This window comes from Heterodontus francisci, chromosome 24 (assembly GCF_036365525.1).
Source record: "Heterodontus francisci isolate sHetFra1 chromosome 24, sHetFra1.hap1, whole genome shotgun sequence".
Lineage (NCBI taxonomy): Eukaryota > Metazoa > Chordata > Chondrichthyes > Heterodontiformes > Heterodontidae > Heterodontus > Heterodontus francisci.
Window position 1 is genome coordinate 27,811,010 of NC_090394.1, and position 108,104 is coordinate 27,919,113.

The 108,104-nt window shown below is 44.9% G+C and overlaps 1 protein-coding gene across 3 annotated transcripts; it reads left to right on the top strand.

The window, feature by feature from the left end:
- Positions 1–19,582: 19,582 nt before the first annotated feature.
- LOC137383266 (cytochrome P450 3A21-like) lies at positions 19,583–99,349 on the top strand. Of its 3 annotated transcripts, none has more exons than XR_010977371.1 (13): positions 19,583–19,746; positions 27,596–27,689; positions 39,468–39,520; positions 40,040–40,139; positions 53,568–53,681; positions 58,864–58,952; positions 72,459–72,607; positions 78,657–78,784; positions 84,129–84,222; positions 84,943–85,103; positions 88,081–88,307; positions 88,754–88,883; positions 98,430–98,517. XR_010977371.1 is itself a non-coding variant. In XM_068055806.1 (13 exons), exons 1-13 carry the CDS (start codon positions 19,649–19,651, stop codon positions 98,867–98,869), a joined length of 1,566 nt encoding a protein of 521 aa, XP_067911907.1. In that variant the 5' UTR covers positions 19,583–19,648; the 3' UTR covers positions 98,870–99,344. The 3 variants fall into 3 exon arrangements, 2 of the variants coding, with proteins under 2 accessions (XP_067911907.1, XP_067911908.1); XM_068055806.1 differs by lacking the exon at positions 88,754–88,883 and adding an exon at positions 98,774–99,344 and having other exon boundaries at positions 98,430–98,592; XM_068055807.1 differs by lacking the exons at positions 19,583–19,746; positions 27,596–27,689; positions 88,754–88,883 and adding exons at positions 37,121–37,386; positions 98,774–99,349 and having other exon boundaries at positions 98,430–98,592.
- Positions 99,350–108,104: the final 8,755 nt, after the last annotated feature.

Below are 108,104 nucleotides of genomic sequence, written 5' to 3' on the forward strand. Positions count from 1 at the left end.
ATTTAATGGCCTTCCACAGCTGCCAAACAATCAGATGTCCAGCGGTTCAGTTGTATTGGCAGTGCCACCAGGAGCGGTGGCCACTGCTGGTACTACACCAGGCCTGGGACCAGGCCCAGCACTGGAGCCCCGGATGGGAGGTAAGTGTGGTGGTGTTGCTGGGCCAGTCCCAAGGCTCCCCCCAACCCGAGAACTGAACTTGCATCTTTCTCTAGTTTCTCTCCAATTTCCCCTCATGTGCTCTTCGAATTCATCTTGACCATGAGACCCGCCTCCTGCTCCCTCGACCCCATTCCGACGAAACTCTTAATCATCCAGCTTATCTTACTTTTCCCATGTTAGCTGATCTGGTTCATGGTTCTTCCTGCTCAGGTATTGTCCCCCTCCACTTCAAATCTGCCGTCACCACCCACTCCACAAAAAAGAACCTTTCACCCCTCTGTCCTTGCAAAGAACTGACCCATCTCTAACCTCCCTTTCCTCTCCAAACTGCTTGGGCGGATTGCTGCCTCCCAAATCTATGTCCATCTTTTCTGCAGCTCCGTTTGAACCCCTCCAATCAGGTTCAGCCCCTGTCACATCACTGAAATAACCCTTCTCAAAGTCACAAATGTTATCCTATGTGACTGTGATCATGGTAAACTATCTCTCCTCAACCTTCTTGACCTGTCTAGAGCCTTTAACTCAGTTGGACACATCATCCCCCTCCAATGCTCCTCCTCCATTGTCCAGCTGGGTGGGACTGCAGTCACCTCGTTCCATTCTCATCTATTCAGTTGCAGACAGAGACTCATTGAAAATGGCTTCTCTTTCTGCTTTTGCACTGTTACCTCTGGAGCCCCCCAAGGTTCTATCCATGACCCCCTCCTATTTCTTATCTACATTCTGCCCTTCGACAGCATCATCCGAAAACACGTCAGGTTCCACATTTACGCTGACAACACCAGGTCGTACCTCACCATCACCTCTTTTGACCCCTCCACTCTCTGATTTATCATGCTGCTTATCTGACATCCAGTCCTGGATGAGCAGAAATTTCCTCCAACTAAATTTTGGTTAGACATAAGCCATTGTCCTCAGTCACCGCCACAATCTCCCTTCCCTAGCCACCGACTCCGTCCTTCTCCCGGCCACTTTCTGAGGCTGATCCAGACTGCTTGCAACTTTGGTGTCTATTTCATTCTGACATGAGCTTCCACATCCCTATCTAGAGTCATAGAGTTTTACAGCACAGAAACAGGCCCTTTGGCTCATCGTGTCTGTGCCGGCCATCCAGCACCCAACTATTCTAATCCCATATTCCTGCACTTGGTCCATAGCCTAGTATTCTGTAGAGTTTCAAGTGCTCATCTAAATACTTCTTAAATGTTGTGAGGGTTCCTGCCTTCACCATCTCTTCAGGCAGTGCGCTCCAAATTCCAACCACCCGCTGGGTGAATTTTTTTTTTCTCAAATCCCCTCTAAACCTCCTACCCTTTACCCTAAATCTATGACCCCTGGTTCTTGACCCCTCCGCTAAGTGCAATTACATCCTTCCTATAGTGTGCTGACCAGAACTGTACACAATACACCAGCTGTGGCCTAACTAGCATTTTATACAGCTTCATCATAACCTGCCTCCTCTTATATTCTATGCCTTGGCTAATAAAGGCAAGTATCTCATACGCCTTCCTAACCACCTTATCTTCTAACCACCGTTCCGAAGAAGGGTCACTGACCTGAAACGTTGGCTCTGCTTCTCTTTTCGCGGGTGCTGCCGGACCTGCTGGGTGATTCCAGCATTTCTTGTTTCTGTTTCAGATTTCCAGCATCTGCAGTATTTTGCTTTTATTATAACCACCTTATCTACCTGTGCTGCTGCCTTCAGTGATCTATGGACAAGAACACCAAGGTCCCTCTGACCTTTTGTACTTCCTAGGGTCCTACCATCCATTGTATATTCCCTTGCCTTGTTAGTTCTCCCAAAATGCATTATCCCACACTTCTCAGGATTAAATTCCATTTGCCAGTGTTCCGCCCATTTTACCAGCCCATCTCTATCTGCCTGTAATCTAAGGATTTCCTTCCCACTATTTACCACACCACCAATTTTCGTGTCATCTGCGAACTTACTGATCATATCTCCTATATTCACGTCTAAATCATTAATGTACACTACCAACAACAATGGTCCCAGCACCGATCACTGTGGTACACCACTGGTCACAGGCTTCCACTCGCAAAAACATCCCTCAATCATTACTCTCTGCCTCCTGCCACTAAGCCAATTTTGGATCCAATTTGCCAAATTGTCCTGGATCCCATGGGCTCTTACCTTCTCAACCAATCTCCCATGTGGGACCTTATCAAGAGCCTTACTGAAATCCATATATACTACATCTACTGCTTTACCCTCATTGACACATCTAATCACAGACTCAAAAAATTCAATCAAGTTAGTTAGACATGGTCTCCCCCAACAAAGCCATGCTGACTATCCCTGATTAATGCCTGCCTCTCCAAGTGGAGATTAATCCTGTCCCTCAGAATTTTTTCCAATATTTTCCCAACCACTGATGTTAGACTCACCGGCCTGTAATTACCTGGTTTATCCTTGCTACCCTTCTTGAATAATGGTACCACATTCCCTGTCCTCCAGTCCTCTGGTACCTCTCCTGTGGTCAGAGAGGATTTGAAAATTTGTGTCAAAGCCCCCGCTATCTCCTTCCTTGCCTCACATAACAGCCTGGGATACATCTCATCTGGGCCTGAGGATTTATCCACTTTTATGCCTGCTAAAACAGCTAATACTTCCTTTCAATGCTAATATGTTCAAGTATATCACAATCCCCCTCCCTGATCTCTACACCTATATTGTCCTTCTCCATAGTGAACACCGATGAAAAGTAATCATTTAAAACCTCACCTATGTCCTCCGGCTCCACACAAAGATTGCCACGTTGGTCCCTAATGGGCCCTACTCTTTCCCTGGTTATCCTCTTACCCTTAAAATACTTATAAAATGCCTTAGGATTTTCCTTTATCTTGCCCGCCAGTGTTTTTTCATGTCCCCTCTTCGCTCTCCTAATTACTTCTTTAAGTGCCACCCTACACTTTCTGTACTCCTCTAGTGCCTCCGCTGTTTTCAGCACTTGGGATCTACCGTAAGCCTCCTGATCCAATCCTCTTTATCCCTTGACATCCAGGGTTCCCTGGACTTGTTCATCCTACCCTTCACCTTAACGGGTACATGTTGGCTCTGAACCTTCACAATTTCCTCTTTGAATGACTCCCACTGATGTGGTATAGACTTTCCTACAAGTACCTGCTCCCAGTCCACTTTGGCCAGATTCTGTTTTATCATATTGAAATCGGGCTTCCCCCAATTCAGTACCTTTATTTCTGGTCCATCTTTGTCCTTTTCCATAACTACCTTAAATCTTACAGAGTTATGGTCACTATCCCCGAAATGCGCCCCCACTGACACTTCTACCACTTGTCCGGCTTCATTTCCTAGGATTAGGTCCAGTACTGCCCCTTCTCTTGTGGGACTTTCTATGTACTGGCTCAAAAAGCTCTCCTGTATGCATTTTAAGAATTCCGCCCCCTTTAAGCCTTTTGCATTCAGACTATCACAGTTAATAATGGGGAAGTTGAAATCCCCTACTATTATTACCCTATTATTTTTACACCTCTCTGAGATTTGCCTACATATCTGCCCCTCTATCTCTCCCTGACTGTTTGGAGGCCTGTAGTACTCACCCAGCCAAGTCATTGCCCCCTTTTTGTTTTTAAGTTCTACCCAAATGGCCTCATTTGAGGAACCCTCTAAGATATCATCCCTCCTTATTCAGTAATTGACTCCTTGATCAACAGTGCAATGCCACCTCTTTTATCCCCTCCCCTGTTGCGCCTGAAGATTCTATACCCTGGAATATTGAGCTGCCAGTCCTGTCCCTCCCTCAGCCATGTCTCTGTGATAGCAATAATATCATAATCCCATGTGCTAATCAACGCCCTCAATTCATCTGCCGCACTAGTAAGACTCCTTGCATTGAAATAGATGCAATCCAGCCTTGCATTTTTCACTTGTGCCTTACCAGGTCTATATTTGCTCTGCCTTCCAGACAGACTCAGTTTCTGTTCTATATTACCCACTACTGTACCTCCACTCTGTATCCTATCCCCCTGCCAAATTAGTTTAAACCCCCCACAACAACACTAGCAAACCTCCCAGCAAGGATGCTTGTCCCATTCCGGTACAGGTCCAACCCGTCCAACTTGTACAGGTCCCACCTTTGCCAGAAACAGGCCCAGTGATCCAGGAAACTAAAGCCCTGCCTCCGGCTCCATCTTCTCAGCCACGCATTCATCTGCTCCATCCTCCTATTTCTAAACTCACTGGCACGTGGCACCAGGAGTAATCCAGAGATTACAACCTTAGAGGTCCTGCTTTTTAATCTGCAACCTAGCTCCCTAAATTCTTGTTGTAGGACCTTATCCCTTTTTCTACCTATGTCGTTGGTACCAATGTGTGCCACGACCTCTGGCTGCTCATCCTTCCTCGTCAAAATGTACTGCAGCCGCTCCGTGACATCTTTGACACTAGCACCAGGGAGGCAACATACTATCCTGGAGTCAGTTTGCGGCCACAGAAATGCCGATCTGTACCTCTTACGATAGAATCCCCTATCACTATAGCCCTTCCACTCCTTTATCCCCACTGCTGTGCAGCAGAGCCATCCTTGGTGCCACGGACCTGGCTGTTGCTGCTTTCCCCTGGGAGGCCAACCCCCCAACAGTATCCAAAGCGGTATATCTGTTTGAGAGGGGGATGGCCACAGGGGACTCCTGCACTACCTGCCTGTGCCTACTACTCCACCTGGTGGTCACCCATCCCTTTTCTGCCTGTGCTGCCATTACCTGCGGTGTGACCACCTCTCTAAACATGCTATCCATGACGTCCTCAGCATCGCGGATGCTCCACAATGAATCCACCCGCAGCTCTAGCTCCATAATGCAGGTAGTCAGTAGCTGCAGATGGATACACTTCCTGCACACATGGTTGTCAAGGAAACTGGAAGCATCCCACATAGCACATCTCTATAACTGCCTCTAACCCTACACCCTCTGTGATCTCCGTGCTCCTCCAATTCTGACCTTCTGCACATACCTGATTTTAACTGCTCCCCCATTACCACTGAGCCTTCAGTTGCCAAGTCTCTGGAATTCCCTCCCTGAACCTCTCTGCCTCTCAACCTTTCTTTCTTCCTTTAAGACATTCCTTAAAACCTACACCTTTCAGCAAGCTTTTTGTCATCTGTCCCAAAATCTCATGGTGGCTTTGTGTCAAATTTTGTTTGATAGCACTTCTCTGAAGTGCCTTGGGATGTTTTACTACGTGTTCGATGGGACATGGTATGTGTCCATGCTGTGGTCAAAGGATGGTAATAATTCATTGATATTCTATGAGATGTTTCACTGCTCACTATCATTCATGAGGAGTTCCTAGTATCTGTTGCGCATTCAGGGCTCAAAATATTCCGTTGTCTAATGCCCAAGTAGCACCTATTCTCATCCTGGGGAGTGATATAAACAGGGGCCCTTTTGAGTCAGGTTGGCTCTGAGCTGCTCCAATTGTTCATGAAAATGTGGAACCAAAGTCGACCCTTTGTGGCAGTTTCTGTGATCCGCAATTATCCATGGTGCTGTTGTAATTGACCAGCAGGCCTGGTTCATTCATGGATATGGACAGGTAGACCCATCACTGAGGTCTGAGCTTCTTCCCGATCAGCTCCTGGTAACTCTGCAAGCCAATGCCTTAATAGTTAGGGTCAACCTAGTTGGATAAGAAATACTCTGTGCTGACAAATTGTGTAGCTTCAGCTGGTTCAACTCTAGAGTTGTGAATTTGAGCTCCGTAGTATCACTGCTGCCAGTGCAATGGAAGCCCTGAGGGCATGAAATGGTGTGAGCCATGTTGCCAGCCAATTCCTGCATGTCCTGCGTGGCACTCCATGCTGGGCAGGGTGCTATCGAGGGTGTGTTGTTATTGCACTGGTGGTGTGAGGAGAGGTCTGATAGTGATTTCAATCAGCCCTTTGGGCTGATTTGATACACACCTTTCAAACCTGGTCTGCATATGTCCGTTGAACGCCTGTGCTAATCACTGTCAGTAGAACTTGAGTTTAGCTAAACAAGGACCATCCCCCCCCACCCCCCCTCCCCCAATCATGCTATTTACGAGTCTGGCATCCAACTTGTAGGTGAGGTGCTTTTGACTTCTGATCTTGCAAAGTTTGTGGAAGTACTGTGACTTGTTTTTGGAGGTCTGGTGGTGAGCTTGTACATCCACTCAGGGGAGCCTATTTTGTCACCCATAGTCTGCAAGAGGAATGAGGGCTGTTGTTTCAGTGCCTCTGGGTTTGAAACAGAATCAACAAATGGAGTAGAGGCTGCAGAGAGGAGAAGCTCTGTAAAGAGGGAGGAGGCAGAAGGCTCTCCACAGAAGGCCATACCAACCATGGCTATTCCTGGAACACTTCTCATATCTGCATCTGAGCCAGGTGTTATGAAAGCTGAACTTTGTGACATGATTATGTTTTACAATCTGTGATTTTTAAAAGTTTAAGATGGAGTCAGGTGATTTCACATCAACTCTGCTTAACTTGGTTTCAGGGACAAAAGAGAACACAGATCAAAGACTTTTTTGAAATTCAAAGACTGTAGAGGTAACACCTGAAGAACAAAGAACAACCTCCCAGACTTTTGGTTGTTAAATAAGGAGTCAGTGATTCTGAGGATGCAAATGTGCATGGCAGCTGCTAATACCTGGAAACAATGGAAACAATGGGTGGTGCTGCTGAAGCCAGATTTCTAGACTTTGCATATTGGAAAAGGACAATGAGCTATTGACTTTTGTCTTTTGATTCCAGATAAATTTAACAGATTTTCTGAAGACACAGAAGGCTGTAAAGAAGAGACCAATGGTGGCAGCCTCAGAGAAGGCTCGAAGAAAGGAAACCAGTGGTTGCAGCCTCAGAAGAGGCTGTAAGAGAGGAAAACAACCAGCAGTGGCAGCCTCAAGGGAAAGAAAGTGTGAATATCTACTCTCAAAAAAAAACTGATACAGTGAAAGTCTGTGAAGACTTGAACCTGATTTTGAAAGTTGAATTTTGTGGAGAAGTAGAAGATCAACAAGATCACTAGGAATTGTCTTATTCATGGACGTCCAGGTCAAAAGTGCTCAGAGAAGTGAGCAAAGAAGATGTTGACTTTAAGAAAGGGCTGGGAGATCCAACCCATTGCAACTGGGTGGAGATTGGGACTTTTAACAGCAAAGATTTCACCATCAAAGAGGACTGTGCAATGTATAAGTGTGATGGGAGGTTTTCAAATGTTTTAATAAGTAAAGAATATACCTTTCTTTGTCATTTGGGGTATCAGCTACTGGGGATTTCTTTGAGTTTAGTTGTTATAATAAGTCTTAAAATGTTAAACCTTGTCGTGTAATTCTTTAAATTGTTCTAGGCGTTCATATCTCACATTTTATGGTTAACAGTCTCACTGAGATCATAACACAGGAGCAATGCTCAAGATGACTCAGGTTTACCAAGGACTGTACCACCCCCTGTAACATGACCTAGAGCCTCGCACCAGGGTGTGGATGGCACTGCCAGTGGTCATAAAGGTCAGAGTGGCATTAAACTTAAAAGCAACTGGAGCTTTCCAGGCAGGAGCAGGTGACATAGCCAACATCTTCTAGTACACCATCCACCAATTCATCAGGGAGGTGACGAAGGCCATTTATGCCATTGTGTTCACTCCAAGGAGGGAGTAGTAGTGTGAGCCGGCATGTGAATTTGTGAGACAGCAGAATTCCTGATGGTGCAGGGAGCCATCGACTGCATGCAGGAGTCTCTGCAGGTCCCCCATGTCTATGAGAAGTGATATAGAAACTGCAAGAGCTACAGTTCCATCAATGTGCAATTGGTGTGTGACCATGCACAGTACATCATGTTGGTGAATGCCTGCCATCCTGGCAGCAGCTACGATGCCTTCATTTTGTGGCAGTCTGCCATTCCTGCTGTCTTTGGGCCTCCATGAACAACCAGAGGGTGGCTGTTCTGGGACAAAGGACACCCTGTACACATGGCTGCTGATTCCTCCTCTGCCACCTGACCTTGTGAGGACAGCAGACATAACAAGAGCCATGGAATGACAGGAACATCATGGAGTAGACCAGACGTACTGAAGCAACACCTCTGATGCCTGGACTGCTTGGAGGGAGCCCTTTGGTGTCTCTGTTCATGGTGGTCTGCTGCACAACACTGACATCATGAGGGTGCAGCCAATGCCACCAGGAACCCAGAGGCCACCTTGAAAGAGGAGGAGGAGAAAGAGGAAGAAGAGGAGGTAGCGAGGAGCCAGCTGGGACACCTTTGTTCTAGTCAGGCTGTCTGAGAGCGGTTCAGACTCCACTTCCCGTAGGACAACTTCGCTTTACTACCATAGCTCCACTTTTCCCCACCTCCCCATCCATCAGGGATACCCCATCACAGCATCCCCTTAGCCAAGATTCTACAATAAAAGCCACCAACAATAACCCTTCCGTTACATCATTATCCAAGATATTCACTTATACAACAGAAAAATGAACTATTCTTCCTTGTGCATTCCGTTAGTGTGTGTCTTGCCTTTGCCTGGCCTCGTGCTCCTATGCAGTGCTATCCCAGTGGCTGCAGCACAGCTGGTGGAATGCTGCTGAGTTTCACTGGAGGAGATTTCAGATGGCCTTGCAGGTTTCCCTCGACCAGCTCTGGACATTGAAGGCCCAGCTTCGGACTGCACTATCTCAACATGGCAGCTGCAGTCTGACCTGGTTGGCTGTCTGAGAGACAACAGCAAGAGCACTGACAGAATGGCAGTGGTGGGAGCAGGACTGCAGCCATCCGGAGAGAGGGCAGCAAGTTTGTGCTCCAGGGAGCCACTGCTACTCCCACATGGCAGCACCTCAGCAATCCTATTAATCTGTTGGAGGACAGATTGCTGGACTGCTGTGAGAACCTGCACTCCCCTTTGAGCACTGAGATCCACTGCCATGATGGCAACAGTCTGAGCCTGCATGGCAGCAAACATGGATCTCATGACCTCATCTGAGCTTCAGCACTGAGATATTAGGTGGCTTCCGCTCACGCTGCAGGGAAAGCTGCTGTATCACAGCTGGATTCACAAGTGCTGCCATGGAGTTGGCCACCACTTGCACCCTGGAAAGGATGGCTCCAAGCTCTGCCCGCTGCCTTGTGCCAAGTTGGAGCCGGACCCCTCCATGCTCCTTGATAGTGACAGAAGGCTGTCTGGCGGGCCTGCCAATGCACCAAGCACCTTGGTGTAAATGTTTATCAGCGTTCTCCTGTATGCTGTCCCATCAAAGTCCTCATCTGACTCCCCTGTAACAGAACTTGTTTGTGACCTTGCCCTCTGGTGAGCTGGCACATCAGTTATTATTTTCCTCTGTTCTTGCTGCAGCCCATTCATGCCTGGTGACTCACCACATGCAGAACCCAACTCTATTGCAGCCTTTAAAGTTTGCGCGGTGCCAGTATCTGAGCTGATGGCTGCGAGTGCCAGATCAAGTGATGGTGCTTCTTCATCAGTGTCTTCCTCCTGGGGCTACTATGGCTGGGTAAGCAGCAGTTATTGGGGTGAGGGAGGGGGTTGAGGTGTAAAGCAAGAAGTCCAAGTTACACCAACTGCAGCTTGCAGTTAGGGAAACAGCCAAGGGCTGGAGAACTCACCCAGGAGGGTGGGCATGTGCAAACCAGAGTTTTACCCATGCCCCATGACTGGCACTGCCAATGCTTTATCACTGGAGTGCCCAGAGTAACACAGATCATAATTCATTGGACAGCTTGGCTAATGAATCTCTTAAACTTATTGCAAATGAGAAAACTTTGGCTGATATTAACTGATGTATAGGACGGAACTGAGATATCTGGGGTAAATATGAAGAGGCCAACTTCTTTGACCTTATCTGCTTCTAATGTGTAAGTCAAGGGGACAGCTGAATTTTGTAATGGCAACACTGATATTTTTATGTGTAAAATAAAGTGGTTGGGAAGGAGTAGCAATTTGTAATACAGAGAAATGCCTAGTGAACACAAACACAAGAAGTCTGAGTAACTGCCTACTAACTTAAAATATCTGCAATAGTTACCAGTTGCTTGGAGATTTAAGATGGTCATCAATTGATTCAACAATACCAATATGGTTATCTGGTTTTGAAGGTTAAAGTCTTCAAGGAATAATTACATTAAGTAATAGCTTGCATGTGCTCTTAGATACAGTGCAATGTGTATTTCTGATAAGGGAATGAAGAGATTTTTTTTAGGCATTAATCAATTGTTTAGTTGAACTGATATCTGGGGTAAATATGAAGAGGCCAAATACTTGGACCTTATCTGCTTCTAATGTGTAAGTCAAGGGGACAGGCTGAAGTTTATAGTGGCACCTGTTTCTGCTGTATTCCACCCCCAACCCCCACCCCCGACTTCCACCTTTTATTAAAATGGGGAAAAAATTACTTACCAGAAATCCTACTGATTCTGCCTCTGTTGGCCCCTATGCATCACGTGCCCGCTTGATGCAGGTGCCTTCCACACCAGGATTGCATCCTGCAGAAATGGGGCCCAAAGAATTACTTTATTAATTTTATGAAAGCAGCAATTGCAAAATGAAGGATTTAAAAAAAAAATTGTACAGCATTCACTGGAGTGACCTGAACTCTCAGGAAAGAAGTGGCAAGGTGCAGCTCTGGCACCCGTCAGAGACTAGCACCTGAGGAATGCTGAAACTGGTACAGGTGTTCAAGTGATTATTCAAGTGATCCTATCACTAATATTTGGGATGTGGTGAGGGCTGGGGCAGACTGGCAGGTGGAAGGCCTAGACTTTCAGACCCCTTGCTTCTGCAGAAGCAGAGACCCAGGACTTGAGGATTAACAATGGCTTAACCACTTCCATAGAGTGTGAAGTATAAAATGATTTGCTGCATGGGAGTGGGCTGGGGAAACAATACAGGACACTGGGAGATCGATACAGCATCACTCACACAAAACTGGCAAAGCAGCATAAAAGCCGTTAGAGCACTTAGAATTTAAGCGTAGTCTATTATATTATCTGTTGCTAATTAGAGCTGCCAATACAAATAAACATGTTGGGATAGACATGGTTGGACACTGTTTCTTTAGTAATAATCTACGCATAAATAAAAGACCTTTGAGAACATCCTTGAAAGGTCCTCTTTCCAACATGCAGATTAGATGCAGATTTTGTCCTGAGGATTAAATGAAGAGGGTATCTACCAACTTCTGAAATGCCTGGGTTATAAAGTGGTGAATTTTCACCATTCTACCCGGGTTTATTTTGCACTGCCTCCATGTAATGGATACAAGAAAGGTGACGGACTTGAATTTCGTTGACAAGGTCTGTGCAGGTTTCTGTGGAGCAGAGTACATTACTGTAGTGGTTCTCAGACTGGGATTTGTAGAGACTTTCCAGGGGGTCTGTGAAATAATATGAATGGGATCCATTGCTGTGATGGTGCAGCATTGCGGAGAGTCCGTGCACCAGGGAGTTTGATGTCAGGCCTGGGCCTGGTGCACTCGCACAGATACAGCGATCACTGGGCTGGCACTGGGGCCGAGGTAGCTCTGGAAACGGACGTGTAACCAGATTAACGGGTCCTCAAACTGACTGAGAATCCTGAGAGAGGAGACGAGAGGCGTCAGACACGTTGGAAATGGATTCGGGGGTCAGGAGCTGGGGGAGGGTGGGAAGGAGCCACCACATCAGCCTTGTCCAGCAGCCTGGAATAACAATCAAGCTGATCTTTGTTCAGCAGCTGGACCTGTGACCAGACCCAGACTGAAGCCACGGTCCCAATAACTGGCGGAGTCCCGATGGGAGAACTTTCACACATCAGGCAGCGTGTCAGTGATATTCCAGCACAGACAGACTGGCAAACAGCAGAGGGGGAGATAAAAAAAACCTGAAACACTCAGCAGCTGTGCAATGGATGTTAATTGTACATTAATTGTGTTAATTATATGCAGGTGGAGGTTGTTAATTGGGGTCTTACTTGAGCACATATAAGGAACCACCTATGGAGGTGAGTGAAAGGTTTGAGTAAGGAGTTATATATTTATAATCTGAATAAATGTAAGATAGTAAAGATTGACTCCAGTTTTATCATTCAATAACTGGTTTTTTTTGGAGTATAACAGTGGATAGGCAGCAGTGGAGGGTTACACCTGAAACAGTACTGGTGTTCTTAACCGGAGCTACCGAGCCTAATCCCACTTCAGGAAGGTATCGTGTGGTGAATTATTCAACTGAACCTGGAGGGTGACCTTTCAACTGAAGGCAAGATAAAAGGTTTCACATCACCAATCGTATCAATGTTCACTATTTCAGACAGCCTAGCAAAACTTCATGCAAATTCCTTCAATAGGACACTTCACATTTACATTTCTGAAAGTAAAGTTCAAGAGTTTATAGCATTGTAAGTTAGATTTGGAGGGGGAGGGGAGGGGGTCTGTAATTACTAATCCATTTGAAAAGGGCCCTTCAACTAAAAAAGTTTGAGAATCATTATTAGTGAATATAATAGTCTGGTTACTGTTTACGTCTATATTCAACACACCAGATATCAAAGCAACTCCTGTGCAAATTTTATGCCACAGATGAGGGGGATATTCTCTGCTATTACAGAGCAACTTACTGTTTCAAGCTTCATGACAATGATCATTTGGTCTGAATACCATGAGTACCGTTTATAGAAGGTGAGTCTAAATTTCATCATTACGTGTATAGTAAGCCAGTAGTAGAATATTGTAGAAATGTTTCATTGACTTTGAGAACTATTGAGACTTTAAGGTCTTGAACAGGAGAGAAACAGAAAGGATTAACTGAACTCTTGACCTTTTATAAGGAGGATTAGTCAGTACTGCTCCTGTGTGACTTTGAGATTTTTCATACTGCTGAGTTCCAAGGTTTGGCTTCAAATGCTCTGTGACATGACCACATAGTTCCTAACTGTCTGTTTTTTGTACACTGTGTTTCTAGTTCCTGTCTCCACTGGAAATAGAGAAGCAACTGATTTGGGGACTACTGAACTCAGCCAGTAATTTCCTGTACTTCACCTGTTCCGCACATGAGCAGTGTTTCAGCAGTCCCAAGATGTAGCTGACTCCTGCCTAAATAGTGCAAATGGAGGCTAGCAATGCTGCAATAGGCACGGGTCTGTCTTCTGAAAGACAGCCTGACTTCTCAAAGCCACCTGAAACAGAAGAGGTCTGAACCAGCTCCATATACCTGTCTCAGTTATATTGTTGACATCAGTTCCTGTGCAGAACTAAGGAGTGTAATTGTGGAATGTTTAGTGTTTATTTCATGGAATTTTATAAAGCACAGAAGGAGGCCATTCAGCTCATCTTACCTGTGCTGGATCTTTGATAGAACTATCCAATTAGTCCCCCTCCCCTGCTCTTTGCCCACCATAGTCCTGCAAATTTTTCCTTTTCAAGTAATTATCCAATTCTCTTTTGAAAGTTACTATTGAATCTGCTTCCACCACCTTTTCAGGCATTGCATTCCAAATCATAAGTCGCTGCATAAATAAATTTCTCTGCATCTCCCATCTGGTTCTTTTGGCAATAATTATTAGCACCAAAGATTCAATAGAAACTTTCAAAAGGGGATTTAAAAGTTTTAATGCCAATAGTACCTATAGATTAAGCAATGGAGGTGACACAGTATAGTTTAGGAGTGGGAATGTCTACAAGACACGACGAGACTTCAAGGCTTTATTTTAAGACCTTGGGTGGAGAAGTCGGGTTCAGGCAACCAAATCAGCAGTCACAATCTGGAGCTTTAGTCAGGTACACAAACAGTTGTTTCTTAGCTCTTAAAGAATGGTGTAGTTTGACATGTATAGAAATGACAGATGAGATACATCTACACTATGGATAGGAATTACTTTGAACTCAACTGTTGATTGCACCATTGCCACGATGTGGTTGCACCCTCAATCCTGTGGTGGTCTATAGTCTCTAATTTCCCAGCTTTACAACCACAAGTGACACTGTAAAGCTGGATCTCCTGATTCCCAGGGCCAACAAAATTAGTAATGAATACAACCTGTTTTAGTTGTTTCCTAATTTCAATAAATTAACTCTTTATATTTTCACAGCCCTAAAGCTTCAGTAAAATTCTGTTTGAATGCTGACTGTTGACTTGGTTGCTCGAATTCCAATGAAGATCTGACTCGACTATTTCAATTCCCCCAAGTGCAGATCCCAATGGCTACTAGAATGGAGGTTGTCATCCATAAACCAGTCAGTTAACCATGACTCACTAACCCACAACAGTCCTAGTACCCGTTGGTGTCTCAAACTTCCTTGAATCATGGGCCGGAGCTCCAAAAATTGATCAGCCTAACCCCTCGCTGCCTTCTGGTGACTGGACAGGTTGGTTTGAATTCCTGAGTGCTATAAAAGCCTGGCCAACTGTTGCAGCGCGCAAGCTTTTCATTGAATCACAGTTAGACCTTCTGCACTCCTTGAGCCCAAGGACTCAACTCTTCACAGTTGTCTCTTTACTCAACCACCTTACCACCTCTTGCTGTATTTAAAATAAATAAATAAATAATTCTGGTTACTGACTCTTCCACTGGAATAGTTTCTCATTATTTGTTCTATCCAAACTGTTCATGATGTCAAACACCACTATCAAATCTCCTTAACATTCTCTGCTCTAAAGAGAACAACCCTAGCTTCTCTAGTTTCTCCAACTAACTGAAGACCCTCATCTCTGGTACCATTCTAGTAAATACTGCCACCCCTCCATTTTTTCCTTCCCTAACGTTCCTGACTACATTGTAGTCAGGAATATTGAGTTCCCAGTCCTCTCCTGCTTTGAGCCAGGTCTGTTATTACCACTATATCATAGTCCGATGTGGCAACTTGTGCCTGCAGCTCACCAACCTTACTTACCACACTTTGGGAGTTGTACATGCAATCCAAACCATCTTAGCCTGTCTTGCATTTGCTCACTGTCTAATCCCTCCCATTTCTGAATTATTCTTCTAGTGTTATTTGCCACTCCCAGTCCTCTGTGTACCTGTTTCTCCTCTCTAATGTGTTACCCTCTTGTCCATCCCCATATATCTTATGAATGTTATTTTCCAAATGAATTCACCCAGTCTTCCATATTCTTTTTCCCATGCGTAATCCTTTTCTCTTTATTGATGCTATGGTCTCCAGATATTAAATGAAAATGACCAATTCATGCAATGTCACTCTAAATCCATTGATGAACAATTAAATATATAGTATAACTGAAAGATATTTATATATTAAATTTTACACATTTAATTCCTCTCCTCGCTCCATTATTTTTCTCTATCTTAAATCTGTAAATATAAAACAAAAGTGCCGTGCATACCAACCAACATGAAAACAATTTATTCGGTAACAAAACCTCCTGACTGACTTTCCCAAAATGTAATAAACTGTTCAATCTCTTCAAGCTACAAATAATTTTAATTAGGTCTTCTCACTTTATTTCACATGTTTTCTGAGGGTCTTCATACACTCTCAAAAACTTGTAAATATAGAAAAGTGTCCAAAAGGCCCTTTTACAGGTGTGTAAGGAAAACAGGACAGCGAGTCAAAGGAGAACAGATTTGGTGGGCGACCAAACATTTAATCAAGGAGGTAGATGGTCATAAAATGGGAGAAAAAAGTGGAGAGGCAGAGGTACTTGCATGGAAATTCCAGGGAGTGGGATCTAGGTAGTTGCAGGCTTGACAGCCGATGGGGGAGCCAGAGGTGGGTGGGGGTGTTGTGTGGGCAGATGTTGATACACAAGAGGCCAGAGGCAGAGAAACAAAGAATGTGAAAATGTGTGGAGTGTCTGCTGACACCACTGTCAGGAAGTGAGTTGGATGTGGATCGGAGTTACGGTAGTCTATTTTGTAGCAAAGTCAATTTACTCAGAGTCCACTTAAAAAGAGTCTCTATGAACTGCAGCAGCACACAGAACTCAGCAATGTCTCCCATTAACAGCAGGGTGATTTCTCCAGCAACATGCAGTGAGTGGTGGATAGTCACACAATACTAATTATGCATGTAAAATCAAAACATACAGCTCCGTAGTCACCAGGTGTGATTGACAAGGGAATCATTTACATTCTGGCCAGGATTAATGGTGTCACTATAGGCAATCAAGAATGTGGGGAGAGGATAAGAGGGATTGTTGGGGTGGAGAATGTTTCAGATAGGGAGGGGTGAGGCCAGAATGAGATTTGAACAGAACAGCGTGAGAAATGCAGAGAGACATTCTGCCTAGACTGCTGCTCCTTTGGCATGCCCACTTTTAGTGGTAATTAGAAACCTGTTTGTGTTAAGACCCCAAGAATTGCATGTTTTCTGTTGCTTCCTTTACTTTCTTAAAGTGGCTTCTTTAATTTGGAATTAACTCTGAAACCAAAATGCATTCAACACACTGGCCTTTCCTGTTCTTCACTCTTACCTTTGGGACACTAAACTAACTGGCCTTGAACGTCCTCAGTTACTGTGTCCAGAGACACACACAACCTGGGCACAAGCCAATTACGTGGCTTAAAATATCACCGAATTTTTGGTGTGTAAATTACGTACATGACTACAATATGTTCAAGTCTCCTATATCTTTTACAGCCATCTATCGATCCCTCCGCCAGAATGCATCTCTGCCCATAAAACACCCAAGGTACAAAGTCTAATCAGCACGTTTTCTGTAATTGCACTATGCTCAGATGCTCTCTTCAAATTACAACTGGATTTTCAGGTGCAACAGGAATCAGTCATTTACTAATCTTTTACTGCACTTTTTTGAGCAGTTCAGATATCTTGGAACTCCCTTCCTAACAGCACTGTGGGTGTACCTACCCCACAAGGACTGCAACAGTTCAAGAAGTAAGCTCACCACCACCTTCTCAAGGGCAATTGGGGATGGGCAATAAATGCTGACCTAGCCAGCGACGCCCACACCCATGAATGAATTAAAAAAAAAAGAACCTTTATCCTCACTGTGAGCTGTTCTTTATTTTCTGTTTCTTTTAATGCATTTTTATTCCATAAGTCATATTAAAATGGAAAAGCTGCTTTGATTGCAGATTCTTAAACATGTGTACCTGATGTATATGAACAGTGGTTGAATGAATTGAAACTTTAATTTTCATACTGAAAGAAGGAATATATGGTGTGGGTTTCCGATTGTTTATACTGATTTAATGCCCAGTTTTATATTTGGGCCTATTCTAATTAGATTGGCAAATAAATCAGATGTATCTTAAGATCAGGGAAATGTACAAGGGATTAGGTCCATTTTCGGCTCTCACTCGCACGTTGCATTCACGCAAAAGATTCAAAGTCATAACTTCCACAGACTCAACAGTGTATGTTATATGCAGTGGTCCTGGCATTTAAACAGACCACAGCAACTTCATGTACCACTCTCCCCTGTTATTTTTCTTCCTACTACAATTTTGTGAGAACAGAATAAGATGGGGACATTTAAGATGAAATAATTAATCAATCATGTATTACTAACAAACTAACCTCGGAGCTGCACAGACAGCTTATCAGAATTGACTTCATAGTTTCAGGGCTGCACAGACAGCTTATCAGTAGAAGTTGACTAACAAGCTAAAAACTAACAGGACAGCTGCAGCCTGCCAAAGAGTAGCCTATTGGACAACAATCAGCCCAACGTTCCAAGGAGAAAGGGGAATAAGAAACTGCTTGAGGAGAGGGTGACAAGGCAGTACCCCAATAAGGCCCTAAACCAATTGGGAACATAAAGGGGGTGTCACTGATGTGCATGAAGAACTATAAGGAAAGGCTTGTTTTCCCTGCTCAGGCAGGAGAAGACAAGGGAGAGAAAAGGAGAGGAGAGAAGAGCCCAGGTGTTGTTGTTGTTTGCTTTGCTGATGATGTAACCAAGAAGTACTGCAATAAAGTTTCTTAAAGCTACAGTCGGACTTCGTCTCTCTTTGTGTAACTAATGGGATCCAACAAATTTGGATTCAAGCTTGGGAAACCCACACTTCCCATTATAAAAGGGAGGGATACTGGAGATCCACAAAAAAACCATATACCATTGCACTGTGAGTGGATGGGAGCTGGCTTTTTAATAGTGTAAATGCAGGCAGCTGGCGGATGAATGCCATCCTCCGACTATCCAAACTAAACAAACACCTTATATTAAAGAGTGTCACTGTCTACAGGAGTACCAGGTGTCTCAGAGTGAATTACCAGGTGCCAATAACAGCTAAGATTATTACAGTATGTCCTATTAGTAATGACATTGCTGTTAAATGTTTGAAACCCAATTGAGGTATTTGCTTAGTGTTTAATGCAGCCCTTTCTGCACAATATCTGGGCTAACAATTGCAGTGAGGGAATGCTGCCCAGTCGGAGGTGCCGTCTTTCAAATGAAACATTAAACTGAAGCCATGTCTGCTTTTCAGATGAACACAATGGATCCTTTGGTGTTATTCAAAGAATAGCAAGGAGTTTTCCTGATCAATATTTATCCCTCAACCAACATCACTACAAAACAGATGATTTGGTCATTATCACATTGCTGTTTGTGTGACTTTGCTGTGTACAAACGAGCTGCTGCGTTTTCCTACATTTCAAATGTGACTCCACTTCTAAAATACTTCTTTGCCTGGAAAGTGCTTTGGGATGTCCTGTGGTCATGATAAGGTGCTGTATAAATGTAAGCTTTATCTTTTACTTCATTGTTAAAGCAGTTATGCAATCAGAAGAAACTGGTGATGCAATGAATTATGCATGACTCACATGTGAAAAGTGCCCATTTCCTGTTGAAATAAGTTGCTTTAGTTTAGACCCAGCCCAGGGGTGGGAACAATATCTTGAGGACAAATTCTTGATTCGAGTGTATGAGGCGGTTGCACCTTGTCCACTATTTGAAGGGGCTGCTCCTCAATTTCTGGCTGCAATTCAGTCTCGCACATTCCTGATCTTTGGCTATTTGGTGTGGGGTTCTGGGAGGGGTGGGTATGTCAGAGGACCTGCTCGTGGGCCTGACCAAGGTGGCCATCCACAGTCCATGTTGGACATGGCCAGTGGGGAGTGGGCACTCTGTCTGCCTGACTCTCTTCCACAGTCTTGTAGGAACACATCATGTCCATCAATACGGTTGAGGCCTTCCATGGCCGCTGGGCACCACAGGCACTGAACAGTGCAGTTAACATCGGGAATAGTATTATTATTTAAATTTATTATGTTTCTTTTCTCTTGTGTAATTTGAGTTTTATTACTTGTGCATTTCTAAAAATGGGAAACTTTTGTTTTTTTTAATTTGATAAAAGTGGGGCACAAATAGGTAGATTAAAAGGACCTTGTTCACACACAATATTTCAATACCTCATTACAAAACGCAGATACCAGATACCAGCCAGTCACTCATTTCCTCTCAAGGTTTTATGTAAGAAGTGAACATCCCGCCCTCTCCCTCCCTGCTTTGTGACTGACACTCCCTTTAAATACACCAAAGGCCCAGGTCAGGCTCCCAGTCGCTCTCTGACTTCTCTCAGGATGACTGTCCTTTTCCCAGAGAGTCTGGGGCTGATCCGGGGCGCTCTGTCCGACCAGACCTGGATCCTTCTCCTCACTTTCCTGCTCCTGCTGTCTTGGTAAGTGTCTGATTGATTTCTTTAATCGCTGTCCTGTTTCCAACCATGTGAGAAATAGTCACAAAGTTTAACTGCATTCACTGTTTGAATGAGGAAGGTTGACAGCATTTGTCACTAGTTTCTGTTTGTTTCTTAGTGTGTGTGTGTGTGTGTGGGGTGGGGGCTCCTCAGTCTCCCCCCTCCCCCAATGCCCACAGAGTGGGTGTGGGCTGAGCCGCGGACGGTGCTGGAGAATCGGTGCTGATTCCGGGGCATTTCCCCCTCCTCCTGCTCACTGCCCGCGGCTCACAGCACATCAGCCTTTTGGGGCTGGACCTCCGAGTTAATGCAAGTGATGCCAGGGTGGAGGTGGCATGGAAGCTGATCCCAGTGGGATTTTATGGTGGCACGGGGAGAGGCTGATTTTAATGGGATTTTGCGGGACAGACAGTGTTTGAGGTGGGCGGGGTCTTCAATGATATCAGTGAGTGTCTGTCCCGGAAATCCATGGAAATCTGCAGCGCCGGGAGAAGCAATTTCACCCCCTTTATTATTTTTATTGGAGGGGAAGCTGATCCTGGTGGGATTTTATTTTGGGGGAGGAGGATATCGATTTACATGGGATTTAAATGGAGGTGGGAATTGGTCGCATTTTACTTGTTTTTCCAGTTTCCACTTTCGGACAAAATGAACCTCAGGACTGGTGAGATTGAAATCCTGCTGCTTTATTGCTATTTGCACCAAGCTGGGAAATCTTGTAATCTCAAGTCTGCTCTGTATAAAAGGGATATATTTCACTTCTGTACAAACAGGGGCAATCATAATAAGAAACACTTCGACTATGCAGGGATTTATAATACAAGACACTGTGTAAAGTGTGGAAGGACTTCTCTTAACTGGGTTGAAAATTACATAATACACTCCCACACTCCTGCCAAGTTAGTTAATGTTCTGATGAAAGACCTAAAACGTTAACTCTGTTTCTCTCTCCATAGATGCTGCCAGATCTGTGTATTTCCAGCACTTTCTGTTTTAATTTTAGTTTAAAAACTCCCCAATAGCACTAACAAATCACCCTGCAAGGAATTCGTCCCAGATTTGTTCAGGTGCAATCCTTCTGACCTTTACAGGTCCCATCTTCTCCAGAACTGCTCCCAGTGTGCCAGGAATCTAAAGCATTCCCTCCTGAACCATCTTTCCAGCCACACATTCATCTGCTCGATCCTCTTATTTCCATACTCACTGTGCATAATATCGGGAGTAATTTGGACATTATTATTTTTGAGGAGCTGCTTGCTAGTTTCTTTCCCAGCTCCCTAAAATCTGACTGCAGGACCACATCCCTCTTCCTACCTATGTCGTTGGTACCAATGTGGACCACGGCCGCTGGCTGTTCACCGTCCCCCCTCAGGGTGCTCTGCAGCAGTTCAGTGACATCCTTGGCTCTGGCACCAGGGAGGCAACACATTGTCGCCCAACTCATGTTTGTGCCCATAGAAACACCTGCCTATTCCCCTAACTATTGAATCACTGACCATAATTGCTCTTCCAGTCTTCTTTGTGCTCCCCTGTGTAGCTGAGCCAGCCATGGTGCCATGTACTTGACTCTCGCTGCACTCCCCAGATGAACCATCACTTTTCTCAGTATTCAGAACTGAATCCTAGCTGGAGAGTGAGACACAATCAGGGCATTCCTGTACTTCCTGCCTGTTTCTTCATGGCTACCTGGCGATCACCTGTTCCCTTTCTCCCTGCATACTCTCAAGCTCCAGGGTGAGCACATCTATAAAAGTGCTATCCACAAAGCTCTCAACCTAATGGATGTGCCACAGTGCTACCAGCTGTTGCTGAAGTTCCAAAACCCGAAGCTCAAGCTGCTGCAACTGACGACACTTCCTGCGCATATGATTATCCAGGACTCAGGAAGTGTCCTGGAGCTCCCACATAGCACAGTATGTGCACTCCAGAGGTCAAAGCAGTCCTGCCATTCACCTATCTATTAAATAATAAACTTTGCTATGACTAATAATCATTGCTACTACTTATAAACCTTGCTAATACCTGAGTTTCAGGACAGAAAAGAGAGAAAGAAAGTTTAAAAGTAGAAAAAATCCTCACTAACCAATCACTTACCTGCTTCCTAATAATGTCACACTTGATTATCTTTAGAATGCTGTCAGTCAGCTCTGAACCCACACACTATCCGTCACTCCAGTTCTGCTCGCTCACTGGCCTGTTCTTTTCTAATCCACCACTCTAGCTGTAAATTTAATGCAATACTTATACCAGTTAAACTACTGCCTCCATCTAGAAGAAAAAACAACTTAAAACTCACTAAGGACACACCTGCCTTCTCAGCTAATTAATGCTTCCAGCCCCTGCTCTCTCGTCTTGCTGCTGGTCTCCGGCTCCCTTTCTCAGATCGCTCCTGTTTTTGTAGAAGATGACAGCAGCACCTCCTCCCTCACTGTACCGAATTCCCCACAATTACCAAATTCCCAGCTCACTCTCTGTCTCGAGCTGCACTCCGTCACCAGCTACTACCTTTGTGCCTGCTTGGTAAAGGAGTTAAAGCTTGTGATAGGAACGACTTCCCGGAGAATTGTCATTGGTCCAATTGCCACTTTAATCGCTCACTGGTGCTCATTAAGGTGGCTGAATGGAATTTTGGAGGATAGTGCCTGACCTAACGACCTCTCCTAACAGCGACCAGCTGATTGGGAATAAACAAACCATTGCAGTGGATTTAGAACGGTACCTAAAGGCTTTAATTACCTTTTACTGTTCACTCTCTGCTGGAGGATTGAAGAGGACTTTTGAAACACCGAGAAACTTTCTGTTTGTCAAGACTTTACCAACACTCTATCAACATTTATTCCAGAAATTCTCTGAGGCCTTCACCTCAAAGTAGAGTGAGTGCTGTGTTAGTCTACCTTATTGGGCACCTCATAGGAGTCACCAATAGAAATGTCATCGATATCTTGCTACGGGTCCTCATTGATCTGCAGGATGAATGTGAGGAAGAGATGAGGCCAGGCAGAGCAGCATGAGCTGCTGCAGGGGAGAGGGACAGGAGAGTGAGGTGGGCTCCTCTCCCCACCCCCCACCTTAATGTCTTGTTGCTTCAAAGTGTGGCACAGACAAGGATTATGACTTATCCTTTCACATTTTCTTGATCTAAACTAACTTCCTCTTCATAATAAGGCAGCAGATCACTACTAACTGAATGATGTTGTTTGCCTCAAATATTACTGCATGCATAGAAAACTGACCAATGAAGAATCAGCAAACAATTACCAACGTGCTCCACCTAGCAATACCTGATATTTTCTTGCATGTTTGCAATTACTGTTGTGCTTTGCCAATAAGCAGAGCAGAGTGCTGAAAATAAAGTTTCTAACATAACAAACACAAAAAAACCTTGAACACATACCCTTAAAATTCTGGAAACTACCCCAATAAATCTTGCCCTTCGTGCCTGGAGCTTCAGTGTTACAGAATTCCTATAGCTTACATTTTTGGACTTCGTGTATGCTGAGGCCCCAGGACACATGCTGTAAGACTGAGCATTATTCCTTTTTATGAGTGTGTCTCCTCCGTATTGTGGAGACTAAATGCCAATTGGATAATTTGCTTTGCCAAATCATTCCATCTACTAGTGTGATCTGAACCTCCCTTTTGCCTCATCACCTTACCTCCCTTCTTTCCTCCCCACCCCCAGCCCCCATTCTATGGGATTTCTGCTTTTAGTCTTCTGTACCGTTCTAACCAGTCTCTATGCAATTCAGGAACAGTATCTCTTTTGGGCACTCTGCAGCCTTTCGTCTGAGCATTAAATCAGTTAGTACCAGGACTCTATTCCATATGATTATGATACTCGGTTCACTTTTGTTCATGTCATTGTACTTTGAGTTGCTGCCATCCAGTTTCATATCAGTCATGTACTGCTGGTAGTGATTTGTAGTTTGTTATCCATATTGCATAATCTTATGTTTGTATTGGCTCGGAATTTGCAACAACAGTGATATCGATTACGAATGCAGTAAGTTAGACTGTTGTGCTGCCCTATTCTCCAGTGGCAAATTTATGTCACAATTTTCTGGAGAGGTAATTAGAATATGCCGCAGAGAGTCCAAAGCAGAGCAGCCAGTGATGAATCGATAGGTCCAAGGTGCTGGGCTTTGAGTATATAAATAGTCATTTAGAGGAACTGATATTTGATAAGGAACTACATAAAAGACTTGTTAGCAAAATGCAAGCTCATCAGATTAAAGGTGCAGAAGCTGCATTGATATAAAATTGGCTGAGGGACAGAAAGCAGAGGGTAGTGGTGAACAGTTGTTTTGCAGACAAGAGGGAAGTATACAGCTGTTCCCCAGACGTCAATATTAGGCACGATGGTATAGCTTTTTCATATAAGGACAATTTCATAGTTTCCAATGGAAACATGCCAACTCTCGCCAAGTGACTGTGAGAGTTGTGATTTCTGGTTAAAATATGCCTCTCTCGTGATCTTGTGGGAGGGCTCCAAAATTTTGGGATTTTGCTGTACATCATTGCTGAAAAATCAGGTGAGGCTGGCAGCAGAGATGGGAAGCTGATGCCAGCTGCGTACGAGAGGCTGCACCTGTGGGTAAGATGGAGGCTGAGGAAAGAGAGAGAGCGAGCACATGGACCGACAGCCACTGCCAGCGGTGTGAGAGACCTCAATGGTGGCAGAAGCTCTCTCAGTCAGTGGAGTAGTTGGTGCTCCAAGGCAATGCCATATCTCTCTTGATATTGTCTTCCCCCAGGTTTGCTCTCCTCCTCTTCTGCAGAGTGCCTCATTCGATGATGTGGTTAGATGATGGGTGCTGTCAGCTTTCTGGTAACTTGCCCAAGTGTCCATTCTTCATGTGTCTGCTACATATTGAGTGTGTCTGGTTACTTGGCATTGCAGTTTATCTATCTGAACGTGGACTTAATTATCAACCGATATATTCTCCGATTTCTGGAGGTGTTCGTGGATAGTAAGCAGGAATATCGGGTTTTTTTTGTCGGTCTCCCTATCCCAGGGATTTGGAGGCCAGTTTTAGTGTTCTTGCTGTTGCCTGACTAAGACGATGTATAGATCTGAGCTTGGGAATGTCTCAGCACTTCATCATGCAAGGCATTTACAACAATGACTATTCAAATTTATATGGGGCCTTTAATGTTAGGAAAAGGTAGAAGAAATGAAGAAGTAGATCATAAGCTATTGTATAGGTTAGGAGAGAGAGAGCCAACTGTTCAGTCGAAAAGATGAGTCAATACCAGGTTGTTAAGGTGAAGGAGTGGAAGGGTTTATGGAGAGAGCTCCAGAAAATAGAACATTCACATTATCAATGATTCATCCAGGTTGTTTGAATCAATGTAGAGGCAATGATATATTGGCACCAGTGGTGGGGAGGTGGGCTGGTGGTGAGTGGTCCAGCGAGGTGGAGGGGAGGTCCAGGTTGTTGAAAAGGCTGGAGTGTTGTGACCAATTTGGGGCACACACTTTAGGAAGGATGTCAAGAGAGTGGAAAGGAGATTTACTAGAATGGTGCCAGGAATGGAAGACTTCAGTTATGTGGAGACTTGAGAAGCTGGGGTTGTTCTCCGAGCAGAGAGGTTTTTGATGGGGATTTGATAGAGATTAAAAATCATGAAAGTTTTTGATAGAGAAAGTCAGGAGAAACTGTTTCCAGTGTCAGAAGGGTCGCTAACCAGAGGGCACAGATTTAAGGTGATTGGCAGAAGAACGGGAGGCAACATGAGGAAACTTTTTTTTTTACACAGCAAGTCGTTATGATCTGGAATGCACTGTCTGAAAGGATGGTGGAAGCAGATTCAATAATAAGTTTTGAAAAGGAATGAGATAATAATTGAAAAAGTAAACTTCGTGAGGCAATGTGGAAAGAACACTGGAGTGGGACTAATTGAATAACTCTTTCAAAAAGCACAATAAACCAAATGGCCTCCTGGTGTGCTGTATCATTCTATCATTCTTTGTATTGTCTCTGGTGAAACGTGGCTAGTTGTTGTTGTTATTGACTTTGTTACTCGTATTAAAAGCTAATTTTCAATTCTCTGTATATTGTCAATGTTTAATTGCAATTCCAAGAAGTGCCAAAAACATTCCAAAAAGCGAATGCAGCTAATTTCCTAATTGCATCTGATGTGTTTCCTTTATCTTCTCCACCTGTATAATTTAATTCTTGCTGACATTATTTCGCTTTTTTTATGTGGGATGATTAATTCTAAAATTTTATAGCAACAAACATAGACTTGTGTTTATTCAGCATCCTTATGGAGCCTCCCAGAAGCTGCTTGTAGCAATTTGCATTTGATGTGGAAAAAGTGTGTGAGATGATCTTCAGAGTGCCTTAGTGTGCGCTAAGTACAGATAATGATAAGAAACCATCTTGAACAAACACATAAATCACAGCTGCCAGCTGTCCAGGGTAGGTGAGGATTTGATAATTAGTTCTTCAAGTTTTATGACGAGGGTCCCTGGAGCATTGCAAAAAGTCCCAGCAAATTGTGACTTCGCGTAAATCACTCATATCACTGCCTGGAATTCCTTTACCACAATAAAAGCCTGCACAGTAGGTCATTACCATGGGGAAAGTTTTTAGCAACTTCAGGTTTCATGTATAAACACACACCTGGGCTTTGCTGAGTGAATTCACTGAGCAAATCAGGGAGTTGCTGAGCCACACAGATGCTTGGTCTTTGCTGAGATACAGTTGAGATTGAAAGTGCGACAAATGAACTCAGAATCTGGGCAGGGTTCCTGTTCCTAATCTCTCCCTGGCAACCTTTGCTGTGGACAAGATCAGACTCACATGATGGGAGTGGTGGGGGGGGGTGGTGGTGGGGGTGATGCCTGCCCGGAATGGAATAATCTGCCAACACTCACTGTCTAGGCCCACACACACAGGTCAGTGAATGACTTCATGGAGCTCAATCTCACTAAGTAGTCTATGGTTTCAAGGAGAGTGAGGTAAAACACTCACCCCTTGGAGAACTGGGAAGCTCAGTGAGTAAGTAACATGGTAGGAAGAGATGAAACACCGGGCACTTGGTTTTATGAACAACACAGAATATCCATGTGGATCGACAGCCTGATCATCTCTTTTAATGTAGAGGGGACTCTGTATCTGTCTATTTGGCTCGCACTTGTTCTCTTCATAAAAATTCCAGTAGATCAAAGGAGGTGTTAGCTCTACTGTACTTGGATCCTAATTAGTGTGCTGTCTAACCTCATATAATTCGCTAAAGAATCTAGCTTGTTATTGGTTGAATGGACAATTTAACTGCCCTAGTTCAGATGGCCACAATTTGTATTGGATGATGGGGGGAGGTGGGAGAGCGGGAAGCCAGTACCTGGATACACCTCCTATAGTTGGATTGGGTTTCAGACTGCCACAATATATTCTTGAAATTGCATTGTAATTAATGTTGCCCTTGGAGAGGCCAGCAACCATCAGCTTTAGTAATGTTCACTATCTAGTTCCACTGTACAAGGGTTTTGAGTTTAATGTCATGCTGCTGCCACCAAATTTACAATCTCCATGGGTTCCAATATGATTCTATAACAGACTTGAATGTTGCTGGGTTTCTGCTGAAGCAGTGAATAAAGCAATGCACAATCCTGTCCTGAAGTCTCGAAATGCTGAACCTTGTTTTAAGCTTTCAATATTCACATTTAAGTTCAGATATCTGTTAAACAAGAGATTAGTGTTTGAATGAGAGATTATATTGGTAGGGATTTGTGTCCAGGAGGGTATATTTGATGTGGCTCATACTAACCAATTTTATGTTTTGTTGTTGATAAGGATTGTAATCAGTTCAATTCAATTTGCAGGTACAGTGTTTCACCATATGGGTTATTTAAACGGATTGGAGTTCCAGGGCCAAGGCCACTGCCGTTCATTGGAACATATCTACATTACAGAAAGGTATGTTTTATTTGCCTCTCTTAACCATGTCAATAACTCCAGTTAGAACGTGACCTATTATGAAACTATTCTACCATCGCACTGCTTCTTCCTTTAACTGAGAGCTGAGAGAGACGTCTTCAAAGCTCCTGCTTACAGTTTTCTATGTTTGGGTGAGAGGAGACTCGGGACAGAGCAGGGATGGCGCTGACAGAGCGACTGGGCTGGATTTTATTTTAGTAATGATGTTCCTGGCAATGGGTCGTAAGGCCTTTTATGGGCCCCCAGCTGAGTCGAACAGCGGGCAGGCAATTAACTGCCCGCTGTCGGAGATGCCATCCCCGTTTTAAGGTACAGGATCCCGCCCAAGAGCTGCCCGCCAATCAGTGGGCTGACAACTCTGCAGTGCCATTGGGAGCCGTGGCCACTTCTGGTTCTGCAGGAGGCCTGAAACAGCAGTCATGGAGGAGGTGCCAGAAGACAGGTGAGTGGGGTCCGGCTCGGCGGGGCCACTCAGGCCGGTCCCAGTAAGGTGGGTGGGTGGGAGTTCATTACAGAGGCTGGTCTGGTGGACTTTCGGCAGTGGAGGATGCCTGAACTCACTAGGAGGCTGCCAGCTCTTACCTGGCAATGTCTGCACGTGGCGGTGGGCTCCTCTGACGTTGGCTAAATGCCAGTGGAGGCAGGAGACTGCTCTTAATTGGCCACTTGAGTGCCTAAAGTGGCCTCTCAGTGAACGTCCCGCCGCCATGGTGCCCGCCATGGACAAAATTGCATGGGGGCATGAGAACGTCAGACAGGCTGCCGGTGCCTCCCCAAACCATTTTGTGTGCCCTTTGCCTCTCAGCCCATCTCCAAAGGTCAGATAAGATCCAGCCCACTGTCCGTCTTCATGCTCCAGTTTACTGCTTCATTTAATGAACCAACTAAAATCTGGACATGCTCTGCTGAAGGAAAATCTCACTGAATGTCTGTCAAGTCTGATTTGAACTCATGCCCCTGTGATTGGCAATGCTAGTGTTTTCTCACTGGACTGACTGCAAGAGTACAAAATAATTCATTTAGTGGCTTGGCTAATGAATACATCGATTTTGCAAAAAAATCCCAGTTAATAAAGCAAATATATTCATTGCCATTAATTTGCGTATCAGATGGAAGAAAATGGGTGAAAAATTCATGTGCCCCATATTTTCGTCACAACTCATGACCTTGATCTGAATGGGCACAGGCAGGTGGCCAATTTTGGTGCAGCAACCTCAGCGTCATAATGGCACAGAAAGAGGCCCTTCAGACCATCGGGTCCATGCCAGCTCTCTCTACAGCAATCCAATCAGTCCCATTCCCTGACTCTATCCCCGTAGCCCTTTATTTCTCTCAAGTGTCCATCAAATTTCCTTTTGAAATCATTCATTGTCCCCACTTCCACCACCCTCGTAGGCAGCAAATTCCATGTACTTATCACTCACTGCAAGAAATGCTCTTCCTCACACTCCTCCTTCATTTCTTTCCCAAAATCTTAAATCTGTGCCCACTCATCCTTGGTCCTTGCACCATCAGCGAATGGGAACAGCTTTTCTTTGTCTACCTATCCAAGCCTGCCATAATCTTGTCCACCTCTATCAAATCTCCCCTCAATCTCATTTGCTCCAAGGAGAACAACCCCAGCTTCTCCAAACTAACCTTGTAACTAAAATCCACCATCTCTGGAACCATTCTAGTAAATCTCCTCTGCACTCTCTCAAGGGCCCTCACATCTTTGCTAAAGTGTGGTGACCAGAACCGGATGCAATACTCTAGTTGGGTCCGAACCAGAGTTTTATAAAGGTTCAGTCTAACCTCCCTGTTTTTGTACTCAATATCTCTATTTCTGAAGCCCAAGATCCCATAGGCTTTGCTAACTACTCTCTCAATATGTATTGCCATCTTCAAAGATCAATGCAGATGAACCCCCAGGTCCCTCTGTTCATGTACACTCTTGAGAATTGTACCATTAAGTCAATATTGCCTCTTTCTATCCCTTCTGCCAAAATGAATCACCTTACATTTCTCTACATTAAATCCCATCTGCCACATGTCTGCCCATTCTGCTAGTCTATCTATGTCCTGTTTCAGTTAATTGGTGTCATCCTCACTGTTTGCCACACCTCCAAGTTTGGTAACAGCTGCAAATTTTGAAATTTTACTCTGTATTCCTTATTTAAGTCATTTATGTATATATAAAAAAAACAGTGGTCCTAGCATTGAACCTTGGGGAACACCATCCTCCAGTGTGGTTCTTTGTCAAAGGCATTCTTAAAATTCATATCGACAACATCTATTGCTTTCCCGTCATCAACCTTCTCTGTTACTTCATCAAAAGCAATTAGATTAGTCAAGCACGATCTGCCATTTATAATTCCATGCTGGTTATCCTGAATTCACTCAAAGCTCCCCAAGTGTCTGTTGATTTTTTTTGCCCTGATTATTGTTTCTAAAGCCTGACCCATCAGATGTTAAACTGATGTCGGAATGTCCTTACACCCTTTCTTGAACAAGGGTGACACATTTGCCACCTTCCAATCCTCTGGCACCTCCCCCGTATCTAGGGAAGATTGGAAGATTATGGCAAGTCCTTCTGCTTTCTCCACTCCCACCTCCTTTAGCAATCTGGGGTGCAAACCACTGGACCAGGTAACTCTAAGCATAGTCAGCCTGTCCAGTATATCCGACCTATCAATTTTTATCTCATCCAATACCTCTACTATCTTTGCTTCTGCTGATGTTTTGTCAGCATCCTCTTCCTTTGTAAACATTGATCACCTGCATAATTGCAGTGTCTAACTAAGAAGATCCTATGCTGCTGTCATTTTAAGACTGCAAGCAGCCTTTGCATCAGCAGGGGGCCAAGCAGTGTTGTTCAGAAAGCGCATGGTGCAATTAGCCTGCTCTTCTTAAAGGTGGGCTGTCCCTCTTAAAGAGCAACTGTACTAAAGAATACTGCTGCAATTTAAATGATGGCAAATTGAACACCAGGGCAGAGAGAGGGTTCCAGGGTGGAAGATGTAGAGGTGGGCAGGAGGAGAGTCATCATGGTTCCATCGGGTGCCAGGAGGCCCTGCAGGACCACTGAGAAAGGAGTGGGAGCAAGTGGATAGGGAGGTCAATTGCCAGAGTCTGGACCCAAGGACCTGGCAGCAGCGCCACAAGAAGTCCAATGACCTCAAGTGGGTGGTCATGGTCATTGAATGCGTCTTTACATGACATCACCTACCCACCACACCAACCTGTCACACTGCTCAATGCACCACACACCCATCACTCACCCAGCACCTGTGCCTGGCATTCAGGACACATACCTCACATCTAGATATTCCACCTTACCCTCACACTTAGCAATGCTGCCAGTGTCATACCCAACTCTTGCTGTCTCCACATACCTCCAGCTATTCAGCTGTGGCAGGAATATCACCCAAACATTGTGCAAAACAATCACTAATGTTCAGCCCTCTTCTTTCAGGACAAGGTGGCACACAATAGAAGGGATGGAGCGGAACCAATGGGGCAGAAGGACACCTGTATCTCCTGAAGCCTACAGAGGCGATGATTGTCTGTCTGTATCATGGGGCTGGCTGCAGCGGGGCCAGTGGCATCTAGTGTCACTGAGACCTTTGAGGATGATAGTTTCTTCCAGCTTTATGCCCCTTCTTAATTCCCAGCACACTCTCATCCTGCTATCTGGCACGATGAGCATCCATGGACCATGTGTGACCATGGACCTCTTGCTTTCCACCCCACCCCCCTTCCCTCACCCCAACCATCATATGGGGTAGATGGGAGTGTGGAATTTGAGACACAAACAGATCAGTCATGATCTTATTGAATGGCGGAGCAGGCTAGAGGGGCCGAATGGCCTACTTCTTCTGGATGGTTCATTTGCCAGCTCTGCCTGCCCTGTGAAGATGCAGAAGCACTCCCCAGCAACTCCTGGAACTCAACACAAGTCCTCCAGAGACGCTCCAGAGTTCTTCCAGACACTTTGCAGTAGAAAAAGGTTATCAAAAATGACCTTGACTGCAATTTTGGTGCCTGGCTCGTTAAGGAACACCTGTGTAGGACCTGTAATATCACTTGTTCCTTTGATGTGTGAACTATTATAAAATTCACAGGAATATAAATAATATCCAAAGAATACATGGGTTTTTATTGTAACTTGAACTACACACACAGTTACTCTAGGAGCACACCTACACATGTCTTATCTGTCGGGCTACACCCACAACTGTCTGGTCATGTGTGATGCAACATCACTTCCTCCAGTGACTCTCCACTTGCGGCAAGAAGACAGCAGAAACCCAGACAATATTTTTTCAAGATTCAGCATCCATCTCCAGCCAAAATCAAATCATCAGTTCCACCAATATGAAGTTCAAGTCCTCAGACAGGAATTAGGTGAGCCTATTGACAATTTTGTTACTAGATTGAAAAATGCAGCCAGAAAAAGAAAGGCTGATAGATCAGCTCATTTGGGGTTCTGCATATCCTGAAGTACAGAAAGTGCTAATTGGAAAGGACAAGCTCACAATCACACAGGCTGTAGACACTGTCAGAGCAGAAAGATGAAAACACTGCCTAACCAAACAGCTAGCCTTCAGTGAAGCCAAGAGAAAGGCAACAGGATTGATGCAATGAAACAACAATGAAGGAATGCACACCAAACAGAGAGGAAGACATGCAGGAGCTGTGGATGTGGAAACTACATCCCAGAATATTGAAGGAGGTGGCTATAGAGATAGTGGATGCATCGGTGGTTATCTTTCAAAATTCTATAGATTCTGGAAGGGTTCCTGCAGACTGGAAAGTAGCAAATGTAACCACCACTATTTAAGAAGGAAGTGAGAGAGAAAACAGGGAACTACAGTTCTGTTAGTATGATGTCAGTAGTAGGGAAAATGTTAGAATCTATTATAAAGGATGTGACAACTGGACACTTGGAAAATAATGTAATTGAGCAGAGTCAACATGGAATTATGAAAGGGAAAACATATTTGACAAACTTGTTGGAGTTTTTTGAATGGGCAAGAACATGATGTGAATAAGTGTGAAGTGATCCACTTTGGTAGAAAAAAAACAGGCAAAGTATTTCTTAAATGGTGAGAGGGTGGGAAGTGTTAATGCCCAAAGAGTCACTAAAAGCTAGTATGCAGGTGCAGCAAGCAATTAGGAAGGCAAATGTTATGTTAGCTTTCATTGCAAAGGAATTTGACTGCAGCCTTGGTGAGACTGCACCTGGAGTAATGTGTACAGTTTTGGTCTCCTTATCTAAGGAAGGATATACTTGCCACAGATGAAGTGCAGCAGAGGTTCACCAGACTAATCCTTGGGATGGCAGTATTGTCTTATGAGGAGAGATTGCAGAAACTAGGCCGGTATTCTCTCGAGTTTTGAAGAATGAGAGGTGATCTCATTGAAACGTATAAAATTCTTACAGTGTGTGACAGGGTAGATATGGATCGGATGTTTCCTCTGACTGGTGAGTCGAGAACCAGGGGACACTCTCTCATAAATAAGTGGTAGGCCATTTAACACTGAGATGAGGAGGTATTTCTTTACTCAGAGGGTGGTGAATCTTTGGAATTCTCTACCCCAGAGGGCAGTGGAAGCTCAATCATTGAGCATGTTCAAGACAGAAATCAGTAGATTTCTGGATACTAATGACATCAAGGGATATGGGATAGTGGGGAAAAAACTGGCATGGAGTTAGATGATCAGCCATGATCTAATTGAATGGCGGAGCAGTCTCAATTGGCCAAATGGCCTTCTCCTCCTATTTCCTATGTTCCTTTCTTCTTTTCTAGCAGGTCTTTTTGAAAGGCCTCTAGTGGGGTAGATGTGATTACTAGCTCTCTAACCAATTCCGACAATTCAATATCTGCAAAGTCGCATTCTTGAACTTTGTCTCGGCACCTTGCAACAAACTGGCCAATGGACTCATCTTGCCTTTGCTGATAGGCCATAAGCTCAAGCCAATGTACTCGGAAATTGACTCTTACCTTGAGTTGATCTTCCAGGAATGTCCATCGCTTGCTCGGGTCCTTCTGATCCTCAGTGGACAATCCTGATGTATTGCTCTGTTGCCGGCACTCGTTGTCGGGCTACTGGCGCCGGGCCGAAAAGGCTGGGGGGATCCTTGCCTCAGCCTTTGCCTGTCCCGGAGCAATCCTCCTGTCTTTTTACATCAAAGTTTCACAAGCCGGGGTCCCCATCCTTTTACGTTTAGAGAGATACAGCACTGAAACAGGCCCTTCGGCCCAACGAGTCTGTGCTGACCATCAACCACCCATTTATACTAATCCTACACTAATCCCATATTCCTACCACATCCCCACCTGTCCCTATATTTCCCTACCACCTACCTATACTAGGGGCAATTTATAATGGCCAATTAACCTATCAACCTGCAAGTCTTTGGCATGTGGGAGGAAACCGGAGCACCCGGAGGAAACCCACGCAGACACAGGGAGAACTTGGAAACTCCACACAGGCAGTACCCAGAATTGAACCCGGGTCGCTGGAGCTGTGAGGCTGCGGTGCTAACCACTGCGCCACTGTGCCGATGGGGATCCTGCTTCCATGATTCTTAGATTGGCCGCAGCTCAGCAGTATCAGCAGCGCCACCAGAAGCATTGGCCGGTACTACAGAGGCCGTGGACCCAAGCCCAGCACTGGAACCCCGGATCAGAGGTAGATGAGGCTGGTTCGCCAGGGCCTGGAAAGTGGGGATGAGGAGGTGATCATGCAGTCTATGGGGAGGGGTTTGAAGTGGTCCCCGGTGGGGGTCATCGATCGGCCACAGATTACTCACGGAGGAGGGAGCACCCCTCCCCCCCCCCCACCAAGCGCGCAGGGAGGCCATAAGGTCATAAGAACTAGGAGTAGGCAATTCAGCCCCTGCTCCGCCAATCAGTACGATCATGGCTGATCTCATCTCGGCCTCAATGCCACTTTCCTGCCCATTCTCCATAACCCTTCAACCCTTTACGAATTAAAAATCTCTCAATCTCCTCCTTAAATTTACTTAATGTCCCGGCATCCACCGCACTCTGGGGTAGTGAATTCCACAGACTCACGACCCTTTGAGAGAAGTAATTTCTTGTTTTACAAGTTGTCCCCACATGGCAGAGGCACCCCACCACTGCTGGTAAGATCCCAGCAGCGGTGGGAAGAGGCCCTTACTTGATTGGTAATAAGCCACGTAAGGGCCTTAATTGGCGTCTGGGCAGCATGGCCAGCGTCAGCCTATCCTGCCCCTGGTAACATCGCTTGGCGACAGGAAGGCGACGGGCACTCTGCCTTCCCCACCACCCGTTGTGATTCTCCATGCCCCCCACCTCCAGCCCACTATGCTCGATGCCTTCCAATCCGTAATTAGATGTTTGAATGCCATTTTTTTAATCATGTTTCTCTACACAGGTTTTAGTCTCACCGGGCACGATTTCTTTACAGGCTCTCTGCTTTACAGGTCTTCTGTTTCATAGGCACAGCTTTCTGGTTTCTTTTTTAGACAGGTTCATTTTTGCAGGCCAGCCCCTTTAAGAGTGAGAGGCTGCTTTTTTGTTTACACAGGCTCATTGTTTTAAAACTGAGAGCAGTTTTATTTTCTCTGTGCAGATTGGTGTAGCTTGCTGTACTGGCAGCTGCCACAACCAGCCTTTTACTTTGGGTGGAGACCTCCATTGGTACTGTTGAGCTCATCGCGCTCTATTGGCTTCAACCACGCCCACAAAGCTGTAACCCTGGGAAAAAATGAAGTAGTAATGGCTGCAGCTATATTTTGTTAATGAATTTTTCAACCCACCGACAGATTAGCTGAAAACTCTGATCCCCTGGCGATTTGCCGTAGCTACTCAGAGTTTCAGCACCTTCTGGCGTCCTGTGTGCAGCATTTCAGCAGCTCCTGGGGTCCTGTCCGCAGGCCCAGTTTGCAGCATTGTTGTGGGGTCTTCTGCCAACTGCTCTTCTCCTGAATCTTCAGCCACGCCAGGTAAGCAATCGGCTGTGTTTTGTTCTCTCTTGGTGTTTTTCCAGAAGTTCCAAAACGCTGTTGCCGCACTGTAGTTCTTCAGAAACAAAAACAAACTTTGCCACCATGTAATATTTGGTGTTCTTGAGCAAAATCTCAACGCGGCCATCATGTAACATTACTCATTCCTCTGGTGCATGAACTATCATGTGCTACTACAGGAGCACACCTACACACTCTGTTGGGCTACACCCACAACTCTCTCGTTATGTGTGACACGACATCACTTCCTCAGGTGACTCTTCACCTACAGCCTCTTAAATTGATCCCACAGCAGGGCCCATGTTGCAGTCTCAAGCCTGATCTTTGCAGATTGCTGGATGAATACATTGCCAGGACTAGTGTTGTCTAAATTCAGGATTTTGGCATCGCATCAGTTTGTGCAGCTGTGTGACGTCAGGATAGCGCTGCCTCACAGGCTTCCAGTGCTAGCTGGGGATGCCCACGTTGGTGCCATTTTGAGCAACCTGCACCAGAAACTGCTGCGTGCACCCAGAAAACATTGCTGGGCTTCTGTAATGCCACTGGAACTGAATTTCACACCCATTGTTTTCTCATTGTCCTAAAGCTGTTCAGGAGTTTTTATTTTTAAAAGATTGCTTGTTTTTTTCACATGGTGACAAGAATACATTTTAACTTCCTTTCTCTACAGCCCAAATGTATTAGCAGGTGACCTACTTACAGGCTTCTGAGAGTTTCTTTATCTGGTTGCTAGGAGATGTATGAGAGAGGCCTCAGGTGAGTTAGAGTAACTAACACCCATTCCTGTTCTCTTCCTCTCTAGTCAGTATCTCACCTAGTGACCAGACTGGGATTAACAATACTGTGGAGACGGGGAAAAGATTCTAATGTTGCCTCTTCTTGAAATAGTGCTTTGCTACAATGATTTAGTCTATTACATAGAATATTAAATAAAATTTTGGCATGGCCTATAATTCTGCACTGGGGGATTACAAATCTGCTAAACCAGTGCAAAAGGTCAGGGAATTTTAATCGTAAGTAAGTTACACCCAAAATCGGTTGTGTTTGTGTGTTTTCTATGATATTGTATGCTGGTTCAAGATTCCATTTGTCAGGATCAGGCCACAAAATTGGCCAGAACCCCAGGTCAAAATTGCAGATTCTGTCAATTTGGGTTTGGGAAGCTTTTCAAATTGTTGTCCATTTTCTTAGGTGTTCGGGCACTAGTCGGCAGTTGGCATGTTTCAAAAATATTTATATTAAAAAAATGTAATTTACCAAGAAACTGATTAGTGTATGCCAATGAAACTATTAAATGATTCAGTATCATTTTTAAGTAATTTTCAGTGATGTTTTTAATTGGTTTCTCACCGACTGGGCGCCTTATTAAAACTATTTATTTTTTATTTATTTTATTTTTATTTTTATTTAGAGATATAGCACTGAAACAGGCCCTTCGGCCCACCGAGTCTGTGCCGACCAACAACCACCCATTTATACTAACCCTACAGTAATCCCATATTCCCTATCACCTCCCGACACTAAGGGCAATTTACAACGGCCAATTTACCTATCACCTGCAAATCTTTGGATGTGGGAGGAAACCGGAGCACCCGGCGAAAACCCACGCAGACACAGGGACACAGGGAGAACTTGCCGATAAACCCATCTTCAGCTGCATTAATAAAACGGCACCAGGTTACCACTTTACATCAATACTTTTTAATAGAAAGAAAAATGAAGAAACTATGGTGTCGGTTCATGAAGATTTTATATTTGTAATTGTGCAAATAAATTTAGCGGAAACGTGAACTGTAATCTAACCAGCGCAATTTTGAGAGAATTTTCCTGATTTACTGCCAAAGCTGAAACTCTACCCGATGTTTATTAATTGAAAGTAAAACGGGCAGTGTGGATCTTGATATAAGAGGACTGTCTGCTGAACACTGCAGGCTAAATGGCTTCTCTGTGGAAGGGAATGGAGAGAAATGGTTCTTTGGTACTTCTAGCAGGCAGCTGAGATCCAGCCACTCAATGCCCAGTTAACCACAGTTGATGAATCACCAGCTAGACCAGGGTGAAGGGAAGGAGCAGGAGGTTTAGCACGTGTCTGCCCCACCTCATGCCACCTGCTGCTACAATCCTCATCCATCCCTTCCGCACCTCCTGACCTGTCTATTCCAATGATCTCCTGGCTGCCTCCCAACTTCCACCATCCTTAAATTGAAGCTCATCCAAAATTCAACTATGACTTGTGTCCAAATTCCTACTACGTCCAGTTAACCCATCACCCTGTGGCTCCCAACCCTTGAAAGCCTGAACTTTAAAACTCACATCCTTGTGTTTAAGTTCCTCCAAGGCCTCACCCTTCCCTATCTGTGAAATCTATCAACACTCTGAGAGCTCTGTGTTCCTCGATCCTTGGACTCCTTTGCACCATTACTTTCACCTCACCATTGGCAGAAGTGTCGCCAGCCATTTAGGCTCTGAGCTCTAGAAATACCCCTAAACCTCTCAGCTTAGACCTTTAAGACCCCCTTAATGCCTCTCTCTGGACCAAGTTTTTGATCCGAATGTCTCTTTCAGCTTATTGCCAACTTTCTCTGTCTGATTTATGCTGCTAATGGATGTCGGCATTGAACGATGTTAATGGAGTGGCCTTAAAGAAAGATCTTGCATTTATATAGTGCCTTTCACAAGCTCAGGATATCGCAAAACACTTTACGGCCATTGAAGCACTTTTGAAGTGTAATCACTGTTGATTGTAGGAAATGTGGCAGCCAATTTGCAAACAGCAAACAGCAATATAATAATGACCAGAGAATCTGTTTTAGTGATGTTGGTTTGAGGGATAAATCTTGTCCAGGACAGCAGGGAGAGCCCTCCTGCTTTCTGAGATAATGCTGTGGGATATTTTACCTCCACCTGAGAGGGCAGACGGGGCCTCGATGCAGCGTCTCATCCATTTACTCAGTCAGGCCACACCTCCCTCTGATCACCTGTAATAATATATGGGATGGGGGTCCTGCATCTCCATGTCCTTATCTCACCTGCTGGCTGGGCGAGCAGGGCTCTTTCGAAGACAGACCAAAAATACACATCTGTGATCTTGCCCACATTGTGTGTGTGAGGGGTGAGGGTTGGGAAGGTAGCAGGGTGGCACAGGTAGTGTAGTGGGAGCAGTTGTGGGTTTACAGTGCCCTCCATTCTCTGCTGGTTGAGTTGTTTCCATTTGCTACTGCAGAATCCAGTGGGAGAATTGTACATCTAACAGCAGCTGCCCTCCTCCAGCGTGTGGGATGCACTACCACAAGGAGTGGTTGAGGCGAATCACATTAATGTACTTAAGGGGAAGTGAGATAAACACACAAAGGAGAAAGGAGCAGAAAGTCCTGCTGATAGGATGGGAGGAGGCTCGTGTGGAGCATAAACACTGGCATTGACCAGTTGGCCCAAATGGCCTGTTTCCATCTTTGAAAGTGTTTTCAAACTGTCTCCTGTGATTGGTTCTTTTGAGATCACATGAATGTACACATGTAAGATGTGGTTTATCTTGAAATATGATTGTTGGGGCAGGGGAAGGGAACCAAACTTCCTTTTTTAAAGCAATAAAACAGGTTAAGTATTTATGACCCTTGTTCCTTATTTTCACAACAATACAAGCTAATATCTTCTTCCCCCAACCACCCACCCTCCCACACTCAGATTAAGTAATTATTGATCCACTTTTTGTATTATGTGAACATCTTTGCTGATGATTTTGTTTTCTTCCTGGTCAGGGTATGTTTCAGTTTGATACAGAATGCTACAAGAAGTATGGAAAGATGTGGGGGTGAGTTCATTTCATCAGCCATAATGTATATGAAGATATGGACTTTTATCCTTTTCAAAAATGCATTTTACTCCAGTAATGTAAAATGTAGTCCAAGAAGTGCTGTACAGGTCATAATCACAGTTTAAAGGCACAGATCATTCCAAGTAGTCTTGGTACTGATGCATTCAATTCTAGCACTTCAAAGGATGTTGTATTTACATTGATGTACACCGTTGGTCGGAGTACCTTCACTTTCATCATTGCACTGAAGACTGCTTCCCATTGATCTGGTTGTGGTGTAACTGCAGCCTGGATTAAATACTGCAATTTGAGACATTGGCCGTTATTATAGTAAGGATATATCTACAAATGGTCATGTGATGTCATTATAGTGATGGAGACCTGGCTGTCAAGAGCTCCCAAAGTTGTTGCAGTAAGTCTGGATTAGTGCGGTTTGCCCAGGCCACTCCCCCAGTCAGACAATACACTTTTCCAATGCCCAGATTCACTTTGTCACACTTCTGCCTTTTTCTTTAGGATTTATGATGGGCGGCAGCCCGTTCTCTATCTCATGGATCCTGACTTGATTAAAACCATCTTCATAAAAGAGTTTTACACAGCTTTTACCAACAGACAGGTAAGTACTGGCCTGCACTGAGGGATATTTGCTCTTTTTTGCTTTTTCTCACGACTACAATAAGCCCTTGTTTTCTTTATCCATTTAGACTTAGTTTGGTGGTTCAGCTAGAATGTAACTTGGTTCCCATGTCTTCCCCATCGATGATCCGATCTCATGACACGCAGGGCAAAGGTCAAGCTTATCAAACAAAAAACTGCATTCCTCCAACCTCAGTCATAACATGTAATTGTCTTGAATTCGGACATCATTTTCACACCCTGATTTGTGTTGCACAGGAGAGGGAGTTATTAACAATAAACAAAAAAAGGTACAATATCCTGCATGGTATATGAATAATCTTGATCACTGGTGTTTTTAGGGAGCCCTGGGGCTGGACCTTTCCTCTTTCGGGGAGGAAAACAGAGTGAAATGCCCATTCATAATTTACAACCCACTGGGTGTTGTGGGAACATTTGGGTTTGAAAAGTATAATTTCATTCATGGAAATGAAAATATAGCACTAGTAGGAAGTGATAAATCCGATGATGTGAAACAACTGGATGCATATGAAAATTCAACGGTTGATTTATTTTTATTGTGGAGATTGGTGGGATGTGTGCAACTCATGAGATATAGCATACTTACAATCCATGGTTTATATTTGTACTTTGTCCATGGTGCATACAATGGCAATAATATATTGGAATGGAATACTTCAGTTTGTTTGTGAATATGTAAACTCTCATCTGTTCTTTGCAAGCAAAGGTAACCCAATAAACTACAAGTCCTAGCAAGAGTTGAACATGTGTGTGTGTTGTACAACTGCCTCCTCCTGGTATCCCAAAGAAAGCATGGATTTTTTTTTATTGAAGGGAAAAGCGGGATTTAAAGTATTTTGTGGAAGGTGGGATTATTTGATGTGAAGTTGTGCCCTAGAATCCTTGGTGTCAAAGAACAAAGAACAGTACGGCACAGGAACAGGCCATTCGGCCCTCCAAGCCTGCGCCGATCTTGATACCTGTCTAAACTCAAACCTTCTGCACTTCCGGGGACCGTATCCCTCTATTCCCATCCTATTCATGTATTTGTCAAGATGCCTTTTAAACGTCGCTATCGTACCTGCTTCCACCACCTCCCCCGCCAGCAAGTTTCAGGCACTCACCACCCTCTGTGTAAAGAACTTGCTTCACACATCCCCTCTAAACTTTGTCCCTCGCACCTTGAACCTAGTAACTGACTCTTCCACCCTGGGAAAAAGCTTCTGACTATCCACTCTGTCCATGCCGCTCATAACTTTGTGAACCTCTATCAGGTCGACCCTCCACCTCCGTCGTTCCAGTGAAAACAATCCAAGTTTATCCAACCTCTCCTCATAGCTAATGCCCTCCAGACCAGGCAACGTCCTGGTAAACCTCTTCTGTACCCTCTCCAAAGCCTCCATGTCCTTCTGGTAGTGTGGCGACCAAAATTGCGCGCAATATTTTAAGTGTGGCCTAACTAAGGTTCTGTACAGCTGCAGCATGACTTGCCAATTTTTATACTCTATGCCCCGACTGATGAAGGCAAGCATGCCATATGCCTTCTTGACTATCTTATCCACTTGCGTTGCCCCTTCAGTGACCTGTGGACCTGTACGCCCAGATCTCTCTGCCTGTCAATGCTCCTAAAGGTTCTGCCATTTACTGTATACTTCCCACCTGTATTAGATCTTCCAAAATGCATTACCTCACATTTGTCCGGATTAAACTCCATCTGCCATTTCTTCACCCAAGTCTCCAACCTATCTATATCCTGCTGTATCCTCTGACAATCCTCATCACTATCCACAACTCCACCAACCTTTGTGTCGTCCGCAAACTTACTGATCAGACCAGCTACATTTTCCTCCAAATCATTTATATATAATACAAATAGTAAAGGTCCCAGCACTGATCCCCGCGGAACACCACTAGTCACAGCCCTGCATTCAGAAAAGCACCCTTCTACTTCTACCCTCTGTCTTCTATGACTGAGCCAGTTCTGTATCCATTGTGCCAGCTCACCTCTGATCCCGTGTGACTTCACCTTTTGTACCAGTATGCCATGAGGGACCTTGTCAAAGGCTTTACTGAAGTCCATATAGACAACATCCACTGTCCTTCCTTTATCAATCATTTTCGTCACTTCCTCTAACAACTCAATCAAGTTAGTGAGACACGACCTCCCCTTTGCAAAACCATGCTGCCTCTCGCTTATAAGTCCATGTGTTTCCAAATGGGACTAAATCCTGTCCCGAAGAATCCTCTCTAATAATTTCCCGACCGCTGACGTAAGGCTTACCGGCCTAAAATTTCCTGGATTATCCTTGCTACCCTTCTTAAACAAAGGAACAACATTGGCTATTCTCCAGTCGTCTGGGACCTCACCTGTAGCCAATGAGAATACAAAGCGGCAGAGTGGCGCAGTGGTTAGCACCGCAGCCTCACAGCTCCAGCGACCCGGGTTCAATTCTGGGTACTGCCTGTGTGGAGTTTGCAAGTTCTCCCTGTGTCTGCGTGGGTTTCCTCCGGGTGCTCCGGGTTCCTCCCACATGCCAAAGAGTTGCAGGTTGATAGGTAAATTGGCCATTATAAATTACCCCTAGGATAGGTCGGTGGTATGGAAATATAGGGACTGGTGGGGATGTGGTAGGAATATGGAATTAGTATAGGATTAGTATAAATGGGTGGTTGATGGTCGGCACAGGCTCGGTGGGCCGAAGGGCCTGTTTCAGTGCTGTATCTCTAAAAAAAAAAATTTCTGTCATGGCCCCAGAAATTTCTTCCCTTGACTCCCTCAGTATTGTGGGGTAGATCCCATCAGGCCCTGGGGACCTATCTACCTTAATGCTTTGCAAGACACCCAACACCTCCTCCTTTTTGATAACAACATGACCTAGACTATCTACACTCCCTTCCCTAGACTCATCATCCACCAAGTCCTTCTCTTTGGTGAATACTGATGCAAAGTACTCATTTAGTACCTCGCCCATTTCCTCTGGCTCCACACATAAATTCCCTCCTCTGTCCTTGAGTGGGCCAACCGTTTCCCTGGTTACCCTCTTGCTCTTTATGTACGTATAAAAAGCCTTGGGAATCTCCTTAATCCCGTTTGCCAATGACTTTTCATGACCCATTTTAGCCCTCCTGACTCCTTGCTTAAGTTCCTTCCTACTTTCTTTGTATTCTTCAAGGGCTTCGTCTGTTCCCAGCCTTCTAGCCCTTACGAATGCTTCCTTTTTCTTCTTGACTGGGCTCACAATATCCCTCGTTATCCAAGGTTCCCGAAACTTGCCAAACATATCCTTCTTCCTCACAGGAACATGCCGGTCCTGGATTCTAATCAACTGATGTTTGAAAGACTCCCATATGTCAGATGTTGATTTACCCTCAAACAGCCGCCCCTAATCTAAATTCTTCAGTTCCTGCCTAATATTGTTATCATTAGACTTCCCCCAATTTAGCACCTTCAACTGAGGAGTACTCTTATCCTTATCCACAAGTACCTTAAAACTTATGGAATTATGGTCACTGTTCCCGAAATGCTCCCCTACTGAGACTTTGACCACTTGGCCGGCCTCATTCCCCAATACCAGGTTCAGTACGGCCCCTTCCCCAGTTGGACTATCTACATATTGTTTCAAGAAGCTCTCCTGGATGCTCCTTACAAATTCTGCCCCATCCAAACCCCTAGCACTAAGTGAGTCCCAGTCAATATAGGGGAAGTTAAAATCACCCACCACTACAACCCTGTTACCTTTACATCTTTCCAAAATCTGTCTACATATCTGCCCCTCTACCTCCCGCTGGCTATTGGGAGGCCTGTAGTAAACCCCCAACATCGTAGCTGCACCCTTCCTATTCCTGAGCTCTACCCATATTGCCTCGCTGCACGACCCCTCTGAGGTGTCCTCCCACAGTACAGCTGTGATATTCTCCTTAACCAGTAATGCAACTCCCCCACCCCTTTTACATCCCCCTCTATCCTGCCTGAAGCATCTAAATCCCGGAACATTTAGCTGCCAATCCTGTCCTTCCTCAATCATGTCTCTGTAATAGCAACAACATCATAGTTCCAAGTACTAATCCAAGCTCTAAGTTCATCGGCCTTACCTGTTATACTTCTCGTATTGAAACAAATGCACTTCAGACCACCAGTCCCGCTGTGCTCCGCAACATCTCCCTGCCTGCTCTTCCTCTTAGTCTTACTGGCCTTATTTCCTAGTTCCCCCTCAGTTATTTCACTTGCTGTCCTACTGCTCTGGTTTCCACCTCCCTGCCACACTAGTTTAAACCCTCCCGAGTGACCCTAGCAAACCTCGCAGCCAGGATATTTGTGCCCCTCCAGTTTAAATGCAACCCGTCCTTCTTGTACAGGTCCCACCTGTCCCTGAAGAGATCCCAATGATCCAGGTATCTGAAACCCTCCCTCCTACACCAGCTGTTCAGCCACGTGTTTAGCTGCTTCCTATTTCTAGCCTCACTGGCACGTGGTACAGGGAGTAATCCCGAGATTACAACCCTAGACGTCCTGTCTTCAACTTTCTACCTAACTCCCTAAACTCCCCCTGCAGGACCTCGTCACTCTTCCTGCCTGTGTCATTGGTACCGATGTGGACCACAACCTCTGGCTGTTCACTCTCTCCCTTCAGAATGCCCCCTGTCCGTTCAGAGACATCCTTGACCCTGGCACCAGGGAGGCAACATACCATCCTGGAGTCTCTTTCACGTCCACAGAAGCGCCTATCTGTGCCCCTGACTATAGAGTCCCCTATAACTATTGCTCTTCTGCGCTTTGCCCCTCCCTGCTGAACAACAATGCCAGCCGTGGTGCCACTGCTCTGGCTGTTGCTGTTTTCCCCTGATAGGCCATCCCCCCCAACAGTATCCAAAACGGTATACTTGTTAGAAAGAGGGATAGCCACAGGGGATTCCTGCACTGACTGCCTGCCCCTTCTAGCAGTCACCCATATATCAGCCTGCACCTTGGGTGTAATCACTTCTCTAAAACTCCTGTCTTTGTCAAAGGGGAATAATTCACACTGTGAGGAGCAGCTGTCGAATGATCATATTTCTGGCTATTTGTTAAGTTGGCTGTTTAGAGGAGCAAGAAACGTTCACTTTGATATAGCTAACCAGAGCAAAGTAATTATTAAACCCACATGTTTTATACATTATATGAAATGCTGTAACCAAAGGTATTGAGCTGAAATTTATGCTCCCACGGCCAAAATCGGAGGTGGGCGGAAAAATGGCAGCCCGCCTGTCTGGGCCGCATGTCACGCAGCTGCCGTGATATTAAGTGCGGCAGCTCATTAGCATGCCTGTGTCATGCTGCCGCCCACCCCAGTGACGTGGAGGGGTGAACTTGACGCTGCCGTAAACTGTGTCATTTGACAGATCAGCAGGTACTGGTGCTATATTTAAACAGCAGCCAGCCCTGCACTCATTCGTATTCTCTATTTAAACATCACTGCTGGAGCTGAGCACAGAAGAATCTATTCAAGTGCTTCTTCAAACCAAGACCCCTGCAAGGCAGACAGAATGGCAGAGGAGCGAGGCAGGGTGACCCCATGGTTCAGCAATGCCTCCCAGCTCACTCTTTTCCAGCTGTACAGGCAAGGCGGGAGGTCCTTTTCCCCAGCAATGTTAAGAAGAGGCCCTCCCGCCTGACCAAGCAAGTCTGGATGGGGACAGCAGAGAAGGTTAATAGACGTGGAGCCATCCGCCTGGACTGGGTGCAGTGCCGCAAGAGGGTGAATGATCTCTTGTGCTGCACAAAGCTAAGTGACACTTTGTTGCATGTCTCCGCTTAACCTGGGTGTCCCCACGCAGAATGGCACATGTGTGCCACTGCCATGCCAAAGACAGGGAGGTCAGGCAGGGAGGAATGATGGTACATGAATGGTTGCATGTGTGAAAGAACTCTTCCTTTGCAACTCAGAGCCTGGCACCTACATGACAGGTTCAGTCAGTAGTACAGACCAAGCTACGCCCACCTTCGGGTGCAGCACCCCTGTTGTGACATGTCATGTTGTTGTTTGGCAACGCTCAATATCTGTCTCCTTCTTCCTCCAGCTTAAGAGGGCACATAATGTGTGAGAGGCCTCCAGGATTGGTGGAGGGGTGCCTGGCATGTGTTTGCTTATACAGGCTGAGGAGGAGGCCCTGGAACTAGCAGCCATGCATGTAGAATGTGTTGTTGCAGAATTGGAGCTCGCGGTCCTGGTGAACAGATAGCCATTTGATAAACACAGTGAGGACTTAGAACATTTAATTGTTTGAGACAGTGCTGTCATAATTGTTACATGCGCACCATTAAGACTGACACTGTGCTCTTCACATTGTATCTTGCAGGTCATGCTCCGGATCCGACCTCCAGGCCCTGGAGTCCTCCCACATCTCTGAGGAAGAGACAACCTCAGAGGACGCAGCCCTGACACTCCCACACCTTCCACCAGCACAGATACACTCACCTTGGTGGGAATCCGATCATCCCCAAGAATCCACCCCTTGATCGGAGCCAGTTCAGTGAACGGCAGCGGCACCTGGAACTGGCGCAGGATGAAGGTGTCATGGCAGCTGCCTGGAAAGCAGGCACAGACTTGCATAAAGCGCTTGCGGTGATCACAGACTAACTACATGTTGAGCGAGTGGAAGCCCTTTCGGTTGAGGTGTGCAGCTGGTCGCCCGGCGGTAGCCTTGATGGTCACATGGGTGCATTCTATGACCCTTGAACCTGTGGGAATTCCGCAATGGAGCCAAATCTGACTCTCGGGGCCTGTCCTGAAGTGAACATAGTCACCGGCCCTCCGGTACAGTAAAGGCCCGCTCAGGTATGAAGTCGAAGTCCGACCCGGGCCCGAGTCCTTTGATTTTTTTTTTCCCGCGCTTGACCTGACCCGACCTGACTACCGTAATAAAGTTAATTATATCAAACATACCTTGTCCAAATGTTGTGATCCTCTGTTCTGGAAGCAGGCTATTCCTCCAGAATCATGCAGAAGCTGCCTCCCTGAGCAAGGCAGCACTGTGTCCGTATCCAGCCCGACCTGACCCGAGCCCGAATGCCGGACCCGGAAGAGAGATCTGACCCAACCCGAACCCGACACATGTCAACGGGTCTAGTCTGGTTAGGGTTGGGTAGCCATGCTTTACGCTGCAGGGCATCTGGGTCACAAGCTACTGAAAGCACTGCACATGCGCCCAAGCAGCTGACTGAGGCTGAGACAGACGAGGCCCCTGACAGTTGATGGGCTGTGAGTGTCCAGGCCCACGCTGAGCCCCAGGCAGATGATGATCCTCTGGTGTCGCCAGCACAGGGCATGCTGGAGTTGCAGCTGCAATCATGGCAACATCTGGCAGAGATACGCAGCCTTGAGCGGATGATGGGGAATCCATCCAGGCCATGACAGCTGCCATGTTCCAGGAATTTGAGCGCATGGCTTCATCCATGGAGGGGACTGTGGCCCTCTTGGAGAGCCAGATTCCAATGATCCACGCTGGCCCGCAAACCCTCACTACGGCCATGAGATCCACACAGCAGTGGCTAGGCGAGAGAGGGACCAGAGGCATGGAGACTGTCTCTGCTCCTGGTTCTTCTTGGGAGAGCATCGAGGTTTCTACGAACCTTGAGCAGGAGGAGGCGAGCCTACGCGTCATATCTGGGGACCCCCCTCAGGTTGATTCCAACGTGGACACTGGCGCCTCAGCCACTCCGCCGGTGAGTCACGCTCCAGCAGCCAGGACGTATGAGGAGAATTCTGCACTGACGCAGGAGGCCCCCAGCCAGCCTGGGCCCTCTGGGCCTCAGGTATCCAGAGAAGGACCACCGTAGTCATCCAAGCCAAAGGGCGTCCTGATCAGCCTGTCTCAGGTCAAGCTGCTAACGCAGAAGTGGCACCGAGAAGGAGCAGCTGCGAACGTCTCAAAAAGACACCATGACACAAATGGATCTGCACAGGTGACACTCCAATCTATAATTTACACTCACTAAATGTGCATCACTAACATGTATCGTTTTTACTGTGTGAATGACATGTGCCAGCATGTACCGATTGTGTGTCCTCCCATTACATCATTGGCCTGACAGAATTGCCAATGTATGGAATAACATTATTGCCATGCCCATATTCGTCATGAGCCTCTCCACGGATGCAGTCACATTGACAGTGGCTCAGTCAGCTGCTGCCAGTAATGGTGGAGACAAAGATGTTGCAGATGCAGACGGTTGCACGACAGGTCAACGAAGGTGCTGTGTGGCTTGCAGAACACATGATGGACTTCATGGTCTGGAGAAGCATTGATCAATAAGGTGTTGCCGTGCATCCCTTGCTCGCTGATCGACCTGCATGTGCTGCCTGGATGCTGTCCGTCCACCCATGCGCATTTCCTGCTGCAAGCCCTCTGCGTCCTCATTATCCACGGAGGAATCCTGCAAGGCCTCCCTGGTATTTAGTGCAAAGTTGTGCAGAGCACAGCAAACTGCAACAATGCTAGCTACCCTTTCTGGTTCATACTGCAGGGCACCACCCGATCTGTCCAGGCAGTGCAAGTGCATTTTCAGCATGCCGATTGCCTGCTCAGTGGTGGCCCTTGTCACACCATGGCTGGCGTTGTATCTCTCCTCTGCATTACTGGTGGGGTTTCTCACTGGTGTCAGGAGCCATGTCTGCGAGGAGTAGCCCTTGTCCCCAAGAATCCACCCCTTGATCTGAGCCAGTTCAGTGAACGGTAGCGGCACCTGTAACTGGCGCAGGATGAAGGTGTCATGGCGGCTGCCTGGAAGGCGGGCACAGACTTGCATAAAGCACTTGCGGTGATCACCTACTAACTGCACGTTGAGTGAGTGGAAGCCCTTTCGGTTGAGGTATGCAGCTGGTCACCCGGCGGAAGCCTTGATGGTCACATGGGTGCAGTCTATGACTCTTTGCACCTGTGGGAATCCTGTGATGGAGCCAAATCCGACTCTTGGCATCCGTCCTGAAGTGAACATAGTCACCAGCCCACCGGTACAGGGCATCGGTGACCTCCCAGATACAGCGGTGTACTGCTGACTGTGAAACCCCACATGAGTGGGTCCCTGAAATGACACTGAGGCACAGAAGTTAAGCGCCTCTGTCACTTTGAGGGCCACAGGCATAGGGTATTCACCAAAGCCCATTGGTTACAGGTCATCGTTCAGCAGGGCATAGAGGTGTGTCATTGCTTCACGCGACATCTGCAGTCGACTCTGACACTGGCACTCAGACATCTGCAGGGACGTCATGCGGGACCTGTAGATGCGTGGTTTTCTGTAGTGCCGAGTTTGCCTTGCGGGAAGCTGCTGCTCACAACTGGGGGCTTCCATGTGGGCTGCGCTTGCCTCTTGGTTCTGCCTCTGGCGGATATGGCTTCTCACAGAACGTGGATCAATGAAGACAGGGTGGACCATCTCCATCTCAAAGTTGCAGTTAAAGCCGGTTCCTTCAGTACTTCAAAGGCACCTAACAGGGCAAAAAATGATGTTGATTGGTACTTCAGGTGCGTTCATGTAACAACTACATGGTATGGCATTGCCTGCCTTAGCTTTCACTAAGAGTGGGGCAGCATGACCACATTCAGATTGTTGCAGTTGCATGGATTGGCCCAGCAGCGACATTACCTTTAACCACCTACTATTTGTGGCCCCCCTACCCCACACACAGGGTTCCTGGAGTGCCATTGTTCCTTCACTCCAACAAACATTCAAGGGTGCAGAGTGGCCCCCTTTACAGAGGAAGGTTACGCAGTGCTTCCATACACACATGCAGAGTTGTGCTCCCTTTAATACCCTCCTCCTTCCACCTCGAAACACACATGCAGAGTTGTGCCCCATTGAATGCCTTCTCCCACCCACTTCCGTACATGAATGCAGAGTTCAGACCCCTCTTGCAACACTCACCTTCACAGACTCCGAGCACTGCAACCTCTGTTCCGCTGGCTTTTATCAGTCAGGACCAGGAAGGTGCATGAGAGACGCCTGTTCAGCTCCATATTCTGAACTCTTTTTAACTCGCAGCGGGGATGCATAATGTGGCATGGTAAGTATCTCTCTATGTTTTTAAATGGCAGTCCCATTGCCAAGCGGCGGAGGGGACCGCCTCGAGGCCTCGCCACCGCCGGCAATATCGGGCCGGGCCTTCCCGGCATCAGGGTGTGTGGCGGCCTTCTCCCAGAAGCACTTTCCAGCCCCCTTCCGCCAGGACCCCTAGCGGGGTCTGTAAAATTCAGCCTATTCTGTGCAGCCAATGTCCAAGGAAATGGTGACGAGTGTACTATATTGGTAAGTATGCTGTTAATATTAAATGAGGATAGTAGACCTTGGGTCAAAGTAACAGGAGTTTATTTACTGGGGTCTTGGCTCTAAGGCATCTACATTAACACTGAGCAACACGAGATTCAGACTCGTGATATCACATCCTGTAATGATGCTTAAGGTATATATAATCTACCCAGCAACAGCTTATGTACATTATAGTACAATGAGGTGGAGCTTGCATGGGAGTTGGGGGAGGGGGTTCAGGGTTGATGGCAGGGTGGTGGCGGGGGGGGAAAGTGGAGATTACGTTTTTAAAATGGAAACTATGCACTTAATTGGTATTCATTTAGGAACAAGTTATTGAAACTGGAACACACCAAACTTAAACCCACAGTGGGAGGATGACACAGTTCAATGTGTACACCTGACCTCACTACACAGCCAGTTATCCAGCCTAATCCCACTTACTAGCTCTTGGTCTGTAACCTTGTAGGTTACAACACTTCAAACGAATATCCAAGTATTTTTTACATGTGATGAGGGTTTCTGTCTCTACCACTCTTTTCAGGTAGTGAGTTCCAGATCCTCTACCACGGTCTGGGTGAAATCATTTCTCTTCAACTCCCCTCTATTCCTTCTGCCAATTACTTTAAGACTATTTCCCCCAGTTATTCACCTCTCTGTTAAAGGAAATAGGTCATTGCTGTATACTTTATCTCGGCCCCTCAATTGTAAAGCCTCAATTAAATCTCGCCTCAGCCTCCTCTGTTCCAAAGAAAACAACTCCAGATTATCCAATCTTTCCGCCTAGCTAAAAGTCTATGGTCCTGACAACATTCTCGTACATTTCCTCCATACCCTCTCTAGTGTGATCACATCCTTCCTGTAATGTCCAATGGCAGCAAGGCACAAAGGGGTAGAAATTAGTTTAGGAAGATGGGAATATAGGAACACTCAGGGATTGGTCATAGGGGACTTAGAAAATCATGATATGATTAAGAGACAACACAGATTTATGAAAGGGAAATTGTGTTTGACAAATCTGTTAGTTTTTTGAAGATATAACTAATAAAATGGATAACGGGGAACCAGTGGATGTAGTGTATTTGGATTTTCAAAAGCATTCAATATGTTGCTAGACAAGAAATTATCACCCAAAATTAGGACTCATGCCATTGGGGGTAATATGTAAGCATGGATTGAGGATCTGTTAATGGACAGAAAATGACAAATAAGAATAAACAGGGCAGTTTTTGGTTGGCAGGCTGTAACTAATGGAGTACCACAAGTATCAGTACTTGGGCTTCGGCTATTTACAATCTATATTAATGATATAGATGAAGGGATTGAGTGTAATGTATCCAAACTGGATGATGATCCAAAGTTAGGTCGGTGGGAAAGTAAGCAGTGAGGAACATACAAAGAGGCTGCAGTGGATATAGACAGGTTAGGTGATTAGACAAGAACATGGCAGATGGAATACAATGTGATGAAGTGTGAGGCTATCCAATGTGGTAGGAAAAGTAAAAAATCAGGATATTTTTTGAATGGTGAAGAGATTGGGAAATGTTTGCATTCAGAGGGACCTGGGTGGTCTTGTACATGAAACACAGAAAGTTAACATGCAGGTACAGCAAGGAAAGCAAATATTACGTTTACTTGCATTACAAAGGGATTAAAGAATAATAATAAAGAAGTCTCAGTCTCATTGGACATGGCATTGGCGAGGCCACACCTGGAGTACTAACTGCAGTTTTGATCTCCTTCCCTAAGGAGGGACATATTTAGACTGGAGGGAGTGCAACAAAAGTTCACTAGACTGGTTCCTGGGAAGAGGGTATTGCCTACTGAGGAGAGACCAGGCCTGTATTCCCTGGAGTTTAGAAGAATGAGAGGTGATCTAATTGAAACATAAAAAATTCTTAAGGGGGTGAGAAAATGTTTTCCCTGGCTGGGGAATCTAGAACACGGGGTCACCGTCTCGGAATAAGGGGTCGACCCATTCAGGCCTGAGATGAGGAGAAATCTCTTCATTTAAAGGGTTGGGAATCTTTGGAATTCTCTGCCCCAGAGTGCTGTGGATGTTTTGTTGTTGAATATCTTCAAGACAGAGATCAATAGATTTTTGGGAATTAAGGGATAGAGGGATCGTGCAGGAAGGCGGAATTGAGGTAGAAGATCACTCATGGTCTTGTTGAATGGTGGAACACACTTGAAAGACCAAATGAGCTTCTCCAGCTCCTATTTCTTATGTTCTTGAGCCTGCTTCACCATTCAATTACATCATGGCTCATCTGTATCTCAAATCAATTTATCTGCCTTGGCTCTATGATTCCTTACTACCTTTACTTAAATATTAGTCTCAGTCTTGTAATTGTCCCAGCTTCCACAGTATTTTAGAGGAGAGAATTCCAGATTTCTGCTCGGCTCGTTTAGGATCTGAAATAGACAGTGTAATTAGAGGCCAGATACTTGTCCCAAGCTGGGTCCCAGGCTACATTGGAATAATTCCGCCAAGCTGCTGATGCTGGTTTGTCAAATACCAACATGGGTCACCTGCGATTCCAGCAGTGACTCTTGGGTAGTTTGGAGGGGTCAAGCGGGTGAACAGGGGAAGGTGGGCAGGCAGTGTTGCTGTGGAGCCAGAAGGTGCACTCCTTCTCCCTCTGGATCTACATTAATGTAAGTTGCAACAAAGAAAAATACCAATTGTTGCCAGTCTCTGGACAGTCCAGTTCAGGATCTCTGCTTCGTCCACATATGGAACCAAAGAACTGAGGCCTAGTAGACGTGAATCAGTACTGGCAACTTTCCAGAATTAGGCCCCTGCTATTTTATGCACTGCCTGTTTGAAGTGACCACCAAGGAGGCCTGAGGATTTCCTTGTCCAATATGGCGTTGGACGCATTTCAGGGGCCCTTGGGGTGTGGGGAACAACACTGAGATCTTGCCACATGTAGCCCTTGTCCTGTGCTCCAAAAAAGGCACAGTGGGATCCAATTGTTCTCCCTCCCCCAAACATCCTATCCCTCCCCATGGAGCCTGACTGCACTGTGCATTTTTAACAGAAATCAGTTTATGAATTAATATGTCATTGAACCTGATATGCAATTTAAAACTAGATCATAAATCTTCCTACTTTTTCTGCAGAACATGGGTATGGATGGGCCACTGGAGGAATCTATTCTGATTGTGGAAGATGACCATTGGAAGAGAATCCGAAGTGTGCTTTCACCAAACTTCACCAGTGGGAGACTGAAAGAGGTAAAGACCCCCAAACCCACTCCCCAATAGATCAAATCCTTTTTCTGTGTTTGTACTTGTGATGTGTAAGATTAGATATTTAGACATGTGAGTTGCAAAATCATTCAATAATAATTGACTTCTTATGATGTTGAAGGAGCAGCTGCTGATCTACTCGGAGGAACGATAATATAAGAGGTTAAAATACAAAGTGATTAAAATGTTGACATACAACCTGTTCACATCGACAAGGGACCAAGGTGATCAGACTCTGTGTTACCATCACATGAGCATGTCCAGTATCACTTTGAGAACATTCTGATAATCTCGGCTTTACATTTTACTTGTATACATTAAAAAGACACCTTACTCCTAACTAAGATTGTTCCCTTGAAAGGCCTCCCATTAATCATAGTCTTTGTCTTAGTCTAACAGTCATCTGTTCGCCTAACTCATCAAAGATAACACAGTACCTGACTCTGCTGGCCTCTATAAAACCATTCTAAAAAACATATGGTAATGTAAATGCCTCCTTACTTAGAATGCTACAAAGGCAGGCTTGACTGGACACAGTTTCAATTTTTACCTGGCTAATTGTTAAGTTTTTATATATCTATATTTTCATAGTAAGTCTTTTTATAAAATTGAAACCTTCCTCTTGCATGCAGTGTGAATTGGTGGTGAGGTTCAGCTGGGGCAGCTAGTTATTAGATTAAATGCAAAATACTGCAGATGCTGCAAATCTGAAATAAAAACAAAGTGCTGGAAATACTCAGCAGGTCTGGCAGCATCTGTGGAGAGAGAAGCAGAGTTAACGTTTCATGTCAGTGACCTGTCATCAAAACTGGCAAAGGATAGAAAAATAATAGCTTTTAAGCAAATAAAGCGGGGGTGGGGGAAAAGAGAACAAAAGGAAAGGTGTTGGTCGGACAGAGTGTCACAGAGAATAACTGACAAGAAGGTCATGGGGCAAAGGCAAAGAGTGTGCGAATGGTGTGGTGAAAGACAAAGCATTAGTGCAGAGAGGGGTTAAATGGCAGAATAATGAACAGCCCGAGGCAAAAGCACAACCATGCAAAAACAGTGGGCAGGGACATGATAAAAAAAAATTGAATAATGAAACAAACTAAAATAAAATAAAAATAAAAAAATTAAAAAGGGCCTGCTGTGAAATGATTGAACTCAATGTTCAGTTGGTCGGCTGTAGCTTGCCTATTCGGTAAATGAAGTGTTATTCCTCGAGCTTGCTTAGTTACTGGATTATTGACACAGATTGCCATCAGTCTCAGCTGATCCTATGGTCTGATTACTATTACCGAGACTTGCATTTGTATCGTCCAGTAAAGATGTTTTAGAGAGGGAAAAATTCAAAACAATCAGCTGCCAATCCTTGATGGGAGATGTACCTGAAAAATTGATCAAAAAGATGGTTTTCAAGAAAGCATTTAATGACAGAAACTTCCAGAGTGGAGGATTGAGGTTGATTAAAACTCTTTCCCAATGGATGAGTGAAGGGAAGGAGAGATATAAGGACAGAGTTGACCCATTGGCGGGGATGTAAGGTAGGCTGAGGTTGCAAAGTAATGTAGGGTGAGACCATGGAGGGATTTGAAGGCGTGGATAAGATTTTAGGTTCATATGTTGGTTATGTGGCCAGTGTAGATCATCAAGACTGGGTGATGGGTGTGGGATATGCATGGCTGAGTTTTGAAGGAGTGTGCAGATGGACTCGCAGATGAAGTGCATGAGTTCTTCACACTTAGACTGGGAAAGGGGTGTGAGTAAGCAGTTTCTGTTTGGAGATGAAGGAGCCATAGATTGCTTCTGCCTGCCAAGGTAATCCTGAAGTGATGGGAAAACTTTGGCTGAAAAGCATGAAATAGAGTAGAATGTAAAATGTTTCACTGCTCCAGAATCATTCTGGAGAACAAAGATAACTCCTGGATTTTATCTGCAATGTCAACCTTCTCCATAAACCCCTTCCCCTGCCTCTCCACCCTCATCTCCAAGTCTGAGGAGATCATGGCATTCTTTGTCACTAAGATTCAGACCATCCATTCAACTGCCTCTGCTTTATCTCCACCTCACCCCTCTCCATATACTAACCCTCAGCCCAAACTGTTTCTAATTTCCCTCCGTTCTCCCCTCATGTCCTCTCCAAGTTCATCTCCTACATGAGACCCACTTCCTGCTCCCTCGACCCATTTCCCACCACTTGCTGACCACCCAACTTCCTCTCCTACCCCCGATGCTCATTGAGATTGTAATTCACTCCTTTTTGAGTTATGCTTTTATCTCCACTCCCCTTTTCAAAACTCCCCTTTTCAAAACTGCTATCATCATGCACAACCCCCTTGCAAACTATCACTCTATGCCCAACATCCCAAGTCCTCCATTATGTATTTTTCTCCCAACTAAATTACTCTTTTATCTGCAACTTGATGTTTGCGTCTCCTCAATCAGGTGTAGTCCCCACCTCTCCTCTGTTGTCCAACTGAGTGGTACTACACTCATGCGGTTCCATTCTTAACCAATCCAATGGTAGCCAGAGCACTTGCAGCAATGGCTTGTCTGCTCATCAAATGCAACATTACCTCTGGAGTCCTCTGAACATGAACCATTGAGCAGAATTTTACAAACACCCCCCACCCCGCCACTGACGCAGGGGTCGTGGTGGGGAGGGCGGAAAATGCCTCTGGGAGAAGGCTGCCACGTACCCCGATACTGAGAGGGCCCGGCCCGATATTAATGGTGGCAGCGAGGCCTCCTGGCAGCCCACTGCCCACCCCCACTGCTCAGCAACAGGACCGCCATTAATATATTGAAATAAATTTAAATTACAAATTAATTGCTTTTACATTCCCGCCATCAGTCCTGATGACATATTCGTGCTGCTGGTCAGCACTCCCATGTCTTAGGATCCCCGTCCAGGAACCGAGGTGGAACACTGGTGGGGAGTGGGGAGAAGGTAATTGTCTCAGTGCGGGAAGAGGGGAGTGGTGTCAAAGTAATATCATTGGTGTAGGGGATGGTGGGAAGGGTTATAGTTTGAAGCCTTAGTAAATGGTGCAGCGCCTGCGCACAGGCAGCTGATGCCATTGTTGGCGATGGACAGCCCGCTCCCTTCATGTTAGCGGCAGGATCCGTCCTTCCCGGATATTTAAATGAGCCGCCGCACTGAATATCACAGCGGCTCCGTGATGTGCGGCTCGCACGGGCGGGCCAATGTTGTTTTCACATCCCGCCGATTTCAGCAGTGGTAGTATAAATCTCAGCCCATCATCTTCAGAACCCTGCCGCGCTCTGTAAACTTCAGCTCATCCAGAATTCCGCCGCCCATATACTGCATCACGTACCACTCCTGTTCCCATCTCTCCCAATGCCTTCAATGCAGATTTTTGCCCTGCATTTTTGCCCTTGTGCTTAAATCTCCCGCGGCCTCATTCCTCCCCATCTCTGAAAAGTCCTTACCTCGACCCCTGCCAAACTCTCTGTTTCTCTGACTCTGGCCTTTTGCGCACCTTCCCCATTTCATCCCCCTCACCTCACCATTGGCGGCCATGTTTTCAGCTGCCTTGGCTCCACACTGGAATTCACTGCCTTAGCTTCACTGCCTCTCCACATCCCCCTCCTCCTTTTAAATCCCATCTGTTTGACTGAGCCTTTGGCCGCCCCTCCAAATATTTCCTCCTTTGGTTTGGCATCCATTTATTTTTGATTCGACCTTGGGACTTTTCCTACATTTAAAGACACAACATAAATGCAAGTTATTTGCTCTTTTTTTTCTTGTAGATCTACTGAAAGAAGGCTTAAAAAAACTCAATATGTCCATTCATCCATGTTCCTTTAGCCATCGTGCTCTCACAAATGATTTGTATCCTGTGACTATCAGCATGTTGACCTCTATTCTGCAACACAAGGTTATGCAGGTGTAAAATATCTAATAATGTGACTGATTTTGACATAATTGATGTTAGATTAAGTTGATGCAGGGTGTGACTTCCATTTTCTTTTCCTGCTTTTAAAAAAAATGTTTTCTCTTGATGATGAGAGCAGGTTCTGTGAGTTAACAACAACAATTTGCATCTATATAGCATCTTTAACTATGAAAAATGTCCCAAGGTGCTTCAAAGTAGCATTAGATAAAACTTGATACTGGTTCTTATGACATGATATTAGGACAGGTGACCAAAAGTTTGGTCACAATAGGTTGTCAGGAGCCTTTTGAAGGAGGAGAGAGTGAGGTGGAGAGGTTTAGGGAAGGAATTCCAGCGCTTGGTTTGCGTGCTCACCAATGATGAGGCAACGAAAATCAAGGATGAACTAGAGGCTAGAATTGAAGAACGCAGAGATGTCGGAGGGTTGTAACACTGGAGGAGGTTGCGGAGTTAGACAGGGGAGACGTTATGGATGGATTTGAACAGGAGGATGAAAATTTTAAATTTGAGACACGAGATTGTGAGCTCATGCAGGTTGCGAGTGCAATGATGATGTATTCTAACCTGTGTAGCAGCTGAGATAATCAGCTGTGGTCAGATTCCCACTTAATGCCTTGGTTGCCTGCTCTCCATATTGTTATAGGTCTGGTCTGCCTGCTTCTGATTTCAGAGTGAAGTCGGCCATTTTCTAAGGGAGAAGATCTACTCCTGACCAAGAATTCATTGAGGTGGCCGATATGGATACAAACCTCAGTACAAGCAAGAGTTTTAAGAAGGAGTTCACTAAATTTCAGTGATTCCAGATCATTTGTGTCTCGAGTTGTCATTTCCCCCAGGATTACCCTGGAGTCTCCAGGAATTTGGGATAAATCTCCAGGAGCAGTGAGCAACCCAAGAGAAAAATCAGAGGGGCTTTTTTTTTTAAGGAATTCTTTGAGCACTTTGTTTACTCGTTGTAAATATTGGACATGAGCTAATATGCTGATTGGCGGTCAAAAATCATCCAATCTGGGAATGAAGGGTCTGTTCACTTTCTTATTGGATAGGAAGGTGGTGTATCAAGAGATGGGCATGACAAGTGACCAATGGCCAGAGTGTGGCTGAGGCGATTGTGGGGGTGCGGGGGGCAGGAGGTGCGAGGGGGTCAGGGGTGTTGGAGACAGGTGGTCATGGAATAAAATCTCCAGTCATACAGACGACCATATTTGGGTCCAGTCCAGCTTTGTGTACATCCCTTACTTTAGTTGCCCTTTTTTCCTCCCCAGATGTGTTCAATAATCAATCACTATGCAGAAAATCTTGTGAAAGTTGCAGAAAAGAAAGCAAAGCTGAATGAACCGGCCAACATGACGAAGTGAGTAATTTGTGTGTCTGATTACAGATCTGCAATCCTCCACAACAAACCTTTCCGAGCCCATCAAATCATTTTCACTTTTCTCCAACGATCTGCTAATTTACACTGTTCTAGGAGTGAAATTAACAAGACATTCACTGACTCTTCCGTGAACTGACTGATTGTTCTGTGTTAACCAGTTTTACCTGCTCATCAGCTGGTTGTGATGGGACATTATAACTTCTCATTGAAACTCATAAACATACAGCTTCCATACTGGAGAACCTCATGTACACTTATATTTTATCCTCGTAAGGAATTTATATCCTTCTATTTATCCCGCTTCTTCAGGTGATGCATGGAGATTGATCAAACGTGGGAGCGAGTGGCTGGGAGGAGGGAAGCAGTGTGGCCTGGAGCTAGTGTCTGGGGGGGAGCGAGCAACCGGAGAGCAGGGTGGTGCAAGCGGGGAAAAATCGGGTACGGGCGTGACGGGGAGCAGCTGGTTGGGAGGAGAAAGTGAATTGCGGAGGTGGGGGTGGGGGGGCGGGGAGAAGAGCGGCCAGTGGGGCGGGAGCTAGTAGCTGCGTTCGAGTGAAATCAGTCCTGGTCAGTCATAAAAACTACTCACAATAACTAATTGGCAGCACATTTTATACTCTGCCTGATTTTCTTTTCCATCGATCGGGGTGCCAATTCGAACTGAAGTTTAATCATAAAATTCCTTTTGTAGTTAATAGGATTACTGCAATATTAAATGAATCTGAGGATTACAGTTAGTATCCTATAACTACATAGAATATTACTGGGCTTCCATCGAACTTCTTGTAAGGTTTGCTGGAACGATCTAGCCATAAGCATTTCCTCTGATAAATTGAGCAGCACCATCGTTAATCCTGGCAGCTGCCTGAACTTCACAGAAATGGACGTTCCAGTTGAAGAGCCTGCATTTGTGCATGTGCAAGTACTGTGCCACCCAATGGTTGCATTGTCAGCAAATGCAGACTAAAACCCCAAATATATGCGAAGTTGGGAAACTGCTGTTGCCACTGTCAGCACCTGTCAGCTGTGAAACTGACTTGCGATCTTTTTTAAAAGCCTTTCTGGAAGAAGAAGACAATGGGAAATTTCTCATCTCCAGTCACGGACCCCTGGTGAGGATGAGGAACAGCCAGTAAAGTTTACTCTGTGGGCCAGATAGAAACCTTTGGCGGGCTGGAACCTGGCTGGCAGGCCATATGTTGGACAACCCTGGTGTAGAGGCAAAGGCAACAGAAGGAGAGCTCAGTCTCGTGCCAAGCTCCAAATTCATTGCTGTGGGGCGTAAAGGGCTGAAGCTGAGGCTTTTGCTGAGGACAGAATCGTTCAGAGACAGAGGGGAAGGTCAGAGGGTATTGTGGATACACAGCAAGAGGTAAAATGAGAAGAAGAGATGGGGTCAGATGGAAGTGAAGGGGAAGGAAGACCTGGAGGGGTATTGGTACCCATGAGTTGGAGCCTGTGATCCTTTGCACCTGAAAGGAAGAAAAAAGTTTTTGTTACTTTGTCTGATGAGATAAAGGATGAAATGAAACTGGACTGGAACAGTTTTGAGATAAAGTGAGTCAGTGCAGCTGAAAAGCGAGGTCATGACTGTGCATGTGGCAGTGCACGGCGTTGAGTGTGGATCTCAGAACATAGTGAGAACAGCAGTTTGAGGAATTCTGAATGTCTAGGAGATAATCCTGGGTGGATCCAAAACATGAAGGATGGAATTTTAGTTGGAATCCACGTGGAATAAGTCCAAGCCGGAGACAGTAGAGGGTGGGAAAAAGAACAAAAGGGAAAGTCTGTGATAGAGTGGAGGATAAAAGAGATTAAATCCCCGGGCCCTCGACCATGTCCATTCCATTTCCCACATTACTGCTGTCACTCCTTCCCTTCCCTCCCAGAACCATGATCGGGTTCCCCTTGACCTCCCACCAGCCTCCCACCAGCCTCTGTATTCAATGGATCATCCTCCACCATTTCGCCACCTCCTGCGTGTTACCCCCTCCTCAGTTACCCCCAATACCCTCTCCCCTTCCAAGGCACCTTTCCATGCAAGCACCTGCCCTTTTACCTCCTCACTTTTCACCATCGAAGGCTCCAAACACTCCTTCCAGTTAGAGTGATTTACATGTACTTTTTGTCAATTTGTTATACTGTTTTCGCTGCTTACCGTGCAATTGGCTGTACACTGGGGAAAATGCAGATTGGTTAACCGCTTTGTGGAACACCTCCCGATCTATGAGTCTGTCATTATCAATGTCCACCTTGCTCTCACGCTGACCTCACTGTCTTTGGCTCATGCAATGTTCCAGTGAAGCTCAATGTAAGCTTCAGGAACAGCACCTTTATCAGCACGTTAACTCTGTTTCTCTCTCCACAGATGCTCCCAGACCTGCTGAGTATTTCCAGCCTTTACTGTCTTTATTTCAGAGGACAGGGTTTTATATGATCTCCCCTCCTTTAAGACTCATCAGTTGATTCTCACTGTCTGGGCCTTGTTGCCGGCCTTGTTGCAGTTCATGTATTCTGATTTCAATCCAAATAATGTCAGCATATATAAAAAGGACATTGTAGTATGAAGGTTTGAAAGGGTTCATGTCTGGGACAGTGTGAGTAACACATCCCATTATGATGATGTAAGAGATCCCATGAGAGAAGAAGCAGCATGGCATCAGTGGAGTTAGACACACTTACATAAATGTGTATATAGTTCTTTAATATGTAATAAGCTAGTTATTGTTAAAACTTACCGAAAACTCAGTCATCTCTCCTGGCTAGACCAAACATACAATATGGTGAACAGCAGTGGTTCTTATTATGCAAAACCGAGAAAATTTGAAAAGCTACTTTGAAGAAGTTTGGAAAGTCAGACCTGGAAAAAGCTCCACCAAAACTGCAGAACTTATGAAAAGGCTGTGAGGAGCTTCAGAACTGCTCTATGGACAAAGTGCAGGCATGGGGAGAGTCAGGGAGTCGGCTTGCAGAGGCATTCAGGCTGCACAACAGAGGCATGGTAGTCTGTGAAAAAAGAAATTCCGGTCCAGCCATCGCAGGTTTCGAGTCAGCGAACCAAGCAACGGACCGGGATCAAGTGAGCAACCCTTAAAAACGGGTAGAAAATTATTTTTAGTGGTGCACGAGGCAGGCAGCATGGGGAAAGCCAAATCGCTAGCAAGGGTGGATCTGAGGTCAGCGCCATTACACGCGAGGCAGCACAAGAGAAAAAAAAAAGCGGCTACAAATACTCGATACTGCAGGGAAAGGGAGTGAGGAGATTATTGAAATAATGCTGCAAAGCTACGTCAAGAGAAAATTACCGAGTCTAGCAGAGAGATTTCCCAGGGAAAGACAGTGACCGCAGCGGGAGTCAGTGCGATGCTGAGGAGCATGGGAGAACTTCCAACACTGGAAGGAAAATTTGAAACAGCAAGTAAACTACCTGGAAAGTAAACTACTTCGAAAAGTCATGGACCTTAAATTTACACTACCCCAGAGGTTTGGACACATGGAAGGACCAAATCAAACTCAAAACTGGTCACTTTGGAGAAAAATATTTTTGAGGTACAAAATTGCTTCAAAATTAGACTGCAAGTCTGAAGCAGAACAAGTCAACACATTACTTTATTCCATAGGAGGAATAGCAGATGATATTGCAAGAAAACGCATTGATCAGGTAAATTTGAAGAAGTCTTAAAAGCTTTTGATAATTATTCCAATCTGAGGAGCAAAATGATTCTAGAAAGGGCTTTTAAAAAATTTGTTCATGGGATGTGGGCATCGCTGGCTTGGCCAGCATTTATTGCCTACCCCTCATTGCCCTTGAGAAGGTGGTGGTAAGCTGCCTTCTTGAACTGCTGCAGTCCTTGGGGTTTAGGTACACCAACAGTGCTGTTAGAAAGGGACTTCTAGGATTTTAGCCCAGCAACAGTGAAGGAACAGCGATATCATTCCAATTCAGGATGGTGTATGGCTTAGAGGGGAACTTGCAGGTGGTAGTGGTCCCATGCATCTGCTGCCCTTATCATTTTAGGTGGCAGAGGTCCTGGTTTTGGAAGGTGCTGTTGAAGGTGCCGTTGAAGGTGACTTGGTAAGTTGCAGCAGTGCATCTTGTAGATGGTACACATTGGGGCAACTGTGTCAGTGCTGGTGGGAGTGGATATTGAAGGTTGTGGATGGGGTGCTAATCAAGCAAGTTGCTTTGCCCTGGTTGGGGTCGAGCTTATTGAGTGTTGCTGGAGCTGCACCCATCCAGGTAAGTGGAGAGTATTCCATTATATTCCTGACTTGTGCCTTGTGGATGGTGATCAGGCACTGGGGAGGTAGGAGGTGAGTTACTTGCTGCAGAATTCCCAACCTCTCACCTGTTCTTGCAGCCACAGTATTTATATGGCTGGTCCAGTTCAGTTTCTGGTCAATGGTAATCCTCAGGATATTGATAGTGGGGAATTCATTGATGGTAATACCATCGAACATCAAGGGGAGATGGAGGTAAGGTCATTGATGAAGCAGCTGAAGATAGTTGGGCTTCGGACACTACCCTGAGGAACTACTGCAGTAATATCCTGGGACAACAGAATTCAACAGAAGGGTCCAGAAACCAGGTTAACCGGTAGTTGCTTTTATTAATGACCTTTTCAGGTTGGTTGAAGGATGTGAATATGGAGATCTAAAATCAGAATTAATCCGAGACTGCATTGTAGTAGGTATTGCTGATGAATCCCTATCAGATTTATTGTAGTCTAAGGCAGACCTCACCCTAGACAAAGCAATACAGCTGATGTGACAAGCAGAGGTCCGTAAACAGAACAGAGCAATCTTGAGAGGTTAAGCAAAAGTTTGATTCCAGAAACCTCCAATGACCAAACAATTCCTTAAGCACAGGACTGTAAATGAAGTGCCAGAAAAGGAGATGCAGTTGGGAGGGAAAGTGCAAGACACCATGAAACCCTGCCGGTGTGTGGAGCCTAAAAGACCCACAGGCACGAACAGTGTCCTGTAAACAAAGCAGAGTGCTTTCACTGCAAGAAAGTTGGCCATTTTAGGAAGATGTGTCAAAGTCAAACCTCTATTTTCACAGGTTCCCAAGGAAATGTAGAGCTATTAATGAAGTTAAACAATCTCCATAAGAAGAGAAATCAGAAAAGTTCCCTGGTGAAATCAATGACCTTAATCATGCATTCTGACTGCGGATATATATGTCAATGGACATATCACCAACTTTAAACTAGACACTGGAGCTCGTGTAACAGTTTTATCAAACAACAAACCGTGGTTATCAACGCATTTCCTGCAATCAACAGAAACTCAGTTACATGGACAAGGAGGGGTTGAACTGAAAGGCAACACTCCAGTACAAGGGAAAGCAGATATTGGAAACACTGTATGGGTTACAGGATCAAGAATTTTCTCTTTTAAGTAGAGGAGTTTGAATAGATCTGAATCTTAATCTTATCAGGAAAATGGAAGAAGTTAAGCAGCAAGAATAATTTGAAATTATTTTCTGGTCGAGGAAGTCTTAAAATCGAATATAGTATTACTTTGTGAAAAGATGCTAAACCTGTTTGGCTTTTCATGCCTAGGAAGATACCACACCCTCTACTGAAGAAAGTCCCATATCAGTTAGAAGAGATGACCAGGATGGGAGTCATTGCTCCTGTCACTGAACCTACAGAGTGTTGTTCGGGAATAGTTCCAGTTCCTAAACCTAACGGTAATCTTCGCATTTGTGTAAACTTAACTTAATAAGGCTGTCGTAAGAGAAAGTCATTCGATATCCTCAGTAGACGAAAGCTTGGCAAAGTTATCCAAAAGTACCATGTTCACAAAGCTGGATGCGCATAGTGGCTTTTGGCAGGTCCCGTTGGACGAGAAGCCAAGGTTACTGACGACGTTCATTATTCCATTCGGAAGATTTTGTTTTAATCGTTTACCATTCAGTATAATATCAGCACCTGAAATATTCCAAAGAACTACGTCGAGCATTCTACAGGACCTTAAAGGAGTAATATGCAATATGAATGATATCTTAGTTCATGGGAAGTCCATCGAAGAACATGACCTGAGGGTTCGAGCAGTTTTGAATTGTCTACAAGAAGAAGACCTGACACTTAATGAAAAGTGTAAATTCTCAAAAATATTTATTAGTTTCCGAGGGCACATTGTTAGTAGCAAGGGCATAATGACAGACCCACAAAAGATAACAGCCATGAGTGAATTCCTAATTCCGACTTCTGTCCAAGATCTTCAACAATTCCTTGGAATGGTTAATCAGTTGGCAAAATTTCTGCCCAATCTAGCACGTTACTGAACCCTTGAGACAACTACTAAGGAAAGCTCAAACACCAAAGATGTCAACCAGTCGTTTGGATGAATCAGATGTTGAACCTGAAATTCAGAAAGCACCTGATACTACAAACCTCAATGAAAGGCCATCCAAGTCAACAAACAAGAGTTCAGAGAAAGACAACTGATCTTCCGAGTCTGACAACACTATCAAGGAGAGTTGTGAAGTCTCCTGACAGATTGTATCTGTGATGTCAGAAAATTGGAAGGAGATGGGGTAGTGTGTAAAAAATAAAAATGAAGGTATAAAAAAACTGAACAAAGACTCGGTGGCGGGGGGGTGGCGTGCGATGCTGTTGGTATAAAGATTTGAAAGGATTTATGTCTGGGACAGTGCGAGTAACATCTCCCACTATGATGATGTAAAAGATCACATGAGAGAGAGACTTGAAGAAGCAGCAGCATGGCATCAGTGGAGTGAGACATAATGCTGTAAACCTGTATATAGTTCTCTAATATGTAATAAACTAGTTATGGTTAAAACTTAGTGAAGACTCAATAATCTCTCCTAGCTAGACCAACAACAACAGATGTAAGCTGCGAAATTGGGCTCCATAGTAACTGAAGGTATAAAAAGGCATGAGCCACATTGTTGACTACTTCCAGCACAGCATCCCATTCTGGGCAGGGTGCTGGTGTGGCCATACTATGTGTGTGCTGGTAGTGTGAGGAGAGCTCTGATAGTGACTTCAATCAGCCGTTCCAGTTGATTTGACGCAAGTTTCTGAAACTTGAAGCGCACAGGTCACCTGTGCTACTCCCAGGTGAACATGCATTCAGCTGCATGAGGACGTTCCCACCAGTGCAATTTAAAGGACGAGCCATCTAACTTGCAGGTGAGGTGCTTTTGACTAACTTCTGCTTAGCCTGAGTTTGTGGAGGTACTGTGGCTTGTTTTTGGAGGTCTGTTGGTGAGCTTGTACATCCATTCAGGGAGGGCATTTGCTCACCTGTAGTCTGCAAGAGGAATGGAGGCTGTCGTTTCATTGCCTCTGGGTCTGAAACAGGACCAACAAAAGGAGCAGAGGCTGCAGAGAGGGGAAGCTCAGTGAAGAGGGAGGAGGAGTACTCTCCACAGAGGGCCCTACTCACCAAGGGTTTCGGGGATAACTTCTCACATCTCCATCTGAACTAGGAGCAATGTCTAAGATGACTCAGGTTCACCAAGGAGAAGGTTACAAATGGCTGAAGTTTGAGTCTGTGTGGCAGCAAGCATGGATCTCATGACCTCTGTCTGAGTTTCTACTGCAGCACTGAGATGTTTGGATGGCTTCCACCTGTGCTGCAATGGAAGCCGAGACAGTGATGACCAAACTTTGCATCACGGCTGGGTCTGCACATGTTGTGATGGAGTTGGCCACCACTTCCACATTGAAAAGCATGGGCTCCAAGCTCTGTGCAAAGCTCTCTACCACATTGGAGACTGGACTCTTCCATGCTCCTTGACTGTGACTGCCATTGCACCAAGCATCTCTGTGTGTATGTTCATCAGTGTTCTCCTGTATGCCGCCTCATCTAAATACCCTTTAGCAGAATTTGTCTGCGACCTCACTCTATGAAGAGCTGGCACACGAGCTATCCTTTCTCCCTTGCCTGGCTACAGCCCACTCGTACCCAGTGACTCGTCTCTCTAAACTTGCCTACAATTTTCTAAATTTTCAGTGTTGCAATCTGAGCTGGTGGCTGTGATTGTCAGATCCAGTGACGGGGCTTCTTCATCAGTGATGTGCTTTTGCTCTCTCTCTTCCTCCTGGGTTTGCTGTGGTTGAGCAGGTGGCAGTTCTTGGGTTTCTGAAAGCAGAAAATCAGAAGGGGAGAATTGGGGTGATGGCGAGGAGTGTAAAGCAAGAGATCCATGGTCACACCATCTGCAGCTTGCTCATCATACCATTTTGCAGGATAAGGGTGAAGTGAGAGTTGAGAAGGGACATAAGGCAGGAACATAGCAACATCTTGAATGCTTTTGGTGACCCAAATGGTACGGACTCTGTCACTGCCAGCCCCGTGTTGTGCAGTACCATCTCCTCCAAGCTCAGGGGATGAAGGCGTGCATGTTCCATGAGGGTTCAGTTTTGCTAATTTCAATTGTAGGCAACCTTGTCCTGCAAGAGAGTGGGCAGAATGTCAGTGATTATGTTGCAGTGTTTTTGGGTGAAGTGTCTGCCACAGCTGAATATCTGGTTTTGTGTGGAAGCAGCGAGAGGTGGGTGTGAGGCTGGCAGTATTGGAAGGTGTGTGAGGGTGAGGTGGAATATGTGGATGTTTGTTGTGTGTCCCGAGTGTTGGAGATTGCTGATGGCTGAATGATGGGAGTGTGGTGCATTGAGCAGTGTGAGAAATTAGGTATGCAGTGGGCTGGAGATGTCATTTGAACTTTGACCATCCACGTGAGGTCGTTGAACTTCTGCCAGATCCTTGGGGCCAGACTCTCCGAATTCACCTCTCTGGCCAACTGCTCTCATTGTCTTCAGAAGGCGGCTCATGGCCCTGGTGCAAACTTGGCCTCTCTCCTCCTGTTCACCTCCATGTCTAAGGCCTCCAGTGCTACATCCATGAACCACAGAGCCCACACTCTGCCCTGGTGCTCCATTTCCTTTCTCGTCAATTGCACCACCAACAGCAGCAGACTGCTTTGTCAGTTTTAGGAGAGGCAGAATGCCCTTAAGTGCTGGACGCTAGCTGGATCATATAATACCCTCTCACACTGTTCGGCCCCCTGTGGAGGAAATCTGCTGTTCTTACCTGGTCTGGCCTACAGAGCCAAAGCAATGTGGTTGATTCATAACTGCCCTCTGAAATGGCATAGCAAGCCACTCAGTTGTATCAAACCTCAAGAAAAAGAATGAAACCAGCCAGACCACCTGGCATCGACTTAGGCACCGTAAATGACCAACGGCAAACCCAACCCTGTCGACCCTACAAAGTCCTCCTTATGCACATTTGGGGGTTTGTGCCATAATTGGGAGATCTGTCCCACAGACTAGTCAAGCAACAGCCTGACATAGTCATACTCATGGAATCATACCTTACAGACAATGTCCCTGACACTGCCATCACCATCCCTGGGTATGTCCTGTCCCATGGCAAGACAGACCCACCGGAGCTGGCAGCATCGTGCTGTACAGTCAGGAGGGAGTTGCCCTGGGACTACACAACATTGACTCTGGACCCCATGAAGTCTCATGGCATCAGGTCAAACATGGGCAAGGAAACATTCTGCTGGTTACAACCTACCACCCCCTGCACCCCCACCCTCCTCGGCTGATGAATCAGTGCTTCTCCATGTTGAGCACCAATTGGAAGAAGCACTGAGGGTAGCAAGGGCATAAAATGTACTCCGGGAGGGGAACTTCAATGTCCATCACCAAGAGTGGCTGGGTAGCACCACTACTGACCGAGCTGGCTGAGTCCTAAAGGTCATAGCTGCTAGACTGAGTCTCCAGCAGGCGGTGAGGGAACCAACAAGAGGGATAAACCTACTTGACCTCATCCTCAGAAATCTACCTGTCACAGATGCATCTGTCTATGACAGTATTGGTAGGAGTGGCCACCGCACAATCCTTAAGAAGACGAAGTCCTGTCTTCACATCGAGGGTCCCCACCGTCGTGTTGTGTGGCATTACCACTGTGCTAAATGGGATAGATTTCAAACAGATCTAGCAATTCAAAGCTGGTCATCTATGAGGTGCTGTGGGCCATTAGCAGCAGCAGAATTGTATTCGACCACAATCTGTAACCTCATGGCCCGGCATATCCCCCACTCTACCATTGCCATCAAGCCAGGGGATCGACCCTGGTTCAATGAAGAGTACAGGAGGGCATGCCAGGAGCAGCACAAGGCATACCTCAAAATGAGGCATCAGCCTGCTGAAGCTACAACCGAGGACTACTTGTGTGCCAAACAGCAGAAACAACATGCAATAGACAGGGCTAGGCGATTTCACATCCAACAAATCAGATCTAAGCTCTGTAATCCTGCCACATCCAGTCTTGAATGGTTGTGGACAATTAAACAACTGACATGAAGAGGAGGCTGCACAAATATCCCCATCCTCAGTGATGGGGGAGCCCAGCACATCAGTGTGAAAGACAAGGCTGAAGCATTTTCAACAATCTTCAGCCAGAGGTGCCGAGTTGATTATCCATCTCAGCCTCCTCCTGAGGTCACCAGTATCAAAGATGCCAATCTTCGGCCAATCCGATTCACTCCACGTGATATCAAGAAACGGCTGAAGGCACAGGATACTACAAAGGCTATGGGCCCTGACAAAATTTCAGCAATAGCACTGAAGACGTGTGCTCCAGAACTAGCTGCGCTCCTCGCCAAGCTGTTCCAGTACAGCTACAATACTGGCCTGTACCTGGCAACGTGGAGAATTGCCCAGGTATGTCCTGTACACAAAAAGTAGGACAAGTCCAACCTGGTCAATTACTGCCCTATCAGCCCACTGTTGATCATGAGCAAAGTGATCGAAAGTGTCATCGACAGTGCTATCAAGCGCCACTTACTCAGCAATAAACAGTTCACTGATGCTCAGTTTGGTTTCCGCAGGGCCACTCAGCTCTTGACCTCACTACAGCCTTGGTTCAAACATGAACAAAAGAGCTGAACTCCAGAGGTGAGGTGACATCAAGGCAGCATTTGACGAAGTATGGCACCAAGGAGCCCTAGAAAAATTGGAGTCAATGGGAATCAGGGGGAAAACTCTCTGCTGATTGGAGCCGTATCTAGCACAAAGGACGATGGTTGTGGTTGTTGAAGGTCAATCATCTCAGTCCCTGGACATTACTGCAGGAATTCATCAGGGTAGTGTCCTCGGCCCAACCATCTTCAGCTGCTTCATCTTTGACTGTCCCTCCATCATCAGGTCAGAATTGGGGATGTTCCCTGTTTGCACAATGTTCCGCACCATTCGCAACTCCTCAGATACTGAAGCAGCCCATGTCCATATGCAGCAAGATCTGAACAACATCCAGGCTTGGGCTGATAAGTGGCAAGGAACGTTCATGCCACACAAGTGCCAGGCAATGACTGTCTCAAACAAGAGAGAATCTAACCATCTCCCCTTGGTTTTCAATGGCATTACCATCTCTGAATTCCTTACTATCAACATCCTGGGTGTTACCATTGACCAGAACTGAACTGGACCAACCACATAAATGCTGTGGCTATAAGGGCAGGTAAGAGGCTTGGAATTCCACGGTGAGTAACTCACCTCCTATCTCCCCAATGCCTGTCCACTATCTACAAGGCACAAGTCAAGAGTGTAATGGAATAGTCGCCACTTGCCTGGATGGATGCAGTTCCAACAACACTCAAGAATCTCGAAGCCATCCAAGACAAAGCAGCCTGCTTGATTGGCATCCCATCCATCATCCTCATCATTCACTCCCTCCACCACCAATGCACAGTGGCAGCAGTGTATCCGTGCAGTGCGCTACAGCAACTCACCAATGCTCCTTCGACAGTATCTTCCAAACTCAGGACCTCTACCACCTAAAAGGACAAAGGCAGCCGATGCATGGGAACACCACTGCCTGAAAGTTCCCCTCCAAGTCACACACCATCCTGACCTGGAACTATATCACCGTTCCTTCACTGTCACTGGGTCAAAATCCTGGAACTCCCTTCCTAACACCACTGTCGGTTCAAGAAGGTGGCTCAGCGCCACATTCTCGAGGGCAATTAGGGATGGGCAATAAATTCTGGCCTAGCCAATGACGCTCACTTCCCACGAACAAATGTGGAAAAAAACAGCCAGCAGCGTGGGTCACACTGGGCTGCAAGCTGAAATTATTATTCAAATGAGAAGTTGGGATGCTGCCTGCCTCAACTGGAACGGATACAGGCAGATCGTGAATCGCGACCCCGTGCCTGAAACAAGTGTGAACAAATTTTTAACCAACAGAGTCATTGGAGAAGGTGCAAAAACAAAATGATTTGCAAGGACGATAGTAGAACTGAGATTTTATACTTATCAGGAAACATCTGGGCTCTTTTAATAGAAAAGAGAAGGCTCAGGGGTAACCTAATAGGGGTCTTTCACATTATGAAGGGATTTGATAGGGTAAACATGGAGGCGATGTTTCCACTTGCAGGGGAGAGCAAAGGTAAGGGCTGTAAATATGATAATCACCAATAAATCCAATGGGAAACTCGGGAGAATCGTCAGAGTGCTAAGAATGTGGAATTTGCTACCGCAAAGAGTAGTTGAGGAGACTGGAATAGATACATTTAAGGGGAAGCTAGATAAATACGAGAGGAAGAAAAGAATAGAAGAATATGCTGATAGGGTTAGATGAAGATGAGTAGGAGGAGGTTCATGTGGAGCAAAAACACACGCATACATACAGGTAGTCAAGAAGGCAAACGGCATGCTTGCCTTCATCGGTCGGGGCATAGAGTATAAAAATTGGCAAGTCATGCTGCAGTTGTACAGAACTTTAGTCAGGCCACACTGAGAATATTGCGTGCAATTCTGATCGCCACACTACCAGAAGGACGTGGAGGCTTTGGAGAGGGTACAGAAGAGGTTTACCAGGATGTTGCCTGGTGTGGAGGGCATTAGCTATGAGGAGAGGTTGGATAAACTCGGATTGTTTTCACTGGAACGACGGAGGTAGAGGGGCGACATGATAGAGGTTTACAAAGTTATGAGCGGCATGGACAGAGTGGATAGTCAGAAGCTTTTTCCCAGGGTGGAAGAGTCAGTTACTAGGGGGCATAGGTTTAAGGTGCGAGGGGCAAAGTTTAGAGGGGATGTGCGAGGCAAGTTCTTTACACAGAGGGTGGTGAGTGCCTGGAACTTGCTGCCGGGGGAGGTGGTGGAAGCAGATACAATAGTAGACGTTTAAGAGGCATCTTGACAAATACATGAATAGGATGGGAATAGAGTGATCCGTCCCCGCAAGTGCAGAAGGTTTTAGTTTAGGCAGTCATCAAGATCGGCGCAGGCTTGGAGGGCCGAATGGCCTGTTCCTGTGCTGTACTGTTCTTTGTTCTTTTGTTTGTTCTTTGTACACCAGCTGGGCTGAATGGCCTGTTTCTCTACTGTACATTCTATGCTACACTGTAGCAGCTGTCAATTTGCAAAAAAATTCTTTCTTTCTTTCAGTTATTGACCAGTTGTAACAAATACATTTCTCTTCCGCCAGTGTCTTCGGAACATACAGCGTGGATGTAGTTACCAGCACTGCATTCAGTGTGGATGTTGATGCCATCAACAATCCTGATGATCTGTTTCGCAGCAAAATCAAGAGAATGCTAAAACTCAGCATAGTTGACCCTCTACTAATCATTTCTTGTAAGTGATTCAAATGTTTATTTTGTTTTAGTTGAGCCAGGGTCGTGATATTGTTTTCTCTTTGGTTAAGGAGATATCCTATTGGTTGTTCTGTTCACTCAGGTCCCAGGTGCCCTGTTTCCCTCACTGCCGTGTTAGCAGCTCACACTTCCAGCAACTTTATGGGCAAATTTATTTGAGCTAAAGGTGGAGGGGAAAGTCTAACGGCAGACCCTGCTACATCTAAATCTGCTTCAATGAGTTTTATCCATGTGAACCCATCACTCTATAATTCCACAGTTTGACTGCCAGGTGGCTTTTCTCCAGTTTGCTCAAACTAGTTTCTGAGAATTTTTGAGGCCCGCAGACGTTCAGGATCAGTCTCAGTGGATAGAATGCTTGACCTGAATCAGAAGACTGTGGTTTCAAGTTCCACTCCAGAGACTTGAGCACATAATCCAGGCAGAACTCAGGGAGCAATGCACTATTGTAGCTTTCCTGCTGTTTTTAGGATTCAATTTAATCCAACAAACCACTATGGGTACAGATATATGTTGGTTATAAGCATAGCAGATTTATTAAATAGTTTACATCCAGTACCAGGAAGTAATACTTCACAATGACAATAGTCACAGTCTGTTCCACAGAACCTCGGCGGTAGCCCTCCAAGTAGCTGTGGTACGATCTCTCTTTTGCTGTGTTCTGTTGACTGAAGATTCTCTTTTTTTTTTCCTCTGGGTTTTTCGTGCTGCTTCTCATGTTCACCGGCTGTTCTTTTATACCTTTTTTCTCCTTTGAGCCTGCATGGCAACTGACTATCACCTGGGCTATCTCACTCATTCTGTTTATTCATCATTTTTAAAAACATTTTAACATTAAACATTTTAGCATTAAATTCTATACTTAATCTTCTGGTATCACTTTGTTCCATCTTCTTGCAACATAGTTATTCCTTATCTTGGAGCTTCATACAAACAGTTGTTACATGAGTTACAGCAATGTCTTTTACTCTGGTGGACAACAGATCTCAGAAACGTTAAACCTTCTGTTTTAATTATAAGTTAATTAATTGTTCTGCCTTTCATTATCTGTTAGTTTCAAACGTACCTTTACATTCTTTTCATATTTGCTCAATTTTTTTTTCTCACTGCCAGCTTGTTACTGAACATAACCTTGGCTCAGCTTTTGTTTTGCTTTTAACATCAAGTTGGCTTCAATTCATCATCATGCTTTGCTACCACCAAACAGTTGTGGTCGTGTGGGGCATGGTATTAATCAGGAGATTAGAGAAGCATGTGGCATGGGTAATACAGTAATCATGGGTGACTGAAATCTGCATATACACTGGAAAAACCTAATGAGCACTGATGCTGTGGAGGACAGGTTTCTGGAGTGTGTTAGGGATGGTTTTCTAAAGCAGTATGTTGAGGAACTGACTAGAGAACAGGCCATTTTAGATATAGTATTATGTAATGAGAAAGGGATAATTCATAATCTTGTTGTAAAAGAATCTTTAGGGATGAGTGACCATAATATATAGAATTTTACATTATGTTTAAAAGTGAGGTAGTTCAACCTGAAGTCAGGTTGTTAAATTTGAACACAGGAAATTATGAAGGTATGAGGGGCAAATTGGCTGAGGTAGATTGGGAAAATACATTAAAAGGTATGGCAGTAGATAGGGAATGGATAGTCTTTAAAGAAATACTACACAGTCTACAGCAACTATGCATTCCTTCAACGCATAAAACCCCAAAAATTAAACCATGCATAACAGAGGAAGTTAAGGATTGTATAAAATTAAACAAAAGGCCTATAAAGTTGCCAGAAATAGTAGTAAACCTGAGGATTGGGAGGATTTTAGAGTAGAGAAAAGGAGGACAAAGAAACTGATGAAGAAAGGGAGAATAGAATATGAATTTAAGGTAGCAAAAATATAAACATGGACTAAAAGCTTCTTTAGGTATATTAAAAGGAAATGTTTGGCGAAGACAAATGTGCGTCCATTACAGGCAGTGTCAGGAGAATTTTATAGTGGCAAATAGAGAAATGGCAGAGAAGCTAAACGATTAGTTTGCATCTGTCTTCACTGAGGAAGGTTCAAAAAATCTCCCAGAATTAGAGATCCAAGGGATTGGGGGAATGAGGAATTGAAGGAAATTAGTATTAGAATGAAGGTTGTATTGGAGAAATTAATGGGGCTGAAGGTTGATAAGGCCCCAGGACTTATTAGTCTACATCCCAGAGTGTTGAAAGAGGTGGCTATGGAGATAGTGGAGGCATTGGTGATCATCTTCCAAAGTCAGACAGATTCTGGAGCTGTTCCTACATATTGGAAGGTCACAAGTGTCACCCCACTATTTAAGAAGGGAGGGAGAGAGAAAACAGGGAATTATAGATCTGTTAGCCTTACACCAGACATTGGGAAAATGATAGTATCTATTCTAAAGGATGTGATAAATGGACACTTGGATAATAATGATCTGATTGGGCATAGTCAACATGGATTTATGAATGGAAAATCTTGTTTAACGAATCTTTTGGAGTTTTTTGTGGATGTTACTAACAGAATTAATAAAGGAGAGTTGGTGGATATAGTAAACTTGGATTTTCAGAAGGCTTTTGATAAAGCCCCCATGGGAGGTTGGTTAGCAGAATTAAAGCACATGGGATAGGAGGTAATAAACTGGCATGGATTAAGGATTGGTTAACAGGCAGGAAGCAGAGAGTAGGAATAAATGAGTCATTTGCGCGTTGGCAGGCTGCGACTAGCGGGGGACCACAGGGAACAGTGCTCGGGCCCCAGCTGTTCACATTGGATGTGGGGACCATATGTAGTATTTCCAATTTTGCATATGGCACAAAACTAAGTGGGAATGTGTGTTGGGAGGAAGATGAAAAGCTGCTTCAAGGGGATTTGGACAGACTTCGTGAGTGGGCAAAAACGTGGCAGATGGAATTTAATGTGGAAAATGTGAGGTTATCCACTTTGGTAGGAGGAATAGATGTGCAGAGTATTTCTTCAATGATAGGAGATTAGAAAGTGTAGATGCACAAAGGGACCTGGGTGCCCTTGCCAATACGTCACTGAAAGCTAACATGCAGGAGCAGCAAGCAATTAGGAAGGCTAATGGTATGTTAACCTTTATTGCAAGAGGCTTTGAGTACAGAAGTAGTGAAGACTTGCTTCAATTGTGTAAAACTTTGGTTATTCTACACTTGGAGCACAGTGTGCAGTTTTGGTCTATTTACCATAGGAAGGATATTATTGCCATTGAGGGAGTGCAAGGAAGGTTCACCAGACTTGTTCCTGGAATGGCAGGACTGTCCTATGAAGAGAGATTGGGGAAACTGGGCCTGCATTTCATAAAGTTTCGAAGAATGAGAGGTGATCTCATTGAAACCTACAAAATACTTAAAGGAATAGACAGGGTAGATGCAGCGAAGAAGTTTCCCCTGGTTGGGAAGTCTAGAACCAGGGGACACCATTTCAAAATAAGGGTGAAACCACTTCGGACAGAGATGAGGAGAAATTTCTTTACTCAGAGGGTTGTGAATCTTTGGATTTCTCTACCCCAGAGAGCATGGAAGCTCAGTCATTGAGTATGTTTAAAGCAGAGATTGACAGATTTCTAAATACCAATGACATAAGGGGATATGAGAATAGTGTGGGAAAAAGGCATTGTCATGGATGATCAGCCATGATCATATTGAATGGCGGGGCGAGCTCGATGGGCTGAATGGCCTACTCCTGCTCCTATGTTTGTATGTTCTCGGCCTCGAACAATGTTTAACTGAGCTTACACATTATTATAGTTACTTTAACAATATTTTAAAGCATTGTTACCTATCATAATCACTTCTAATTAAGCTTATACATTTTAAGACATTACACCAAACAGTGAACTCTAGCTTACACTATCAGGGTTACCGTCTTTTGGATGAAATGTTAAACCAAGGCCCCATTTGTCCTCTCAGGTGGGTGTAAAAGATCCCATGTTACTATTTTGAAGAACAAGGGAGTTCTCCAAGTTTCTTGGCCGATATTAATTCCTCAACCAGCATCACTGAAACAGTTTTTATTATCAAATTGTTGTATGTGGGGTCTTGCTGTGTGCGGATTGGCTGCTGTTTTCCAACATCACAACAGTGATTCCATTTCAGAAATATTTCATTGTCTGTCAAATGCTTTAGGATGTCCTAAGTTTGTGGAAGCTGGCTTTACAAATGTGTCTCACTTTTGTTCTTATTTTCTCCCTCTCGCTTTGTCTGTTCTCTTCCTTTTTCTCTCTTTCTCTCCTTGTCAAAAACTGTGTGCAGTTCTGGTGTCCTTATTTAAGGAAGAATGTGAATGTGTTGGAGGCAGTTCAGAGGAGGTTTACTAGATGGCAGACTGGTACAAAAGGTGAAGTCACACGGGATCAGAGGTGAGCTGGCAAGATGGATACAGAATTGGCTCAGTCAAAGAAGACAGAGGGTAGCAGTGGAAGGGTGCTTTTCTGAATGGAGGGCTGTGACTAGTGGTGTTCCGCAGGGATCAGTGCTGGGACGTTTGCTGGTTGTAGTATAAATAAATGATTTGGAGGAAAATGTAGCTGGTCTGATTAGTAAGTTTGCGGACGACACAAAGGTTGGGGAAGTTGCGGATAGTGATGAGGATTTTCAGAGGATACAGCAGGATATAGATCGGTTGGAGACTTGGGCAGAGAAATGGCAGATGGAGTTTAATCTGGACAAATGTGAGGTAATGCAATTTGCAAGGTCTAATGCAGGTGGGAAGTATACAGTAAATGGCAGAACCCTTTGGTGTATTGACAGGCAGAGAGATCTGGGCGTACAGGTCCACAGGTCACTGAAAGTGGCAACGCAGGTACATAAGGTAGTCAAGAAGGCATACGGCATGTTTGCCTTCATCGGTCGGGGCATAGAGTATAAAAACTGGCAAGTCATGCTGTAGTTGTACAGAACCTTAGTTAGGCCGCACTTAGAATATTGCATGCAATTCTGGTCGTCACACTACCAGAAGGACGTGGAGGCTTTGAAGAGGGTACAGAAGAGGTTTACCAGAATGTTGCCTGGTCTGGAGGGAATTAGCTATGAGGAGAGGTTTGAAAAACTCGGATTGTTTTCACTGGAACGACGGAGATGGAGGGGCGACATGATAGAGGTTCACAAAGTTATGAGTGGCATGGACAGAGTGGATAGTCAGAAGCTTTTTCCCAGGGTGGAAGAGTCAGTTACTAGGGGACATAGGTTTAAGGTGAGAGGGGCAAAGTTTAGAGAGGATGTGCGAGGCAAGTTCTTTACACAGAGGGTGGTGAGTGCCTGGAACTTGCTGCCGGGGGAGGTGGTAGAAGCAGGTACGATAGCGATGTTTAAGAGGCATCTTGACAACTACATGAATAGGATGGGAATAGAGGGATACGGTCCCTGGAAGTGCAGAAGGTTTTAGTTTAGGCAGCGGCGCAGGCTTGGAGGGCTGAATGGCCTGTTCCTGTGCTGTACTGTTCTTTGTTCATATTGATACCTGGAATGAATGAGTTGTCTTATGAGGAAAGGTTGGACAGACTGGGCTTGTATTCACTGGAGTTTAGAAGAGTTAGGGGAGATTTGATTGAAGTATATAGGATCCTGAACGGTCTTGACAAGGTGGATGTGGAAAGGATATTTCCTTTTGTGGGTGAACCCAGAACTAGGGGACACAGTTTTAAAATTAGGGGTTGCCCTTTTAGGACAGAGATGAAGACAAATTATTTCTCCGAGAGGGTTGTGTGCCTTTAGAACTCTCTGCCCCAGAAGGTGGTGGAGGCTGACGATTGAATATTTTTAAGGCGGAGGTAGATAGATTCTTGTTAGGCAAGAGATTCACAGGTGTCGAGGGGAGGGTGGAATTCGAGACACAATCAAATCAGCCATGATCTTCTTGAATGGTGGAGCAGGCTCGAGGGGCCGAATAGCCTACTTCTGCGCCTAATTTTGTTTGTATGTTGTCCCCCTTTCTAAATCTGTATGTGCAGGGCTACTGCTCTTCTTCATCTGTATGATTTTTGATTTTTCTCCTTTATTCCAGTTATTTGTCCTGCCCTTATTCCAATCTTGGCAAAATTTGGTTTCACCTTCGTCCCTCGAGATGTGAGTGAATTTTTCATGAACATTTTGTCGAGTTTGAAGGCAAAGAGACAAAAAGGAGTGCACACTGTGAGTGTTAAACTAACCATTGAAATATTTCGGGTTCCTGCACCTGTTCTGCCTCTTTTCCTATCTCAACATTGACCATCCTTCTCTTCCTTCTTTTCATAACTATAAAGGAAGTGGCTATAACAATATTGGTCTAATTAGAAGAGGTGGGTACTTGGGGAATATTGTGTTCTATTGCAGTTGCTGAAGTTTACCAGCCAGGCGTGTAGTTTAAGTGTTCAAACTGGTTGCAGATAGTTCTACAGTCACGCCTGGGATTGTTGCTGGGGTTCTCCTATCACCAGCTGTAAAGTGGAAATGGCAGATACCATGGCTGCTTTTGCCCTTTCTCTTGGGCTTCTGCTGAGGTTACAGCAGGAGATCAGAAGAACTCTATGGAAATTCTACCCCATGGTGCTTTAGGCTGTGTATTTTCTTCAGAACTAGGAGCCCAGTAGTTAGAAAAACACCTGGATGACCTGTGAATAGAAGATATAATTAAAAAAGGGGAGGGGAAGGGAGGAGAAGAGGTCATAGACTCATAGAGTTATACAGCACAGAAACAGGCCCTTCGGCCCATGTGTCTGTGCCGGCCATCAAGCACCTAACTATTCTACTGCCATTTTACAACACTTGGCCCGTAGCCTTGTATGCTACACTGTTTCAAGTGCTCATCTAAATACTTCTTAAATGTTGTGAGGGTTCCTGCCTCTACCACCTCTTCAGGCAGTGCGTTCCAGACTGCAACCACCCTCTGAGTGAAACAGTTTTTCTTCAAATCCTCTCTAAACCTCCTGCCCCTTACCTTAAGTCTATGCCCCCTGGTTATTGAACCCTCCACTAAGGGGAAACGTTTCTTCCTACCTAACCTATCAATGCCCCTCATAATTTTGTATACCTCAATCATGTTCCCCCTCAGCCTCCTCTGCTCTAAGGCAAACAAACCTAGCCTTTCCAGTCTCTCTTCATAGCTGAAATGCTCCAGCCCAGGCAACAACCTGGTGAATCTCCTCTGCACCCTCTCTCGGGCAATCACATCTTTCCTATAGTGTGGTGTGCAGAACTGTACACAGTACTCCAGCTGTGGCCTAACTAGCATTTTATACAGCTCCATCATAACCTCCCTGCTCTTATATTCTGTGCCTCGGCTAATAAAGGCAAGTATCCCATATGCCTTCCTAACCACCTTGTCTACCTTCAGTGATCTATGGACAAGTACACCAAGGTCCCTCTCTCCCTCTGTACTTCCACATACCATCCATTGTATATTTCCTTGCCTTGTTAGTCCTCCCAAAATGCATCACCTCACACTTCTCAGGATTAAATTCCATTTGCCACTGCTCCGCCCATCTTACCAGCCCATCTATATTGTCCTGTAATCTAAGGCTTTCCTCCTCACTATTTACAACACCACCAATTTTCATGTCATCTGCAAGCTTACTGATCATACCTCATATATTCGCATCTAAATCATTAATGTACTCTACAAACAGTAAGGGTCCGAGCACCGATCCCTGTGGTACCACTGGTCACAGGCTTCCACTCGCAGAAACAACCCTCTACCATTACCCTCTGCCTCCTGCCACTAAGCCAATTTTGGATCCAATTTGCCAAATTGTCCTGGATCCCATGGGCTCTTACTTTCTTAACCAATCTCCCATGAGGAACCTTATCAAAGGCCTTACAGAAATCCATGTAAACTACATCAACTGCTTTACCCTCATGTACACATCTAGCCACCACCTCGAAAAATTCAATCAAGTTAGTTAGACATACCCTCCCCCTGACAAAGCCATGCTGACTATCCCTGATTAATCCCTGTCTCTCCAAGTGGAGATTAATCCTGTCGTTCAGAATTTTCTCCAATAGTTTTCCGACCACTGATGTTAGACTCACCAGCCAGTAATTACCTGGTTTATCCTTGCTACCCTTCTTGAATAATGGTACCACGTTCACTGTCTTCCAGTCCTCTGGTACCTCTCCTGTGGCCAGAGAGGATTTGAAAATTTGTGTCAGAGCCCCTGCTATCTCCTCCCTTGCCTCACATAACAGCCTGGGATACATCTCATTTGGGCCTGGGGATTTATCCACTTTTAAACCCGCTAAAACAGCTAATACTTCCTTCCCTTCAATACTAATATGTTCAAGTATAACACAATTCCCCTCCCTGATCGCTACACCTACATTGTCCTTCTCCATGATGAACACAGATGAAAAGTAATCATTTCAAACCTCACCTATGTCCTCCGGCTCTACACACAGATTGCCACTTTGGTCCCTAATGGGCCCTACTCTTTCCCTGGTTATCCTCTTGCCCTTAATATACTTATAAAATGCCTCAGGATTTTCCTTTATCTTGCCCACCAGTGTTTTTCCATGTCCCCTCTTCGCTCTCCTAATTACTTTTTTGAGTACCCCCCCTACCCTTTCTGTACTGCTCTAGGGTCTCTGCAGTTTTCAGTGCTCTGAATCTGCCATAAGCCTCCTTTTTTTTCCTGATCCAATCCTCTATATCCATTAACATCGAGGGTTCCCTGGACTTGTTGGTCCTCCCCTTCACCTTAACTGGTACATGTTGACTTTGAACTCTCACTATCTCCTCTTTGAATGACTACTACTGGTCCGATGTAGACTTTCCTACAAGTAGCTGCTCCCAGTCCACTTTGGCCAGATCCTGTTTTATCATATTGAAATCGGCCTTCCCCCAATTCATTACCTTTATTTCTGGTCCATCTTTGTCCTTTTCCATAACTACCTTAAATCTTGGTGTGATTGAAAGCAGTCTGATCTTTTCTCTTGGTTGGTGTCAATGTTGATTAGAAATCTTTTATATTTAAGAAGGGCTCTAACTATTCTATCTCTTCCTAATTTGTTTTATGAGTGACAGCTACGGTGCCCTGGTGCTTCACCACCTCTTTGGACTTTGCTCCATTAAATTTGCTCCAGAGCTAAACTGGAATTTATTTAGTTGATGGATAATATTGACTACAATGAGGCAAATATATTGTTGCAGGTAAATTGTCTTTGAGCAGTGTTGTCCAACATACAGCCTGCAGGTCAGGATCTGGCCCACCAAGTGTTTCCATTCGGTCCGTGGAAGCATTTCAGAGATGAGAAATTTTCCATTGCCTTCTTCTTCCAGATCAGCTTTTTCAAAGAAATTGTGCTGTCAGTTTCACAGCTGACACATGCTGACATCGGGAACAGTGGTTTCTGAAATTCAGACAGATTTAGGGTTTTCCGGCAGGCTTTTTAAAAAAAAAGTCAGAACCCACCGGAAAGCCCCAAATCTGTCCAATTTCAGAAACTATTGTTCACGATATCAGCACCGTGAAACTGACAGCGGATGTTTTAAAAAACTGACCAACCACAAAGCGGCTGTGCTGAGCGCTCCCGCTGCATGTACTATCAGAGAGAGAGAGCTGGGGGGGGGGGGGAGCAGTGGGTTGGGGGTGTGTGGGGGGGGTGGTGCAGAGAGAGAGAAAGGGGGATAGAGAGGGAGAGGGGATAGAGAGAGCAGGGGATATATATAGAAAGAGAGAGGGGGACAGAGGGAGGGAGAGAGAGGGGGACAGAGGGAGGGAGAGAGAGGGGGGACAGAGAGAGAGAGAGAGAGAGGGGTGGTCAGACAGAGAGAGAAAGAGAGGGGGCAGAGAGTGAACAGGGAGGACAGAGAGGGTGAAAACAACACAGAAAAGGGGAAAATAACACAGAGAGGGGTGAGCACAGGGAGAGAGAGTCAGAGAGAGAGGGAAAGAGAGGGGGAGAGAGAGTGATCAAGATCACTCCTGACAGATGGACATCTATCCAGAATATTGTGCATCACTACGTGTGTGGGCAGACATCGACTACTTGTGCAAGCAAAGAATGCCAGGTATCTCACTAAATCAGTGTCCAACGTAGTGATGAGAAAGTAAGTCAATAAATTAATCTCATCTAAAGCGTCTTCATAAAAACGCACATTTGTTGTTGTTTTGATAAATAGTAAGATGAATCTTGAATGCCCTTATCTTTCCGAAATTGCCTCACCAGCCTCCAATGTAAGACAAAAATTTGTAATGTAGCCCCAAGTGAAAAGGTTGGACACCCCTGGATTAGAGGATGTCGTCTGACACTGGGGCTGCCTTTGCAACAGAGTTGTAGCGAATTAAAAGTTAGAAGTGCCTGTCAATGATTGTGCAGGAGAAACGCTGGAGTTTTTTTTTCAAGTTAAACAAATTGCAGGCAAAGTAAATGTAGTTCAATTGATTGAAGATCAAGAGTCTGAATTGATTCCAACCTGCCCAATGTGGAGTAAATGTCTCCTTGACCTGTTTAAACCTGGCGAGGGTTTGGAGAGCTTCACTCGGATAAATCAGGGATGAGAGGTTTAAGCTATGAGGAGAGGTAAAAGAAAGTGGTGTCTGTTCACTGGAATAGAGACAGTTCAGAGGAGATCAGGTTCAGAATTTTGTCAAGGTAAAGATGGAAAAACTTTTTCACTGGTTGGAGAGTTGGTCGCTAGAGGGCATAAATTTAAAACCATCAAAAGGAGAGGTTTGGCAAAATTATTTTTTTGCAGAGGATTGTTAGAATGTAGAATGTCTGACCAGAAACAGAATCCATTACTGCTTCAAAAAGGGAAGTGGATGAATATTTTTAAAGAGATTTTTGGAAAGTATTGGGAATGGACAAAGTGGACAGCTCTGAGAGTCAATGTAACTGTGATGAGCTGAGTGATCTTCTGTGAAAAGCTATAGCCTTGGAATTCCATGACTCCTGCTCTGCCACCAGCAGATTGGAGTAGTGGGGATTCCCACTGGTCACCCAAGGCCATCAGTGTTGATCCTGTTCCAATTGTACAGGATGGAGTAATTTAAAGAGATGCTGTGAGTGACCTTGCCTGACTGCAGGATATAAAATTGGAGCTGACCCCTGCTGCTCCAGTCGGGAGCAGGGAAACCTTGAAGGCCAAACTTCAAACTTGTTAGATTTTTGTCTTCTCCCCACAGGGATAGAATGATGATCCCTCTGGGATTGATTACCTTTCTCTCAGGCAGTCTTGGGGGCCCTTCACTAGGCCCATAATCAGCTGACATGAGTTCCATTGGGCTTCGGGAAAATGTAATGGACAGAATACCCAGTGTAGATCAGGAAGTCCCTCCCACACACCCTGGAGGAGTCTTTGGGTAAATATGGGTGAGTGGAAGGCTTGACTGCTCTTCTCTGACTAGAATTCAGGGTGGATTCTGATTCCCGTCCCTCTGGAGGCAATGTGTTCTACTTCCTAATTTTCCAGCCCTTTGAAATTTCAGGATTGATGACTTTAATCCTGTTTCTGTGCTATCATAGCTGAGTTCTCACATTGTTTTTTTTTAACTCTCAGGATCGGGTGGATTTTCTGCAGTTGATGGTTGATTCTCAAATAACTGATACCAGCTCCGGGAAGCAGAATGGTGACGGCAAGTCAACGGACAAAGGTACCATTAGTGGAAAGCTTCTCATTCCCTTCATCCTTGTTTCTTTCTGCTCCTGAAGTTATTGCTCCCTGTTCAGTTATTTTTGTTCCTTTTTTTATCATTGTGGTCTTCCCGTACCCTACCTTGCTGGCGGTTCAGATATGTGACCTGCTCCCAGCCCCTTAAACCCCAGTGAGGGATTATTTGAGAACAGTCTGGGGAAGCATAACTTTGCTGGGATTTGTTACCTCTCTCGCCCAACTGGGAATTGTCTGGTTTCTGGTCGGTGTTTCCACACTGTCATGGGTCTGAGTTTGGAAACTCCGGGTAATGAGGGAAATTGCAGGCACACATTAATCATTGTTATACCCTTGTGTGACTGGGCAGTGGAGTTTCAGTGTGCACTACCTGCACATTAATCCTGTCAATGCTGACTATCCTGCAAAGGCATAAAAGTGGTGACATACCCAAGGATTAGAAAGTAGATTTCAACTGCCAATTGTCTTGTGTCCTCTCACTAAACTCTAGCTTGTAATCTATTCCACCTACAGTGCAGAGTATTTATTCAATGATTTGAGTATTTAATTTAATGTTCCAAGCACAGTTATTGGAAACAGTGCTGTTAAGTAGTTGGTAATAAAAGTTTTTAGAGATACCTGCATTGAAAATCCAACATTTTAAGCCTCTGTGTTGCAAGATGAGGTTTGTGGTACAAATTCTAATTTTTCCAGTTCTCTGCAGTTCTGACTGACACAGAGATTCTGGCGCAGGCCATGACCTTTATCTTTGCCGGGTTCGAGACCACCAGCAATACATTGTCATTTATCGCATACAATCTGGCTACGCACCCGGACGTACAGAAGAAACTGCAGCAGGAAATAGATGAGGCTTTTCCCAACAATGTGAGTCCATGAGAAAGAACGTGAAATAACTTGCATTTCTGTTGTGCCTTTCATGATCTCAGGACATCCTGAAGCCCTTTACAGCTAATTTTTGCAGTATAGTCACTGGTGTAATGTAAAATGTGGCAGCCAGTTTGCACCCAACAATGTGACAATGACCAGATAAATATTGGCCTGAGAATTCTGCTCTGGGATGTTTTACATCCACCTGAGAAGGACCTCGGTTAAATGTCTCATCTGAAAGACAACATCTCTGACAGTTCAGCACTCCTTCAGTACTGCATTGGAGTGTCTGCCTGGATTATTGTGCTCATGGCTGGAATTTTACAGCCCCCGCCCCCCACCCTCGGGAGTGGGCTTGAGACAGGGGAGGGAGGCGTAAAATCAATTGGAAGGCAGGGGGTACTGTCCAATCGCCAGCCGCCCTTGCTGCCATTTTACCAGCAGTGGGGGAGTTTGAAAATGTCCCGCCTGCCCCAGGCCTGTTGGCCAATTACTTGTCACTTAAAGTCCTCCTCCTGCTGTGGCTTGTATTTTACCACACTGTATCCCACCCCACTCCCCATTGCCCCAGCAGCACAAGCTACCCCCGCTGGAGCACCTCCCCCACCCTCCTCTTGACCCCCAGCCCCCTCATCAGGGCCAAGCCGATATCCCCGGGAAGGCCCAAACCCCACTCCCCTTTTTGGAGACCGCGCCCACGTTCCTATTCTGGCTGGGACTAAAGAGCTGCTGACCCTCTGGTCAGCAGCTCCTGGAGGTGGGACATCTTGCCTCAGAGGCGGAAGTCCTGCCGGAGGCCATTTAAGGCCTGGGCCACGCAGAATCGCTGCCTGGCTTCCAGGCCCGGTGGAGGCAGGCTCGCCCCCAACTTTTATGAATGGAGTTCATTTCCTATGGTGTTCAGTCACCAACAGCTGCTCTACTTTCCTGTGGCCTTGAAATGTCCACAAGGTGGTGAGTTTAATCTGCTTTGAAGTCAAATCCTTTCCAGGTCTTTGTTAAACAACTGTTCAGTAAAATCTTTGTGGGGAGGGAGAGAACAGCCAGGAGAACTCTCTATTGTTTCCATCCTGATGATGATGATGATGATGAGCTCACATGAAGTGAATGACCTCATTTACATTGCATTCCGTTCTGGACTCCAGTGTCCAACATCTCCGGATAATGTGAGAGTCATAAATTCAGAGTCATTACGGGAGAGAAGGAGGCCAATCTGCCCATCAAGTCCATGCCAGCATCCTGTGGAACAATCCAATCGGTCCCATTCCCCCACTTTATCTCCGTAGCCCTGTTAGTATATTTCCCTCAAGTGCCCATCAAATTTTCTTCTGAAATTATTCATTGTCTCTGCTTCCACCAACCTCGTAGGCAGTGAGTTCCAGGTTATTACCACCTGCTGCATAAAAAACTTCTGTCTCACATCCATCCCCCCTGCATCTCTTGCCCAAAACCTGAAATCTGTGTCCCCTAGATCTTGTACATCAGCTAATGGGAACAGCTTTTCTTTGTCTACCCTATCCAAACTGGTCATAATCCTGTACACCTCTCTCAAATCTCTCCTCAATTTCCTTTGCTTCAAGGAAAACAAGCCCAGCTTCTCCAACCGAACATTGTAGCTAAAATCCTCCATTCCTGGAACTATTCTGGTAAATCTCTTCTGCACCTTCTCAAGAACCCTCACATCCTTCTAAATTGTGGTGACCAGAACTTGATGCAATACATTCGTTGGGGCCGAAACAGAGCTTTATAAAGGTTTAGCAAAACCTCCCTGCTTTTTAATACTCAATACCTCTATTTATGAAGCCCGAGATCCCATCTTCATTTCCTTCTGCATTCCCATTCCCCCAGCCACTCTTTATTGAGTTATTTTGTTCTTTTCTCCACACCCCCACTCACCTATTTAGATCTTCTTTCATCATTCTTTACCCTTAACAGACGGCAAGTAGACAATCTGCTCTCTGTCTTTCTGCATTACTCTGAAATAGCCGACTGTGAGCTATGGGAGAGTGGCCATTCCTGTTGGAAACCTAGTAGTTTCTTCCATATATTTCTCTCCCTGCACCCCAGACTGTCAGTTTTGGTCACCCATTCTAATTATTGTATTAATCCTGTGTCTTAGAACGACAAGTTATTTTTCCTATTTTGTTCACCTCATCTGCTGTCTGGCTCTAACTTACTCCATCCTATCCTCTTGAATAATCTGACGTTTCTGACCCATGATTCCTTAGTGTCCACCTCTTTGGGTAACATTACATCACTGATGGCAATCTGTGAGAAGAGGTAAGTATGGAGAAGCCTGGATTTTATTAGCATGCATACTGTATATTAATCAGCTAGTCTCGGTTCTTGGTGTTTTGTCTAAAATGAATTCAATGTGATTGAGTAACACGCTGGCATCAACATTTCCAACCCAAATAGATGCAGCTGAAGTCCATTTACAGATGTGCTGAGCCTCCTAATCTACACAGTGCCCACAATGTCAAGCTCTGCTCTCTGCCTTTTATTGATTGTCATTATGAATATAAAGCACTTTGTGGTCTTTGCTCTGTTTTGTGCTCATGACGTATTACACAATCTTTACATCACAGAAACAGGCCATTGAGCCCAACTGGTTCATTCCAGTGTTTATGCTCCGCCTGAGTCTCCTCCCAATTTTCATCAAATCTCATTAACATATCTATCTGTGCTATCTGTCTCAACCACTCCTTGTGGTGGCGAGTTCCACATTCTAACCTGTGTCTGTAAAGAAGTTTCTCCTGAATTCTCTTTTAGATTTATTAGTGACTATTTTATATTTATGGCCTCCAGTTCTGGTCTTCCCCACAAGTGGAATTATCTTCTCTATCAATAAGCAATAACAGAGAATGTTTATTTCTCCTGCCCTGTGACAAAATATTTTAACTTTCTGGATTGCCTCCCACACACATTTTCACTAATGTCCTGTTCAGTTGTTAAAGTGTTTTTCTGTGTGAAGGCTCCTCCCACATACGATGGGGTGATGCAGTTGGAGTATATGGAAATGGTGATATCTGAAACCCTGCGACTGTACCCTCCTGCACTCCGTATTGACAGAGTGTGCAAGAAAGATGTCCAGCTCAATGGGATATCCGTTCCAAAAGGGACTGTAGTCATGGTGCCCATCTACGTTCTGCACCATGATCCAGCATCCTGGCCAGAACCTGAGGAGTTCAGACCTGAAAGGTAGGTAGTAATGACTTTTGCCGATGTCAAAGCGTCACGAGCACTGGACAGAACAATGTTCTCTTTGAATAGCAACATACACACCTACTTTCCAGCAAGTATAATGATCAGGAGCAGATACCAGCGATGTTTCACGATTGAATTCCACTGACATTGGGCTATCAAACCCTCCCAGGGATGTACAGCACGGTTTAGATATACAGGAAAGCTCCCTGTACACTGTCCTGTCAAACCCTCTCAGGGCAGGTACAGCATAGGGTTAGATACAGATTAAAGCAACCTCAAAATATAGCAGCGTTTTCACCACTGACTGAGGCCAACTAACTCAGCACTGAACAAACATCAAATTTTGGACTTTACTGTTTAGTGTGTTAACGAACTTAACCATCAAGAAAATTTTGTTATTTTTTAACTGAACCTGCACCATTAGTTTTTTTACTTTTCAGCACGTGTAAAAGCACTTTGGGGATGTTGGATGTTGGAATTTGTATTGGAAGGACTGCCTAACATTACAGAACTGACCTACGACCGAGAAAGAGCCAGTTGAGATAGCTTCAGATATCATCATCTTGTAATGTTAGTATTAATACAAACCACGGCGAAATCTGACTAACCTCTTCCATGTCTAGAAGCCCAGATATATGTTGTAATAAAACCTCCAAAAGGAATCTGGCAAAGGTGCGTGCAAGAGCCTGTTGGCTCACCTGAAAACATTATCAATAAAAAGTTTATTAACTTTTAACAAATTTTATTGAAAGTTTGTTCAAAGTTTATCTCATAGAATCATAGATTGGTTACAGCACAGAAGGCGGCCATTTGGCCCATCAAGTCTATGCCAGCTCTCTGCAATGCAACTCAGCTGCTCCCACTCCCCTGTCCTTTCCCCATAGCCCTACAAATATTTTCTCTTCAGGTTCTTATTCGATTCTTATTTGAAAGTCCTGATTGAATCTACCTCCACCAGACCCTCAGACTGTGCATTCCAGATCCTAACCACACACTGTGTAAAATGTTTTTCCTCATGTCATTGTTGGTTCTTTTGCTATTGGTTCTTTTGCCAGTCACTTTAAATCAGTGTCCTCTGGTTTTCAGTCCTTCTGCCAATGGGCAGTTTTTCTCTCTGTCTACTGTCTAGACCCCTCATGATTTCGAACACCTCTATCAAATCTCCTCTTAATCTTCTCTTCTCTGAGGAGAACATCCCCAGTTTCTCCAATCTATCCACGTAACTGGAGTCTCTCAACATGGAACCATTCTCGTAAATCTTTTCTGCACCCTCTCTAAAACAGTCACATCCTTCCTAAAGTGTGGTGCCCAGAATTGGACACAACACTCCAGTTAAAGCCAAACCAGTGTTTTATAAAGGTTCGCCATAACTTCTTTGCTTTTGTACTCTTTGCCTCTGATTATTAAAGTCCAGGATCCCATTTGTCTTTTTAACCAGTTTCTCTACCTGCCCTGCCACCTTCAACAGTGTATGTACATATACCCCCAGGACCCTCTGCTCCTGCACTCCCTTTAGAATTGTATCCTTTTATTTTATATTGCCTTTCCTTGTTCTTCCTACCAAAATGCATTACATTTCTCTGCATTAAATTTTGTCTGCCACATGTTCCCTCATTCCACCAGCCTGCCTATCTCCTCTTGAAGTCCATCACTGTCTCCTCACAGTTTGCAGTACTTCCAAATTTTGTGTCATCTGCAAATTTTGAAATTGTGCCCTGCACTCCCAAGTCTAGGTCATTAATATAAATCAAGAAAAGCTGTGGTCCTAGTTCTGACCCCCAGAAATCACCACTGTGTGCCTTGTTCCAGTCCATTAAACAACCATTCATCACTACTCTTTGTTTCCTTAAACTCAGCCAACCTGTTACCATGCCGCAACCAAGGATAGGCACCGACATGTTGCACCATGGACATTTGACAAAATTTTTGACTCAGCCATGGACATGGGGACAATTAATCTGTATATAAAGTGTATAGCCAGTCTAATGCCTTCAAAACACAGTCCGATTTAAAACACGTTTCTCCCTATAAATAAAGTAGCTAAGCAGACAAACATCAATGGATAGCAGCACAACTGTATTAGCTAGCTAGCACGGAAAATAGTATGCAATGCCAATGCGAATTACTTTTGTTGGCAGAATAGAGCTGACTACACCATGTCACAGGGTGGTAGATGGGCCTTATTGGATGACCTCTATGGATTTAGAGGTGTCAGGAGTGCAAATTCATCCAATAAACGATGAAACTTAAGGAGAGGATTGCTATTGTGGTTATTGAGGTGAGGCAGTAGGAAAATCAGCAATAGGAAGATGGCCTATTTCTCACACTGATGTTGTCAGAAGACAATTTAGCCCATGGTCAATGTTTGTGCACTTTGCCACCCGTTTGTAATACGTGTTGAAGACAGGGCATCTGAAAAAGGGTAGTGAATGCCAAACCAGGAGAATTTTATTGGATGGATCAGAATGTACTTCAGAAGAGTAATGTAAAACAGAAAGCAGAGTGGGGCAGGAAGGAACAGAGAACTTAATGGTAGGTAGCCTAAACTAAGACTAGTTTATTCACCTTGACAAAAGTCTGTCCTGGATTCGAAAATACAAAAACAACAGAATCTCTCATGGACAAAATGTCATTTGCTCACCAAAGCTAGTGGCAAAATTAGTTAAATACAATTACAAATAAAGAGCGCCCTTCAGTTCCTCCAATATAGCGATTCTCTTAAATTCGCTTGTGTCTATATCTCAGTTCATCACGATCGATTCCATTTCACCTCTGACAAGATAATTATTAACACAAAGCTTTTCTGCAAAATGTTGAGTGGCTGTTACTGCATGTATTATTCAATTACAAAATGTTTAGTCACTAGCTGTAAGATTTTATCCCAGACTAACCAATTTATGTCCAAGCCAAATGGTTTGCCTGTTAGCAAGGGTGCACTTGTAAGCTCGTGTCATTATATGATCCAGACAACTTTTAAATGACATTGGCCATTCAGATTATCTGCCCTCAAACTGGATAATAAATGCAGTAACATTGCAGATACTGATCTTTGACATACTTGTAAAACTTGTCCTTTAATCCAATTCACAACAACAAAAATCAGTTAATGACTGTTTTTAACATGGTCATTGAAACACAATACATTTTTACTATGTCTTCCCAGACAGTTTTTAAAACTGCAAAAGCAGAATGGATTTTGTGAAGGAATCGCAAACCGTTCATCATAGATTAAGGTTTATTAAAGCTATCTGTTACATTGTATTTATTAATTATGGTATATGGGTCAGCAGTATCCTGTTTTCACCAATATCACCTTACTTTTGTATTCTTGGGGAACATTTTGGTGCTCACTTTTGGAGATTCCTTGGATTTACATGCCTGTTTTCCTCTGTTCTGGGACAGTGTGATTCCAAATGGATAGCAGCAGAATTGTGACATTTATTTAGAAATGAAAGTCCTGTAACTTTCAACATGTCACTGAACTTGTGTCCCAAGTGATAGTAATGCGTGCCAGAGCATCAAAATCCGGATATTCCCTAATTGATGATTGCCATTTTAAAATGAATTTACATAACACAAGCCTTTAAACTTGTATTTTATAAAAACCTGGCTGCGAAGTTATTTTAAAACACAAGGTTAAAGGCTTGGAGCAGCAGTGTCGAACATTTTTGCGAGGGGAGCCACATTTTTGTCTTGCATAGGAGGTGGCGAAACAATTTCGGAAAGATAAAGGCATTAAAAATTTATCTTACTATTAATCAAGACAACAACAAATGTGCATTTTTGTGAAGAAGCTTTAAATGAGAAGATTAAATTATCGACTTACTTTCTCGTCACTATGTTGGACAATGATTTAGTGAGATACATGGCAGTTTTTTGCTTGCAAAAGTAGTCTGTGTCTTCCTGCATAGTATGTCGTTTTGCAGAGTTTTCCAGATAGATGTCTTGATTGCTCTCTGTCCTTCCTCGCTCTGTCTGTCTGTCTCTCTTTCTCTCCCCCCCTCTCTGTGTCCCCCCTCTCTGTGTCACCACTCTCTGTCTTCCTACCTCTGTGTTGTCCCCCAAATGTTGTCGCCTCCATATTGTCCCCTATTGTGTTCCTCCCTCCCATATCTGTATTGCTTATCCCAGTATCAGCCCCCCTCTTTGTGTTTCTTCCCTCCATGTCTTCCCCTCTCTCTGTGTTGTCCCCAGTCCGTGTCATTCCCCCTCTCTGTGTCATCCTCATGCTCTCTGTCCTCTCCCTCTGTCCCCCCAGCTGTCCTGTCCACTCTCTGTCTCCAGCCCACTCTCTCTCGCTCCCACCCACTCTCTCTCCCCCCACCCCCACTCGCTCACTCACTCTCTCTCTCTCTCTCTTCCCCAGACTCTCTCTCCTTCACTCTCCCTCTGCCACTCTCTCTCCCCCACTCTCTCTCTGTATCTCCCACTCCAACTCTCTCTTTCTCTCTCCCCTTCACCTTCTCTGAGACTATTGCTGAGAGCGGGAACAGCGCTTTTGAATGTCGGACAGATTTGTGGTTTTCCGGCGGACTTAAAAAAAAAATCGGAACACACCGGAATACCATGAATTTGTTTGAAGTTCAGAAGTGCTGTTCTACTTCAGAACCTGTCAGCTCTGAAACTGACACTTGCAATTTTTTTAAAAGCCGGTCTGAAGAAGCCAATGGAGAATTTCTCATCTATGAAATTATCAGTCAAGGACCCCAAAATTGTTTACTACCGATACTGGTGCCTGTGTACGGACACGCCACCGACCCCTGGCTGCAACTGTCCCTTTTATTCCATGGGCTGACAAGCCTGTTGTGTGGCATTTTGTTAAATGCCTTTTGGAAATCCATATTCACCACATCCACCACATTACCCTCATCAAACCTCTCTGTTCACTCACCAAAAATCTCAATCAAGTTAGTTAAACATGATTTGCCTTTAACAAGTCAGTGCTGGCTTTCCTTAATTAATCCACATTTGTCCAAGTGACTGTTAATTTTGTTCCAGATTGTCATTTCTAAAAGCTTTCCCAACAATGAGGTTAAACTGACTGCTTGTAGTTGCTTGGTTTATCCTTGCACCCTTTTTTGAACAACGGTATATCATTTGCAATTCTCCAGTTCTCTGGAACCACCCCTGTATTTAAGGATGGCCAAGTGGCAGTTGTTAGGGTTCTGAAAAGAGAAAGGCACAAGATACTGTTTGCACTGAGGGAAGGTGGGGAAAACAAGAGGTGCATGTTTATGCCATCTGCAGCTTGTAAATCAGAAGAGATTGTGGGATGAGGGGGTGTGGGATGTGATAAAGTGGATTCAGTAAGAATGTATTGCCATCTGCAATAGTTTCAGCCCCACTGCTGGCCATGGCCTCAGCAATGCCACTCCAAAGATTGCTAGCACTGTTTCCTCCAGCGGAGTGAAGACATGTTGTTCCCTGCCGGTTAGGTGCTGCTGTCTATGGTTATGTGCCTGTGAGAGAGGGAAATAGATCAGTGAATGCGGCGCAATGTGTTTGGGCGATGTACCTGTCATGGTTGAATAACTGACAGTATGTGCAAGCTGTGAGATGTGGATGTGAGGCTTGCAGCAGTGTCAGTGTGTGAGAATGAGGTGATGCTATGAATGTGTGGTATGAGTGGTAGTTGATAGAGATTGTTTCTGGCTGAGTGAAGGGTGGGTGTTGAATGGAGTAGTGTCTGACGCTAGTGGTCCAGTTGTAAGGATGTGGCATCTAAAGATGCATTCACTAACCGTGACCACTCGAGTGAGGTCACTGAACGTCTTGCAACCCTGCATCCAGGTCCTGGGGGCTAGTCTCCTAGCATTGACTGCAATGGCTATCTGCTCCCATTGCCTTCTTAATGCTTGTCTGGAGGGCCTCCTGGTCCCCTGTGGGTAAAGGACCTCCCTCCTCCTGTCCATCTCCTGCACCAACAAGACAAGTAGGTTGAGCCAGATTTCTGATTGGTCTCCTTGACAAGACACACCCAGCCAGATTTCTGATTGGTCTCCTTGACAAGACACACCCAGCAGTTTGTCAGGAATGTGTAATTTGATCCTGCCTACTGTAGATCAATTGAAGGTCTCTGCATTGTGTAACATAGGAAGATAGAAAAATTTAGGGCACAGAAGGAGGCCATTCAGCCCATTGTGTCTGTGCCAGGTGAAAAACAGCTATCCAGCCTAATTCCACTTTCCAGCTCTTGGTCCATAGCCCTGTAGGTTACAGCACTTCAAATGCATATCCAAGTATTTTTTTAAATGCGATGATAGGTTAGTAGAGGTAGAAACTGTCAGGCAGTGAGTTCCATATCGTTACTTGTTGAACCTTTGGGTGTAAAGTTTATTCCTCAACTCCCCTCTAATCCTTCGACTAATCACTTTAAATCTATGCCCCTGGTTATTGGCCACTCTGCTAAAGGAAATAGGTCCTTCCTATCTACTCTATTTAGGTCCCTCTTAATTTTTTACACCTCAAATAAATCTTTCTTCAGCCTCCTCTGTTCTAACAAAAACTACCCCAGCCGATCCAATCTTTCTTCATTGCTAAAATTTTCCAGCCCTGGCAACATTCATATAAATCTACTCTGTATCCTCTCGAGTGCGATCACATCCTTCCTGTAATGTGCCGACCAGAACTGTACTTAGCTGTGGCCGAACTCGTGTTTTATACAATTTTACCATAACGTCCTGGCTCTTATGTTCTATGCCTCAGGATCACAAGTGTTAACATTTGGACAAGGGAAAGCACAATAACGTGTTTGATATCATTACATTTATTGTGATATTTGTGTTGGGTCGGGTGCGGTGCGAAAAAAAATTAAAGATCTCGGGCCCGGGTCGGGTTCGGGTTGGCTGTAGTTGGGTCGGGCCCAGGTCGGGTTTCAATTTTATACCCGAGTAGGCTATTAAAATAAAAGACTTTGTACTCTACTTAGTGGGCTAGTTACTTCTTTGGACTTTTATGCTTTGTTTCCCCTTCTGGAAGTGATAAAAATTCATTCATTCATAATGACTGGGGCAAGATCAATGTTACAACTTTAAGGCAGAAACATTAATTAAAATTCAACAACCAGGTGAGTGGAATTCCAGTCCAGCACATGAGGCATGACCTTCCTGCAGGGTGTGCCTTTGTCATTTCCAGAGCCTAGGTCGATGCCGGGTGCTCCGTCTGGTTTCAGTCTTACTTGACTTTTCTGTAGCAGTTTGATACAACGATACAACTGAGTGGCTTGCTAGGCCATTTCAGAGGGTAGTTAAGAGTCAATCAGATTGCTGTGGGTCTAATGTCACATGTAGGCTAGACTGGTGTCACTCAACTGTATTTATTTTCTCCTCGGATTAAAGCAGTGTGCCTTTATCACTCTGTTTAAAAACAGTGTGTGCCTTTAAAAACTAAGAGGCACAGTGTTCCAGCTGCACTTGTTACCTAGCCAACTGCAGAAGAGTGAGGAGGTCACATGATATAATGTTTCAATTTAACTATGTGCAAAAAACAGTTAAAACCAGTTTTTGAGAGACACCAGTGAAGCGTGCTTACTGAAGGAAAGAGCTGTCTAGTTCTCTCAGCAGAAATTCTACAATGAGCTACAGGCCATGTTAATTGCTTAAAGAGGAAAAAACCCTTTGAAGAGACCATTTAGAATTAGAATTAGAATTAGAACATTACAGCGCAGTACAGGCCCTTCGGCCCTCGATGTTGCGCCGACCTGTGAAACCATCTGACCTACACTATTCCATTTACATCCATATGTCTATCCAATGACCACTTAAATGCCCTTAAAGTTGGCGAGTCTACTACTGTTGCAGGCAGGGCGTTCCACGCCCCTACTACTCTCTGAGTAAAGAAACTACCTCTAACATCTGTCCTATATCTATCACCCCTCAACTTAAAGCTATGTCCCCTCGTGTTTGCCATCACCATCCGAGGAAAAAGACTCTCACTATCCACCCTATCTAACCCTCTGATTATCTTATATGTCTCTATTAAGTCACCTCTCCTCCTCCTTCTCTCCAACGAAAACAACCTCAAGTCCCTCAGCCTTTCCTCATAAGACCTTCCCTCCATACCAGGCAACATCCTAGTAAATCTCCTCTGCACCCTTTCCAAAGCTTCCACATCCTTCCTATAATGCGGTGACCAGAACTGCACGCAATACTCCAGGTGCGGTCTCACCAGAGTTTTGTACAGCTGCAGCATGACCTCGTGGCTCCGAAACTCGATCCCCCTACTAATAAAAGCTAACACACTATATGCCTTCTTAACAGCCCTATTAACCTGGGTAGCAACTTTGAGGGATTTATGTACCTGGACACCAAGACCTCTCTGTTCATCTACACTACCAAGAATCGTCCCATTAGCCCAGTACTCTGCATTCCTGTTACTCCTTCCAAAGTGAATCACCTCACACTTTTCCGCATTAAACTCCATTTGCCATCTCTCAGCCCAGCTCTGCAGCCTATCTATGTCCCTCTGTACCCTACAACATCCTTCGACACTATCCACAACTCCACCGACCTTCGTGTCATCCGCAAATTTATTAACCCACCCTTCTACACCCTCTTCCAGGTCATTTATAAAAATGACAAACAGCAGTGGCCCCAAAACAGATCCTTGCGGTACACCACTAGTAACTAAACTCCAGGATGAACATTTGCCATCAACCACCACCCTCTGTCTTCTTTCAGCTAGCCAATTTCTGATCCAAAGCTCTAAATCACCTTCAACCCCATACTTCCGTATTTTCTGCAATAGCCTACCGTGGGGAACCTTATCAAACGCCTTACTGAAATCCATATGCACCACATCCACTGCTTTACCCTCATCCACCTGTTTGGTCACCTTCTCAAAAAACTCAATAAGGTTTGTGAGGCACGACCTACCCGTCACAAAACCGTGCTGACTATCGCTAATGAACTTATTCTTTTCAAGATGATTATAAATCCTGTCTCTTATAACCTTTTCCAACATTTTACCCACAACCGAAGTAAGGCTCACAGGTCTATAATTACCAGGGCTGTCTCTACTCCCCTTCTTGAACAAGGGGACAACATGTGCTATCCTCCAGTCTTCCGGCACTATTCCTGTCAACAATGACGACATAAAGATCAAGGACAAAGGCTCTGCAATCTCCTCCCTGGCTTCCCAAAGAATCCTAGGATAAATCCCATCTGGCCCAGGGGACTTATCTATTTTCACACTTTCCAAAATTGCTAACACCTCCTCCTTGTGAACCTCAATCCCATCTAGCCTAGTAGTCTGAATCTCAGTATTCTCAGTATTGTATTTCTGGAGGCAGCAAAATTATTTTTCTTTACTTCCAATCTAAGAGTCTTTGTTTCAAGATTGACTCTGTCTTGACTGACTGTGCTTGCTGGAATTTGCAATAAAATTTCGACTGAGACACTGTTGGTTTCAAAATCAGAGTGGACCCATTGCGAGACTCATTGTTTAAAGAACTGTTTGAGGCCTGCTGCAGCCAAAGTACTTTGAGTGTCCATCTAATGAAGGAATGCTTCATTAAATCTAAGCGACTGATGATTTTTATAATTCAAGTCGACCTATTGCTGTGCTCATTGTCGAAAGAACTGCGTGATGCCTGCTACAGCTGAATGCCTATCTACTTAGAGACTGCATCATCAAATCTGCATGGAGATTTTGAGTGGCATTTGATTATTTTTACATTTGGATACCTCACCTATCAGCAACGTAACCCACAAAGACTAACAACCCAGTTATTTAATAAAAGCAAAGCACTGCAGATGTTGGAAATCTGAAATAAAAACAAGAAATGCTAGAAATACTCAGCAGGTCTGGCAGCATTTGTGGAGAGTGAAGTAGAGTTAACGTTTCAGGTCAGTGAGTTCTGATGAGCTTTGCTGCTGTTGTCCACAGTTGATTAGTCTACCAACACTCCACAGTCTGGGATCACAGTTCTCAGGATTGGCACCCAGTGATTGTGCAACAGCAACTCAAGAAACATCAGTAAGTGAAGGAGTTTCTGGGACAAATCTGTGGTTGCAGTTTCAAACTGTGGTATTCTCCAACCATCTCTTTGATAAATGCAAACTATCAGAAAATTTGACTGATCTATTTCACTTGTTTTGCCTTTGCCAATATCACTAGGTTCAGTAAAGCGAATATGGAGTCTCGGAATCCTTTTATCTTCCTGCCATTTGGGGTGGGCCCTCGGAACTGCATCGGAATGCGATTTGCCCAACTCGCGATGAAAATGGTTCTGGCTTCAGTCTTGCAACGCATGACCTTTGTGCCGTGCAAGGAGACAGCGGTGAGAATTCTAGAATATAGAAATTATCTGAAGGTGTGAATGAATATTGTGAGGTTGCTTTTATTTTTTGTTTTTTGAAGTGAATACTGATGACAGGGAATAATGAGATGGAACAGGACCATCTATCACTGTAGTCAAACCTTCCTTTGACTTCCTATCACCATTACTCTTTCTATTCTAGATCCCGTTAGGACTGGATACGAAAGGAGTGTTGCATTCTAAAGAACCCATAATTCTGAAATTCATTCCACGAGTGAATGCTGATTCAAAGGAATAAAGCACTCGCACCATGTGGAGCTGTGAAAATGTGTAGGAGAATGTACATCTCAAACTCAAGATAATTAGAATCTTGCACGACGATTGAAATGAAAATACGTTGAAACTTACACACTCAATAAAAATATATAGGATGGGAGAAAACAATAAGGATACACTGATAAGCATCTATAACCTATCCCCAATTGTTAAGAGTGAATGTTGGGAGAGTCACTGTTGTTCAACAGAGATACTATAAGAGTGATTATTCAACAGGAAAATATCTGTCAACTATTAATGTCTGATCAATAGAATGTTGCAAATATATATTTTAACCTTGGATATTGAAAGGAATTATTGATTGTAAAACTATTTGACTATGGACAGTCAGTCATTCCAATATACTCATTGTTTTCTATAGGAAATTTATCTGTAAAAAATTTCTTAAATTAGTCACATATATTTTCACTGCTTTTTAAGCAACATTGCATGTCTAACAAACTTCAAATAAATTTAAAATCGTTGATATTGTACTCATGTTTCGGCTACATTGTATTGAAAGGACATTGCAGGGTTTTTCTTGGAATATCATTATGAAATGGCTCTGTGGCTCACTGAGAAAACACTCTTGAAATAGAGAGAGTGTTTCTGAATTTGGATCAACACGCTGGAATCCAAATAGAATGAGATCACAAATTTGAAAAAAGCAAAGCATTGTAAATGTTGGAAACTTGAAGCAAACGGGAAAAAGTCCAAACACACAGCAGGTCAGCCAGCATCAGTGGAGAGAATGGACATTCGGGCTTGTGTCCATCTTCAACACTGAAATTCAGGGGATGAAAAGTATATCAAACAAATCGGAAACAAGGAGGGGAGGAGGTACAAGAGGCCCTCACCAGGGGCCCAGCCTTCAAATATGGGCTTAGGAATGAGGTCCAAACACACCCTTTGACCCTTTAATGATTTAATGTTTCTGTCCATTACTTGACCCAGATATCATTCCACTCATGATTCTATCCCAACTGCTGTGTTTCTAGAATTTTCTGTTTTTTGCTTCTGATTTCCAGCGTCCGCAGTAATCTCAACACAAGGTCAAGCAGGACTCCAATGCTATACATCGCGGGCTTCAGCCTGAAGAAGCTGGTGGGGAAGGAGATGGGATGAGAAAGTGGAATTTTAGAGCGAAGCTAACATTTTGTTTTCAGTTAGAATTTACAAAGCATATCAGCAGTTTATATTTTTCAAATAGCAAATGTATGAAAATATAAATTGTACACCAGATGGCATCAGAATACAGCATCTGTTGCTAACTACAGCAACATTCATTAAGTATGTTTACTGTTAGTTCCAATATAATCTTAGGGTTAGTGCTTTATTTGTCTGACATTCATTAATAATCAGTGAAGTGCATGATATTCACTACCGCTTTTATGGTTGTGAATATAGTCGGAGCTGTTTTACTGACACAGATAAATAGAGCATTGACTTTTGTAGGCACAACAAACTACATACCAATTTCCGTTTAATCTGTTTGCAGTGGACCTACCCACAAGTGTAATTGTAATTTAAACTGCTTTTATATTGATCTTTTAATTTGGATTCTGGGAGGCCAGCAATTGGTAGCTGGCTCATGGACATTTATTCTGTTAAATCCCTTTACAGTAGTCTGTTGGAAGATTCATAGACCCAGATCAATAAGTCAGCTGCCAGGCTATTGGAAAACAAGTTAGATTCTCACAACTCTGTAAAGAAATTCTTCCTAAATTCTTTATTTAGAGATACAGCACTGAAACAGGCCCTTCGGCCCACTGAGTCTGTGCCAACCAACAACCACCCATTTATACTAGCCCTACATTAATCCCATATTCCCTACCACATCTCCACCATTCTCCTACCACCTACCTACCTACACTAGGGGCAATTTACAATGGCCAATTTACCTATCAACCTGCAAGTCTTTGGCTGTGGGAGGAAACCGGAGCACCCGGCGAAAACCCATGCGGTCACAGGGAGAACTTGCAAACTCCGCACAGACAGTACCCAGAACTGAACCTGGCTCACTGGAGCTGTGAGACTGTGGTGCTAACCACTGCGCCACTGTGCTCCCCTAATGTCCCCTTCTTCTGGACTCACCCACAAGGTGAAACAGTTGCTGTACATCAATCCTATCAAACTCCTTCATAATTTGCAAGACATCTATGAGGTCTCCTCTTTTTCCAGAGAAAAGATCCTGCCTGCTCAATCTTTCCTGATAGGTGCATCCTTTCAATTCTGGTAACATCCTTGTAAATCTTTTCTGCATTTTTTCCGGTGCTTCAATATCCTGTTCATAATAAGGAGACCAGAACTTCACACAGTGCTCCAACTGTGGTCTAAAATGACATTACGTCCCTGCTTTTGTTTTCTATTCCTCCAGACAAAACTCATTACTTTATTTGCACTATTTTTGGCATTGCCAAGTTGAGATTGTACTTTTAGCTATTTACGCATCTATTCCCAGCTCACGATGCTTCCCCCCCTCATTTAGTTTCATACCTTCTAAGGAATACACGGCCTCCTTATTCTCCCTACCAAAATGAACCACCTCATACTTCACTGAATTTAATTTCCTGTTTATCCACCCACACTGCAAGCCTGTTTATGTCTTCCTGTACTTTTGGAGCGTGGACCATATTATTAGCAATCCCTCCCAATTTGGTTTCATCTGCACATTCTGACACCACACCTGCACTTTCTGGTCCATGTCATTTACGTACATGTTGAACAACATGGATCCCTGCTGACACCACTTCCCACTTTCTGCCAGTCCAAAAACCTCTTAACTCCTACCCTCTATTTTGTATCTTCCTTTCAATCCATCCCTGATTCCACATGCTGGGAGTTAGTTTTTGTATGCAGGGCCTTGCAATCTAAATTAAAAGAATATAAGAGCATCCATCCATGCCCTTCCTTTAGGCAGAATGAACAACAACAAATTGCATTTATATAATGCACATAACCTATAAAACATCTCAAGGGGCTTCACAGGAGCATAATCAGACAAAAAATAGATGATGAACCAAAGAAGGAACCATTAGGTGACCAAATGCTTGGTCAAAGATGTAGGTTTTAAGCAGCCTCTGAAAGGAAAAGGGTAAGGCAGAAAGGTTTGGGGAGGGAATTCAAGAGCATAAGGGCCCAGGCAGCTAAAGGCACGGCCGCTAATGGTCGAGTGAACCAATTTGGGGCTATACAAAAGACCAGAATTGGATGAACGCAGTGATCTTGAAGGAGTGCAGGTCCAGGGGACATTACAGAGATAGGGAGGGGACAGGTCATGGCGTGATGTGAAAACAAGAATGAGAATTATAAAATTGAGATGTTGACAGCTGGGCCCAGTGTGGGTCAGTGAGCACAGGGGTGATGGATTATCAGGTCTTGGTGTGAGTTCGGATATGGATAGTAGAGTAGAGGTTTGGATGTGTTTATAGAAGATGGGAAGCCAGCTAGAAGAGCATTGGAATGGTTAAGTCTAGATGTAGCGAAAGTATGGAGTGGGGGGTTTTCAGGAACAGATGGTCTGAGACAGGGTGGAGACAGGCGATATTAAAATGGTGCAAGTAGTCAGTCTTTGTGATGCAGATGACCTGGGATAGGAAGTTCAGTTCATAGGAGCAGGAGTAGGCCATTTAGCCCCTCAAGCCTGTTCTGCCATTCAATGAGATTGTGGCTGATCTGCAACCTAACTACATATATCCACCTTTGCCCCACATCCCTTAATACTTTTGGTTAACAAAAGTCTATCAATCTCAATTTGAAAGTTAACAATTGATCCAGCATCAGTTGCCATTTGTGGAAGAGTATCCCAATGTGGAAGTTTTGCCTAATTTCACTCCTGAAAAGTCTGGCTGTAATTTTAGTCTATGCCCCTTAGTCGTAGACTCCCCAAAGCATAGATAGTTTCTTAACAGATGTTAGGTTAACTGATCTATAATTTCTCGGTTTCACTCTTGGACCTTTGTGGAATAGCGGAGTGACATCCAATTATCCTATCTAAAGGAACAGTTCCCAAATCAAAAGAACTTTAGATGAATATAGTTAGGGCATCTGCAATTTTCTTATCTGCATCCTTTAAAACCTTGGGATGGAAACCATCTTGTCCTGGAGATTTGTCACTCTTTTGTGCCACTATTTTCTTCATTACTGTTATTTTGTTTGTTATTTCTGGTGAGTCTCTGACCCCCAATTCAATATTAGTTTCCTTGGGATGCCTGACATGCTTACCTCTTCCTCTACTGTAAATACTGATGCAAAGTAATTATCCAACATGTCTGCCATTTCCTAGATTTCACTGACAATTTAAAATATCACCATTATAGGTGATGGTGCTCAGGATCAAGTAGGACACAGTCTTGTTTAACCTGTGACAGTAACCAGGGAAGACAATGGATTCTGTGGCTAGAAAATGGAGTTTGTGGAAGATAATGGGAGAAGCTTCTCACCTTAAACCCTGCCAGAATGGTGGGAAGATTTTCGGATCAGGAACCCAACTGACTGATTTGTGCACTCAGCCGTTGCTTTTTCCCAGAGCAAACTAGCTATTATTCCACCACCAGACTCCCAGACCAATTAGACAGGGCAGATGGGATGATGTGTCCATTTGTCAATGCAAAGATTTCTCGTTAAGGGACCTCAACATGGGTTCGAATGGCTTACCAGCACTTAGATTTTTGAGGCTGCAGCAATCACAGGAATGGAGAGGAGACCTGGGAAGGCAGGCCCCTAGGTCTGTCACTCTTACCTGGAGATCCTGCTGCAAGATCTGAGGGGCTGCAGTGAGTTAAGCTCTCTCAGAATGTTGGAAGAGGACAACCTCTCCAAACAAGCAGGCATGGATGGCAGTGGCTGAGTAAGTCAGCAGATGTGTGTTCCTTCCACCTTGGAGACAGTGGAGTGGAGGATCCAGGACCTCAGGAGGGCAGGAAAGGTGAGTGGCATAACACTTTCAGGTGCCAAGTACCACACTCTGACTTTCCCAGCATTCTCCTGCACAACACTCCTCAGGTCAACACACCTCACCTCCCCATCCATACAGACAACACTCAAACTTATGCTTTCTGGGGTGCGGTGGCATAGTGGTTATATCACTGAACCAGTAATCCAGAGGCCTGGACTAATAATCCTGAAACATGAATTCAAATCTCATCACAGCAGCTGGGATGTTTAAATTCAATTAATTAAAATAAAAATCTGGAATAAAAAGCAAGGATCAGTAATGCTGACCATAAAACTACTGGATTGTTGTAAAAACCCAACTGTTTCACTAATATCCTTTAGGGAAGGAAATCTGCTGTCTTTACCTGGTCTGGCCTATATGTGGCTCCTGACCCACAGCAATGTGGTTGACTCTTAACTGCCCTCTGGAATGTCCTAGCAAGCTACTCAGTTGTCACGGAGGTGGCTCATCACCACCTTCTCAAGGGCAGTTGGGGATGGGCAATAAATGCTGGCTTTGACAGCGATGCTCACATCCTGTGAATAAATAATAAAAAAACCACCCTCAGCCTATTGCCCTCTCACACCCAGTCCTCACAGACACCCTCCAAAAATGTCCTTCCTTCCTCTCCACACAAGCCATTACGAACACGAACACACAAACAACGCTTTCCTTTCTCTTCTTGCAGAAGAGAGCGCACTCCTTGGTGAGAGGCAGAGAACCTGGGGGGAGGGGGGATGACCCTCCAGTGACAGGCACCTTGTCGGCCACTGGAAATGCGTATCCATCCGCTCAAGTAGGAAGAAGGTCTTGTTCCAGGAGGATGCAGATGTCAGCAGCAATCAGCCATGAGAGTCTGAGCCTCCTGAGGTACTGGTGCTTAGACATGTCGAGAGAGCTGATCCTTAGTTGGGGTCTTGCCTCCTTCCAGTTGGATCTTGGTATCCATCCCCACTGCTCTGTGGAGGACAGGTGGCTGAGGAAAAGGCTGTTGGTGTTGCTACTGTTGCCGGTGGTGTGGCTTCTGCCCTTGCCCCTCATCAGAGGTGTAAGGTGGAGCTGCATAAGCTGCTCCCATGCCATGGTGAAGGCTGGCAACAGGGAAATGCAGTTGAAGGTGAGTGAAGTGCAAGACAGGTGAAATGCCTTCCAGAGGTTAGCAATCACCTGTCAAACATTGATAACACTCTCTGGGAGAAGAAATGCTTTGAACAGCAGCCTCTCAATGGCCATGACTGGAGTTCTTCAGTTTCACTGATCAAAGTTTTCCCAGTTTGTCAGTTTCACTGAAGAAGCTCTTCCCACTGCGCACTCGCCTTGGTGACCCTGGTGAGTTGCTGACGGATCGGGAAACAAGTCCCCTGGCTGGGAACGCCTGGATTCAAGGTTAAAACTGTTCTGAATTGCCTTCTTATCTACCTCAACTACACTTAATTACTTACCCAACAGTTCTAAGGGAGTTCCCTGCTTGCCTTCAACTTCGCCTTCAGCAAAGCCGGAAGAGGGCTGGATTATGTTGGGATCCTGACCCAATGTCAGTTTCAGGACTTTCCTGGAAGGAGATGGATAGATCCTTGGGGGAAACTCCAAAAATAATGGTGCAGAAGTGTGAAGAGAAACCATTACTGGAGATGTTCTGGCTACAGCTGGATAGGAATGAGGAGCCAGGCAAGGGCAATCGCACTCAGCTGGAGAATGGTGCTGTCAAAGATTGCAGGGGCAGGTTGAGAATGTTGAGGATGGATAGTTTACAACATGAAAGTCACGGGAGGTCATTTGTGAATTTAGTAAGAGCCTTATCAGTGCTGTGGCAGGGGTGGAAACCAGTTTGGAGCAGTTCAAACATAAAGCTTTATTTTGTGTATTTTCATTAGCAAACTCCCAACTCAACCTCTCTGGCAGAGGTGTGGATAATGAAACTTAATTTACAGCCATTAAACAATTACTATTCATCCTGGTAAGGGTATGTAATGAATCATGTAGGAACTTGGCAGATTTTCGATTAAAGTTGCTTTTATGCTACATCAGTGCAGGTTTTCTGTAACCTGCATTCTGTGATGTAAACAAGTATGGCTCCCTTATCCCTGTTGCCTCATATTGTGCTTTTCCATTTGGCACTTGTGTAGCCTGAGTTGCACAACAGTGTTAGTGTGTGCCAGCACTCTTGCGTACAAACTGCAACAACTGGCAACAACTGCAACAACTCGTCCACTGGTGAGATTGTAGACTTCGCTCTTGTGCTGGCCTGAAAACTGAATTAAAGTGTCAAATATAAAAAGTTAGCTTGTTAAACACCAAGTCCCCCTCGAACACCAGCTTGCGTTTATGTGGCAACTTTAAAATAGTAAAACATCTCAAGACACTTCACGAACATAATCAGATTGGGGGGGATTTTATGCTCTTCCCCTGGTGAGAGTTTGGAGAATGGGTGAGCATTTAATCAGACAGGATGGGAGTGCGGGGAGGGGGTGGGGGGTGGGGGGGGGAGGTAGTGACCCCACCACATTCCCCTCTCCACATTCCCCTCTCCACCTGAATTAAGTCCACAATGGGACGGCCCTTGGACCGCCTACCCGCCCTGTTGCCAATTGAAGCCCTTAAGTGGGCCACTAATGTCCAATTAAGCACCTCATCCCGCTCCCTGCCTGTTAACCGAGTGGAGGGCGGGCGGGCTTGTCACGACATTGGGAGCACACCAAGTAAACCTATGCAAGTTGCTTGCCAGCTCCCGGGTGCGGGGGACGGGGGGGTTGTGGTGTCCTCGTTCAAAGACGCTTAATGCCTGCTCGAAGGGCCCAGCATCGGGAAGGGGGGGCCCACTGAGAGTCACTTCCTTGCCCTTGCTGTCGACCAGCAAACACCTTTCTCCTCTGCAACCCCCACCATGCGGAACTCCTCCCACCCTGACTCACCTGTGGCCTGGGTCCAGCGCCTCTGGTGAGTCCATTACCGGCAGCAACCACCGCCTCCATGGTGGCGCTGCTCAGTAAAAGAGCTGAGTGAAAGAGAGAATCTAACCATCTCCCCTTGACATTCAATGGCATTACCATCGCTGAATCCCCTACTATCCATATCCTAGGCGCTACCATTGACCAGACACTGATCTGGAGTAGCCATGGAGTGGTAGCGTGGCCGAGCGGTCTAAGGCACTGGATTAAGGCTCCAGTCACTGCGGAGGCGTGGATTTGAATCCCACCACTGCCAAAATTTGAGTGCAGGGTTGTTTTGGGCACAATAGTGCTGGACAGCTTCTAAGGGCAGCGCAGTGGTTAGCCACCACAGCCTCACAGCTCCAGCGACCTGGGTTCAGTTCTGGGTACTGCCTGTGCGGGGTTTGCAAGTTCTCCCTGTGTCTGCGTGGGTTTCCACCGGGTGCTCCGGTTTCCTCCCACAGCCAAAGACTTGCAGGTTGATAGGTAAAATAGCCATTGTAAATTGCCCCTAGTGTAGGTAGTAGGAGAATTGAGGGAAGGTGGGGATGCAGTAGGGAATATGGGATTAATGTAGGATTAGTATAAATGGGTGGTTGATGGTTGGCACAGACTCGGTGGGCCGAAGGGCCTGTTTCAGTGCTGTATCTCTTTATGATTCTATATAAATACCGTGGCAACAAGAGCAGGTCAGAGGCTAGGAATCCTGCGGTGAGTAACTCACTTCCTGACTCCCCAAAGCCTGTCCACCATCTACAAGGCACAAGTCAGGAGTGTGATGGAATACTCTCCACTTGCCTGGATGGGTGCAGCTCCAACAACACTCAAGAAGCTCGACACCATCCAGGACAATGCAGCCCGCTTGATTGGTACACTATCCACAAACATTCACTCCCTCCACCACTGACGCACAATACCAACTACAAGATGCACTGCAGCAACGCACCAAGGCTCCTTAGACAGCACTTTCCAAACCCGCGACCTCTACCACCTCGAAGGACAAGAGCAGCAGATGCATGGGAACATCACCACCTGCAAGTTCCCGTCCAAGTCGCACACCATCCTGACTTGGAACTATATTGCCATTCCGTCACTGTCGCTGGGTCAAAATCCTGGACCTCCCTTCCTAACAGCACTGTGGGTGTACCTACCCCACATGGACTGCAGCAGTTCAAGAATACAGCTCACCACCACCTTATCGAGGGCAATTAGGGATGGGCAATAAATGCTGGCATAGCCAGTGATGCCCACATCCCATGAATGAATAAAAAAAAAGCCACTGGCCTCTGATTGGCTGGCAGCTTTCAGCAGGCGGGACTTCCATCGCCGGGTCCTTAATCGCAGGTAAGGCC

Bases quoted from the DNA above. Each gene is read 5' to 3' on its own strand.
- LOC137383266 (XM_068055806.1), top strand. From the start codon at position 19,649: ATGACTGTCCTTTTCCCAGAGAGTCTGGGGCTGATCCGGGGCGCTCTG. The intron at 19,747-27,595 runs GTAAGTGTCTGA...TTCAATTTGCAG, and splicing joins TTCCTGCTCCTGCTGTCTTG to GTACAGTGTTTCACCATATG. The intron at 72,608-78,656 runs GTAAGTGATTCA...CCTTTATTCCAG, and splicing joins CCCTCTACTAATCATTTCTT to TTATTTGTCCTGCCCTTATT.